The sequence below is a fragment of the Chrysemys picta genome, chromosome 8 (genome assembly GCF_011386835.1).
Source record: "Chrysemys picta bellii isolate R12L10 chromosome 8, ASM1138683v2, whole genome shotgun sequence".
Taxonomy (NCBI): Eukaryota; Metazoa; Chordata; order Testudines; family Emydidae; genus Chrysemys; species Chrysemys picta.
The window spans coordinates 73,494,895-73,613,702 of record NC_088798.1 but is presented as its reverse complement, the minus strand read 5'-3'; the positions used below and the strand labels follow the sequence as shown (position 1 = coordinate 73,613,702).

General features: G+C 50.6%; 5 protein-coding genes, 1 long non-coding RNA gene and 1 other non-coding gene across 17 annotated transcripts; 3 read left to right on the top strand and 4 right to left on the bottom strand.

Moving 5' to 3' along the window:
* Nucleotides 1-12,065: 12,065 nt before the first annotated feature.
* LOC101937770 (toll-like receptor 2) lies at nucleotides 12,066-19,448 on the bottom strand. Its single transcript, XM_005280841.4, has 2 exons — nucleotides 19,309-19,448; nucleotides 12,066-13,556 (listed from the first exon to the last, which is right to left on the bottom strand). Exon 2 carries the CDS (start codon nucleotides 13,544-13,546, stop codon nucleotides 12,197-12,199), a length of 1,350 nt encoding a protein of 449 aa, XP_005280898.1. The 5' UTR covers nucleotides 13,547-13,556; nucleotides 19,309-19,448; the 3' UTR covers nucleotides 12,066-12,196.
* A 6,678-nt stretch (nucleotides 19,449-26,126) lies between these two features.
* TMCO6 (transmembrane and coiled-coil domains 6) lies at nucleotides 26,127-40,138 on the top strand. 6 transcript variants are annotated; one of them, XR_010589843.1, is made up of 12 exons: nucleotides 26,127-26,391; nucleotides 27,977-28,101; nucleotides 28,404-28,513; nucleotides 29,852-30,035; nucleotides 31,982-32,086; nucleotides 32,938-33,023; nucleotides 33,924-34,040; nucleotides 35,257-35,368; nucleotides 35,489-35,669; nucleotides 37,758-37,852; nucleotides 39,038-39,376; nucleotides 39,861-40,138. XR_010589843.1 is itself a non-coding variant. In XM_042840758.2 (12 exons), the coding sequence occupies exons 1-12, from the start codon at nucleotides 26,253-26,255 to the stop codon at nucleotides 40,029-40,031; spliced, it is 1,593 nt and encodes a 530-aa protein (XP_042696692.2). In that variant the 5' UTR covers nucleotides 26,128-26,252; the 3' UTR covers nucleotides 40,032-40,138. The 6 variants fall into 6 exon arrangements, 5 of the variants coding, with proteins under 5 accessions (XP_042696692.2, XP_005280902.2, XP_042696693.2 ...); XM_042840758.2 differs by having other exon boundaries at nucleotides 26,128-26,391; nucleotides 39,209-39,376; XM_005280843.5 differs by having other exon boundaries at nucleotides 26,153-26,303; nucleotides 39,209-39,376.
* Nucleotides 40,139-40,516: 378 nt separating this feature from the next.
* NDUFA2 (NADH:ubiquinone oxidoreductase subunit A2) lies at nucleotides 40,517-47,173 on the bottom strand. The gene is made up of 3 exons (XM_005280847.4): nucleotides 47,015-47,173; nucleotides 43,083-43,189; nucleotides 40,517-40,716 (listed from the first exon to the last, which is right to left on the bottom strand). Exons 1-3 carry the CDS (start codon nucleotides 47,119-47,121, stop codon nucleotides 40,625-40,627), a joined length of 306 nt encoding a protein of 101 aa, XP_005280904.2. The 5' UTR covers nucleotides 47,122-47,173; the 3' UTR covers nucleotides 40,517-40,624.
* Nucleotides 47,174-47,266: 93 nt separating this feature from the next.
* On the top strand, nucleotides 47,267-63,788 carry IK (IK cytokine). The gene is made up of 20 exons (XM_005280848.3): nucleotides 47,267-47,407; nucleotides 48,831-48,897; nucleotides 49,424-49,516; nucleotides 49,984-50,043; nucleotides 51,121-51,288; nucleotides 51,373-51,487; nucleotides 52,184-52,254; nucleotides 52,364-52,410; nucleotides 52,733-52,896; nucleotides 53,062-53,170; nucleotides 53,921-53,960; nucleotides 54,511-54,736; nucleotides 55,604-55,622; nucleotides 56,348-56,426; nucleotides 56,833-56,913; nucleotides 57,237-57,294; nucleotides 58,062-58,150; nucleotides 58,419-58,527; nucleotides 58,939-58,973; nucleotides 63,429-63,788. Exons 1-20 carry the CDS (start codon nucleotides 47,392-47,394, stop codon nucleotides 63,454-63,456), a joined length of 1,674 nt encoding a protein of 557 aa, XP_005280905.1. The 5' UTR covers nucleotides 47,267-47,391; the 3' UTR covers nucleotides 63,457-63,788.
* A 4,893-nt stretch (nucleotides 63,789-68,681) lies between these two features.
* LOC101939584 (uncharacterized) lies at nucleotides 68,682-75,514 on the bottom strand. Its single transcript, XR_509036.4, has 3 exons — nucleotides 75,274-75,514; nucleotides 74,515-74,670; nucleotides 68,682-71,038 (listed from the first exon to the last, which is right to left on the bottom strand). It is a non-coding gene; the product is annotated as an uncharacterized LOC101939584 (long non-coding RNA).
* A 21,693-nt stretch (nucleotides 75,515-97,207) lies between these two features.
* On the top strand, nucleotides 97,208-115,187 carry WDR55 (WD repeat domain 55). 6 transcript variants are annotated; one of them, XR_006172303.2, is made up of 12 exons: nucleotides 97,901-98,069; nucleotides 101,155-101,214; nucleotides 101,413-101,555; nucleotides 102,683-102,783; nucleotides 103,572-103,659; nucleotides 104,498-104,689; nucleotides 105,088-105,187; nucleotides 105,519-105,688; nucleotides 106,795-108,212; nucleotides 113,418-113,866; nucleotides 114,451-114,561; nucleotides 114,819-115,187. XR_006172303.2 is itself a non-coding variant. In XM_042840757.2 (9 exons), the coding sequence occupies exons 1-9, from the start codon at nucleotides 97,726-97,728 to the stop codon at nucleotides 107,114-107,116; spliced, it is 1,194 nt and encodes a 397-aa protein (XP_042696691.1). In that variant the 5' UTR covers nucleotides 97,208-97,725; the 3' UTR covers nucleotides 107,117-108,284. The 6 variants fall into 6 exon arrangements, 4 of the variants coding, with proteins under 4 accessions (XP_042696691.1, XP_065410904.1, XP_042696689.2 ...); XR_006172304.2 differs by having other exon boundaries at nucleotides 112,816-113,866; XM_042840757.2 differs by lacking the exons at nucleotides 97,901-98,069; nucleotides 113,418-113,866; nucleotides 114,451-114,561; nucleotides 114,819-115,187 and adding an exon at nucleotides 97,208-97,743 and having other exon boundaries at nucleotides 106,795-108,284.
* Nucleotides 115,188-118,027: 2,840 nt separating this feature from the next.
* Nucleotides 118,028-118,110, bottom strand: TRNAL-CAG (transfer RNA leucine (anticodon CAG)). Its single transcript has one exon. It is a non-coding gene; the product is annotated as a tRNA-Leu (tRNA).
* Nucleotides 118,111-118,808: the final 698 nt, after the last annotated feature.

Genomic DNA, 118,808 nt, shown 5'->3' with positions numbered 1-118,808 from the left:
TATACCTGCTGCGCGTCGGAGTCCCACTGCTGCTCGCACATATGCCTCCTGCTTGGCCTGGAAGAAAGCACACCATAGAGAGGTAAGGGCTTCTGCCCCAGGCCCAGCACTTCCAGGAGCAGACTGCTAGGGAACTGAAGGAGAAGCACAGGGTGAAGCCAGTTCCCTGGCTCCTAGTGCACCAGCCAGTTCCAGAGAGCACCTGGCTCCCGCTCACCACCAGCCCAAGAGGAGCTGGAAGCAACAGATCAGGTGTCAAAGCTGGACAAAAGGGACAGAAACAGGACAATGTGCAATGAGGGAGCCGCCTCTCCCAGACCTCCCCACTCTGGGTCCCTCAGCTAACCCCAGCAGCACTCACCTGCCCAGCGTCCATAGCCAACACTCTACTGCACTCTCCAGATGGTGAGCATCTTTTTCACGGAAGGGCGGGGGGACAGGGAGATGAAGTTACCATGCATTTTTAATCTGTCTGGCTAGCCTGTCCTGATGCTCCTCAGGGGAGCAGAGGTAGGTGTAGGCTGCAGGTGGGGGGAGGGGTCTGCGCCAGTTGAACACAAGCAGCAGGTGTGGACAGAGCTGGGGAGAGCAGCGCCCCAGCTTCAAGGGCAGAGCTGGGGTTGCGGGCACAAGGGCGGTTCCTTCAATGCCTCCCCCGCAGCACTCGGACAGCTGAAGTCATCTGCTTGTATGGCTGCAGCACCGTCAATAGGGCAACAGCAGAGCAATCTTCTCCCACACTGGCCCCCGGAGGTGCCTCAAACCAGCCCTGCGGGGCAACTTCTAGGGCTGAGAGGGGACTTCAGACTTCACAGCTCATTTCAGTGCTTGGCCCCTGCTGTGACAGCCAACAGACGGCCAGTAACAACAGGCATCTCTCCATTGGCACCCCCAACCCCTTTCACATTCCCCTGGCCCCATGCAATGACTTCTGGTCACTACCGAACTGGGCTGGATTCAAACTGATGGCTTAAATGTGAAAGTCTCTGGAGAAACCTCATCGTCTCCAAACCTCATTAATTAATGACCCACCCTCCTTTTTATTTTTACTGTTATTCATTTGCCTCACTAGAGTGTCCTGGGTCCCCAGCCCTGGATCAGCACTCCACCATGCTAGACACTGTACAAACTGTACCAAAGAGATAGTCTTGCCTGGAAGAGTTTACAATCTAAACAAGAGACAGACTATGCTCTAGCAAATCCCCTCTGCACACCCTGAGCAGCTCCTCCAAGGATCATAGCATCAGTTGCATTCCATTAGTTTGTTGCTCCTAGGAAAGCCCCCTGAAACACATACCTCCCTTGTCTGAGTGTCCTGGGGTCTCACAGCAACCACGTGACCTTACTTGAGTGCCCTTCAGTATAACACCAAAAATAAACCACAAATACTTGGCTCTGTAACAGCAGAGCACAGCCCAGAGCAGGGCCCATGGCTACAGATGCTAATGAGCATTAATAAATCAATGATCAGGAAATACTTCATTTTAAAAGAATTGATGATCACCAGACATAGAATCATAGGACTGGAAGGGACCTCGAGAGGTCATCTAGTCCAGTCCCCTGCACTCATGACAAGACTAATTATCTAGACCAGGGGTGGGCAAATTATGGCCTGCAGGCTGGATCTGGCCCCTCAGGGCTTTGGATCCGGCCTGCGGGATTGCCCCCCGTGGCACTGTGGGCCCCACGCCGCTCTCAGAAGCGGCCGGCACCAGGTCCCTGCAGCCCCCGGGCGGAGTGGCAGAGGGCTCCATGTGTTGCCCTGAGCCCCCTCATACACCCCGCACCCCTCCTGCATCCCAACCCCTTGCCCTGAGCCCCCTGCCGCACCCCGCACCCCTCCTGCATCCCAACCCCCTTCCCTGAGCCCCCTCATACACCACGCACCCGTCCTCTGCCCCAATCCCTTGCCCTGAGCCCCTTCCTGCACACCGCACCCCTCCCACACTCCACACTCCCTCCCGCACCCCAACCCCCTGCCCTGGCCCTGCATACAATTTCCGCACCCAGATGTGGCCCTCGGCCCAAAAAGTTTGCCCAGCCCTGATCTAGACCATTCCTGACAGGTGTTTGTGTAACCTTAGGGTTAGGGTTAGGGGTCTTAAAAATCTCCAATGATGGAGATTCCACAATCTGCCTAGGCAATTTATTCCAGTGCTTAACCATGCTGACAGTTAGGAAGTTTTTCCTAATGTTCAACCTAAACCTCCCTTGCTACAATTTAAGCCCATTGCATCTTGTCCTATCCTCAGAGGTTAAGAAAAACAATTTTTCTTCCTCCTCCTTGTACCTTTTACATACTTGAAAACTGTTATCATGTCAATCTCAGTCCAAGTGTATACATTTTAATATATAAGGCAACACCTCCTCCCTTTTTTCCCTGCCAATCCTTCCTGAGCAAACTGTACCCTTCTATACCAATATTCCAGTCGTGTATTATCCCACCAGGTCTCTATGATGCCAACTATGTCATAGTTGTGTTTATTTACTAGCATTTTGAGTGCTTCCTGCTTATTTCCCTTATTCCACATGCTAGATGGTGTCCTCCTTCTAGATGATGTTACAGTATCCTCTCACACTGAGGATACCACTCAATTGGGAGGGAACCCCTGTTATTAGGAAGAGACAGGTAATAATAGTGGGGGATTCAATTATTAGAAATATAGATAGTTGGGTTTGTGATGACTAGGAGAACTGCATAGTGCCCAGGAGATGACCAGGAGAAGCCTGTCAGGTGCGAAGGTTGTGGACCTCTTGAGACATCAAAATAAACTTGTTTGCAGTGCTGGGGAGAAGCTGGTGGTTGGGGTACATGTAGGTACCAGTGACATAGGGAAAGGTAGGAGAGAGGTCCTGGAGGCTAAATTCAGACTGATAGGTAAGAGATTAAAGTCCAGGACCTCCACGGCAGCATTCTCTGAAATGCTTCCAGTTCCACATCTAGAGGCAGTTAGACAAGCAGAACTGCAGAGAGGAACTCAATAGGTGGATGAGATGATGGTGTTGGGAGGAGGAATTTAGGTTTATTAGGAACTGGGGAATCTTTTGTGAAAGGAGGAGCTCAGACAGGAAGGATGGGCTCCACCTAAACCAAAATGGAACCAGATTGCTGGCATGTTTTTAAATTAAGGGCTGGGGGGAAGCTGACAAGTGAGAAGGAGCACACATTTCGGACAGAGACATCTCTTACAGGAGGGTTTATTAAAGGGGATACTCTATATCCTAGTCATGAGGAGAGGATAGAAGTAGATAAAGTACAGGAAGAAACTGAAGAGTAACAGTCAAATGAAAAGGAGTCCCATTCAATTACATCACAGGAAGGCAGACAACTAAATACTGATAAATTTTATAAGTGCTTGTTTACAAATGCAAGGCGTCTAAATACTAAACTGGGTGAACTTTAGTGCCTGGTATTAAATGAGGATATTGATATAGTAGGCATGACAGAAACTTGGTGGAATGATGATAACCAATGGGACACCATAAAACTTACTGGAAAAATAGAGTAGTCATGCTGCTGGGGGAATGGCACTGTATGTGGAAGAAAGCATAAAGTCAAATAAAGTAAAAATCTTAAATGAATCAAACTGTACCACAGCATCTCTATGGATAGAAATTCCAAGCTTCAATAATAAGAATATAGCAGTAGGGATATACTACCGATCACCTGACCAGGATGGTGATAGTGACTGTGAAATGCTCAGGGAGATTAGAGAGGCTACAAAAACAGAATACCCAATAATAATGGGGGATTTCAACTATCCCCATATTGACCTGGTAGATGTCACCTCAGGATGGGATGCAGAGATAACATTTCTAGACACCATTAATGACTGCTTCTTGGAGCAGCTAGTCCTGGAACCCACAAAGGGAGAGACAATTCTTAATTTAATCCTACATGGAGCACAGGATCTGGTCCAAGAACTGCTTGGTATTAGAGACTATAATGTAATTAAATTTAACATCCTTGTAGGGAGGGAAATACCAAAGAAACCCATGACAGTAGCTTTTAACTTCAAAAAGGAGAACTACACAAAAATGAGGAAACTAATTAAATGGAAATTAAAAGGAACAGTCACAAGAGTGAAATGCCTTAAAAGCTGCATGGAAATTATTTAAAAACACCATAATAGAGGCTCAGACTAAATATATCCCCTGCCACCTAAATAAACAGTAAGAGGGCCAAAAAGATCCATCATGGCTAAAGAGCAGAGTAAAAGAGACAGTTAGACAAAAAGGCATCCTTTAAAAACTGGATGTCAAACCCTACCGAGAAAAATAGAAAGGAACATAAACGCTGGCGAGTCACATGTGAAACTATAATTAGGCAGGCCAAAAAACAAAACAAAAACAAAAAGGATGTGACAAGCAACTAGCAAAAGACACAAAAACTAACAGCAAATTTTTAAAGTACATTAGAAACAGAAAGTCTGCCCAACAATCAGTGGGGCTGATTAAGGTGCTAAAGGATCACTCAAAGAAGACATAGCTATGCAGAGAAGCTAAATGAATTCTCTGCATTGGTCTTCACTGCAGAGGATGTGAGGGAGAGTCCCATACCTAAGCCATTCTTTTTAGATGACAAATCTGAGGAACTGTCCCAGATTGAGGTATCTATAGAGGAGGTTTTGGAATAAATTGATAAATTAAACAATAAGGCGTACTAGGAGTAGATGGTCCCAAGAAGGAATTGAAATATATAATTGGAGAACTATTACAAGTAGTATGTAGCCTATTGCTTAAATCAGCCTCTGTACCAGATGATTGAAGGATAGCTAACACTCATAACACCCATTTTTAAAAAAGGCTACAGAGGCAATCCTGGCAATTACAGGCCGGTAAGCCTAACTTCAGTACCAGGCAAACTGATTGAATGAATAATTCAATTATTGATATGGATTTATATCAATTAATTACTGATTAATAATGAACAGAATCATACAACACATAGATGAACACAATATGTTGGGGAAGAGTCAATACAGCTTTTGTAAGGGGAAATCATGCCTCACCAATCTATTAGAATTATTTAAGGGGGTCAACAAACATAGACATAGGTGATCCAGCTGATATTGTGTATTTGGATTTTCAGAAAGCCTTGTCAAGGTCCCACACCAAAGTAAGGAGTCATAGGATAAGAGGGAAGGTCGTCTCATGAATCAGTAACTGGTTAAAAGACAGGGAACAAAGGGTAGGAATAAATTGTCAGTTTTCACAATGGAGAGTGATAAATAGTGGGGTTCCCCCAAGGATTTGTACGGGGACCAATTCTGTTCAACATATTCATAAATGATCTGGAAACAGGGGTAAACTGTGAGGTGGCAAAGTTTGAAAATGATACAAAATTACTCAACACAGCTGAGTCCAAAACTGACTGTGAAGAGTTACAAAGGGATCTCACAAAACAAAGTGACTGGGTAAAAAAATGGCAGATGAAATTCACTGTTACTAAGTGCAAAGTAATGCACACTAGAAAAAATAATCCCAACTATACATACAAAACAATGGGGTCTAAACTAGCTGTCATCACTCAAGAAACGGGGAGGGATAGCTCAGTGGTTTGAGCATTGGCCTACTAAAACCAGGGTTGTGAGCTCAAACCTTGAGGGGGCCATTTAGGGATCTGGGGCAAAAATCTGTCTGGGGATTGATCCTGCTTTGAGAAGGGGATTAGACTAGATGACCTCCTTCGGTCCCTTCCAACCTTGGCATTCTATGAATCTTGGAGTCATTGTAGCTAGTTCTTGAAAACATCTGCTTAATGTGCAGTGGTAGTCAAAAAAGCTAACAGGAACCATTAGGAAAGTGATAGATAATAAGACAGAAAATATCATAATGTCACTATATAAATCCATGGTATGCCCACACTTTGAATACTATCAGAGGGGTAGCCGTGTTAGTCTGAATCTGTAAAAAGCAACAGAGGGTCCTGTGGCACCTTTGAGACTAACAGAAGTACTGGGAGCATAAGCTTTCGTGGGTAAGAACCTCACTTCTTCAGATGCAAGTAATGGAAATCTCCAGAGGCAGGTATATATCAGTGTGGAGATAACGAGGTTAGTTCAATCAGGGAGGGTGAGGTGCTCTGCTAGCAGTTGAGGTGTGAACACCAAGGGAGGAGAAACTGTTTCTGTAGTTGGATAGCCATTCACAGTCTTTGTTTAATCCTGATCTGATGGTGTCAAATTTGCAAATGAACTGGAGCTCAGCAGTTTCTCTTTGGAGTCTGGTCCTGAAGCAAAAAAACTATATTACAACAGAAAAACTTCAAAAACAGACTCCAACGAGAGACTGCTGAGCTAGAATTGATATGCAAACTAGACACAATCAACTCCGGTTTGAATAAGGACTGGGAATGGCTGAGCCATTACAAACATTGATTCTATCTCCCCTTGTAAGTATGCTCACACTTCTTATCAAACTGTCTGTACTGGGCTATCTTGATTATCACTTCAAAAGTTTTTTTTCTCTTAATTAATTGGCCTCTCAGAGTTGGTAAGACAACTCCCACCTGTTTATGCTCTCTGTATGTGTGTATATATATCTCCTCAATATATGTTCCATTCTATATGCATCCGAAGAAGTGGGCTGTAGTCCACGAAAGCTTATGCTCTAATAAATTTGTTAGTCTCTAAGGTGCCACAAGTACTCCTGTTCTTCTTTTTGCGGATACAGACTAACACGGCTGCTACTCTGAAACCAGTCTTATAATATGCATCCAGATAGCCTTCAGTCACACAAGCTGAAAATTGTTCCACTTTATTGCAGTTCTGTAACCATATGGGAACCAATCCTGTCTGTGTTCTGTGCACATCCAAAATTCCTACTGAATGACCCGCCCTGGGAGCGAGTTACCAGTGATCCAGGGCTGGGGCGGCAGGAGGGTGCGGGGGGGAGAAGGGGGCAGCCAACATTTTTTTTTTGTTTGGGGCAGCAAAAAACCTAGAGCCGGCCCTGGTCGGAAGACAGGCTATTGGGCTGTCTGACCCAGTACTGCCATTCTTATGTTGCTGAAATGTATCCCAATGATTGTGAGGCTTTTAGCAGAGAATGCTGCAGCAACTCAGACACTGGAGCCTGTCAATCCAGTTAAAGCAGTCACTAGTGATGTTATTACAACCCGTTTTCTATGGCAGCAGTAAGAGGCAAATAACCTTAATCCAGCACTCATTTATTATTAATGCTAGGTTTGGCATGTGACCTTCATGTACAATGGGGCTATGGGAAAAAGGGACTATGTAAAACTGGCACCTTCCCACTCCACGGATCTGCTCCCTAGGCATCTCAGGCCCAGCCACTCAAGTCTCACTGCTATTTACCCTCTAAGAGCCACAGCAGCTTTGGGAGAGAGAGCAGAAGTCTATCCTTCTCGTGCATTATCAGTGACACTGCTAGCTCCATTTCAGCTGCAAACTCTTCCCTCCCAGGGGCACTGTAAGCAGCAGAGGAACAGGGGGCTTTTGGAGTCAGTGCAGCTGGATTCCATTCTTCCACATGCAGAGAGCAGCCATCCACTTTCAGTCTGGACTGCTTTTATTTTAGGTTAATCAATAACAAGGAAGTACAAAGTAAAGTCCCACGAGAGAGCCCTCCACCCCCCGGGTGTGTCCCTGTCCCCCTCTAGGACACACTGCCCTGAGCTGTATGTGCCAGCCCAGATCCTCTACGGTACCAGATGCCTAGCTTCATCAATTTCTATGGGAGTTAGGCACCTAAACACTAATGGCTGCCTGTCTCTGTAGACAGCAGAGGCCTTGGAGGCAGTACACGAAAAGAAAGGCATAATAGTCAATGAAATAACCCGTGCACTGAGAGTTGGAAAAATAATTGCTTGACTTTTAAAGCGAGTCCATTGGGCCAAATTCTGCTTTCATTACTTGGGTGTAAAATGAGAAGTAAGTCAGTGTACCTGAGAGCAGAATCTACATTCTTTATTATAGCTAACACTAAGGCCTTGTCCCCACACAAGTTGTACCACTTTAACTATACTAACATAGTGAATGTGTATAACCCCTGCGACGGGTTGGATTACAGAAATCCCCTTGGGAACTGCCAACTGATGTGCCAAGACTACTTCTGCCCCTGCTTTCCCTGCCAGCTCGGGACCCCAGCACCCTGTCTGCTCCAACACAGACCCAGGGTCTGAATTACTTGCCCCAAAGCTGCAGACTTAACTGAAAGCAGCTTACAGAAGTGTTCTTGTCTTTAACACTCAAATGCCCAACTCCCAATGGGGTCTAAACCCAAATAAATCCGTTTTATCCTGTATAAAGCTTACACAGGGTAAACTCATAAATTGTTCACCCTCTATAACACTGATAGAGAGATATGCACAGCTGTTTAGCCCTCCCAGGTATTAATACATACTCTGGGTTAATTAATAAGTAAAAAGTGATTTTATTAAATACAGAAAGTAGTATTTAAGTGGTTCCAAGTAGTAACAGATGGAACAAAGTGAATTACCAAGCAAAATAATATAAAACACGCATGTCTATGTCTAATACAGTAAAAAACTGAATACAGATAAGATCTCACCCTCAAGATGTTTCAATATGTTTCTTTCACAGACTGGATGCCTTCCTAATCTGGGCACAATCCTTTCCCCTGCTACAGCCCTTGTTCCAGCTCAGGTTGTAGCTAGGGGATTCCTCATGATGGCTGCTCCATTTTCTCTGTTCCACTCACTTATATACCTTTTGCATAAGGTGGGAATCCTTTGTCCCTCTGCCCCCCCCCAATGGAAAAGCACCAGTCTAAAGATGGATTCCAGTTCAGGTGACATGATCACGTCACTGTAAGATTTCATTACCCACTTGCCAGCACACATGTGTACAGGAAGACTTACAGGTAAAACAGAGCCATCTGCAGTCAATTGTCCTGGTTAATGGGAGTCATCAAGATTCCAAACCACCATTAATGGGCCACACTTTGCATAATTACAATAGGCTCTCAGAGTTATATTTCATATTTTTGTTTCAGATACAAGAGTGGTATATTTATACAAATAGGATGATCACACTCAGTAGATTATAAGCTTTGTAATCAGGGCTGGCTCTAGGTTTTTTGCCACCCCAAGCAAAAAAAAATTTGGCTGCCACCCCACCCCACCCCTGGGCTCTCACCCCCACCCCACCCGCACCCCCCTGCCACCCTAGCCCTGGGCTCCCCCCCACCAGTGCTGACTCCGCCCACTCCCCCCTCGCCTCCAGCCGGTTCAGCACTGGCAGGGTCGGGATAAGCAGTGGGGCTCCCAGGCCGCGCCTCAGCCCAGGGTCCCTCCAGCCAGGGCTCCCGCCTCCAGGACCGGCCGGGACCCGGGAGGGCAGAGCTGGGGGACCACCCTGGCAGGGGGCTGAGGAGCCAGGGCAGGGTAGCCCCAGAGAGAGCAGAGCCCCGGAGAGTGGGACGCGAGCCCGCACAGCAGCGCACCGCCCTCTTTGGCCCCGCTGCTGCTTCTGGCCGCCCTGCCGCAGTCCCTGGGCGGCTCGGGCCACTTCGCCCAGCCCCAGCTGCGGTGCTGGGGGAGTGGCCGCCCTGTGGCATCTGCAGGCAGCTCCGTGTGCCCCGAGGGGTGGCATGTGACGAAGTGGGAATGTTCTTGATGTGTTATTTGAATGCTAAGTGGGGAGTGTTGACCTGGGAAGGTTGCAGGGGAGTTTTGCTTGGGCTGCCTGCATTGGGGAAGGGAGCATACCTGAGCATGTAACCTGAGAACCCAGGAGGGGGGTTGGAGGCCAGGTGACACCTCTGCCCGGGAAACTGGACAAAGGACACAAAGGCTGGGGGAGGAGCCAGGAAAAGGCCAGAAAGGAGGGGGCCGAAGGGTGTGTTGAGATGGACCTAACTAAAGGGGGAGGGGGCTGTTGTCGGTACCGGCAAGACCTGTTTTGGACTGTGTTTCTGTTGTCTAAATAAACCCTCTGTTCAACTGGTTAGCTGAGAGTCATGGTGAATCTCAGGAAGCCGGGGGTGCAGGGCCTGTTCTCCCCCACACTCAGTGACACAGCCCCCAGCCTAAGTGTCCCCCGCTAGGAGCCTGCCCGGCCCAGCCACAAGGTGCGGGCACTGCTCCCCTGCAGCGCAAACCGCAGCGGCCCCAGGGCGACGCGCTTAGGGTGACCAGATTACAAGCGTAAAATATCGGGACGGGGGCGGAGCCAAAAAAGGGGGCGGGGCCAAAAAATTTAAGGGGCCTGGGGCATTAGCAGGCCCCGCGCGCTGCCCTCCCCGCGGAGCCTCCCACCCCCTGGCCCGCCACGGACATATGCGGGGCAGCGCGGAGCGGGCAGGAGCCGGGTGGGTGGCAGGGGCCGAATCCCCGCTGCTGCCAGGGAGCCCCGCGCCTCTCCCTCCCGCTCGCGGCTGTGGCTCCCTCCCGACGCGACGCGCCCCCCCGCTGCCCCGGGCACATGCGGCGCGCGTCCCCCGCGCCTAGTCTCCCTCCCGCCGGGAAGGAGCAGCTGGATGTGCGCCGCATGTGCGCGGGGCAAGCCGGGGGGGGGGGGGGGCGCGTCCGGCCAGGAAGGAGCCGCGGCCGTGAGCGGGACGGAGAGGCGCGGGGCTCCCCAGCAGCAGCAGTTGGGATTCAGCCTGCGCCACCCACCCACCCCCCGCCCGCTCCGCGCTGCCCCCGCCCGGACCCACCGCGCTGCCCCGCGGGCTGCAGGGCTGGAGCAGCCTCCAGGCTGCACTCCCGGCCCCGGGTGAGGCAGCCCGCGGGAAGAAGCCCTCTGGCGCGGCGGGGGGGCTCACAGCTGAGCCCGCCGTCTCCCTCCCTTGCCAGGCCCCCTTTGCCTGCTCGCCTGCTCGCCTGCCCGGGTGCTGGAGCTGACTTACCAGCTCCAGGATCCAGGCACCACCGCCGCCAGTCCCTCCCTCCAGGCTTGCACCGCCATGCTGCAAGCCTGGGAGGGAGGAGGAATGCTGGGGAAGAGGCGGGGCCAGGGCGGGGATTTGAGGAGGGAGCCAATGGGGGGAGAAGGGGGCGGAGCCGGAGCGGAAGGGAAAATTTCTTCTTTGTCCAGTGTCCCGACCAAACATTGGTCGGGACGCGGGACAAAGAAGCAAATATCGGGACAGTCCCGATAAAATCGGGACGTCTGGTCACCCTAGACGCGCTGCTGCTGCCAGGGCCAGCTTTAGGCTTTTGCCGCCTGAAGCAAAAAAAGGAAAAAAAAAAAAAGACGGCCAGAATGCCGCCCTTGAAAATGTGCTGCCCCAAGCACGTGCTTGGTTTGCTGGTGCCTAGAGCCGGCCCTGTTTGTAATGATACCTTACAAGAGACCTTTTGCATGAAGCACATTCCAGTTACATTAGCATATTTTCATAAAATCATATAGAGTGCAACATCACAACCCCCACAGTGGATGCAGTGATACTGGTATAAAGGTGCTTATGCTGGTCCAGTTTGGGTTGGGGAATAAGCTACATCAGTATAAGCACATTTATACCCACTACAACTGTGTCCACACTAGAAGCAGTACCAGTATGACTATATTGGTAAAAAACAAACAAACAAACCCACCCACCCCCCCGCCGCCGCCGCCTCCGCCTCCAAGTAATCTAGTAACTTCTATCTGGACACAGTCTATGTGTAGAGCTGGCCTAAGTGAATAGGGCAGAAGGGAGTACATTCTCCTCCTGAGAACACTGGAGGCAGCTGGGAGACAGAGGAATTCAACTAACTTGTGGACGTTACAAGCTAGAGAGTCTGCTTGAATAAAGAATTCGGTCTCCTCTTTCTGGCTTGTTCACTCTGCTCCAGGATATGCGAGACAGCATGAATGGGGAGCCCCATAACATCAATGGGGAACAGTTACTTTTCTGATCACACCTGTGCTTTAAAGCGATGTCAAAAACCTGTCTGGTACCTCAGATGTCTGCAACCATCCAGCATACGATCCCCACAGAGCAGGGGGAGGGCAGGGGCAGGGGCAGTGCTCAGGGGTTCCCTCCTGAAGGAACGGCCTGCACTTGATGTCTCTGTCAATTTATTCCTGGGGAGCTGGCTAGATGTCTGCTCTTCCTAGCCCATTAGGCTGGGTGGCAGCCCCAGGATAGGCTGCCCCCTCAGGCAGCGGTGCTTTAGTGCAACTTGGTCATCAAGATCATATGCATTTGCAGGCAGTGATGTTCTACAGCCCCTGTCCTGCCTTGTGAAGGACAGAGCCTTTGTGGTCAAAGCCTAGCTGCTGGCTTAGCCAGACCGTGTTTTACGTCTGGCAAAGCAAATGATCCCAGCCAAACAGCTCAGTACAAGAAGTACAGTGACAGGAATTATCACAATGGCCTTGTTGCACTGCAGCACTGAAGCAGGCACATTCTTCACCAGGGTGCCCTGGTAATGAGATGGGGATTCACATGTGTAGTCCTGAGGCCAGTCGGGCATCAAAGACTCCATGCTCGCCAAGGCCTGGATCTCACTGGCACCCGCACATGAACAGTTGTAGAGATTCCGACCTGCCCTTAGGCTCTGCAGGTGTCTCAGAGACTGCAGCTCATCCCTTGGGAGGTATGAGATCAGGTTTCCATCTAGACTGAGGACTTCTAAAGCAGGATAGTTTTTGGCTGAGGGGACAGCATGCAGCCTGTTATTGGACAGGTGGAGTTTCTTCAGGAAGGGGAGTGCAAGGTCTAGAGCATGAAGGTTATTGGAACTCACATCTAATACTTCAACATTGGGGGGCAGAGGCAGGGCGATGTGATCTAAGCCTGTGGTGGACAAGTTGAGGATGCGGAGGGATGGCTGCCACTGACATGAGGAGGAGGGGATAGCCAGGAGGTCATTCTGACTCAGGTCTAAGTGGACGAGCTTCTCCAGCTGGTGCAGCATTTCACACATGGTGTAGAAGGAGCTCAGATTGTTGCGATGGAGTTTTAATACTTGGAGTTGTGGGAAAGCCCCCTGGCAAAACGAAGGCCTCATGCTCTGGTCCTGGAGGTGGTTTTCCGACACATCCAGATAGCGTAAGGTTCTGAAAACCTTGCCAATGCTGCATGGAATGTAGGTGACCTGAGACTGTGTCACAGTCAGATTCTGCAGGGTCTCCAACCACCTACTCAGGTGGGCAAAGTCTTTGTTTCTCTCAGCCAGGGAGGCAGAGGTCACATTATGAAAGCGTAATGAGGAGACAGGTAGATTCAACCTGTCCATCTGGAACCAGCTGGCATTTCCAAGGAAAGTGCAGCTTTCAAACTCGATATCTGTAATATGCATGTTGTAAGTGAACTTCATGACGGCTGCCAAGAGAACTTCCGGCACTAGGAGATCTCCAAAGACAATCTTGGTCACCTGCAGCGTCTGCAGAATGTCGAGCACCTGTTGATTTACTGTTCTTGATGCAAAACCTACATATTTCTCCAAGTTTCCTCCTCGAAGCTCAAAGACAAAGGCAGGTAAGCACTGAAAGAGGTTTCCCCCATTTTCCAGATCCAAAAGAGAGCAGGTGCAGTGACTTTGGGACTTATTGAAGGAGCAGTCACCTACTACCTCAGAGAGTTTCAATCCTATGAGCAGGATTACCACAAACAGCTGAGTGATGTGCATGATGAATAGCCTAGAAAACAGAAGAGCAAGAGTAAAGCCCAGGCCTTTGCTGTTACAGAGCTGGGGCTGCAAGCAGCAACATTCAGTGAAGCCAATGGGAGGCAAGGGGTGGTCCCCAGAGCCTTTGCTCCATGCAATACAAGCACCAGAACAAGGCTAGGATTATTCACAGCACATCGTTCCTGAGTCCAGTACGGGGCACCAATAGAAGGTGTAGATAAATCTGTAATAATTTTCATATGACTTTACATTGTGCCTCTTCATATAACCTTGTGGTGGGTCTACCCACGTGTGACCTCTGTTTTCATGGGACTTTGTATCAAAGCCTCATTTAGAAACTTTGCATTGCCCTTGGTACAATATTATAGCCCCTAAGGATAGAATAAGATAGAAGAAAAATTTCTTTTTGCTAGCAGTAGAACAAGAGCTCTCCCCCCCCCACACTCTTAATCAATTGCCCTGTTGAATGAATGAGGTGTGGATGAGCAAGGCATGGAAGGCAGCACCTCCAGACAGCCTCAACTGTTGGAGAGGGGCTGGGAGCCAGACCCAAGGTCAATAAAACGTGTCAAGTGGGCTCATTAAAGACAAGCAGACATACCGAGGGCCTCGGGGGTTAGAAGCAAGCACCTTCTTTTGAAAACACCCTCTTTGCAGCATTGGGACAACACTCAAAAGAAAGCAGCACAAAGGACCAATGGACACAGACACAGAGTTTGAATCTGGTATAGATTTGCATAAGAGGAAAGCTGCTATAAAAGTGAGGTGTCTTGCAGAGGACCCCGGGTCTCGTCTTGTCAACATGGGAGCATCAATCCGGATCGGCAGAAGCCCGGCTCCACCCCCTCCCCCATCTAACTCACCTGGCCAGTGAAGTTAAGGGGAGCAACTAATTGGTAACAACAAGATGGAGTGTGTTTGTGTGTGTGAGTGTAAGTGTAATATATTATATGCATATAATACAGTGTTAATGAATACATGTATTACTAATAAATGTGGCGTTTTGTCTTATTCCCCCTGAAAAGATCCTGTGCAGTACTTTAAGTACAACATTTTGGTGGAGAATGCGAAAGGGGGAGCAAGCATAAAATCCACAGTTATTATAAAACTGGTGTGCACACCGCCAGCTTTAGCAAGCCTGGCACTATAGGAAAAAGAGCGTAAACTCTCAGTTAATTAACCAAACTCTGAAGGATATAGGAGTTTAGATTTAAATTGTGTTCATGACTGAGCTAAAGAGGAGAACTTAGTGTTTCTCACTCTGATCCGGGGAAGGATTAACCAAACTCTGAAGGATATAGGAGTTTAGGTTTAAATTGTGTTATAAAGGTACATACACCCTCAGCCGTAGCAAGACTGAGCTAAAGAGGAGAACTTAGTGTTTCTCACTCTGATCCGGGGAAGGATTTGTATAATTGGAGTATGAACCCTCGGTGGTAGCAGACCGAGTAATACAAAGGGAGGCTTAGCGTCTCTCCCTCTGGCCCAGGGTGGGTTAAAAATATAAGCTACAAATCTTGTTCTGTTAAACCAAACTCTGAAGGATATAGGAGTTTGGGCAGTGTAGTGTAATGTATGTTTGTTTGTTTTGTTTTGTTTTGTTTGTAAGTAATATTGTGGTAATTTCACAATTTTGAAAAAAATGTTTAAGAAACGGAACCAGGAAGGGTGGGGGCTAGTTGGAAAGCCCACCCTCCTTGCTAAATTGGTAGAGGAACAAGGCTTGTGCCCATGGAAAGGAACAGTTTATTGGAAAAAGCAGAATTGGGCCCAGGCAAGCAATAAATACAGAAACTGAAAAACAGGTTGGGTACAGAGAGTTGAAACAGCACTCTCAAATCTTACAGCAGTAGTAACATCAGGAGAAGAAACATTTGAGACCCCAGAAGGGGGCAGACCTTTGGGACCCCTCTGGAGATTGGGAAGGGGGATATTTGGGATATTTGGGTAAATTCCTCCTCCCAGGGCCAAAATTCCATTGAAACAGTTAACAACAGTGCCTGCTTCTGCCTCAGATCTCCAGGCCATGGCAAAATGGCTGGAGATTTTAAAACAGAAATTTTTTTCTAGATGGAGTGTTAACGCCCTTTTACTGAGAGAAAGGGAGGATTTACACTCACAAAAAATGCACCATTTAATTACCATTTGTGCAGCCCCAAGTACCAAACACACTGTGGCAGAGACCAAGCAGGTTCTGCCATGGTGAAAGCACTGTGCTAATTTGTTTCCAAGCTTCTATCTTTCAGGCTCTGAACCAGAACATCAGGAGAGCTGGTACCAGCTGAAGAGTTATAAAATACCATGGTTATAGTGTCATGACAAAGTCTGTGTTCAGTGTTCTGTGTTGCATGTTCTGTGTCTGTCTCTAGTGGTGTCCTGTGCTAGCATTGGGTCTAGAAAAAGAGGGGATACTACACTAAACAGGGCAAATGTCTTTTCCTCTCTCTACTTCGCCCATGTCCATCCAATTTATCAATCACCACTTGTGTCCAAAGGACTTTGGTCCCCAGTGCATCAGGTTTATTTTTTGTTAGGTTCTCTAATAGTCATTTTGTTTTTAATTTTTGTTATTCATACATTTGTATTGTTAGTTACATTTGCTTGTATTATTATTAATTCCACACTTTCCTCTATGCACTCTGGTTCTACTTCCCCAAGCCCTGAAGGGTAGTTCTTGGGCCCCCATAACCTGTAAAACCTTGGCCCATAATTGTAGGGCCCCATCTTTCAGGTCCCCAGAAACCTCTTGAAAACAACTGTTAAAAATAGGGAATTCTACAACATTTTAGCAACTAAATGTTAGTTTAAGTCCAAATCAGCTTAACCTTGCATAACAACTGTGGTACTCCTACAAAATCTTATTTGTTGTGTGTGCTTAAGAAGGTCCTGACCTCAGTGACTTTTATTGTTTGATGGCTATTGCAGCATCAAACTTGGGCCTCATTTTGTTTGTCAATGTACCCAATTATTGTAATGGTAATGGTTTTGTTGTATTTCCAATGATTATAATTATAATTGTTTGCATTTGTGTTTATGTTATATCTGGTGTTTAGTCAATTGTAATAGTTTTAGTTATGTTCACCTGGTTATAATTGTTTGGTTTGTTTGCAACAAATACAAAAGATTTATATGGTGACCACTCAAGAATTGTTCTTGAGAGGTCAAAAGGGGGACAATGTAGATAAATCTGTAATAATTTTCATATGACTTTACATTGTGCCTCTTCATATAACCTTGTGGTGGGTCTACCCACGTGTGACCTCTGTTTTCATGGGACTTTGTATCAAAGCCTCATTTAGAAACTTTGCATTGCCCTTGGTATAATATTATAGCCCCTAAGGATAGAATAAGATAGAAGAAAAATTTCTTTTTGCTAGCAGTAGAACAAGAGCTCTCCCCCCCGCCCCCCCACTCTTAATCAATTGCCCTGTTGAATGAATGAGGTGTGGATGAGCAAGGCATGGAAGGCAGCACCTCCAGACAGCCTCAACTGTTGGAGAGGGGCTGGGAGCCAGACCCAAGGTCAATAAAACGTGTCAAGTGGGCTCATTAAAGACAAGCAGACATACCGACGGCCTCGGGGGGGGGGGGGGGGGGGGGGGTTAGAAGCAAGCACCTTCTTTTGAAAACACCCTCTTTGCAGCATTGGGACAACACTCAAAAGAAAGCAGCACAAAGGACCAATGGACACAGACACAGAGTTTGAATCTGGTATAGATTTGCATAAGAGGAAAGCTGCTATAAAAGTGAGGTGTCTTGCAGAGGACCCCGGGTCTCGTCTTGTCAACATGGGAGCATCGATCCGGATCGGCAGAAGCCCGGCTCCACCCCCTTCCCCATCTAACTCACCTGGCCAGTGAAGTTAAGGGGAGCAACTAATTGGTAACAACAAGATGGAGTGTGTTTGTGTGTGTGAGTGTGAGTGTAAGTGTAATATATTATATGCATATAATACAGTGTTAATGAATACATGTATTACTAATAAATGTGGCGTTTTGTCTTATTCCCCCTGAAAAGATCCTGTGCAGTACTTTAAGTACAACAAAGGGCACGTGGGCATTCCCCCTGCACAGCAACCTCTGGGGAGAATGAGGGTGGAAGAGAGCTAGATGAGAGCGAGTCCAGACTTCGGTGAGAGCTACTGCCTTGGACTCAGGGATTGAGCTGCTGCTTGCTGGCACTGCTGGAAAGCCTCAGTGCTGGGTATGTTTTAGCCAGTTCCTTCTACCAGTAATGGAGTGCTTGTTCAGTGAGTGCTGTTAGCTCAGGCTCATCTCCAAGGCACTGGGAGGAAGGTGGGTGGCCTCTATTACTAGTCACACAACCTGTCAGTGACGTGACACCACGTGAAACCCTGGTCCCATTCAAATCCAGGGCAAAACATCCATTGGCTACAATGGAGCTTCCAGCATCAGTCTCATCTGGAAGCCAACAGAGCTAAATTGAGGATCTGGCCCCCAAAGTTTTAGGAGATGTCACAGCCAAGTCCAGAGATGGGTCTGAACCACAAAGTTCAGGCCTGAACTCAGCTTCAGATTTGCCCAAAGGCCAGAGGAGATACTCAGCTCCATGGTGTCTCTAGTAACATTTTTTTTTTTTTTATTTATGGCGATATCCCATCTCCTAGAACTGGAAGGGACCCTGAAAGGTCATCGAGTCCAGCCCCCTGCCTTCACTAGCAGGACCAAGTACTGATTTTCCCTCAGATCCCTAAGTGGCCCCCTCAAGGATTGAACTCACAACCTGCCCAGGGTTGTGAGTTCAATCCTTGAGGGGGCCACTTAGGGATCTGAGGGAAAATCAGTACTTGGTCCTGCTAGTGAAGGCAGGGGGCTGGACTCGATGACCTTTCAGGGTCCCTTCCAGTTCTAGGAGATGGGATATCTCCATAAATTAAAAAAAAAAAAAAAAAGGGGGGGGGGAGGGATAGCTCTCTAGTTACATTGTATCTTCACAAGGATTCTTACCTAGATCTGGTTTAAGAGCCAGCAGTGATTCCTCATTCTCCTCGCCCCAGTGAACGTGTAGCAGCCACTGGAGGAGAGTCGGTATTTCACCCCAGACAAAGCCTGTTTCTCTTCACAGGCAGAGCTGTTCCTCACCCTGCCAGCAGCCCCATTTGGATGGGAATCTGCCCATCTCCCACCCCTCAACAGTCCCCTCCAGCAAAGAGAGCTGCTTCGTCCCACCCAGTCATGAAGGACTTCTCAACACTCGAGTGCCAATTTGAATCCTGTGCACCGGAGGAGGCTGCGACATCCTAGGCTGGGGAAACTCCTCCTATAAGTGCCCTGGCAAACCCATGGGCACAGCAGGAGGAGATGTTAGAAATGGCAAATCACACAAGAGAAAGTATGGTCTAGTGGTCAGAGCCCAGGACTGGGGATCAGTGACTCCCTTCTTTTATTCAAAGCTCTGACAGTGGCTCACTGTGCACCCTTGGGAAGGTTAGTTCACCTCTCAATACCTCAGTTTCCCTATCTCAAACTGGAGTTCTAACAATTACCAACCTCACGGGGAATGGTAAGGGATCATTTGGTAATATCCATACAACACTGGGAATGTGTAAACTGTAGGGTCTGGTTATTCTATGTGACTGAGTGACCCTGATCAGGACTGTCTATGGGCAGTCCGAAAAGTGCCAGCAGTTAAAGAGTTAAAAGCTGGTAAAAAATGCTTTGTTTGTTTTGCAGAGGTGTATTTCTCAGGTGTCCCTGCATGACTGGGGGAGTGATCACATTTCATCAGCATTACAGACTCACCTGCAATATTTTCCTGCCAAGGAAGCAGCTCGATTCCTTTAGCTTTTGGGGCGTCCTTGATTAAGATGTCAGTGGTTTTCTCTTGTCAGCAGCTTTACTCTCCTGCATGGGATCCTCCTTCACTCAAAACTCTTCACTCGCTGTACTCACTGTCAGACAGAGTTTCCCAGTTGCTACTTCCTTTTGCACAAATCTATTCTGTTTGTTTCCCGAAACAGAAATGCTGTTGGGAAATACTAATGGGTGTAAGGCATTTCATAATCCTACCCAAATCCTCCACACCCAGAATGCTGTCTTGACCAGCAGTGGGCTGCCCAACCCACAGAAAGGGGGAGAACTGGGTTTCCTGTGCTCCGCTGCCCAGAAAGCTAAGGAAATCTTGCTTTGATTTCCTTATAGCATGCTTCTGCTCTGAAAAGTACCTCTGTCCAAACGGCATTGCAGGGTTCTAGGTTTGTCTGACTCCAGATCCAGTCTGCTCCAGTTGCATGTAAATAGGTAGTTTTTCTAAGTGCTAGCCTTGCAAACTCTACCAAGGGGAACAGGGAGACAAGTGGGGCTCATATATGCATCGACAACTAACCATGAGCCATCCGCGGTGAATTATAGGGGCCACCAAAACTGCAGCTTGACCTAAATTACCTCGACTGGGTAAGGGTTTCCTGGTGATGATGTACTCAAGAGCATAGGCGCCGACTCCATGGGTGCACCAGGGCTGGAGCACCCACGGGGAAAAATTAGTGGATGCTCCGCACCCACCGGCAACCAAGCTCCCCCCTCCTCGCCTCCTTCTCCCTCCCCCCCCCGAGTGCGCTGAGTCCCTGCTCCTCCCCTTCCCTCCCAGCGCTTCCAGCCTCCCCGCCACCTAAGCAATTAATCGCCATTAATCGCACTGTTAGCAGAGTTTAAACTAGGGCTATCAAGCGATTAAAAATTTTTATCGCGATTAATCGCACAATTAAAAAAATTAATCATCATTAATCGCACTGTTAAACAATAATAGAATACCATTCATTTAAATATTTGTGGATGTTTTCTACATTTTCAAATATATTTATTTCAATTACAATACAGAATACGAAGTGTACAGTGCTCACTTTATATTTATTTTTGATTACAAGTATTTGCACTGTAAAAAAAACAAAGGAAATAGTATTTTCCAATTCACTAATACAAGTACTGTAATGCAATCTCTTTATCATGAAAGTTGAACTTACAAATGTAGAATTATGTAAAAAAAAACCTGCATTCAAAAATAAAACCATGTAAAATTTTAGAGCCTGCAAGTCCACTCAGTCCTACTTCTTGTTCAGCCAATTGCTCAGACAAACAAGTTTGTTTACATTTGCAGGAGATAATGTTGCCCGCTTCTTGTTTACAATGTCACCTGAAACTGAGAACAGGTGTTCTCATGGCACTGTTGTAGCCAGCATCAAAAGATATTTACATGCCAGATGCGCTAAAGATTCAGATGTCCCTTGATGCTTCAACCACCATTCCAGAGGACATTCGTCCATGCTGATGATAGGTTCTGCTCGATAACAATCCAAACTAGTGTGCAATGATGCATTTTTATTTTCATTATCTGAGTCAGATGCCACCAGCAGAAGGTTGATTTTCTTTTTTGGTGGTTTGGGTTCTATAGTTTCCACATCGGAGTGTTGCTCTTTTAAGACTTTTGAAAGCATGCTCCACACGTCATCCCTCTCAGATTTTGGAAGGCACTTCAGATTCTTAAACCTTGGGTCCAGTGCTGTATCTATCCTTAGAAATCTCACATTGATACCTTCTTGGACTCAGCAGCAGTACAGCATATTCAGCAGGGGTAGCTTCTCTCTGCCATAAGTGGAGGTACAAATCCCAGACTGATGTAATTGAATGACTCTCATAAGTGTATACTACAATCATGATGGGAACATTTACTGGCAAATGCTAGAAATAACATGAAATAGCCATAGCACCATAAACGTAGAGCAAACAGCTAGAGCCCTTCCCTCATGATCACCAGCGGTGTTGGTGAATTTACTTGAGAAAAGAGTTTCAAGGCATGAATCAAATCCCTCAGTAATACAGCCCCATAGTCACTATCTGGACTAGAAACTCTTGGAAGGAGTGGCACAAATAACACCTGGCTAACAGGCAGTGCCACATACTGTGCAGTTCACCAAAGGAGCCCAGGGAAAAAAGCAGAAAGCGGAGTGCAGCACAATTCCCTAATGTGTTCTCTGGTGAAGCCTCCTGATCTACATTCCCAGGGCTCCCCTGACCAACACAGTCAGGACCCACCATGTCCAGGGGTCCTGTCCCCTGACAACCCCTTCTGTGTTTCAAGGGAAACAAGGACAATTATATCGAAATACAGAGCAAAGGATAGTTTAAAGGGCCTCTCCTGCTCATCCAGGTAGTTTATCCACAGTAAAAATCCTCCGTCTAGCTCACAGGTCAGATCTTTAGCATGATTATTGCTAGAGAGAATGTATCTGACCAAAGCAACAGAGGGTCCTGTGGCACCTTTGAGACTAACAGAAGTATTGGGAGCATAAGCTTTCGTGGGTAAGAACCTCACTTCTTCAGATGCAAGTAATGGAAATCTCTAGAGGCAGGTATATATCAGTGTGGAGATAACGAGGTTAGTTCAATCAGGGGGGGTGAGGTGCTCTGCTAGCAGTTGAGGTGTGAACACCAAGGGAGGAGAAACTGTTTCTGTAGTTGGATAGCCATTCACAGTCTTTGTTTAATCCTGATCTGATGGTGTCAAATTTGCAAATGAACTGGAGCTCAGCAGTTTCTCTTTGGAGTCTGGTCCTGAAGTTTTTTTGCTGTAAGATGGCAACCTTTACATCTGCTATTGTGTGGCCAGGGAGGTTGAAGTGTTCTCCTACAGGTTTTTGTATATTGCCAATTCCTGATATCTGACTTGTGTCCGTTTATCCTCTTGCGTAGTGACTGTCCAGTTTGGCCAATGTACATAGCAGAGGGGCATTGCTGGCATATGATGGCATATATAACATTAGTGGACGTGCAGGTGAATGAGCCGGTGATGTTGTAGCTGATCTGGTTAGGTCCAGTGATGGTGTTGCTGGTGTAGATATGTGGGCAGAGTTGGCATCGAGGTTTGTTGCATGGGTTGGTTCCTGAGTTAGAGTTGTTATGGTGCGGTGCGTGGTTGCTGGTGAGAATATGCTTAAGGTTGGCAGGTTGTCTGTGGGCGAGGACTGGCCTGCCTCCCAAGGTCTGTGAAAGTGAGGGATCATTGTCCAGGATGGGTTGTAGATCACTGATGATGCGTTGGAGAGGTTTAAGCTGAGGACTGTAGGTGATGGCCAGTGGAGTTCTGTTGGTTTCTCTTCTGGGCCTGTCTTGTAGCAGGAGGCTTCTGGGTACACGTCTGGCTCTGTTGATTTGTTTCTTTATTTCCTTGTGTGGGTATCATAGTTTTGAGAATGCTTGGTGAAGATCTTGTAGGTGTTGGTCTCTGTCTGAGGGGTTGGAGCAGATGCGATTGTACCTCAGTGCTTGGCTGTAGACGATGGATCGTGTGGTGTGACCGGGGTGGAAGCTGGAGGCATGGAGGTAGGCGTAGCGGTCGGTGGGTTTTCGGTATAGGGTGGTGTTAATGTGGCCATCGCTTATTTGTATGGTGGTGTCCAGGAAGTGGACCTCCCGTGCAGATTGGTCCAGGCTGAGGTTGATGGTGGGGTGGAAGCTGTTGAAAGCATGGTGGAATTCTTCCAGGGCCTCCTTCCCATGGGTCCAGATGATGAAGATGTCATCAATATAGCGTAGGTAGAGAAGGGGCATGAGTGGACGGGAGCTGAGGAAGCGTTGTTCCAGGTCAGCCATAAAAATGTTGGCATATTGTGGGGCCATGCGGGTGCCCATAGCGGTGCCACTGGTCTGGAGGTATATATTGTCACCAAATTTGAAATAATTGTGCGTGAGGATAAAGTCACAGAGCTCAGCAATAAGTTGTGCTGTGTCATCATCAGGGATACTGTTCCTGACAGCTTGTATTCCATCTGTATGTGGGATGTTAGTGTAGAGAGCCTCTACATCCATGGTGGCTAGGATGGTGTTTTCTGGGAGGTCACCAATGCATTGTAGTTTCCTCAGGAAATCTGTGGTGTCACGGAGATAGCTGGGAGTGCTGGTGGCGTAGGGTCTGAGTAGGGAGTCCACATATCCAGACAGTCCTTCAGTGAGAGTGCCAATGCCCGAGATGATGGGGCGTCCAGGATTTCCAGGTTTGTGGATCTTAGGTAGTAGATAGAATAACCCCGGTCGGGGCTCTATCCGGGGTTATTCTATCTACTACCTAAGATCCACAAACCTGGAAATCCTGGACGCCCCATCATCTCGGGCATTGGCACTCTCACTGAAGGACTGTCTGGATATGTGGACTCCCTACTCAGACCCTACGCCACCAGCACTCCCAGCTATCTCCGTGACACCACAGATTTCCTGAGGAAACTACAATGCATTGGTGACCTCCCAGAAAACACCATCCTAGCCACCATGGATGTAGAGGCTCTCTACACTAACATCCCACATACAGATGGAATACAAGCTGTCAGGAACAGTATCCCTGATGATGACACAGCACAACTTATTGCTGAGCTCTGTGACTTTATCCTCACGCACAATTATTTCAAATTTGGTGACAATATATACCTCCAGACCAGTGGCACCGCTATGGGCACCCGCATGGCCCCACAATATGCCAACATTTTTATGGCTGACCTGGAACAACGCTTCCTCAGCTCCCGTCCACTCATGCCCCTTCTCTACCTACGCTATATTGATGACATCTTCATCATCTGGACCCATGGGAAGGAGGCCCTGGAAGAATTCCACCATGCTTTCAACAGCTTCCACCCCACCATCAACCTCAGCCTGGACCAATCTGCACGGGAGGTCCACTTCCTGGACACCACCATACAAATAAGCGATGGCCACATTAACACCACCCTATACCGAAAACCCACCGACCGCTACGCCTACCTCCATGCCTCCAGCTTCCACCCCGGTCACACCACACGATCCATCGTCTACAGCCAAGCACTGAGGTACAATCGCATCTGCTCCAACCCCTCAGACAGAGACCAACACCTACAAGATCTTCACCAAGCATTCTCAAAACTACGATACCCACACAAGGAAATAAAGAAACAAATCAACAGAGCCAGACGTGTACCCAGAAGCCTCCTGCTACAAGACAGGCCCAGAAGAGAAACCAACAGAACTCCACTGGCCATCACCTACAGTCCTCAGCTTAAACCTCTCCAACGCATCATCAGTGATCTACAACCCATCCTGGACAATGATCCCTCACTTTCACAGACCTTGGGAGGCAGGCCAGTCCTCGCCCACAGACAACCTGCCAACCTTAAGCATATTCTCACCAGCAACCACGCACCGCACCATAACAACTCTAACTCAGGAACCAACCCATGCAACAAACCTCGATGCCAACTCTGCCCACATATCTACACCAGCAACACCATCACTGGACCTAACCAGATCAGCTACAACATCACCGGCTCATTCACCTGCACGTCCACTAATGTTATATATGCCATCATATGCCAGCAATGCCCCTCTGCTATGTACATTGGCCAAACTGGACAGTCACTACGCAAGAGGATAAACGGACACAAGTCAGATATCAGGAATTGGCAATATACAAAAACCTGTAGGAGAACACTTCAACCTCCCTGGCCACACAATAGCAGATGTAAAGGTTGCCATCTTACAGCAAAAAAACTTCAGGACCAGACTCCAAAGAGAAACTGCTGAGCTCCAGTTCATTTGCAAATTTGACACCATCAGATCAGGATTAAACAAAGACTGTGAATGGCTATCCAACTACAGGTTTCAGAGTAACAGCCGTGTTAGTCTGTATCCGCAAAAAGAAGAACAGGAGTACTTGTGGCACCTTAGAGACTAACAAATTTGTTAGTCTCTAAGGTGCCACAAGTACTCCTGTTCTTCTTTATCCAACTACAGAAACAGTTTCTCCTCCCTTGGTGTTCACACCTCAACTGCTAGCAGAGCACCTCACCCCCCCCTGATTGAACTAACCTCGTTATCTCCACACTGATATATACCTGCCTCTAGAGATTTCCATTACTTGCATCTGAAGAAGTGAGGTTCTTACCCACGAAAGCTTATGCTCCCAATACTTCTGTTAGTCTCAAAGGTGCCACAGGACCCTCTGTTGCTTTTTACAGATTCAGACTAACACGGCTACCCCTCTGATACTTGTATCTGACCAGTTGCTTCTTAGTGGCTCTTTGTTGCACAGGAGACGTGGGGATGTTTGGATCCAGGTACAGGACGTCTCTTGAAATACCGTTGTTCCCAACTGATACACCCCAGGGACAAACCCAAGGCTCCCAACCCCTCAGGATCCCCCCTTACTGTTACCCAACCCCAACACTAACACACCTGGGACCCCCAACTCCCTGGAGACTCGTCACTGACACACAGGACCCCAAAACATCACGGGGACCCCCCATACTGACATTTGGGGTCCCCCAATTTCTGGGGACTACCCTCACTGATACCTGGGACCTCCAGGGAACCCCCTCACTGAAACATGCAAGCCTCCCCCAGGCCCCTGGGACCCCCTCACAGTCTCCTCGGAACCCCCCTCACTGACACGCCAGGAACCCCCAGTTACCCCCTCACTGACTCCTTCCCGACTCTTCCGGGCCCCCCCAGCACCCGCGCCCCAATCTCCACAGAACCCGGGACCCTAGGCCTGCTGCGGACGCTCAGACCGGGGCCTCCCGTAGACGCAGCGCCGTGGCGGCTCGGGCCCGGCTCCCGGAAGTGCGCGGTTCCCTGCCGCCATCTTCCCCGCTGGAGCCGGCGGCGGCTCCTACCCTCCGCCTCGGCCGCGATCGGGATGTGGAGCCGGAGGAGCTGCCGGTACCGGCCCGATGCCAGCGGCCTGGAGGAGCTGCGGGCCCGCCGGCGGGAGCAGGAGTCAGGTCCGGGCCCGACAGAGCCGCCGGGCCGAGGCCTTGGGAACCGGGCTGGGCCCTGCAGGAGCCAGTCTTGGGGGGAGCGGTTCTGGAGGTCCGGGCAGCTGGCTCGGTTTGGGGCAGTTGGCTCTGGATCCTTGTGTCTGGGGGGTCCTGGGAGGGGGATCTGGGCTGAGAGGAGTTGCTCCAGTTCTGGGAAGGGGGTTCAGATCCCTGGACTGAGCTCACTGCCAAGGACTGAGACACAGAGACACTTTTGGATCTAAGAACGAGGAGTACTTGTGGCACCTTAGAGACTAACAAATTTATTTGAGCAAGTCTCTAAGGTGCCACAAATACTCCTCGTTCTTTTTGCTGATACAGACTAACACGGCTACCACTCTGAAACCTGTCACTCTTGGGTCTACTGCTCTGATCCGCAAGCTTGGGTCTGGAACAAAGCTCTTGAGCCCTGCAAAGGGGCCAAATCTGGTGTGATCTGAGCCATGCTCCTGGGAAGTGGGGATGGGATGGGCCTTTGGGGAAGAGGTGTCCGTTCAGGGTAAGATCTAGTTTATTTGTTTCAATAATTGAGTCTGGGGTGGGGTCTTGTCCTCTTACTCCTCTCCCTTATTTCCCCCCCCTGCCCCCTTAGGAATCATAGGTGGTTTGTTACTGGATTCTAGACCGTCTTGATATTGCAGCTGGTGGAGTCATTGATTCTCATTGGCTTGTTCGGGGAATAAGGTGACCAGACAGCAAGTGTGAAAAATCAGGACGGGGCTGGGGGGTAATAGGCGCTTATATAAGACAAAGCCCCAAATATCAGGACTGTCCCTATAAAATCGGGACATCTGGTCACCCTATCGGGGAATAGTGCAACAAAGCCCGCTTTTATGCTAGGTTTTGATTTGTCCATAGAATGGAAGCTGTCATGGCTCCACTTCCTACATTATCACACTACTCCCTCTCTCTGGTGGGGGCAGCAACTCCTTCTCTTCGCAGTCCCAAAAGATTCAGTTCTTGTGCCTCTCCTGCTTCCTTGTCTACCTTCTCTAGCTCAACTTTGACACTGATGATACTCAGCTATATTTCCTCATAGAGCTTTATTGAATTCTCTCATGAGTTGATCAGGTAAACTGGTGGCTTCATCTCAGCATCTTTCACCTGGATGTCTCAAAGTCAGAAGATGCCTCTGCTGCATCTTCAAACACACCTCCATCTCCTCTGTTTTCCTTTTTGGTTCAGATCTTCCCCAAACTTTTTTTCCCCACTTATGCCTAGTGGCCTTTTACTACCCCATAACACTCTCCATGTATTTCACTGCCTCAGCTCCACCTCTGCTTCAACTCGTCATCCAGGCCATCGTCACCTCTTGCTTTGACTTGCAGCTCCCAAATCTATGGCCAACGTAAGACCTACCTCTCCAAACTCCATGGTGCACAGATTATTTATTTATTTATTTGTAATAAATCTGTGTAAAATCACCTATGCCATTGTCTAAATGTTTTTCCCATAAATTCCCATCATTTATGGGAAAAACATCTAGACACAGCATAGGTGATTTTACAGTCACAGAAAGAGACAAACAGCAGTTTCTCCTCACCCCAAAAAAGAGCAGTGTTTTGGGTGGGATGAAAACTTGTCTTGAGCTGGAAAGCTGTGTTGTTGTCAGTAATCAGAGGTTGGTTTGTTTGCAGCTCTGAGGAAGGCCCGGAGGCAGCAGCAGTTGGTCAGTAAGAGACTTCTGCGGGAAGACAGCCTGGTGAATGGAGATGGGCAGGCTGGAGTGGAGATAGCAGTAGAACCTCTGTCTGACCAGGAGGTGAAGGGTTTATACCATTTGTCCCTGGTTCTAGGTATTCACTGCAATGTCTTTCACTGGCCCTAGCCTTTGTTAATAATACTAATAATGATATTACGTTTATACAGCTGGTTGGATTCCAAAGTGTTTTACAAACTGCTAGATAAGCTTTAGTTGTAGCACCTAGGTGCCAGGGTTAATATCAATCCCTTTGGAAAAGTGCCATGGCATCTTGAATGACCATAAGTGATCATGCCTTTAGGCTTGTGATTTTTACCCTGGAGCTGTGCTTGACATCCACTCAGCTGTTTGTTTTTCACCAGATTTTGCAGCTGCTGAGGGATGTCCAGAGGGGAACAGAGGAGAGGAAGAAATTGTTGAGTCGCCTTCGACAGGGACTGCAGCACAAAGAGACGCAGCAGAAATTTGTCAGGTTAGCCAGTCTGTGCTTCCATGCTATGCCCAGCCCCAGGCATGGCTAGTCTGTGTTCATAAAGGCTCCAGCTAGCAGTGGGCCTCTCCGGTAGTGGCCATTGCAAGGACATGGCTGTGGATCCACTTAGGGCTTGTCTTCACTTACATTTTATAGCACTCTAACTTGCTGGCTCAGGGGGGTGAAAAATCACCCCCCTGAGCGCAGCAAGTCTGAGCGCTTTAAAGTGCTAGTGTAGACAGGCTCCGAGTGCTGGGAGCTAATCCCCTCGTGGAGGTGGATTACCAGGAGTGGTGGGAGAGCTCTCTCCCAGCGCTCGCACGCGACCACACTCGCACTTCAAAGCGCTGCCCAGGGAGCGTTCCCACGGCAGCGCTTTGAAGTTTCCAGTGTAGACATACCCTTAGATGGGGATGGGCCCACATATCCTCTGTAGCAGGGATCGGTGTGGCTATTTCTGTGATGTGGGTAATTTTGCTATGGTTGGGAGTGTGGCTCAGGTATCTGCATTAGAAAATGTCTCCATCCCTTTCTTTTCTGTGACCACTTCCTTTTCCCACTGAGAGAAGAGCTCATGTTATGTGGGCCAGTGCCCTTGACAGCCTGGCCTGAATGCCTTTGTGCTCTGCTGGGTTGCGGATGAGGCTGAGCTGGGAAAGTCCCATTGGAACAGAGAGGGTTTTGTGGGGAAAGCTGGATGTAGCTGCTCTAGACTGACAAAAGGAGGCTTGAGAGCTTGCAGGACTTGACTCTATCCGATTTTGATCAGGGAAATATATTGCAAAGGATTCCTACAAGGCTCTTCACTGTGCTCGAGAGAGCTGTGTGCTGTACTCTCCTGTCTGCGTGGTTTGCTTGAGACTTCATTCTGCTCACGTTCTTATAGGGAGAGCTGTCTGGCTTTGCAGTTCCCTTGTGGCTGGTCAGGAACAGCTTTGTTAGGCTCTCTGCCATGCCACATAGTGGTGGCAAAGTGACTTCAGAAGGCAGCAAATTTGGCTGCTCAAAGACAGGAAAGGTGGGGGGGGGGGGGAGGAAAAAGAGGAAATATTGTAAAAGAAGTGGGACAAAGTCAATATCCAAACACTGGGCCAAATCCAGCCCTGTGTAACTGCAGCGAAGTCAGAGCTGTGAGAGCAGGAATTAACCTGGCCCCTTCAAGTCAAGTGGTCTGAGGAATGGCTGGGCCAGCCCATGAACTGGGCAGGTTTTTAGTGCCTGGTCCCTGAGAGACAACTTGCCCTCCCAACCCTGGGACGTCAGGGTGGGAGGAGTGTGTGTGTGTTTTGGGGAAGGGGGGGCAGCAGAAAGAAACAATGTCCCATTTTGCTTTTACAGGTTGGAGGGCAGCATGCGGGTCCTAATCGGGCTCTTCACCAGCAGCTTGGCCAACGTACAGATGGAGGCAGCTCGCTGTCTGCACGAACTCTCACACTCCTGTGATCCTGCTGTGGCTGAGGCGTGTTTGCCAGCAACCTCCTATCTCCTGACCTATCTCTCAGGACACAGTGTAGAATTCACAGTAAGATGCAGGCCTGTGTTTCTTCATTGTTCTTGCATCTGCTGGGCTTTCATTAGTGGTTGGACTTCTGAGATTGAGTGGCCAAAATATAGCCCATTGGCCAGATGCCGCCCACAAAGGTCTCCAATAGAGCCCTGCAGTTGCCCTCCTCTTCAGACAGAGCTACATCTTGTGGAGACTACAGGTGCCCCTCAATGCTCCCGTCAATGGCCTGGCTTCCTGGCTGAAGGTAGAACAGTGACCCTGTAGGCTTTGTGGGATGCATCTCTACAAAGGATAAAAGAGAACTGCTTGACACAATGTATTCAGACTTTCAAAAGGCTTTTGACAAAGCCCTTCATAAGAGGCTACTAAAGAAGCTAAATAATCAGGGGTAAAAGGCAAAGCATTGTCGTGGATCAAAAATGGGCTAAATGACAGGAAATGAAGAGTAGGAATAAATGGTCAGTTTTCATGATGGCAAAGATTGACAGCCGAGTGCCTCATGGTTCCATGTTAGGTCTGATGTGGTTTAATATATTTATTAATGCACTGGAAAGGGGGGTGAACAGTGATGTTGCAAAATTTGCAGGTGACACAAAGCTATTGAGGTTAGTCAAGTCCCGATAAAACTGTGTGGGACTTAACCAAGCTAGGTGATTGGCAACACAAGGCAGGTGAAGAGCAGTGCGGATAAAGGCAAAGTAATGCACTTTGGAGGGGAAAATGTATACTACTCACACATCTCACAGGGGTCTAAATTAACCAGCAGCTCAGGAAAGGGACAGACAGTGCAATGAAGACAGCTAGTGAATGTGTAACTGCAGTGCAAAAAGCAAGCAGGATGTTACAATGTAGAAGGAGTGGGATAGAGAATAATCCAGAAAATAATCTGTCGTTATAGAAATGAATGGTACAGCCTTAGCTGGAGACTGTATGCAGAACTGGCCCCTCATTTCAAAAAGTATGTAGCAGAATAAGAGGAGCTCAGAGAAGGGCGATGAGAATGCTTATGTGCTGGAAAAACTCTCCTGTGAAGAGAGATTGGAATGACTGTGATTGTTACTTTAGAGAGGAGACAAATAAGAGGGAACAAGATAAAAATCTATAAAAGAATGAATGGTTTAAAGAAGGGAGATTGGGGACTTTGTTCTCCCTGTCTCATAACACAAGAACAAGGGGACACTTAGTGAAACTGAATTAAAGGTGGCAAATTCCAAACTGAGAAAGGAAATACTTCTTCACTCAGTGTGTAATCAGACTGTGCAACTCACTGCCACAGGATGTCATTGTGACCAGGAAACCAATAAGATTCAAAGAGGGTTTGGACAGTCATATGGCTAACAAGAATGTCCAAAGTTAATGCAAACAAAGTCTTGGAAGGGATAAAAAACCCACTAACTCTTCAGTCTCTAACTATTGTGGGTTGAAGTGAGACCTTCATATGGGACAGATTGTCCCACATCTACCTCCCTATTTGCCCCTCCTCTGAATCATCAAGTCTGAAGCATCTGGCACTGGGTACTGTCAGTGATAGGAGGTTGGATTAAATGGACCTTGAGTCTGACCCATCTGGCAATCCCTGTGTTCCTATATTGCAGAGGAGGTTAGCTACACCTTGCTCCAGCAAGTATGTCCTTTGGGTTCTTGTTGTTGCTAGTATGACCCTCAGATGGACTAAATATGTGTGCCTATGTCTAGCTAGCCAAGAGCCTCCTGCACAAGCAGGGAAAGCTGTGCTAGGTAAAGCGACTCAGTTAGCATTAGATTCTCTGGCTCTGCTAGTCCTGGAAATCACATCTCTCTTGCCATTAGTGCAGCATCCATGCATCTCAAGGTGCTGTTTGTTGCTCTCTAGTGGCAATAGCTCCCTAATGCCAGTAGGGGGCACTCTCATCTGGTTGGACTGGCAGGGCACTTATGGCACATAGGGAGCGTAACTGTGGTCCCCTACATCTGTGTTTTAGGAGCTGTGTTTGTACACGCTGGGGAACTTGGCAGTGGAGAGTGACGCAGTGAGGAAGCAGCTTTTACCTCAAGGCATTATTCCAGCCCTAGCATCCTGTATCCAGGTGAGTGACCCAGCTAGCCTATCTCCGGCTCTTCCTACGAGCCTTGCCAAACAGGAGGGGGTATTTCACTGCGTCCTTGAACTAGTGGCTTAGTGTAGTCACTAAGAGCTTGTATGAATGGCACAGCATCGCTTCCTGTCACAGGGCAGGCCGTGTGCAGAGGGCACTCTGCAGAGAGCTGAGCCCAGTTGCGGGTGCAGCTGGGCATACACCGTGTGCACTGCCATATACAATTTTAATTTCCTGAGGTAACATTCTGATGGTGGCTGACATGGTTTTTGTGCTCTTCCTGGCTAGATCGTTCTGTCTCTTAATCACAAGCAATCACAGGCATGTCTGCCTTGTGAGCTTTCTGGGGGTCCTGGAGACTCAGAGGAATGGCTTGGCCATCACATGTACATATTTCAAACTAGCTCCCTCTGCATGGAGCTGCCGCGAGACCAAGTTCAGCCTCTCTGCTTTACATTGAGTTATTTTGTAGGCACCATCCTTCCCCCTTTCACTGCTGACTCCTGCTGGGTTTGTTCTAAAAAACCAACGAGGACTCCTCGTTGTTTTTGTGGATACAGACTAACACGGCTACCCCTCTGATACTTGGAAAAAGAAGAACAGGAGTACTTGTGGCACCTTAGAGACTAACAAATTTATTAGAGCATAAGCTTTCGTGGACTACAGCCCACTTCTTCGGATGCATATGCATAGAGCTTATGCTCTAATAAATTTGTTAGTCTCTAAGGTGCCACAAGTACTCCTGTTCTTCTTTTTGCGGATACAGACTAACACGGCTGCTACTCTGAAATCTGATACTTGGGTTTGTTCTAGTGGCTCAGCCTTGTGCTCTTTGATTTCAGTCCCCTCATGTGGCAGTGCTGGAAGGCCTGGGCTACGTCCTGTCGCAGCTCCTGCAGGCCAGGGAAGCTCCCACCAAGATCATACCGTAAGCATCACTTCCTCGCCTTCCATCTGGACAGGCCACGTGGCTGAGCACAGCATTTGCATGCCAGGGTCAGTTAGCATCCTCCTGGCACATGTTATCTCTGTGACGTTAATATGTCGGAGCAGAACCCTGGCAAGGACACTGAGGTTTTGTACAGATTAGGACACTTTTCCCTGACCCCTCAGCTAATCAGCTTTCAGTAACCGTAAGGGGCTGCATGAAACCGAGGGGGCCAACAGAGAAATACGCTGGACGCTTCTTCCTATTGATCTTAGTGCTGCTGAAAGGAGTTGGCTTGACAGCCCTGGAGAGTAAGGCCATCTACCCATGTACTCTAGCATGGGCAGCATCAATGCAAGCCACCCCCACAACAACCTGCTGAGGTTCCTCTGCATTGGCCGGGAAGGACTGTGTCTAGGGATGAGGCGAGTTGAGACTCCAAGGCCTCTCTGCAGAGCCTGCTAATGAGGGGGTTGATTAGTGCCAGCTGTGAGGTTGTGGATTCTAGATGCTTGACCCCCACCCCCCACAGGAACTGGACTGACACCCCCGACTCCTTTCATGTTATTAGAGTTCTGGCCTCGTTGACAAACAGGAATATCCTGGTACATATTTACCAACAGATCTCACATCTCCCCTCACCTGATGGAACCTGCCCAGTTCTCTGAGCATTGCCTTGGTGGGCATGTTTTCTGGGTCTGTCCTCCGTTGGTGGAGTCTCTCCCCTTTGGGGGTTTGGAAGCACACTGAGGGTGTTAAACCCGAACAGCTCTGGGGAGAGTGGTACAGTTACCCTCAGACAGCCCGGGCTTTTGCCCCACATATGGCAGTGTTGCTTGTACTCCTGCTTAATCCCTCTTTAAAATCCATGTTTCTCTTAACTCTCCTTTCTGGCCCCAGCTTGGTTCTGGACTCGGTTCTCCCCCAGCACATGCTTCAATTGGTTAGCTCCAACCTGGAGCTGGGAATGGGAGTCGCCGTGGAGTTTGCTTGGTGTCTTCATTACATTGTGTGTAGGTAAATGCATTTAGTACTTACTGTATAGCTCCCCAAAGCTGCCTGGGGCTTTCCAGACCCATGGAAGAAGGCAGGATCCCGACCCCCGGCGTTTGGGAACAGAAAGAGCTGCTCCTAGTATCCTTAGCCAGTTGCTTTAGGTCAGAGGCTACCTCACTCTGTTAACCCTCTCTCAGTCCTTTGGGGAGACCTCGGAGGGAGAGCTGAGTGTCATGGGGGGTTGTCCCTTGTGTGTGCATGGCTCTATCCACTGTGGTTGGGACCCATCAGTTCTCAATCCCATTATTGGCCTCAGTTTGTGGGATTGCTGAGGACAGGTTGGCAGTGACCCTGGGAGGGTTTCACCCAGTGTGGGGTGTGGGTCACCTGCCAGCATTCTCTGGGTATATCTCACTTAATCATTTCCCTGCCATTGTGGAGGCCTTGGGCACTGGTGCACCTTAGTCCCTCCTGTTCTCTGCCTGTGGCACATAATAGTCGAGTCTCCTGGGGACTAATTTCGGCTGCTGGGTTCAGTGTGGGGATGGCCTGTGGTATTCAGGGTTAGACTAGATGGTCTGGTGGTCCCTGCTGGCCTTGTACTCTATGGCACACCCAGTCTCATGTTATTGTCATTGAACTAGAGACTGTTCCTATCCCAGTGATTCTGCAGCTCTATGAAGCGGTCCTCTCCTTTGAGCTTCCTATCCTCCACCTGTCTGCCCTCATGGCCCAGGCCCACCAGGTGCATGTAATCTTGGAGCTGTTGCTTTTGTAATCTGTTGCCTAGGGTTGGTCTGAGATGAGGCTCTTGCCCCGTCCTCCTCCTGGCTTTCCTTGCTGCAATCCGTGATCTTGGGTTGCACTGTCACATGACAGCTTGCCACACTTGGCGAATTCTATCTTGCAAAGGGAAGCGCAGTGTGAAGCGTGGATACCCTCAGACAGCTATAACCCTCTGTTTCCACATGCTTTTCCCTTTCTGAAACATTCCCCTTTTAGGCTGAAATGTTCCAGAGTTAGCTGCTGCCCTCAGGGGACCTGCTCTATAGAATCAGAGCAAAACCCCTTCTGTCAATTTCAACTTGAGAGAGGGTGAAACAACGCGACCCCCAGTCTTTTAGCTGAGGCTCCAGCCAAACCAGCTGGTGCATGGACATGAGCAGGCTGAGTGGTGGCTGGTTTTGGGTTCGCACCTTAAATTCACTGTTCCTGTAATGTTCCTTTCCCTTCATAGCCATGTGAACAACACGCTGTTAATCTCCCAGGGGATCGTGTCAACCCTGGTGCTGCTCTTGCTAGAACTGGCTTCCGTGATGTCAAAAGCAGCTACTGAGGGCCTGGAGTTGGTAAGTAGAGGCTGTAGAGGGCCTTGGCTAGTCAGCAGTGCCATGCTCCAGACCCCTGCTGTCTGAAGCATTACTGTGCATGAGGGGGAATGCCCCATGCTGCTGTTCTTACCGTTTCAGCTTATCTGTCCCGTGCTGCGGTGTCTCAGCAACCTGCTTGCGGAGGATGAGACAGAGGGCTGCAAAGTGCAGATCCAGGATGAGCGCCTCTTGGTGGCTTTGTTTCTCTTCATGCAGTACTTCCTCCAGCAGCACCCGTTCCTAGTGCAGGAGTGTCTCTGGCTTCTCAACAACCTCACAGGTGATTTTCCCATGCACCCTGGCTGGGCATAGCACCTAATGGGAATTCTCCTAGAACTTGCTACAGGAATAGAGTGACTAACATAGCTAATGGCTGGGGTTTCTGGGACTTGCCTCAAATCAAAGTCAGGGAGACTCACATTTTTAGTAGATCACCTCTGAGAAGGGACAGAGCTCCAAAGAGACCTTGAAACAGAACCTGTGGTGCTGCTACAGCTCATCATTGGGCTAGGACTAGACTCATGCAGGAAGGGCATGCCAGAGTTTTAATTTGGGAGACAAGATAACACACCCATAGGCAGAACAGAAAACACAGGTGTTAACCTTAGTACCCACTTCATCATCCCAGTGCTCCCATGTTCTCGAGTTCCTCTTCTTGGCCACTCAGAAGTTCATCCATCTCCGACATGTTCTGGGTGGTATGCTTGATATGAGACAGCATGGCGCTCCCTTTCAATGTAGAGTGAGGATTCCATTGCAGCTGCTAAAATTTCTTACTGTCTCTAATCTTCCATGCCTAGCTGTGCTGATATTGATACTTTCACAACATCCCCCATCCTAGTGCAATGAGCGCACACACACACACACACACACACACACACACACACCAGACACATAGATGAACATGATAATAACATGGTTTTTGTAAAGGAAAATCATGCCTCACCACTCTGAGAATTCTTTGAGGAAGTCAACAAGCATGTGAAAAAGGGTGATCCAGGTGGACTTTGAGAAAGCCTTTGACAAGGTCCCACACCATGGACTCTTAGGCGAAGTAAGCAGTCATGGGATAAAAGGGAAGATCCTCTCACGGATCAGTAACTGGTTAAAAGATAGGAAACAAAGGGTAGGAATAAATGGTCAGTTTTCACAGTGGAAAGAGATAAACTGCAGGCTCCACCAAGGATTTGTACTGGGACCAGTTCTATTCAACATATTCATAAATGATCTAGAAATGGGGGTAAACAGTGAGGTGGCAAAGTTTGAAAATGATACAAAATTACTCAAGATAGCTAAGTCCAAAGCTGACTGTGAGGAGTTACAAAGGGATCTTACAAAATGAGGTGACTGGGGGGAAAAATGGCAGATGAAATTCAATATTGATATGTGCAAAGTAATGCACACTGGAAAAAATAATCCCAACTACACATACAAAATGAGGGGTCTAAATTAGCTGGTTAACCACTCAAGAAAGATCTTGGAGTCATCATGGATAGTTCTCTGAAAACATCAGCTCAGTGTGCAGCAGCAGTCAAAAATTCTAACAATAGGGAATCATTAGGAAGGGGATAGATAAGAAGACAGAAAATACCATGCCATTATATAAATTCATGTACACACACCCCTTGAATATTGTGTGCAGTTCTGGTTGCCCCAGAATTGGAAACTGTACAGAGAATGGCAACAGAAATGATTAGGGGTATAGAACAGTTTCCACATGAGGAGCTTAGAAAAGAGATGAGTAAGGAGACTACGATAGAAGTCTATAAAATCATGACTGATGTGGAGAAAGTTAATAGGGCAATTTATTTATGCCTTTATAACACACAAGAATTGGGGATCACCCAATTAAATGAATAGGCAGCAGGTTTAAAACAAACATAAGGAAGCACTTCTTCACACAACACAGTCAGTCTGTGGAACTCATTGCTAGGGGATGTTGTGAAGGCCAAAAGTATAACGGGGCTCAAAAAGGAATTAGATAGATTCATGGAGGATAGGTCCATCAATGGCTATTAGCCAGGATTGTCAGGGATGCAACCCCATGCTCTGGGTGTCCCTAAACCTCTGACTGCCAGAAGCTGGGACCAGATGACAGGGGATGGAGCACTCAATAATTTCCTGTTCTGTTCATTCGTTCTGAAACACCTGGCATTGGCCACTGTTGGAAGACAGGATACTGGGCTAACTGGATCATTGGTCTGACCCCAGATGGCCATTCTTATGTAGTGTCTCTCCTTATATATAGCAGCAAACCCTCCACTTCTCTACCTCAGTCAGTACATGCTCCTGCGTGCCTTGTCTGGAAGGCCCTTTCTCAGTAATCTGTTTGGGTTTCCTTAATACCTTTGTCTCCTGATCTTCCCAGCTGATGAGCCCATCTTCTGCTCTGCTGTGCTCACGATGGACCTGCTCCCAGCCCTCCTGCAGCTCTTGTCCTGTTCCCGGATGGTGACCCTGCTGGTAGGGAATCTCTCACTATATGGGTTATTGTGTTATTTAGAGCAGTCAGTTTTCTGGGCCTCTGGTGACAGGTAAAAGCCACTGCAAGGGATTGTGCTCCTGTGGTTGGCCCCTGTATGTGGGAGGTACATATGTATATCAGAGGTTTTATCAGCCCACGATGAAGGTGAGATAAGTACTCAACGCCTCACCTGGTTAATTTACCTTGGTCCTATTTGTTTCTTTTTAAAGACAGTCCCCTCCCCCATTCCTTATTAGACTCTGTATTCATGCCTGCTTATGGAGGCTCTGACTGCATCCTGCCCTGAGAGGGTTTGGAGCCCATTGAAATGCTCATCCCCATCCCAACTTGTGTGTCATCATGGGAGGAGTTGGCAGAATATGAGGGGAGCTGCCTGCCCAGGTTCTAGTCTCCTAATATGCCAGTGGACAACAAGCCATTCCAGTAGACAGTCTAGTGCCTTCTTGCTCTGAAGGGGACTGGTTCAGCTGAGAGCAGCCACTGAACTTCCTCCAGTAGGAAAGCTAGTGTAGACCAACTGAAAGATGCTTCAAAATCCAAGCAGTGAAAGAGGAATGCACCCTAATGCAGTGCAGATAAAAGGAGCAGCCAGGATCTAGCGCTGCCAGTACTCGGGCTTGGAGGCAGCCAGTTCAAAAGTAGTACATGTGAAGGGATTTTTAAGAAAGCACTTTCAAAGCGTCTTGAACGCCAACAGGAGCTGCTGCATACTCTGCCTTTCCAGCAGCCTCAGTGAGGGAAAGGCCTGGATCAACCTGTGCTTAAACAGAGAAAACCTGAACTAGTAGCTAGCTATTGCCCTGCGCTAGTGTGTTCTGCTGGCAGGAGACTGCCATGGCTCCCCACCAAGCCTGCAGGGAGCTAACCCTCAGGCCTTTGTGCAACCCAGCCTGGCAGGCAGCTCCAGCACAGAGTGATTGTGGGCACAGGAATGCCTGCAGGTGTACCAAGCCCCATGCTAAGCACAAGTAGACTCCACATGGCCTCAACAGGGTTGTCACCCGCTCAGAAAGCTCATCTCGCCCTGCCCTACAGCCATGCAGACAACAGCAGGGGAGTGGGGTTCTAGCATGCCAATCTCCACCTTTGAAGGTTTGCTGTACTGCAGGGCCGTCTCCTTCGAGGGGTGACAGCATTTCCTGCTTCTTTCCATGTCCTCCCAGGAGGTGGTTACCCAGACTGCACCATCCTGTGGCAGGGAGACATACAGGACTGTGACAGCTGGTTGGTTCTAGTCAATCTAAAACTTGTGACCAACCTCAGTAACGTCATTTCCGTGGGTGTCAGTTACTGAGCCATGCAGCTTGGGATACTCATGCCAGCTCCCTCTCTAGGCTCTGACTGTGCTGTGTAACATCGCCGAGAAAGGCCCTGCCTACTGCTACCAGCTGCACCAGAAGGCTGTGCTGCCCTCGCTGCTCAGCACCCTTGCTCTTTCCGATGCCCAGGTGGTGGGCCAGAGTCTAGAGCTGCTACATCTCCTCTTCCTGCACCTGCCAGAGGTAGGGCTCAGCTAAGGCCTCCAGTTTCCCTGCATTGTGCAATGGCTGGGGAACTACGGTGGTAATCTAACAGCTACCACCTAACCTGAGCAGGGGAATTAAGAGGCTATGCTGTGGAAAGGTGCCAGGGGGAACCCTGCTCCCTCAAGGCCTCTCTGTATCTAAAGAGCAGCAAGAGCACAGTCCATGGGAACTTTGCTGTGCCTCAACCCACAGCTGCAGGGACTGATCACCTCAGGCTTCAGGGTTCTAAAATGGGGATAAGCTGAAACCGTTAAGTCAACTATTAGTCTGAGCATTTCACGTAGGTCCTGGGGCGGGAGGTGCATTAGAAATTAATCCTTCAGCCCCTTTCCCAAGAATCAGGCATGATGGGTTCTATGATAGAGACCATGGAGAACTAGATCCACTCATCCCATGTGGGCTGCTCAGCTGCCTTCATTAGGCTGGGCCTAGCTCTAATCTGCTGTCTGTCCTGGAACAGGCTGCTGACGACTTTCTCAGCCAAGCAGGACTGCAGGCCCTAGAACAGCACCAGGACAACCCCCAACTCCAGGAGCGAGTGAGGGCACTCAGTGAGACATACCTCCAGCCAGCTGCAGCCTCTCTGATCTCCTGTGCCGGTGCCTCAGCTGCTGTACTGCCCTCCTCCTAGACCACGCTGCATCCACTCCTGCTTCCCTTCCCATTTGCACTAATTCTATCCCATGGACTTTGTACATTGAGAAGTTATTTTGGAATTTAATAAACTTTTACATTGTGCCCTCTGCTGTCATAGTGTGAAGCCAAGCCCTAATAGGACAGTGCCAGCTGATTTTACTGCCCCTCAGCTGTCTGGAACGTCTATGGGATGGTTTCCTGGAGAATGGCAGCCATAACAAGCCCACAGACTGCCAGAGGTTAGCTCACCCTTCTCCATAAAGGTACCCTCCCTCCAGCACAGCAAGCTGCTCACATGACTGCTCAGGTAGGGAACAGAGATAGGTCTCAACTGAGTAGAAGGGAAGTGGCTAAATCCTGGACAAGAGGTGAATGTACCTCAGTGGATTTGCTCCCTCTTCAGTGCCCCCCACCCTATGTGGGAGGATGAGGAGCTACCTCCCAGCTTAGCATCTCTATTAGAACAGACTCTCAAAGCACTTTGTCAGACATGCTTTTATATGCGATTAATAAGTTACAATTACAGCTTCTCCATTAAACCCATTAAGGCAAGGCCTCCAGCACATGCAGGTTCAGTTCTCTTTGTCTTCATGTTTTGCTGTGAACAACGTTCTCCAGGGCCTTGGCCACTTGATCCACATTGAGATTATTCAGTGGCACGCAACTCTCTCTGCCGAACTCTGGGTGGGGGAGGGAGAGAGAGAGAGAGAGAGAAAGTTAGATGAAGAGGACACCTTGTTCCCTTCCCCCAGGAGAGGCAGTGCTGGATTTATTCCCTAGTGCCTTGGCCAGTCTCATAAGTGTAGGTTTTGACAAGCTGATCAACTGACCCCTTATTATTTGACCATGGTCAAATATTCTAACAGGAATACCTGATGTAGGTGACGGCTGACTTTTGTGACTGCATGATGGAGCCATTCCTTCATTTTTTAAACTTAATTTCATTGTGTTTTGCATTTATCTGAGTTAAAATAACTCAGTTAAGTACATTGTTTTTTGTAGTTAGGCATAAGTGGCTAAGGCAAAGCCTATTGCAGACCATAGTCTTATTCTTTTGTTACTGTTCTAACAAATTAGGGCTCTAAAATATTTGACCAGTTATTTTTAGACCGGTCAGATACCCAACTCGAGTGTTCTATAGCACGGGGCTTCCTCTCTTTCCTTTAGATTATCCCATAACCTCTCTGTAAAGAGCCTTCCCCAGACTCGGCTTAAGTGTTCCCCTTTCTGTTTCTTAGTTATAACCCTCCTCTTCCTCCTTGGTGTTCATACTCAAACATTTGCAGATTTTTTTCCCCTCCCTTCTAGTTTTTGCTCATCTGAACTCTGCATGTTTAGCCCACTTTCCTTGTAAGTCAGCCCCACCCCCACGAATGGCTATGCAGATTGTCTCACTGGCTAGCCCCCAGAAGCAAGGAAGAGACAGCCTACTACCCCAAGGTGTGAGGGACACTTGTATTGAAGGCAGAGCAGACTTGTGTTTTCATTTTTAGCTGCAGCCTGTTCATCTCAGAGTCCTGACTAAGGCTTGGGGAAAAGCTGTTTGAAAAGATTGGTTACTGCACTGACTGCCATTTGGCACTGCAGCTCTTCTTCTCGGTTCTCAAGGAGCCTCCATCATAACAGAGTTCTGCACACTAACTAAATGTTGCAAATCAGAAAAGCAACATTTCCTGTGGTAGTCTTCAGAATCCCCCCATTCTCATGGTTTAGTAAGAGAATAAGTCTGCTTCTGATTCCACCACTAAATTATTTTTTTTTAAATTCCAACCAGAGTTCATGGCTAATCCTCAGTGGGTCAGTTTTAGCTTGAAAGTAGTTGTGAGCCTCACTAGCTTTTTACAAATATAGCTACAAAGGGGACAGCTACACAGCAAAATCCAAAACCCTGTGGCAGCTAGTCTCAAAGCCTGGCTCATCTGATTCAAGTTTGCACCACAGGGCTAAAAATAGCAGCAAGGAAGTTCTTACTCAGGCTGGAGACTGGGCTTGGAGACTCTCCCCGCTTTGCTGGGTTTCGGAGTTCAGGTTCCTGCCCATAGCGTGAGCCCAAGGCAAGAATTTTCTGTTGCAAGCATTCAGCCTGCAGTCAAGCATGTTTGTGTCTGCGTAACAACTCTGTGCATTTAAAGCGACAGACCACTCTTCCAGTTTAGCTACACGGGGAGAAGTCTGTCTATTGTGAGTGTGCAGCACATTTTACTCATTTAAACACTTTTTTTTAAAAGGAAAAATCTGTTCATTTCACAGGCTACCATTTCATTTAAGGCTTCACAGAGACACTTCTGCATCAGACAAAGCATTCTAGTGTTAAGAGGGTCACACAATTTTATTTACTCATTTTTTTTAAACTTATTTTCTGATAGAGCCCTGTTTAGACAGTATGTCCTGAATGCTTTTTAGAACATTCCTTTAAGAAGTGGAAAGTTTTTCCTGTTCGCTTGGTGTTTATAAGGGTCTGTCTAGCTAGGGATAATTACTATAGACTAGGGAAACAATGAAACCGATTATACAAACAAGTAAAACTGGGGAAAAAAATAGAAACCTAGCAAAAAATATCCAGCTTTGTTACAGGAATTTTAGATGGGGTAACAACAGTAGGTACAAAGTTTTAAGCGGACTTCTAATTTTCAAATTGACTATCCCTTTAAAGATTCACACCACAAAGTTCACTTAGCCCCACTGTGCAGATGCATAGACACATACACACACCATTCAGAATCACTGTTTAAGCAGCTGAACTGGTAGGGCAGAGCACCGCTGCAAGTACCCCGATTTCTGAATTTCCTAACAAGTTCAGACTCAGACATTAGGCAGTTTTTAGCCTTTATTTTGTACAGTGCCTCTTTTTTTTTGCCCTTTCCCAAACCAAGCAGGTCCTAGCCTCATCTCTCCACATATGGAAACTCCTCCTTGATGTGTAATTTGCACTTCTCTTTCCTGGATTGTGAGCAGTTTATTGCTGAATTTCTAGTTTGATACAGACCCCAGTGTTCTTGTCAAACTCGGAGCTAATGACATTGACCAGGGCTCCTTCCCAACTCACCGTATCGAGCCCAGAGCTTAGGCTGCATATCAGAGCACTCCCGAATCAGGATGGGGAAATCCAGGTTTGCCTTCTTCAGAGTCACGTAGTGCTGTTCAATGAAGTCTCTGTCAAAAACAGAGTTAATTAAAGCTCTGTGTCATTTCCAAGTACAATTACGTCAAACTAAAGAGAAATAAGTAGTTTTCTCTACTGGGGTCTCAGAAGTGTTATATGCACCTGGCCCTTCCAAAGCATCCACAGCCTCTGGAAGCAGGCAGTAGAGAGGACCACAGTCTACAGAAGGGTACAGTAATGAACATCTTGTCTGTACACCAATTTCACCCCAGCTCTGCTCCCTCTTGCACAGCTCAGCAGTCCTGTGGATCTCACCAGGGCTATGTGAAGCGTAGGACAAGCGTTACAGAGAAACAGGACATGTCAAAAAAACAACAGTAATACTAGTAGTGTTCTTACACAGGATCCCCATTCTACTTTATGCTTGAATCAAGCCACAAACAGTATTGCCCTTTGAGCTCAGCCTGAGTGAACAGTCCCCTATCATAACAGTGCCTGGAGAATTCTCTCTGGCATATACAGTGGGACTCAAGCAGGAAGGTGTGGAAATTGCTCAGAGAAGCAATTTGTACCTACCTCCCTCTTGCAGGGTGGAAGCTGTGAAAGGGGAGACTCAAAACAACACAGCCTTTCGCTGAGATTAAAACATTTACCAACACATCAGTCCATGCGGTCCAGGAGCATCTTTTAACCACTGACCCATATTGCTATCAGAGCACCTACAGGACACTGTGTCCACCCAGGGTACCTAGACAGGCCTCTCACCTACATTAACACCAAGACCCAACTCCATGACATCACCCTCCCTGTCCTAAGTGAGCATGCCATTATTATTGCAGTTATTAGGAGTCTTGGAGGTTTATAGGCTTTAGGCACATTAATAACAGGAAAAAAAAATCTAGTTACTCTCACTTAGCTGAGCTAGTGAGAGTCAATAAACAGCTCCCAAGATATAATCCCTACCCCAAGGACAAGCCTAGAAAAATAGGCCTTACAATACACGCAGGAGTCAATAAGTCTAGGGAGTGAGAGCTCAACCCCCGGCCCCTGATCTATGCATGCATCACCCCCACAATTCATAGGGGTGCTGTCCAAATTGCACACAGCCCAGAACCATCTCTCCAGTAAAATCCAATCAAGTGATGCTTTGCAGTAGCAAGTAATCACTATTAGTTTATTTGAGATATGAAATCCACTCTGGCTCACTCAGCCAGCCTTTGGGAAAGCTGAACAACTGTACTATTACAAGTCAAATGTAAAAACTCAACTTGTGTCATCCCCACAGTGACTATACTGCAACTCACCAGCAATGCCCTCGGAGGAGGAAACTGCCCCATGGCCAGGTTGTTCCATAACTGCCTGCTTTGGGGTACCTGCGTCTCACTCTGCAATCTCCAGTACTAGCCACTCCAGAAGAGAGATTGTGGAGTGGCCAGAACACTCACTTGGTCTGATATAGTCATATTTAGGGTCCTGTCTGATTATTGGCAGGAAGAAGTGATTTACCACCATGGGGAGTTTCTGTGCAATGCCGAGACTGAGGCAGACTGAAGGTCGAGAGGAAACCTGTAGATTACAAATACTGCCCAATCAGTCTTTGCCACCCTCACCATCTCAATTACCTTCCCTGTCAGGGTATCGGTGTGGGGTGACCATACGTCCAGTTTTGGACAGGACAGTCCCTTTTTTAAGCCCTGTTCCAGCCGTCCCAACTTTTCTGGCAAAAGTGGACATTTGTCCCATTTGCTCTTGCCAGCTGATCAAGTTGGAAAGAGCAGAAGGGACAAATGCACATTTTATCAAAGCGGAGAGCCGAGGAGGGTGAGCAGGGATGCCAGGCCCGCAGAGTGGGGGAGGCAGGGCTCAGGTGAGAGGCAGACAGGGCTCGAGCAAGCATTTCAGGCCAGCCTCATGCGGGGAAGAGGGGCAGGGCTTGGGCCAACCCCATGCAGGAAGGCAGAAGCCCTCGGGCTAGCCCCATGCAGCGTCCCGTTTTCCCTTTGGGAAATATGGTCATGTAGGGAGAACCCAACTGCAGCTGATCAAGGACGATCAGGTCCCGGTTTTCAGGGTGGTTCCAGACATCTCACTGGACGTGTGGCTGCCCATTGTCTCCCTGCTGCCATGTGCTCCCCTGTCTGTCTCGATCCGCCTGGTGTCTCCTGGTTTATGACTATAAGATCCGTGGGGCAGGGACCCATCTCTTTGAGGGGGCAGTGCAGCACCAGGCACACTGGGGTCCTGCTCCCTGCCAGTGTAGTGTGAAAAACTGCTATCAGTCTTAATTTGCTACCAGTAGTAGTTACTGATATTAAACTGCTATCTGACAATCTGCTACTGGAACAGGGATAGCAAATTCTAACCAATAGCAGTTACTGATAAGTAAGGTTGTCCTTACTTTCTGACTTGTCCCAATTTGCTAAAACTTTACAGTGATGTGGGATGGAAGCATAAAGTCTTCGGCTTCCAAACGACCCTGCCTGGTGTACATATGTATTAATTACCTCTTAATTAAAGGAGGTCATTTAAACATCATTTGTTTTGCAGCTTCATTTACTGTGCTAGCAAAACATAGCAAGTGCAATACTAGAAACACAGGTTCAGAGGAGTAGCCGTGTTGTTGTTTTTGCTGATACAGACAGAGGAGTCCTTGTGGCTCCTTAGAGACTAACAAATTTATTTGAGCATAAGCTTTCATGGGCTATAACCGACTTCATCAGATGCATGGATTGAAAAATACAGTAGGCAGGTATAAATATGCAGCACATGAAAAGATGGGAGTTGCCTTACCAAGTAGGGGGTCTGTGCTAACGAGGCCAATTCAATCAGGGTGGATGTGGGCTATTCCCAACAGTTGACAAGAAGGTGTGAGTATCAGAGGGAAAATAACTTTTTGTAGTAACCCAGCCACCCCAGTCTTTATTGAGGCCTAATTTGATGGTGGCAAGTTTGCAAATTAATTCCAACTCTGCAGTTTCTCATTTAAGTCTATTTTTGAAGGGTTTTTTTTGTTGGGGGAATAGCCACTTTTAAGTCTGTCATTGAGTGTCCAGGGAGACTGAAACACAGATGTCGTTGCTAAAACTACTAGCAATTACTTATACATATTTTCAATGAGTATTATTAAAATATAAATTAAATAGCTCAATGACCTGCATCTACACAATAACAAAGGTAAATGATGAAGCACTAAGAGTAATTCAGGGAATCCCAGCAGCAGATAAGACAAATTTGTGAATTGCTATGAGATTTTATGCAATCAGATACACTGATAATGGATTCTTGTTTCTGGGGGGATATATGTAAAGTATTTCGCTAAACCAAATCTCCTGCAGCACCTCAATAGGTTAGGAGCTGCTATGGCTGGACATTGGGATGCCTGTGCCTTTAAGAACCCAGCCCTGGGAAGCCTATGCTGAGATGTACTGTCCTGTGGGAGGGGAAGTGAAAAAGGCCCTCTGCCCCCCTCCCCATTTTTGTAAACACTTGTTGTCTCAGTCCAGTAACTGTTACCCCCTCTGCCCTGCTCCCTCCCCCATTTTGCCCTTCAGCCCTTATCTTACCCCTGCGTCCAACTGCTTGAACCTCCCGACCAGTCAGTTTTCACCCTCTGCTCACCCGTCCTCCAATTTGCCCCTGTAAAAAGCACTCCGCAGAATCTGAGGCCAAGTAAGGGCAGGGTGAAGGGCAATGGCTTCAGCAGACGTTACTAAGCATGCTCAGCAAATTAAGACAAAGAGCCGTTTTTCACACTATACCGACGCGAGGACGATGGTGACGGTAACTAGGAGATCCCCAGTGTCCCATCGGGAGGGAGGCGCTGCTGCCTGTCCAAGGATCTCGGCCCCCGCCCAGCCCTCCCGAGGTGCCCGCACCTGGTGCCCTGGCTGCCTGGCGACCGCTGACACAGGTGGATCCGAAGCTCCTTGAGGCTCCGGCCCAGACCGCTCCCGATACTCCGCACAGCCGCTGCCGCCGCCATCTTCCCAGTGTACTACCCCCTTCCTAGCCAATCCCATAGCCGGCAGGAAGGGGAGGCCCGAAGCATAATACAGGACTCAGCCCAATCAAAACACGCTTCGAACCTCATCAGCCAATCCGTAGGCGGCTGTGCGGGCAGACTGGGGGCGGGGCTTCAGTTCCGTTCCGCTCTGCTCCCTGCGCGGGGCATTGTGGATAGATCGCGCGCAGGGCATTGTGGGAAGTAGAGGGTCTCGGTTGGTTCTGTGGTGGCGTCGGTTGTGCGGGGAAGATGCCGGAGCGAGACAGTGAGTGTTGGGCCCAAGAGCCGGGGGAGGGGTACTGTCAGGCTCCGCTCTCCCCTCTTGGGGCGGCCCCCGCCGGTCTATGGAGTGCAGGGTCCCCTCCCTGCCCCAGCGCGGCCCCGGAGCTCTCGCCCCGGCAGGGAAGTCACTCAGAGGCTGTTCAAAACTAGCTACTCGTGGTGCTGCCGGGCCGGTGGTGGAGCCGCCTGTGAGCGCCCACCTGGGGCGAGCGTGTGTGTGTTGAGGGGTCAATGTCCGGATGCTACAGGGTGTTTGCATTGGGTAGGCACTGAAACAGCTCTTCCCCACTTCCCGTAGTGCTTGCAGGGCCCAGCGATGAGGTATTCCCCAGGATTAAACATTATTCTTAAAAATGGGATCGACCTATCTACAGTGCTTAGGGCTGTGAAAAATTTTGCATCCTGAGCACAACCATTAGGTGGATCTAACCCCTAGTGTAGCCACAATGTCAATGGAGATACCCCTTCCATCCATGTAGGAAGCGTCTACCCTACAGCGGCACAGCTGCAGCGTCGTACAGTGCTGCTGTAGCGGCTTTATTATAGACATACTCTCACAGTTAAGGAGATGATAGACAATGGCAAATGCTTCTCCTGCGTTTATTTCCTGTTGGGGCTAGCTGGAGGATCACAGAATCTTCACTCCAAAATAGGGCTGGCTTTCCTTTGGTGTTTTTTTAGGTGCTGGGTAAAAGTCAATATCCTGGGTATTTTCCCCATAACCCAAGAATTTTACTCTTTCAGTGGGCCTTTGGGACTTTGTTGTTTAACATAACTTCTCTCCATTGCCTTGTGAGAGATGATGCTATTTATCAATGAGGGATGCTCCTTTTGTAGTTCTGAATTCTCTAATGTAACCATCTGTGAGACCGCTAACGACAAATAACATTCCTGTATAAAAGTGCCTTCCCACCTCAAAGTGACTGAGAGTGATTCCAGAGCATTAGTATTCCGACTCCTCTTAAACTGATGCCAGGTTATAAGGATCAAAGGGTCATAACGGAGCACTGTTCAGTAACTGACTAGGCTAAGGTTTCAGAGGGGTAGCTGTTAGTCTGTATCAGCAAAAACAACAAGGAGTCCTTATGGCACCCTAGAGATTAACATATTTATTTGGGCATAAGCTTTCCTGGGCTATAACACACTTCATCAGATGACTAGGCTAAAAATGTCAGTTGTGTATTGATGTGCTCTGTGAAGGGAGCAGCTGTCACACAGGTATGTGGCATAAGCTTATTTTATTGGGAGGGGTGTGTGTGTGAAATCTAATTTTCTGTTCGCTGCTCACTGAAATCTGATTTTGAGTCGTCTGTCGTCTAAGATGCAGGGGCTGGTATAGGTTTGGGCTTGGCAGCACAGTGTACAGATTGATAGGCTCTAACCAGCTCTCTTTTTCCTTCTCCAAGGTGAACCGTTCTCCAACCCTCTGGCCCCAGATGGCCATGAGGTGGATGATTCCCACTCCTTCAATCAGTGAGTATAAAAGCTTTTGCTCTCTGTTTCCTTCAAATGGAAAGGTAGTGGACACAATATGGTGTACTCTGGGGAGGAAGGATTTGGATACTGTTTCTGTGCTGCAGTCAATCTCTTGGCACCAGTTAATAGATCTCAAGGCCAGAAAGGGGCCATTATGCTCATCTAGTGTGATGTGCTGCATAGTGCAGATAATAGATTTCTCCAGTTTGCCCAAGCCCAATCACTTGTAGCTGAACTAGGGCATATCTTTTAGAAAGACATCTAATCTTGATTTAAAACTCTAAGTGATGGAGAACATACCATATCCCTGGGTAAGTTATTCTCACTGTTTAAAAATGTGCATCTTATTTCCAGTTTGAACATTGTGAAATTCAGGTGAATAGGGGCAATCCAGTGCAGGCTGCAATGTCACAATGTGGCCAAGCACATGCAGGGAAAAATAAAGACAAAACTGCTCTCAGCAGGAGTGTGTGATGGTCTCATTATTATTGTTACAACGAAACATGATTCTTCCGCCTCCTAGGTCCAAGCTGACCAATGAAGACTTCCGAAAGCTTCTTATGACCCCGCGGGCTGCGCCAACATCCGCGCCCCCCTCCAAATCTCGCCATCATGAGTAAGTAGATTTCATTAATCTTTTACTGCTCTTTGACCGAATGTGAACTCATCTGTCTCAATCAGTTATTATACATCTTACTCTCTCTTCCCTGCACTCCAGTACTGACTGACTAACTTGCTCTGTATGTTGTATATGCATTGGGGGGAACTAGTAAAATCAGGAACATCATGAATGAGAGCATGGATGCAATAGACTTGTTAAAACATGCATGGGAACCCCAACGTTTGTCTTTGGTTCTCATGTTGAGCCCTTTCACTTTCTCCCTGCCTGTTGGTACAACTGAGTTAGGTGTCCTGTCGGGCAGAAATCTAACTACCCTGCTGCACATATACCTAGCTTTGGACATCTAAGTGTTAGACCTCTCAAGCCCAGGTCTCTGTGTGACTGTCGCCTCTAGTCCCTCCAGTTCCTGTTTTGTGGGTGTCTGCTGTTTGTGATGACTGTGGTTTTTCCGTTCTCTCCAGGATGCCCCGGGAGTACAATGAAGATGAAGATCCAGCTGCTCGCAGGAGGAAGAAGAAGAGGTAAATGGGGAATGTGCTGTAGCAGAAGCCATCTTCACCTGTCAGCCAGCTGCTGCCCTTTGTTTAGAATGCAGAAAGGGATCCTAAGTGACCTGGAATATCAGTGGGCTCTGGACTAATGGCAAAGGAACCAAATGATGTTAGAAGCACTCTGATAGGGAGGTTGTCACTTTTCACAACCAACAAAGTGATTGCACCAGGGGAGCAGTAGGATGGTGCCACAGATTGCTTAGCTTGCCCCTAGGAGGATGTTAGGGGAGAGCACCTGACATGGCTGCCCTCTGTGGGTGTGAGTTAGGACAATATGGGGGTATTCGCCCCATTCAGCATTTTCTTTCAAGTATTGAACTCATTATGGTGCATTTACACCGTTTGACTGTGCAGAGTGGGTTCTTCACTGTTAAAGCTACTCTGTTCCTCAGCAATATCTTGATATTATAATGTTTATAATATTTGTTTACCATTTTCCATACAAACTGTGTCCCCAAATGCTGTAGAGGTAAAAATATGAAGAGTGGTAAGTAAGGAAGAAAAGTTGTTTTGTCTTCCACTGAGATGTGAGGACATAGGACTGTTGGAGGTGAGAATTACAGGAAGACTGTCCTGGACAAGTGTTGCTGCTGAGGAGAAAACTATTGCACCTACAGTGAAGAGATTCTGGAAAGGGACAGATGAGGCCAGTGCCAGATGAGCAGAAGGAGTGAGAAGGGCAGTAGAGAGAGACAAGGTCTAAGAGAGTCTGCAGCAAGTCCATTAAGGGTTTTTTAAATCATACATCTTCAAATGTATGGGGAGCCCCTGGAGGTGTCTGAGGATGGGGCTAATGGCTGAAGGAAGGCAGCAGTATTTTCTACATGCTGGAGTCTGGAGAGTTGGGACTTTAGGGGACCATGGAGAAGGGAGCTGTGCCAGCTGAGGCAGAGCAGCTAAAAGCATGGCTGAGAATTGAAGCGGAGGTGGAGTGGAGGCAGTGGCCTACGCAGGGCAGTGCTGTGGGAATGGGAACAGACTGGTGGTGTTGCCTGGTCAGTATTTTAATCCAGTAGCTCAAACGTTTCTCCCTTTCTCTGCCCCCAGCTATTATGCAAAGCTGCGGCAGCAGGAGATTGAACGAGAGAGGGAGCTGGCTGAGAAATACAGGGATCGAGCCAAGGAGAGAAGAGACGGAGTCAACAAAGATTACGAGGAAACGGAGCTTATTAGCACGACTGCCAACTACAGGGCAGTGGGACCCACTGCAGAAGCGTAAGTTAGCCTGTGTCCAGGCATTGTCAGGGAGCTCCAGCCCACAGCAGAGCTTGTGTAACATGCTCCCTTCTCATTGCACAGGGATAAGTCAGCGGCTGAGAAGAGGCGACAGCTGATCCAGGAATCCAAGTTCTTGGGTGGTGACATGGAGCACACTCACTTGGTGAAGGGTCTGGATTTTGCACTGCTGCAGAAGGTGAGTGCAGATAATACATCAATAGGGTTTTCCTTCTGAGTAGCAGTGTACTTTTCTGTGAGCTAAGCCATTGACTTCCACTCAGAGCCATCCCTTGGGTACGGCGAATTGGGGCAAACACCCCGTGCCCCTTGCTTTGGGGGGCCCCACGGGAGGGGAGGCAGGCAAGTGGGATGAGGAGGCGAATGGGGGTGAGGGGCAGGAGGGCGTGGGGGGTGGGGGTGGGGAGAGGAGGAGCCCCCCTATCAGAACCCCAGCATCTCTTGCCTGCTGGCGGGCTCTGCCAATCAGCACCTCCCTCGCCCTCCCAGGGCCTACCACCTGCCGCGGATCAACTGTTATCCCCAGTTTACATGGAGAAACCAAGTCACAAATTACTCAAGTCTACATAATGATGCAGTGGCTGAACCAGGACTAGAACCCAGGAATTCTCTCTTGCGATCCCTTGCTCCAGTCTAGCTAGTGGAGCATACAGGGAAATAGCATGGTCAAGTTCTGCTCTGCACCCGTTGAGCCAGTTTCTTGGTTGGAGTTGTCCTGCGCGAGGCTGGGACAGAGCACTGGCGGTTCCACTGAAGGTGTTGGAGCCCAGGGAAAAGGGCTGGATGCCTCTCTTCTGGTTAAAATGAGCAGCTGTAGCAGGGGTAGCATTTTGACAGCGTTTTCCCTTTCCGTCTGTCTTGTCGTTCTGATCAGGTGCGTGCTGAGATTGCCAGCAAAGAGAAGGAAGAGGAGGAGCTGATGGAGAAACCCCAGAAGGAAACCAAGTGAGTGCGAGAAGGCTGAGCCCTCCTTTGAGCACAGTGCAGCCAGCTCCGCAGGGGCTGGAGCAGGAATGGAAACGGCCATTCTTCTAATACTTTGTTTTCTTTTCAGAAAAGATGAAGATCCTGAAAATAAAATAGAATTCAAGACTCGTTTGGGTATGAATGTGTCCATGTGGCCACTTGGGTGTGTTACGCTGGTTGTGCATAGAATAGGAAGGGGCTTGGTGCATGGCTGAGGATCATGCCCTGGGTTTGGTGGAGAGGAAACCTAGCAAATTGGTTGGGGAGTTGTGGAGGACTCCGTGGATTGGTGAGGAGCTGGCAGATCGGTTGGGGCTCTCAGGAGAGAGGCTGAGAGTCAGATTCTGGAGCCTCTGAGCGCAGGGATAGTTTAGCTCTGGCAGTCAATAGATGTTTGGGTATTTTGGTTTCCTCTTCTCCTGAGCCACTTTGTTTTACACTTCCCTCTCTTCCCCAGGTCGAAACATCTACCGCATACTGTTCAAGACAAAGGCATATGAGCGGAATGAGCTGTACCTGCCGGGGCGGATGGCCTACGTAGTCGATCTGGATGACGAGTATGCAGACACAGATATCCCAACCACCCTGATCCGGAGCAAAGCTGACTGCCCCACCATGGAGGTAACTGCCTAGGCCGTCCTGGTCTTCTTACTGCACTGTCTGATAGCACTGGTTCTAGCTCAGCAGGAGCATAGCTGCTCAGAGTCCTGCCTCACGGAGGGGCTGCAATTCTCAGGGGTTCTTTTTCTGGAGAATCATTCCTTCTCTCGGCGCTTTCTCTTCTAGGCACAGACCACACTGACCACAAACGACATTGTCATCAGCAAGCTGACTCAGATCCTCTCCTACCTGAGGCAGGGGACCCGTAACAAGAAGCTCAAGAAGAAGGACAAAGGTAGCCCTGAGGGGAGGAAACATCAAGGAGACAGTGTCTGACAGAAGCAGGAAGGGGCCATAGGAACTGGCTGCACAGATAGAGCCAGTGTGGGGAATATGCAGGGCACAGACCGGGTGGGTAATGGAGGGGGCTGAGATGGTCAGCGGAGCCCCTTCTCTGGTGGGATGCAACGTCGTAGCTAGAAAAGTTATTGGCTGGGCTTTGGTCAGCCACAAACTGGGGCTTGATCTTAGTGAAATTACAAAGGAGTGAAGGGAGCTGTGTGTATCTGAGCAGGGCTGGATTTCCATCGCCTTATGGGATGGAATCAGGAGGTGGGGCTCCTGTGGCCCATGATGGAATGGATTTGGGGGGACAGGGTTTTTAGGAATGAAGTGATGGATCCTGGCAGATCCTGGCTAATCTAAAAGTGCAGGCTCTAAATGGGGGTTGCACTGTGCCTTTCTTGGTTTCATCTCCTTTCAGGCTGAAGAGAAACTGGTTATTTCCCATCCCCAGCCATGCAGGAGGGGGAGGGAAAGCTGTCTGGAGGCAGCTCTGCCTGCAAAGGACAGTATATATAGCCAGGGGCCTGCTGGAGGCTAGTATGGGAGGCTCTGGGAGCATCTTGGAGCCCTGCTCAGAAGCTCTGTGGTGATTGCACAAGCCCCTCTTGTGTGCATTTCAGTTGGTTGGGCAGGGCACGGGACGCAGAGAGCGCAGGACAAAAGTGTGCTGACTTAACTGACTGCTGCCTTCTGCCTGCAGGAAAGCTGGATGAGAAGAAACCCCCTGAGGCTGATATGAAGTAAGTAACCTCCTCTGGGATGAGGGACTGTCCTCTGGGCTTTCTCTTGATTGCTCACACTAGGGGATTTGGGAATCAGGAAGTTGCCTGGTGCTTCTGGAGGTAGCTGTTGGGTTCGTTTGGGGAATTAGGGGGAGCCTAGGGGCTCTGTTTGGCCCATTACTTCTTTACACCGGGCTTTAGAATGGAGATTCCCTCCCCTCCCCCCACTCCCCCATTTCCTTTAGGGAGAGAGATGAAGAGGCCCAGACAAGGAAGAGGGGATGTTTTTGGTTGAAACTTGAAATGGCCGGAGCGTCTGCACCTCCCTGGGGCACAAAGGGAGGCCAGTGCAGATAGCAGGAACTGCAGAGCAGAAAGCTCTTGTTTTCAGTGGAGAAAAATGTGTGCTAGATGAGCATAGGGATGCAGCTGCCTGGGACTTCTCCGATGCTGTAGTCTTCTCTGGATTCATGCTGCTTGTTACTGATTAGCCTCCAGCTCTGAAGGGCTGATCTGTTGGCCTTTTCCACAACACCAGTGGTAATTGTAATGTCCATTTCACCTGCAGTATCTTTGAAGATATTGGTGACTATGTGCCATCCGCGGCGAAGGTGCCACGGGAGAAGGAGCGAGAGAGGTACCGGGAGAGGGAGCGAGACCGGGAGAGAGAGCGAGACCGGGAGAGGGAGCGCGAGAGAGAGAGAGAGCGGGAACGGGAGCGAGAGAGAGAGCGGGAACGGGAAGAGGAGAAGAAGAGACACAGCTATTTTGAGAAACCCAAAGCTGATGACGAGGTGAGTTAAAGAAGGTCCCCTCAAATGGGCTGGGGTTACCACGAAGCACAGGGGATTTTATACTGCGCCTCTCTGTTCCAAAATGGGGATATGGCATAGGAGAGTCATAGCAACACCTGCATCTTCTGCTGGCTCCTCATGCTGCAATGAGAATACACCCTCCCAGGAGAAGAGGGAGCCCTGGGTATCCTGCTCTCCATCTCCCTATGCCGCGCGCGAACAGATCCAGCATCTTGTCCAGAATCTGTTCTGTGATGGAGACTTCCTGAGGGAGGGGTGGGGGATGCTAGCTCCAGGTCAGTAGTAAGGATCTTTCAGAGTTATAGTAGTGTGTGGCTTGTATTCTGACCTGTGATGCACTGTGGGAAATCCATACTGACTGCACTCTGGTCAGCCCCGGTGGATCTGAGTTCAGAATCAGACCCTGCAGTTTTGAATTGCCCCAGCACCTAGGAGGAGGTTGCCTGCTCTTTGGGGCAGGAATGTGGCTGGGTCATCTACTGCCCTACAAGCTCACAGTGGGATCGGAGTGCTAATTGGAGAGGGATGTTACTGCTGCTGCACCTGTAGCTTTTTGCCCTTCGGTGTGACCATCCTCCGATGTCTCCAGAGTGATCTCTGAGGTGGGCAGAGTCTTGCTGATCAGCTGATTGGTGGGAAGGCTGGGCACCTCTATCCTCCTGCAATTGCCTTGGAAAACAGGACCAGAAGGAGCTTTTTTCTCACACACTGAAGGCTCAAACCAGCATTCCTTGTGCTGCTTGGAGGCAGGATTGGGCGCTCAGACCCGGGGTTCAGGAGCACTGTCATTTTCAGTTGTTTTCTGGCCCACCATAGTAACATTCTCTTCTTTTCTTCCCTTTTCAGCCCCTGGATATTGACAAAGGTGAGTTGCTGTGTTTGTGTGGCATGAGGCAGATGGGACTGAATTCCAGCCTGCAGCAGAGACCTCCTAATCCTACTGGCTGCATGGCAAGCAGAGCTCCTGGCACTGCCAGTCCAGGCCAATAGGGTTCTGCTTTAGCTCCTGAAGCCTCTAATGTTGCTGTAAAATAGTGGGGCCCATCTGGCTCCGGGGGATTGGAAATGGGATAAAGAGCCATTCACCCTAGGGCACTGGTGTGCATTCATTTGGGGCTGCCAGTGCCTGAAATTCATTCCCACTGGGTCATGGCTGGCCAGGTGGGTCTCAGTTTAGCCCCTGGTTGAACAGGGGCCCCATCCCGCTGGCACTAGTTGGCAGGTCTCAACAGGAAGGCCAGGGACTCGATAGGCCCTTCCTGGACTGACCTTTACCCTACAGGCTGTTTACTCTGGGTCAGGTTTCTTTCCTCCTTTGTGGGTCTCCTCATCCCCATTAGTCCCCAGGCCCTGTCCCTGGTGGATGATCTTTGGGTCATGCACTTTATTCCATTAGCTACCAGAAGGGGGCAGTGCCTATCCCAGATGCTGTTGAGAAGCGGCTTTGATCATGGTGACTATGTGGGGGTTATGTCTTGCTCTCATATGAGAGGTCTCCAGCCAGCCCTGTGTATGTTGCAGACGGGGAGCTGTACCCCAGCTTGGTGTCCTGGTTAGAGTGGAGTCTAACAGCTTTTCTCTTGCCCCCAGGGCCAGGCTCAGCCAAGGAGCTGATTAAATCCATCAATGAGAAGTTCGCTGGAGCAGCTGGCTGGGAGGGAGCAGAATCATATCCTTTATGCTCAGACATCAACTTCTCTTGCTAGCAGCCTGCTGGTGTGTCTGGGCATCTGTGCTGCAGGAAGGCTCCTCTCCCCCCGACATGTCCCTCCTTCCGCAGGGGGTCTCTCTCACACACACACTTTGCTGTTGGGAGAGGAGAGCTGGGTGGGAAAAGCCACCTGAATACTGTGTCCCTTGTGGTACGTTGGGTCCAAATCCTGAGCCATCGCCTGGTGCATCCCACCAGAGAAGGGGCTCCGCTGACCATCTCAACCTCCTCCATTGCCCACCCGGTCTGTGCCTTGCCCTGCATAGTCCCCACACTAGCTCCACCTATGCAGCCAGTTCCTATGCCCTTTCCCTGCTTCTGTCAGACACTGTCTCCTTGCTGGATTTTCTTTAACACGTGACACATTAAAGAAGCCTGAAGATAAGAAGCAGTTGGGCGATTTCTTTGGGATGTCGAACAGCTACGCTGAGTGCTACCCTGCCACGTAAGGGCTCTCCGCTCACTGGGGGCAGGGGGTCACTGTGCAGCTGCTTCCCAGGCAGCTGGGGGGTTTGGTCAGAGCTGAGGAGCCCAGAGAGGCACTTGCCTGGCCCTGCTTGGAGAGCGCCCTGCAGGCTGGCTGTGAGCGCTCAGCTTGCTGGAGGGAGCAGATGCTGTCATCTGGCCCAGGGAGCTGCCCAGCTAAAGTCAGATGTACATAGAGTCCTGCATTGCCAGAACAGAGAGTACTTGAGTACCTTTGGTTGAACTGTGTGTGCTGCAGGGTCTCAGCCAGTGCCCCAGCTGACTCTCCCCTTCCCCTTTCAGCATGGACGACATGGCTGTAGACAGTGATGAAGAGGTGGACTACAGCAAAATGGATCAGGTATTCCCAGGACGCTTTTAAAGCCAGCTCATGAGGCTGGTGTAAAACAGAGGCTCAAAGGAGCCATGGGACAGAATCTGTGCAGGGTGGGTCTGGACATGGACTCCTGGCTCCACAAAATAACTGTGTTTCTCAGATAGATGAAAGTGCTTGTTCTCTTTGCCCTGCAGCTGGATCTTTCTGGCCTGTTTGCTATGGGGGAGAGGAGGGTGAAAATTACCTGCCATCTGGTGCTCAATGAATGACTGGGGGAGGGATTCTAGTTGGATTGTGGCTGCTTGGCTCCCTGGCTCTTCACTCCTCTTAGCTTTGCTCACTGGCCAAGACTGGAGCCAGGCCCTTGCATCCTGTCTGCCTTCAGGACTTCCTGTTTCAAAGGAGGTGGGTGAGCAGGGACTAGCCAGCAAGCAAAGATAAATTAGAGAATCCATCTAAAGACTTGCCTTTCTGCTGCCTCTGAGAGCTGGGGGGAGGAAAATCCCATGGATGCAGTGACTGGCATCTCGTACCAGCTCTCTCTAGTTCTGGGCACGCTCATGGAAGCATCTCCCATGTGGAGCTATGACCTTCTCAGAGATGGTATCCAGGAGCTCCCAGAACTATATGTCCCTGCCAAGGGGGGGAGATCAGACTGCTCTCTGCTTGAGCCTGGCTTGGTTTGGAATAAGATCCCCAAGCCTGTTCGTCTCCCCTGGGCCTGCGATCTGCATGGGGAGGATCAGCCAGCTTCCTTTGATGAGCACCTAAGCCCCTTTCTCCTGCTGCAGGGTAACAAGAAGGGGCCTCTGGGCCGTTGGGACTTTGACACGCAGGAGGAGTACAGCGAGTACATGAACAACAAAGAGGCTCTGCCCAAGTAAGTCTGGTGCTCCCCCAGAAGTTGGGTGAGGAGGAAGGGACCCCACCAGGGTGGAGAGAGCAGAGTGGGTGATGGGGCACAGCTGCTGCCTAGGTCCCTTGGGGAGGATGGTCCCTTGGCAGTACCCCTCAGGAGATTCCTACCTGGCCCAGTGGAGATGAAACCCTAATCTGGCCCAGTAATACAGGCAGCCTGGCTGGTCTGCAGCCACCTGCCGAGTTGTCCTCCATACCTGAGCCCCCCTCTGTTCACCTCTTCACCCCAGAGCGGCTTTCCAGTATGGAATCAAGATGTCAGAGGGCCGTAAAACACGCCGTTTCAAGGAGACCAATGACAAGGCCGAGCTGGACCGGCAGTGGAAGAAGATCAGTGCGGTGAGAGTGTGGGGGCAGGACAGAGCGGTTTCTCTGCTGGGGGTGCTGTTTGTCTAGGACTTGAACAGTTAGCACCCAGAGGAAGGATCCCTTGGGTTCTGGGGTTGGTTGAGCTGTCTCCGGTGTTGTCCAGGAGTGGGGACCTGACTTCATTCCTCTGGCCTCACCCACTCCCTCTTCCCACCAGTACAAATTGGTTTGGTTGAACAGAATTGTCCCTGAGCGGATCTTGCAGCTCGGAAGCCCTAGCTCTTGCTCCACCCTTACCAGGCCAAAGAAACTGCAAACCAGCTCCCTCCCCTATGGAGCCTTCACCTTTCACTGTGGGTAGGGAGAGCCCCCTGCCATAGGTCTCTGGGCAGCTTGTGTTGCTCTCATGTTGCAACATGGGTCTTTGTGCTTTCTCTGCAGATCATTGAGAAAAGGAAGAAGTTGGAGGCTGACGGGTGAGTGGAATCTCCTCTTCATTAATGTGACTTCGCTGCTGGAGAGTGCTGCAGCGCCCGCACTGGGGCCTTGCCAGCCTTTGTCCCCAGCACAGGGGACAGCAGGACTGGATGGAGGAGGGGCTGAGGCTCTGCGATCCCCACAGTCTTCATCTCTGAGAGACTAACAACCAGGGAGCCAGCTATTTTATTACGGTGTCCCACAGGCCTCTCCCCAGCGCTAGGCTCTGTGTACTGAAGAAACCCATTCCAATTGATAGCATTAAACTCTCCAACCCTTCCCAGCCCAATTCTCCCTTGCAGCTCACTCCCCCTCCACGAGGACTTTCCCAGACGGCTTACCCCCCACAGCCCACAGGAGAAAGCTGCCATCATGGACACGTCCTCTGGGACGTGGGTCAAGACCCCATCTTTCAATTGTTACTCTCCTGGGCTGGGCTGTCTCCTCCACCCCCAGAGGTATGTTCTTCTTAAATGCCCTGAGCACAAGCATGCTGAGCTGGCCTAGGAATCTGAGAGGCTCTGAGCTAGCAGGATCAGAAATGGAGGAGAGGTTATCTCCCCAGATCCTTCTATGGATCTCTAATGCCTGATCCAGCCTGGCTTGAAGGGCTCTCTTAGGGGCTGTACTGCTAAGTCCCTCCACTCTTCACATAGCCTTGGGGAGCTCCAAAGAGAAGATGTGTTTGGGCTCAAGTTTGCAGCAGGGTTAAACTGAAGGACAGCTTAGGCTCACGGTTCTGATGTGGACTTATGAAAGCCAGAGCACCCTTCAGTACACTGCTATTCCCTGCATTGCAAGCTCCGGTCCTCCGGCTTGTATTTGCCTTTGAGAACCAAGCAAGACACACACTGTCTCTTCAGTAGTGCTGCCTTGCTTTGGAAGGCAGGATGCCTGCCAAATTAAAAAACACAGTAAAAGAGCTAAAAAAAGAGCCACCGTGGTTTAACAACCATGTAAAAGCAGTGAGAGATAAAAAGGCATCTTTTAAACAGTGGAAGTCGGATCCTAGTGAGGTAAATAGAAAGGAGCATAAACATTGCCAAATTAAGTATAAAAAATTAATAAGAAATGCCAAAAAGGAGTTTGAAGAACAGCTAATCAAAAACTCAAAAGGTAATAACAAAATGTTTTTTAAGTACATCAGAAGCAGGAAGCCTGCTAAACAACCAGTGGGCCCCCTGGACGATCGAGATACAAAAGGAGCACTTAAAGACGATAAAGTCATTGCGGAAAAACTAAATGAATTCTTTGCTTCAGTCTTCACGGCTGAGGATGTTAGGGAGATTGCCAAACCCGAGCTGTCCTTTGTAGGTGACAAATCTGAGGAATTGTCACAGATTGAAGTGTCACTAGGGGAGGTTTTGGAATTAATTGATAAATTTAACAGTAACAAGTCACCGGGACCAGATGGCATTTACCCAGGGCCGGTGCAAGGATATTTTGGGCCCTAAGCAAAACTTCCAACTTGCACGCCCCCCCCCCCCCCCCCGATGTCCAGCCCCCACCTTCCTACGGCCAAGTTCCCCACAGGGGCCCAAATGTTCAGAAAGTGCAGGGGGCACGGGGGGGGGGGCTGCAAAGAGGGGGGTCATATGGGGGCTCTTCCAGGGGGTGAAGGTGGCAGAGAGGGGGGTGCATGGGATTGTTGCAGGGGGTGGAGGTGGCCAAGAGGTGGTGGGGGTGCAGTGGCAGGGAAGAGATTGCACAGAGGCAAAAGGGACTCATTGCAGGGGGTGCAGTGGCAGGGAAGGAGTGGCACAAGGGAGAAGTGGGCAGGAGGGGGTTGTTGCAAGGGGCTGGCAGGTGGGAGTGTGTCTGTGCCCAGGGTGGTTGCAGGGGGTGAAGGTGGCACGGAGGGGTTTGCACAAGGGAGGAGTGGCAGGTGGGGGGGCGGGGGGTCCCGAGGTTGATGCAAGGGTGAAGGTGACCATGGCTGGCTAGCGGGGGGACGGGGGTGGGTGTTGCTGAGTGGAGGTTGCCCAGAGGCAAAAGTGGCAGGACAGGGTGGGTTGTTGGGGCGGGGGGTGCACAGGGGAGAAGGTAGCTGGTCGGTGGGTGTTGGAGGGGGTGGCGCTGGCTGGGAGAGGGGTGCCCAGGTTGCTCCCACATACACCATTCCCCAGGCCAGGGACTGGACCTGCCCACCCCCCGGCACTCCGCGGGCCCATGCGGCTCCCTGCAGCCAGGCTAGGTACCTTGCAGGCGGAGTAGACACCCAGTTTCTCCACCCAAAGAACAGAGCGCAGCTGCGCCTTCTTCCCCACGCTGCGGGACCTCCCCCACCGACAGAGCTCTCATCGGCGGCACAGGCGGCCAGCCCCCCCGTGCCTGAGCCTGCTGCCGCTGCCACTGAGAGCCCCGGGGGTGGCGGGGAGCCCGGCTCGGCCCATGGCGTGGGGAAGAAGGCGCAGCTGCTAGCTCTAGACCCTCCCCTTCCCTGCTCGGCCGCCGGCTGCTCCCCCGGGGGGAGGGACTGGCCGTGCCGCGGGCAGCCCCTCTGGTGCCGGGAGGCTGAGAGCAGCGGCAGCCTTGTGCTCCACTGTTTAAAAAAAATGTTTGGGGCACAACTTTTTGGCGCCCCCAACCACTTGGCGCCTTAGGCAGCCGCCTAGTCCACCTAGTGGTTGCACCGGCCCTGCATTTACCCAAGAGTTCTGAAAGAACTCAAATGTGAAATTGCGGAACTATTAACTATGGTTTGTAACCTGTCCTTTAAATCAACTTCTGTACCCAGTGACTGAAAGATAGCTAATGTAACGTCAATATTTAAAAAGGGCTGTAAAGGTGATCCCGGCAATTACAGACCAGTAAGTCTAACGTCAGTACCACGCAAATTAGTTGAAACAAAAGAATAAAATTGTCAGACGCATAGAAGAACAATAACTTGTTGGGCAAAAGTCAACATGGTTTCTGTAAAGGAAAATCATGTCTTACTAATCTATTAAGAGTTCTTTGAAGGGGGTCAACAAACATGTGGACAAGGGAGATCCAGTGGACATAGTGTACTTAGATTTCCAGAAAGCCTTTGACAAGATCCCTTACCAAAGGCTCTTACGTAAATTAAGTTGTCATGGGATAAGAGGGAAGATCTTTTCATGGATTGAGAACTGGTTAAAACACAGGGAACAAAGGGTAGGAATAAATGGTAAATTTTCAGAATGGAGAGGGGTAACTAGTGGTGTTCCCCAAGGGTCAGTGCTAGGACCAATCCTATTCAACTAATTCATAAATGATCTGGAGAAAGGGGTAAACAGTGAGGTGGCAAAGATGATACTAAACTGCTCAAGATAGTTAAGACCAAAGCAGACTGTGAAGAACTTCAAAATGATCTCACAAAACTAAGTGATTGGGCAACAAAATGGCAAATGAAATTTAATGTGGATAAATGTAAAGTAATGCACATTGGAAAAAATAACCCCAACTATACATACAATATGATGGGAGCTAATTTAGCTACAACTAATCAGGAAAGAGATCTTGGAGTCATCGTGGATAGTTCTCTGAAGATGTCCCCACGCAGTGTGCAGTGGTAATCAAAAAAGCAAACAGGATGTTAAGAATCATTAAAAAAGGGATAGAGAATAAGACGGAGAATATCTTATTGCCGTTATATAAATCCATGGTATGCCCACCTCTTGAATACTGGGTACAGGTGTGGTCTCCTCATTTCAAAAAAGATATTCTGGCATTAGAAAAAGTTTTAGAAAAGGGCAACTAAAATGATTCGGGGTTTGGAACGGGTGCCATATGAGGAGAGATTAAAGAGGCTAGGACTTTTCACCTTGGAAAAGAGGAGACTAAGACGGGATATGATAGAGGTATATAAAATCATGAGTGGTGTGGAGAAAGTGAATAAGAAAAAGTTATTTACTTGTTCCCATAATATAAGAACTAGGGGCCACCAAATTAAATTAGTGGGCAGCAGATTTAAAACAAATAAAAGGAAGTAGTTCTTCACACAGTGCACGGTCAGTCTGTGGAACTCCTTTCCTGAGGAGGTTGTGAAGGCTAGGACTATAACAGGGTTTAAAAGAGAACTAGATAAATTCATGGAGGTTAAGTCCATTAATGGCTATTAGCTAGGGTGGGTAAGGAATGGTGTCCCTAGCCTCTGTTTGTCAGAAGGTGGAGATGGATGGCAGGAGAGAGATCACTTGATCATTACTTGTTAGGTTCACTCCCTCTGGGGCACCTGGCATTGACCACTGTCAGTAGACAGGATACTGGGATGGATGGACCTTTGGTCTGACCCAGTATGGCCATTCTTCTGGAAGTAGGTGCTTGGGCGTAGGGGGAGCTCTCCGAGACTGGTGCACCTTATGGGAATACATGGGTAGTGTTCATTCTCCGTAAGGAAACAGGTTGAGGGGAAGCCTCAGATTAGAGCCCCAGGGCCGCACTGACATGCTGATTGTTGTCTGACAGCTGGTTTCATGTTTCTCTGGTTTCAGGGTGGAGGTGAAGAGACCGAAGTACTGACATCCCAGCTAAGTTCCTGTCTCTCATCCTTGGAGACCTTGGGGCTTTGATATCTGGACACTTCGTTTCTATTCAAATTCTGCAGCTCTGATTCCTGGCGCAGGCTCTGGCACAAAGCTGCTTTGCTCTCTGCTCTCAGGAAAGAACAGGGCTTGAGGCATGGGGCGGTACATATGCACTTTGGGGGAGAGCTCTCCTCTGTCTAGAGGAGCCTGGGGCCCCTGGACTGCGGGTGGCTGTGCATCTAGACTGTGCCCCTTCTTCCAGAGTCTCTGCTGCTGTGTCATGTGATTTGTAATCCTTGTCGATGCAATAAAATTGCGCTAACTCTGTGTGTGTCACTTTGGCCTTGGCCTGTTGGGTTGCAGCTGGAATGGATAGAATGTGGGGGGCGGGGGGGGGGGCTGCCTGTGGGATGTTTGAAAGGCTTCTGCTTCCCTTTTCTCTCTCCTGTGGACAATCACTGTACATCACCCCTTTCAAAAAGAAGGAGGCAGAGTATGGCTGGAGGGGCTTATCCCCTGCTGGGGGCTGGCTCTCAAGGCAAATGCTGCTTTCACTACGGTGGCCAAAGAGTCAATGCAGCGGTGGTGGTATTTAATCTTAGCCTGGCTGGGCCACTGATGGTCTACAGCAGGGGTAGGCAACCTGTGGCACGTGTGCCAAAGGCAGCACTGGAGCTGATTTTCAGTGGCACTCACTGCCCAGGTCCTGGCCACTGGTCTGGGGAGCTCTGCATTTTAATTTAATTTTAAATGAAGCTTCTTAAACATTTTTAAAACCTTATTTATTTTACATACAACAATAGTTTAGTTATATATTATAGACTTATAGAAAGAGACCTTCTAAAATGTTAATGTATTACTGGCATGTGAAACCTTAAATTAGAGTGAATAAATGAATTCTTGGCACACCACTTCTGAAAGGTTGCTGACCCGTGGGCTACAGTTACATTCTGAGCAGTCAGTTGAACCTTTTTCATGGTGCCCATCACTAGGACAGAGAAAATCCCAGTGCCCTCTGTGTTCAATGGAAGGGAAATGCTGCCCTTACTGGGTCATGAAAAGCAGCTGAGCTTCTTGCCAGGGAAGAGAAGGGTCCTAAAAGTTCAGGGACTCCGTAGAAAAGAGTTAGAAAACATGAACTACCCCCACCAAAAATGGGATAGACCCCATTTTTGGTGGGGGTAGTTCATGTTTTCTAACTCTTTCCCTTTCCGTGGGGTGGTTCTCAGCCTTCTGCTACTATTTTCAGTGGGGTCACTGCATACTGGGCTGCTGTGCTGTTGGTTGTCACTAGCAAGGTGTAGATCCAAATGAAGACTAAATTTTGGTGCTCCTAGTGCCATGCCCTAGATCCCAGCCAGGGGGGTTGTTAGTGCTGTTAGGTTCACCGGCTCTCCATTTCCTCCAGCTGTGGACTTAGCAGACTTTTGCACCCTTGAAAATTGCTGAATCTTCCACTGAAGGAGAGAGGCTCTGTGGGCACAGGGCCTCCACCCCATAGTTTGTACCTGGAAGAGATCAGGCTGCACCTGAGTTCTCTGGTGCTCAGTTGATTTATCTGCTCCCATCCCTCTCCAGTGCTTTCCTTAATCTCAGACCAGTCCTGAGTCAGTGCAAACCACCCTAAATCTTCCCACCAGGAGGCAGAGGAGGGGCTGGGGGGAGTTTGGGTCCTGGGCTATAGCTGGATTGTGGGTGCTTGCTGTACCCCACTCCCTTTCCTAGGGCTGAAGAGGCTTTGGACTCCAGTCACTGAGAGTTTGGTCTTTGGCAAAGGCCCTTGGTGCACCTTATTAATCATCAGTCTTCACTCTCCTCTGGGGGGGGGGGGGGAGTTGCACCCCTTGCCAGGTCCCCACCCTCCCATACAAATGGCCAGATGTGTCCATGGACTTGAAGCCCCAGACAGGCCGGGATGTCCGAAACTGAGTGAGTGAAGAAGTGCTGGTCTAGGAGCACTAGGAGGGGAACTGAAGCACAGAGCACACATGGCAAAAACTAGCATCTGTCTCCAAAGCTTCAGCTTTTGGTGACTTGCCTAGCATCACCTGGGAATCAGGGCCAGAACACAGCCCTGTAGGGTAGCAGAACACTGCTTGAAAGGCAGAGCCAACCATTCTAGCTCCACTTACCTCATTTAATGAAACGAAATTTATTTGTGTGGCTCCCAGGGCCTTGTAAAAATGGGTATGTGCAATCAGGTCTGTTTTACAGACATACTGCTCAACCACACACATACATTGGGCACATGCCTTCAGAGGGCCTGTGTAGCAATATAGCTAAGACTTGCTTCTTTCTTATCACAAACCTGGGTTCTGCTTCTAAATCTACTACAAAAGAACATCCCAGCCTTTCAAAAGCTCATTAAACTAAGGAGGGGGAGAGTGAAGCTTGTCCATCTTCTGGGATAGCGCTAGAGTCTCATCTGCCATAACTAGAGTACTGATGTGTTAAGAAATGTTAATGCTAAGAAGCCTGGACAGCCAAGGCTTTTTACAGGGTTACAAGGCCAGAGTATGCCCAGGAACTCATCCCTGAGAGTTCTGGAATCTGAAGTGAAGGAGGGGGTAGATGAGAGCCAGTCTGGGAAGGATTGGAACCTAGAAGGAATAGAACTGAAGCACTGAGATATCAAGGCACAAAAATTTGTCTTCCAAATTTCAACATTCAGTGATTTGCCCAATGTCCTGGGGGAACCCACTGATGTGACTTCTTATGATTTCATTGAGTCTGGTTGTATTTGTTGTTTTTTTGAGCCCCAGCTCCTGGAGTCAAGTGATTATATGAGACTCTCAGCTTTCTTTTAGCCCTTAAGATGAGGAAAGAGCATGAAAATTAGACCCCCAAAGAGTCAATAAAGAAAAGGGAAATAAGAATCTAATATGATTTTTAGTAGCTCATGATTTTTAAGGTACTATTGTGATTTTTAGGGCTTGACTCCTGATGTGTGATCACTTGTGGAGGGCAACAGGGGGGCAGAGCTAGGGCTAAAGTACTGGCATGTAGGGCTCATGCCCCTGCCTTTGCCACAGGCCCAGCCTTCCTTGTGCTGCCTCCACCTTAGAGGGCAATCCCCTGTGTGCAGCTGGGGCCCAGCCCTGGGCTGGCAGGGGGAATTCGCTGTGTGTGCAAGGGTAAGAGTCTGGGTGGCAACCACAAGGCTCAACCCCCTGGAGAAGTGTGGATTCCAGAGCAGAGCTGTCAATGGAACTGCTGGGCTGGGGCCAGCCCAAGACCCCAGATACCAAAGAGCTATAGGAGACCGCTGGGGGAGTAGGGCCATGCAAATGACCAAGCCTCACTCCACCTCCTGGGCACCTGTAACACACTGTACCTCCAAGTACCATGCTGGAACCCCCATATTCACCACTGTAATTATGTTTTGTACAAAGTATGCCATGTGAGGTATCATATCAGGGGTCTCAAACTCAATTTACCTTAGGGCCAGTGCAAGTCCTCAAATCCTCCCACCAGGCCAATAATGTTACTGAAGATGGTGTTCAGAAAAGAAAATGTTTATATTGTATTTTTTATTTCAAATTTCTTAGAAATAATAAAATTGTCAAACAACTTTATACAATTCTTCGCCTGCCAGAGAGTTTTTAGTGTTTGCCAGACACCTGGCAACGCTTCAGTTCTGTCAGTTTGTTGATGTTTGGCCTCAGTGACTGAGCAGTTGAAACATTCAGGATTGCAGTAAGGTGTGCATCAGATTATTGTGTTCGGTATTTAGACTTGTTTATATTCATTATAGAAAAAAGTGATGCTGCCTCCATGGCTGACTCTGCCTGGCAACTAATGATGCTGCCTCCACAGCTGACTCTGCCCAGCAACTAGTGATGGTATCTCTGTCCCTCTCCCCCAGCCAATGGGAGCTGTGGGGACTGGCCGTGTCTCTGCATGCGTCTCTCCTCCGCAGGCTGCAGTGGGGAGGTTCTCGGGCCGGGACTTTGACAGCCCTGATTTTAACAGTCTTGATCTGTTGAACATTAATGTGCTGCTGGAGTGTATGTGCTCTCATTGTATGTGAAGTATTGCTAGATGTGTTACTGAAATATGTTGTGAGGTTGGGAACACCCACAACCAACCTTTCAGTTACAACAAAGGAGTGGCCACCAATAGCCACACAGCATTAATGGCTCACCAACGCCATTCCATTACCCAGACACTTCTCTGAGAAGGTAAATACACCGTGGGGACAGACTAACCCACATCACAACAAAGAACTTTTAAGAGAGACAATGACATCATCCTTTCCCTTCCCCCTTTCTTAAGGTAACTCTGTCTGACCTTTATGCCTACCAGTATAATCACTTATAAATCAATCTTTCTGTAGTTAAACTTATTTTAATGTTTTATCCTTACCAGTGAATTTGTCTAAAGTGCTTGGGAAATCTGCTCAGGTTACAAAGGCTGGTGCATGTCCACCTTCCTATGAAGAAGTGGCAAACTAAGAAATGAATTTTACACTGCTCAGGCTTCTGACCAGTGCAAGACGGAACAATTCTGGGGTGTAGGGCTGGAGCTGGAGGGAACTGGCTGGAGCCTTCTATTGATGGTTCATGAGCGGCTGGGAAATCATTCATGTAACTCAGTTGGGTGGGTCCTTGCCTGTGGATGTCTGGTTAAGTGCAGTGCCTATCAGGTTTGTAGCTTGACATCAGCATCACAATGTTAGGGATACCCCAAGCTGGTGGGTTTTGGAGGGCTCAGCAGTCCCACAGTCCAGGCTGCACCCCGAGTACCCCATCACAGCACCCAAACCCCCAGCTTCCCTGAGAGTGTCTCTGATGCGGCCACGTGTCAGTGATGGGTCGCTCTATAGCCCCAGGAACGCCGGGCAACGCACAGTGACCTCACGGTGTCAAGATCAGTGCCACAAGGTCCACTCTGCTGGCTGGGGACAGAGGGGCCCAGTGAGAGGTGTGTGTGTGTGGGGGCAACTTTAATCATGATTCCAGGGGCTACTTAGGCACCTGAAAACGCTAGGGTTGCTTTTTTTCCCTGCAGATAACTTAGAAATTAAATGACAGGAGCACTGTATCTAATTCCTATATAAAGAAAGGGGGAGGGGGAATTAACAAAAATCAGTTATAACCATATTTTAGATGTATATGTAAATTTAGAGCAATAGGAACATAATACAGCAAGATATTCCCAATCCCACACTCTGAGGTATCAGTTTTGGAGCTTTAACACAGATATCAGAAACAAGTTTGATACTTTGTACACTCTCTTTAGTAGAGATAAATGAATAAAAATAAAATCTGTTTACCCCTGCAATTGTTGTTTTTTAAATGTCTTATATTCCAATTTGTGAAGAGGTGAATGAGACAGTTAATTTCTTTACAGGTAAATAAATTATTGAAAACAAAACAAAACACTCCAGATAGGAGCTAACACAATAGATAACGCCGTCTTCTCATCTTGGCAAAATGGTCAATGGCCTTGTTGATATCCAGGTGTTCTGAAGCTTCACGTTCGCAGGCTAAAATTACCAAGTCATCTAAGTGCTTGTCTCCCACTGTGGATCCTAAGTAGTTCTTTACTCTCTGAGCACAGAGAAATACCTCTCCTTTTGATGCTGCAGACACTAGAAGGCTCAGCACAATATCTACAATAGACAGCAAAGACTGAAAAGCCCTTGGTAAGTCCTTGAGAACATCCAGAATTCAGAAATTGAAGTCCATTTTTTGGTGCAATGTGCTTCTCAGCAACTTCGACTTCTGCATCCAGACTGTCAAAAATCGGTGCCTGTTGATCCATAGTTTTCAGTTTATTTTGCAATTATTTTCAGTTTCTCATATGCAAGAAAATTTTCACTCTTTGGGTCACACTCAGTTAGTACAGAAAGCAAACTGGAGTTGAAGGTGCATCGTCTATCGAGCTCTGCAAGAATACTGTCCAAAACAGGATAGTAAAAATCAGATTTTATAGATTCATGAGTGCTCTTGGGAACATCATGTGGAGATGACTGACCCAGTGTAGTAAAAACAAAAAACAAGGCCAGCTTGGAAGTTATTTTTTTTAGGTCTTATTGCCGTTTTTGTACTGCTGTGCTCAGCAGTTGCGACTGCCTGACCCGGAATAGCAATTTCAAATTCCTTGGCAATGATTTCAGCTTCATCACATAGCTCCTTCCATTAGCTTTCAGATGTTCTCATTTCTTGAAGAGCAGCAACATTGATTGCTACTAATTCATGGGATTAGATAAATTCAGGTTTTCATTTTGTAATTCTGAAATATTATTCAAGATTTTGAATATTCTTCCCGAAACCAAGAGCCTCAACAGAAAGGAATAGCACTTTAGCCTTGCCATCAAACCCTCGCCAGTGCTAGCCGATGGGCCATCAGCTCTCTGAACTGAAATGGCTCCCATGTTTCCATCTTGCATGCAGTTTTTGGAGGGAGTCAAACCAGCATGAGCGAGTTTCACATAATCTACCTAGCTCAAGCACCTTCTGGCCTAGCTCCTGCTGTGCCTTAAACAGTTCATGGTGCCTGCAACTACTGCTAAAGATGTACAGGTCCTGAGCAAATGCAAAGACTTCCTGACATTGGGTGATGCTGGAACATGTGCCTGCAATGACAAGATTTAGCCTGTGAGCATGACAGTGCACATAAATGTAATCCTTTCCTGAGTGCGAGCTTGTACATCTGTTAAATGCCCACTCAGCAGAGAAGCTGCATCAGAGCACTGGGCAACGATGTAATTAATATCAAACTTCAAATGCTGTAGCTCTTCAATAATCCTTTTTGAAACAAATTCAGCATTTAGATTTTCCATGTGGAAGCAACCCACAGATCTTTCCTGAAGGATTCCTTTTCAATGGCAGCGTAAAAGGAGACACAGCTGTTCTTTTCTTGATGCATCTTTAGTTTCATCAACACGGACAGAAAAATACTTGGCTTGTCTGACCTCTTCAGCAGCGCTTTCTCTCAGGACTGCTGCAGCAGAATGTATCAAGTCGTTCTGGTACTGGTGAGAGGTATCGTGTCCATACCTGCTTCTTAGTTGATTCAAAAGGCTGGGGCTGAGCAGAAGCAACCAGCTCAAGCATTCCAATGAAATTTTCTTTATTGCTAGAGTTGTGTGTTTCATCATGCCCCCAAAAAGCAATACCCTGTTTTGCACAGAGCATGGAGACCTGTAAGAGTGTTTCAATATGCTGGCAATTTTCAGCTATGACAGCCTGATGACTGGAAACAAATTGATCTGCGATACTTTTCAAACTGCTGATCCTAATTGTCAAGTAGTTTTACCACGAAATGAAAGCTGCTTGATGCCTGGAACTGAGTGAATGTTGTTTTAACAAACTATGAAAATCTTTCCGTTTCTTAAAGCCACACTCAATGAATCTTCTGTTGTTGAATTGTTCTCCTGGTCCAACTGTGGTTTGAGAAGCAAAGTGACAGCATGGAAAGCAAAAAACAGACTCCTCTACAATGGAGGGGTACAAAGAAAACCAACCACAGTTGAAACGTCAACCATTTGTAGAAGGGTATCCATCTTAGGCTGTACTGGTTGTTCCTCTTTGTGCAGCAGGATATCTATGGCCATAGAAAGGTTGTTTTTCCTGTCATGAACAGGAAAAACAGAGTGACCAGACAGCAAATGTGAAAAATCGGGACAGGGGGTGGGGAGTAATAGGAGCCTATATAAGAAAAAGACCCAAAAATCGGGACTGTCTCTATAAAAATCGGGACATCTCGTCACCCTAAGGTAAACTCTGTTTAACAAAACATTCTGCCCCCACTGGTGATGTCAGAGCACATAGGACATCCTTAGATGTGTAATTGGTGGCCACTGATATACAGTAACTCCTCACTTAAAGTCGTCCCGGTTAACGTTGTTTCATTGTTACATTGCTGATAAATTGGGGAACATGCTCGTTCAAAGTTGTGCAATGCTCCCTTATAACGTCGTTTGGCAGCCGCCTGCTTTGTCCACTGCTTGCAAGAAGAGCAGCCCGTTGCAGCTAGCTGGTGGAGGCTTGTAACCAGGGTGGACCGGCAGCCCCCCTATCAGCTCCCCGCTCCCCTAAGCTCCTTGTGCTGCAGCCGCCCAGCAGGCTATAAATCGGCAGTTCAGCTGTCCCTTCCCCCGCTGCCATGTGCTGCTCCTGCCCTCTGCCTTGGAGCTGCTCCCAGAGACTCCTGCTTGCTGGAGGAAGGGAGGGGGCTAATGTCAGGGTGTCCCCCTCCCCCCTGCTCCTCCACCCCGCTTACCCCTTCTCCATATAGAGCAGGGAGGGGACACGGACGGAGAGAGACAGAGAGCACTTGGGGCAGCAGCTGCTGTCTCAACTTCCTGATCCACTTAAAAAGACAATGCACTTAAGAGTGGGTCAGCTTACTTAAAGGAGCAGTGTGCATCTCTCTCTCCCCCACACACAAGGTGTGTGTCTGTCTCTGTCTGCTATGCTGTCTCCCCTCCCTCCTGTTCATGCTGCCTTGATGAGAGGCTACAGTAACAACAATGTGTTAACCCTTGCGGGCTCAGCCGAGTGTTAGTTCATCATTTCGCAGCAAGGCATTCCCTAGAAATATCCCTCCCTCTTCTACCCTCTAACTTCACCACTTCAACCAAGCTTCACAATCATCATAGCTGTGAACAGTATTAAATTGTGTTTAAAACGTATACTGTCTGTATATCTATATAATATATAGCTTTTTTGTCTGGTGAAAAAAATTTCCCTGGAACCTAACCCACCCCCCACATTTACATTAATTCTTATGGGGAAATTGGATTCGCTTAACATCGTTTCGCTTAAAGTCGCATTTTTCAGGAACATAACTACAACGTCAAGCGAGGAGTTACTGTACTGGCACAAGGATCATTATCCAGTCTGTTTTTCTGTGTTGACTGCAAGACAATGTTACTTGAGGAAGCATTTACACAGTTCATTTTCAAGGATGGTTCTTTATTGTCACAATTTTCGTTGTCGGGGCCTTTCTTTTTAAAAATGATACAATATTCTGCTGCTGTGCTGGTACAAGTATCATTGTACTCTGGAAAAAAATCAACTTTTATGCATAAAACAAAATATAATAAGAATAGTGTCAATGTTATTTTATTACTTTATTTGTATTATATTAAATATTTTTCAAAGGCAATGCCTGCAATGCCTTTCAATATGGCAGTGAATACTTTTGCAATTAATGAAGCAAAAAATATGAAGCAAAAATAAAAACAGGTTGGTTTTTTGTTTTACTTTTTTCTCCATCTCCCTCCCTCCCCCCCCCCCCCCCCCCCCATTATATGGAAGGTTTGGAAATTATTGCTACTTCCACTCTGATTTGGTTTATAGTAGTGCAAATGAACCAGATGTTAGAGAGCATGTTATTGGTGAAGACAAATCATTCTGCAAAATGAAACTGAAGATACCAAAGAAAAAAATGGTCAGTGAAATGAAAAGCTGTATAAAGCATGACAATCGTCTGCTCAACACACTAGTTAATCCAGAAAGAGAAGAGAAGAGACATTTGTGTATATGAGCAGAATTCAACAAGGAACTCTGCATGGAGGTATGCTTCAGGGATCAGTCTATCACACACTGAAGCAATAACTCTGACTCTCTCTCTCTCTAACACTTTGTGTTACTGCCATTTCTCTATTTAGGCGATTGTTTTTCACTCCACTAAAAACTTATTTAATTTTAATATACATTATTACTTTTTTCTTGTATTAAGAATGGGAATTTATTTTTCTAATTATTTTGGAAATTATGCTTATCGATCACAATCATGTATGTAACTCACTAACATCTGACTCCATTACTATTAGTATCAGATTTGGAACTGCATTTATTTTCATACGAATATATAATTAAAATCATATAACTAAAAATACAATTTGAAAATAAGTGACCTTCATCTGCACAGTGTCGAAAGTTGTATGTTTAGCTAATTATCAGAGGGGTAGCTGTGTTAGTCTGAATCTGTAAAAAGCAACAGAGGGTCCTGTGGCACCTTTAAGACTAACAAAAGTATTGGGAGCATACGCTTTCGTGGGTAAGAATCTCACTTCTTCAGATGCAAGTCTGAAGAAGTGAGGTTCTTACCCACAAAAGCGTATGGGAGCATACGCTTTCGTGGGTAAGAATCTCACTTCTTCAGATGCAAGTCTGAAGAAGTGAGGTTCTTACCCACAAAAGCGTATGGGAGCATACGCTTTCGTGGGTAAGAATCTCACTTCTTCAGATGCAAGTCTGAAGAAGTGAGGTTCTTACCCACGAAAGTGTATGCTCCCAATACTTCTGTTAGTCTTAAAGGTGCCACAGGACCCTCTGTTGATGTTTAGCTAATGTTAATGACACATCCATATTCCATAGTTCCTTCACCCCCACCATCATCCCCCATGAAACTGGCACTGCTAAGGTGAGTACAAGCTAAATTTACATTCTAGAAGGATACTATTATTTATTTAAAGTGGTACAATCAATGAATGACAAAGCACAATATGGTAATAATTTATAATAATTACTCCAGCCAGGACAGGTCAGGCATTTTAGAACTTACTACTCAAAGAATTAAATGTAAACATGAGAGAAAAAATTATGAAATGCACAGACCAGTCAAAAACCTAAAATAATAGCACTGTAATCCTTAATGAACTTGGAAAGAATAAAGTTAGAGAATATATGTGCATTACACATTTCGACAGGCAGTACCAAGTAATAAAAACAACAATATAATCCCCTAAACTAGTTAAAAACTATAATAATACTTTTTAAAAATCCCTGGTCTATTATTATGTGTGTGTTTTCAGGCTGTAAGGGCAACAAGCATTAACTTTGTAAGAACTTCAGCTACATTAGAACATAAGATTATTACGAGTTCAGAGAAGTTGCTTTTACGCTTTGATGTAGTTCAAATAAACAAGGTACTATATTATAAAATGAAGCAGACTCTACCTGGAGCCTGTCCATGAGCTTTAGCGCATACTGAAGTGGCGGAATTTATGCTGTAAGCAACTTAAATGGACGATTTTTGTAATTGAAGTAAAATAAGAGGCCAAATAATGACAAACGCAGTTTTAAAAAATACTTACCAGAGAGAAGGGAAAACCACATCAGAAAAGGGGAATTTTTCCACCCTCCAGTGTAGACACAGGACTCTTTCGACGTAAGAACTGGCACCGTGAGCTAAGAAACTTTCTGCTGAAGTGAAGGAGGTGGTTGTGGATTGCAGGATTTGTAGGAACAGGCTGGGAAAAGAGGCAAAATAAACATGATGGCACAAACCTCACATTTTAGATAGGTGTACGGTTTGCCAAATTACAATGTGGAAGGAAAATGGGGAGGGCAAGTGCCCACCAAATGGTGCCAGGGAGCAGAGGGACCCAGTGAGGGGAGGCAAGGAATGGGGGAGGAAGAGGAGCAAAGCAAGGGATTGAGGGGGCACCGCAAGGCAGCTGGGGGAGCAGAGGGGCCAGGGAGGCAAAGGAGGTGTCGTCCCCCCCCACAGTGTTGCATAGGGCTGCAGCCGGGGCTTGGGTCCTGACGGGAGTGGAGCGGGAGAAGGGGAGCGTTGCCAAGTCTCACTCCCCCCCCCCCCAAAAAATGGCACTGCCTTTTAAATCAAGACCTACCCATTTCAGAGAGAGGGGAGTGGGGGTGTTTATAAACATTCCATATTTTTTTAGTAGTAATGTAATGTGTAACAATGCTGTATGCAGCAAGAGTAGGAGTAGAACTAGAAATAAAAAGGTAGGGGAGTGGGACCCGCATGCAGCATCTGGCCCCCGACCCACACAAGGCACTCAGGGTAGGGGAGTGGGACTTGCATGCAACATCTGGCCTCCACCCACCCTGCAAGGAAGGGCTTCCACGCACTATTTCCCTGCTGCAGCATCCCACTCTGGGGACGGGGCTTTGGCCCCTGGGCTGGGACTGCACCGCTAGCCCTCCCCTCACCGTCCCACAGCCGTTTGTAACTGCGGGAAGCTCAGAGCCGCAGACACCGGGACACGCCACGCGCCTCCCCCCACCGCGCGGGGCTTTTCTCTGCGCCATGCAGGTTCCGAGGAGGCTGGAGGACTGTCTGCTACTGAGCTTCCCAGGCAAAGGGGCATCGCCCTGGCGTCCAGACCCCGCCTCCTCAGCCGCCCGGGCCCTGCAAGGCGCATAATAAAGAAAACCTCCGACGTCACCCCCACCCAACCCCCAAAGCCCGAAGTAAAGCGAGACTCCAATAAACAAGCCCAAGAGCCCGCGGCTTATATAAAAATCCGATTCCGCACATTAGAAGCGGTCTGGGCAATCTGCATTAATTTGGCTCGTGCTCACCTCTCTAGGCGTTGCCATCTTGGTACGGATCGGTCATAGCCAGGCGCTTGCGGTAGGCGCTGGGTTGGCCTTTCCCCTTCCAGGACCCTATAACGTTCAATCTCTCGCTTTAGTCATTTGCATGGCCCCACCCCACTGAGAACTCTTAGAGCTCTCGGCGAGGAAATGCTTTCGGGCCGGCTTTAGCTCAGCGGTTCCTTCGCGACTTCAATTCATTGAAAACCCAGCCCCTCCGGGGGTTCGATACCCGCGGGCGCTGTCTGGCCTTTTGCCCCGCGGATCCGATTTTACTCCTGCGCGCGCGGACAGGACAGGGGCTCAGCGCTAATTGCTCTGGCCTTCACCCCTTCGTCCGCGCTCACTGCTCTCAGGCTCCAGCCCCGCAGGGCCTTCAGACTGAGCTTCGGGGGAGAGGGGGAGTTCGTGGGGCGCAGTGAAAAGCCCTGGCTGACACATCAGTCGGTAGTAAAGACCCAGGGCCCCGTAGCGCTATCCCAGCAGGGGGGGCTAATGTGATCTTTGAATGTATAAACAGGGGAACCTTGAGTAGGAGCAGAGAGGTTATTTCACCTCTGTGTTTGGCACTGGTGTGACTGCTGCTGGAATCCTGTGTCCAGTTCTGGTGCCCACAGTTCAAGAGCATGTAGAAACATTGGAGAGATTCAGAGAAGAGCTGCCAGAATGATGAAAGGATTGGAAAAACTGCCTTACAGTGTGACTTAAGGAGCTTTGTCTATTTAGCTTAGCAAAGAGAAGGTTAAGGGGTGACTTGATCATAGTTTCTAAGTACCTACTTCAAAGTAGCAATTTTATAATGGGCTCTTCAATCTAGCAGGCAAAGGTCCAACAAGATCCAATCTTTGGAATTTGGAGCCAGACAAATTCAGACTGGAAATAAGGCACACATTTTTAACAGCCAACGATTGTGGCAGATTCCCCATAACCGGCAATTTTTAAACCAAGCCACTCTCTGAACTGTTTTGTAATGTATTGTGGGAGAACTTGTCTGTCCTCAGCCTGTATGTGGAAGTGCTTTTAGCCCACCAAGTCAGTAAACAGTAGCCATGTGAGGAGCTTGCCCGAGCCTTGAGCCCCAGGATGCAGGGAGGCCATACGAATCCAGAAATGGGTTGATGTTGCCATATGGAAGCTGACTTCCCCAGACTGCTGCAGGTTGGTGGCTGGTCAGTTTGGTGGTGACAAGCCAAGCATTAGTGTTGTGGTGATGGAGGTTTGGCAGGTGATTGATTATTCCTCTGGTTTCCCCTCAGATGGTGGCCAGTGTTCCCTCTAATTTTTTACGTCCATGGAATTAATTTTGTTATGTGCACCAATATGGAGGTGATGTGTGACACAACAAAATTCATGTGGTGGGGGTGGGGCCGAGGGGTTTGGAGTTTGGGAGCGGGCTCAGGGTTGGGGCAGAGGGTTGGGGTGGAGGGAAATGAGGGCTCTGGCTGGGGATGCGGTCTCTGGGGTGGGGATGGGGATGAGGGGTTTGGGGTGCAGGAGGGGGCTCAGGGCTGGGGCACAGTGTTGGGTGCAGGGGGTGAGCTCTGCTAGGGGTGAATGCTCTGGGGTGGGGGTGGGGGATTCAAGGTGCGTGAGGGGGCAGAAGGTTGGGGTGGGGCTGGGGATGAGGGGTTTGGAGGTCCGGGCTCTGGGGTGGGGCCAGGGATGAGGGGTTTGGGGGTGCAGGCTGCCCCACAGCTGCAGTGTGGAGAGAGGACTCCCTCCAGCCCTCTCTCACTGCAGAAGCTTGGGGTGGGGGAAGAGGCACCTCTCCCCAGTTGCAGCAGCTCTGGTGGGCCTGGGCCGGGCTGAGGGAGGGGCTCCTCTCCCCCAGCCGCGGCAAGTCTGGGGCAGGTCCATGTTGGGGCCAGGGGAGGGGTGCCTCTCCCCCGGCCGCGGCAAGTCCAGGGCATGTCCATGCTGGGGCCGGCGGGGAGAGGCGTCTCTCCCCTGGCCGCAGCAAGTTTGGGGCTGATGGGAACGGGCGCCTCTCCTCTGGCTGCGGCAAGTCCACGCTGGGGCTGGCAGGGAGGGATCTCTCCCCGTCGCAGCCCTGAGCCCCTGTGCAGGGCTTAAAAAGGAGCTATGTGGCCACGCTGCTGCGCAACTTAGGGGGAACTTAGGTGGTGGTGGTTACTAAGGACCCTGAAATACTGGCTTTGAGCAGATGGCCTTCCCGAGCCATGTAGGGCATGGGTAGTCAATTATTTTTTGTCAAGGTCCAAATTTCTTGGTCAAGGTATAGTCAAGGTCCACACTCCAGAGAAAATTTAAAAAAATAATAACAATAATGATAATAAGTAGAAAGATTTCAGGGTCCATTCAAAAGCGTCTGGTAGTCCAGATTTGGCCTAGGGTCCACCTATTGACTACCCTTGGTGTAGAGGCCTTTGCTGGCACTCCTGTTCCCATGGTCTGCCTAGCACAAGGGGCACAGGAATATGGAATCTGGAAATGATACTGCACCCTTGTTACATAACCTTTGGTCAACCACAGAGGGGGCTTCATGGACACAGCATGGGATGCACTGGCCAGGCGCATGGTGCCAGAGTATTCCAGAGATCTGGCATTTACCTGTTTGGACAAGAAGGGGCTTTTGTCCCCTCACGTTATGGCTATCAATGGGGTATCTGTGACCACTGTTGTGTGGGTGGCCAGGCCCACCCCCTGCCCTGGTTTATGAAGCTGAACCCTGATGAGAGAGCACCTGGCAGCAGAAAGCTCAGTCACCCCCAGAGCAATTGCCGAATAGTGGGGGAGTGTGCCTGGGGCAGGCTGAAGGCAAGAGAGTGCTACTTACAAAACAATCGCTTGTTCCTGGGGGGTGCTGCACATTGCACAACATACACCAGGATGCAGGCGAGAACTGTCACCAGGGGTGAATTGATGCTTGTGCTAGGGTTACCATTCGTCCGGATTTACCCGGACATGTCCTCCTTTTTGTGTTAAAAATAGCGTCCGGGGGGGAATTTGTAAATCGCTAAAAATGTCCGGAATTTCCCCCCCATGCAGAGCGAGGCGCGGCTGGGAGGGCTGCAGGAAACTCAGCCGCTCGCATGGGGCTCTGGCAGCCAGAGCCCTTCCCCCGCAGCTTGCCCGGCTGGACTCCGGAGCAGCTGTAGAGCTCCTCCTCCCTCCCCCTCCCCCCCCCCCCGCATTCTGAGCCGGCTGGCCTGCCGGGCCGTTTGCTTCGGGCCTCGGCAGCTCCTCCTCCCCTGCAGCCCAGCGCCCCGCTCCGGCAGCACTGTGCAGGGGCAGGGACCGGGTTGTGTGTTGCGCTGGGGAGCGCAGCCACGTGTCCGGCTCCGCACAGAGCCCAACACCATGTTCTGAGCGGCGGGGTAAGGGGGCCAGGGGGCCAGGAGAAGGGGCAGGGAGATTTTGGAGGGGGCAGTCAAGAGACGGGAGGGGTCGGGAGTTCGGGGGGGGGCTTTTTGGGGGGGTGGAGAAGGTTTTGGGCAGTCAGGGTACAGGTAGGGGGTAGGGTCCTGGGGGGCAGTTTGGGGGGGGTCTTAGGAGGGGGCAGTTAGGGGACAAGGAACAGGGAGGCTTAGGTAGGGGGTGGGGTTCTGGAGGGCAGTTAGGAGCAGGGGTCCCAGGAGGAGGCAGTCAGGGGACAAGGAGCGGGGGGTGTTTGGGAGTTCTGGGGGGGGGGCTGTCAGGGGGCAGGGGTGGGGAGAGGGATTGGAGCAGTCAGGGGACAGGGAGCAGAGGGGTTTAGATGGGTTGGGAGTTCTGGGGGGGCTGTCAGGGGGTGGGGAGTGGTTGGATGGGGCATGGGAGTCCCAGGGGTCTGTCTGGGGGTGGGGGTGTGGATAAGGGTTGGTGCAGTCAGGGGACAGGTAGGGGGTAGGATCCTAGGGGACAAGGAACGGGGGGGAGGGTTGGAGGTTCTGAGGGGGGCGGGAAGTGGGAGGGGCAGGGGCGGGGCTAGGGCAGGACAGGGGCTCCTCCCGTCCTCTTTTTTGCTTGCTGAAATATGGTAACCCTAGCTTGTGCTGGGTTACAGATACAGTGCAGGAAGCCTGACAGTGGCCTCTGCTCAGTGGGGCTGGGTCTAGGAGACCAAGGGGCATGAGGGACACCCTGCGTGCTCCCAGTCTTGCTCTGCAGGGGGAGATGAGATCCCGTGGCTCACCTGTGCTGTCCATAGCAATGTCTGCATCATTTATCTGTGGCTCTATTAAACTTCCCACCATTCAGGGGATATTGAAAAGGTGCATGCCTGGAGTCAAGTGCCATTTCTTCAAAAGGCATCACCAGCCCATCACCCAGGCCTTCATCTCCCTGGGGTTAGTGGCTCCTGCCAGGAGCACAATGAAGTGGGGCAGGGCATCCCCCCTCCCCTTGGCCCTAGACTCTACTACACATTCACAGTGCCAATTTCTCTGGTGGGAGGACGGAGGAGACACCGCAGCTGGTTCCAGTCTCTCTGGTGGGAGGGAAAGGGGGAAACGTCCCGGCTGGTCCTGGTCTCTCTGATGGAAGGGAAGTAGGGAGATGTCCCGACCGGTTCTGGTCTCTCTGGTGGGGTGGGAGGAGAAGGGGGAGATGTCCTGGCCGGTCCCGGTCTCTCTGGTGGGAGTGAAGGGGGGAGACGTCTTGGCCAGGCCTGGTCTGTCTGGTGGGAGGGTGTGACTAAGTGGGAATGTTTTGTCTTTTGCCAATGGCCCTGCCCAGTCACCTTCTGCTGCCACCTGCCACTGTGACCTCTGCAAGTTGGTCTCTTGAGGTTCCACTCAGCTCTCAGTGATTTCAGCTGAGCTCTCAGTGGGGGAACCTCACTGGTAGTGCAGTCTGGGCCATCTCTTCCACAGAAATACTGGCCCCACAGCAGGACTAAGCACTTAGACCTGATTATCAGTGATTTCAGCTGCAGTGGTCACTTAACAGAACAAAAGACTATCTATGGAGCCTAATCAGCTCTGTCTTTAAACAGTGGAGAGGGACAGGTCCCCACCCTCTCTCTTGATGCCCTCAATCAGCACAGGCTAAGTACAGTTCTACTGCCCTTTACTCATACAATAAAAACATTTCATTCCTCCTCCCGACCCCCCATTCAAGTGATTTGTAACCCAACCCCAGCCAAAATTTATCACTTGGGCAACACAGCTCTATTTGCTGGATACCTAGGTAGATTAGGTGTGAATGTAAATACAATCTGGTCCTGAAGCTTTCCCCCCAACCCCAGCTCATCACTAGCTATCAGGGAGAGCTCATTTAGACTTTGTTTACAAATCATCATTTGAAATTATTAGATTGGCCAGCATCACCAAACTGAATGCACTGACATTGTCATAAAAAACAACAAAAAGAAGAACAGGAGTACTTGTGGCACCTTAGAGACTAACAAATTTATTAGAGCATAAGCTTTCATGGACTACAGCCCACTTCTTCGGATGCATATAGAATGGAACATATATTGAGGAGATATATATACACACATACAGAGAGCATAAACAGGTGGGAGTTGTCTTACCAACTCTGAGAGGCCAATTAATTAAGAAAAAAAAAAACTTTTGAAGTGATAATCAAGATAGCCCAGTACAGACAGTTTGATAAGAAGTGTGAGCATACTTACAAGGGGAGATAGAATCAATGTTTGTAATGGCTCAGCCATTCCCAGTCCTTATTCAAACCGGAGTTGATTGTGTCTAGTTTGCATATCAATTCTAGCTCAGCAGTCTCTCGTTGGAGTCTGTTTTTGAAGTTTTTCTGTTGTAATATAGCCACCCGCAGGTCTGTCACTGAATGACCAGACAGGTTAAAGTGTTCTCCCACTGGTTTTTGAGTATTTTGATTCCTGATGTCAGATTTGTGTCCATTAATTCTTTTGCGTAGAGACTGTCCGGTTTGGCCAATGTACATGGCAGAGGGGCATTGCTGGCACATGATGGCATATATCACATTGGTAGATGTGCAGGTCAATCTGTTTTTTCACTTCAGCAGGTGGGTATTGTAGTTTTAAGAATGCTTGATAGAGATCTTGTAGCTAATAAGCGATGGTCACATAAATACCACCCTATACCGGAAACCTACTGACCGCTACACTTACCTACATGCCTCCAGCTTCCATCCAAGACACACCACACGATCCATTGTCTACAGCCAAGCTCTAAGATATAACCGCATTTGCTCCAATCCCTCGGATAGAGACAAGCACCTACAAGATCTCTATCAAGCATTCTTAAAACTACAATACCCACCTGCTGAAGTGAAAAAACAGATTGACAGAGCCAGACGAGTACCCAGAAGTCACCTCCTACAAGACAGGCCCAACAAAGAAAATAACAGAACACCACTAGCTGTCACCTTCAGCCCCCAACTAAAACCTCTCCAGTGCATCATCAGAGATCTACAACCTATCCTGAAAGATGATCCTTTACTCTCACAGATCTTGGGAGACAGACCTGTCCTCGCTTACAGACAACCCCCCAACCTAAAGCAAATACTCACCAGCAACCACACATCACTGAACAAAACCACTAACCCAGGAACCTATCCTTGTAACAAACCCCGATGCCAACTCTGTCCACATATCTATTCAAGTGACATCATCATAGGACCTAATCACATCAGCCATACCATCAGGGGCTCGTTCACCTGCACATCTACCAATGTGATATATGCCATCATGTGCCAGCAATGCCCCTCTGCCATGTACATTGGCCAAACCGGACAGTCTCTACGCAAAAGAATTAATGGACACAAATCTGACATCAGGAATCAAAATACTCAAAAACCAGTGGGAGAACACTTTAACCTGTCTGGTCATTCAGTGACAGACCTGCGGGTGGCTATATTACAACAGAAAAACTTCAAAAACAGACTCCAGCGAGAGACTGCTGAGCTAGAATTGATATGCAAACTAGACACAATCAACTCCGGTTTGAATAAGGACTGGGAATGGCTGAGCCATTACAAACATTGATTCTATCTCCCCTTGTAAGTATGCTCACACTTCTTATCAAACTGTCTGTACTGGGCTATCTTGATTATCACTTCAAAAGTTTTTTTTTTTTCTTAATTAATTGGCCTCTCAGAGTTGGTAAGACAACTCCCATCTGTTTATGCTCTCTGTATGTGTGTATATATATCTCCTCAATATATGTTCCATTCTATATGCATCCGAAGAAGTGGGCTGTAGTCCATGAAAGCTTATGCTCTAATAAATTTGTTAGTCTCTAAGGTGCCACAAGTACTCCTGTTCTTCTTTTTGCGGATACAGACTAACACGGCTGCTACTCTAAAACCTGTCATAAAAAACAACAGCTGTATAAGGAAGCTAGTCTATGTTCATACTTTTCAAATCTATTATACTTTTTCAGATACACGTATTTTATCATACACTGTATATGCTTTTAAAGTGTGTATTAATGTTTCAATTTCAATTCAAATTTCCAAACAGTCACTAAATTGGCATGTAACTAGTTCACAAAACTGGGGGAGGGGGTGTGTTGGGGAAATTCAGGGTGTGTGTGTAGGGAAATGACTGCACCCATGAGAGGGGAAGCTCCGTCCTGCAGCCACCAGGGCAACACTTCAGCTTCTGGGCCTGGTCCAGCTCCTGTAAACCTGCAGAGAGAGGGAGACTGAGCCCAGGTTGCTGTTAGACCCTGGGTTGGGGCAACGGGGACACGGCACCACCTAGAGGAGTTTAATGAGCGGGGCATCATCTTGTGCAGAGGAGCAGATGGTGCCATCACAGCCCTTGGAGAAGCCAGGCGTTGTTCCCACTGGGTGGGGCCCAGCCCAGCTCCTGCCAGACAGGGGTTCCCATCTCCAACGCTCAAACCCCACTTCTGCTAACCACCCATCCTTGGCAGCCTCAGCAGAGGGCACAGTCTAGGGTGACCAGATGTCCCGATTTTATCAGGACAGTGCTGATTTTTGGGTCTTTATCTTATATAGACTCTTATTACCCCCCACCCCCGTCCCAATTTTTCACATTTGCTGTCTGGTCACCCTAGCACAGTTGGGTTTTCCCTTCTCTGCCCAGAGCGGGTCCCTGAGGGCAGGCTGGTGAGGGGCATTAGCAGAGGGTGAGGCATGAGAAGTTTGATCTGCAATCAGTTCCATCCCCTGGCAGTGTATCCGTCCATGGAGCTGGTCCAGTCAAGCACCCCCTTCCCGCCCGCCGCGGCCTCTCCCTAGACTGCTGTCCCAGGTTTTTTGAGCCTGCAGAGTCTGAACAGAGCTCAGACACTGCAGTCCCTGGGCACACGCTCAGGGTGCATAGCCTCTATTCAGCACCCCATCCTGAGAGCTCTGACCATACAGCCCCCTGCCCAGCCCCTAGAATGGTGGTTCCCAAATTTTTGAGGGTCACACCCACCCTGTCCCTGTGTTTGTGCCCCCCACAAGCCAGGGCCAGGAGTAGGGCTAAGGCTCCCAGTGGGGCAGGGAGAACAGATGATGACAGGTGTAAGGGGGCCAAGGCTGGGGCTGCAGCTGGGGGTGGGTCTGGGTCTGGAGCCACAGCCAGGGGCCAAAGCTGGGGATGGAGTAACGCGCGGGGCTGGGAGCTGGGTCTGCGACTGGGGCAGGGCCAGAGCAGAGCTAGGGGTGGGGCGGGCCAGGGCTGCATGGCACTCCTTCCTGACCCCCTGTGGGGGCTTGCCCAGCCCACTGCGCCCCCCGAACGTTCCTTTGTGACCCATAAGGGGTGTGCCCCACAGTTTGTCCTAGAACCTGTGCTGACCCTCAGGCTGCCCCAGATCTTAAACACACCCTCTTCCAGGATCCTACCAAAGGTTTGAGCCCACTGGATGCCTGATGACCTTGCTCAGGGGGCCTGAGAACAAGGGGGGCCCATAACACACACACACTCAGCACAGGACACAAACGCAGTACTGCTCCTTACTTACCAGCATGCAAAATACACTGTTCTCTACCAAACTCCCAACCATGGGCGGTGGGTGAAACTTCCCCTGGGAGAGGCGAGCTCCATGTCCTGCCTCTTCTGCCCACAGCCCTGCCCACACTCCACCCCTGCTCTGCCTCAGACCCCACCCACCGCTGACTCACCACTCACCTCTTCAACTCCCCAAGATCCTCCCTCTGCTCACCTCCTCCCCTGCCCGCCTTCCACTTGCCCATCTGCTGCTCACCTCCTCACTCCCCGCCCACCAGACCCTTTCCCCACCTGCCACGAGATCTCCCCCACCACCTGCTGTGCAGCTGGCTTGCCACTCGCCTCCTCACCCTGCTGCTGCCCCTCCCCCCCGTGACAGCGTCTCCCCTTTTCACCTTAAAGCACTAATAACATTCCCCAAAGTATAGCTCAGTTGCCAGAGAGATTCTCCTTTGCATGGCAGGGAGTTCAGTGTATGCCGTATAGAGAGAGATGAAAAGCCAGGCTACCTGCGCCAACCTGAAGCCTAATTTCTCCTTTTGAGAAAGTGCTTGTCATTGACAGCCGTCACTAAGGCAGTAGTTTCATTACCTTTTTGCACTGAATTCTCTGCCAGACTCATTTACTAAACTGGGTTTGAATAAAATGACTAGATCAAGAAATAAACTTACTGGCTATGTCAGCTCCTCCTTGAGCCGGGTCAGAAGTTACTTCTTCTGGGTACAGAGACTAAGGCCCCGTCTACACTGGCAAGTTTCTGTGCAGTAAAGCAGCTTTCTGCGCTGTAACTCCCAAGATTTACACATTGCCAAGCCACTTAGTGTGAAGAAACTGCGCAGTTGTAGCGCTCTAAAAAAACCACCCCGACGAGAGGTGCTGGGGCTACAGCGCTGCGGTGCCAGTGTAGACACCATGGTATTACAGCGCTGCGATTGGCCTCCGGGAGATGTCCCACAATGCCTGTTCTCACCTCTGTGGTCCTCGATTTGAACTCTACTGCCCTGCCCTCTGGTGACCAACCACCATCCCCACCCCGTACATTCCTTTGCAAATTTGAAAGTCTCCTTTCTGTCTGCTCAGTGATGCGTTCAGTGGTCTCTGCATCTTTCCAGGTGACCATGCCTGCTCCATGCACCAGGCGATCCCCCACTTGGAGCAATGCCGAGCTGCTGGACCTCATCAGCATTTGGGGAGAGGAGGCTGTCCAGTCCCAACTGCACTCCAGCCATAGGAATTATGATACCTACGGACAGATTTCACGGTGCATGATAGAAAGGGGCCATTACCGGGACACACTCCAGTGTAGGGTAAAAGTGAAGGAGATATGGAATGCCTACCACAAGGCGCAGGAGGCAAACTGCCACTCAGTGCTGCACTCATGAGCTGCCGGTTCTACAAAGAGCTGGATGTGATACTCAGTGGCGACCCCACCTCCACAGTGAAGGACCTTGTGGATACTTCATTGGCTCGCGTGTCAGTCGAGAGTGAACCAAGCCAGGAGGAGGTAATCTTGGACAAAGAGGGGAAGGGGGACCCAGAGGAAGAGGATGGCTCAGAGGACAGAGATGCATGCAGTCAGGAGCTCTTTTCTACCCCGGAGGAGCCTAGCCAGTCACAGCAGTCAGATCTTGGCGAAACGCAAACAGAAAAGGAGGCCCCAGGTAAGTGGATCTGATTTTGGGAATTGCTGAAGCGATTTGTTGGGGGCAGGAGGGTTGCAGAAAGCAGGTTAGTCTCCCACTGCATGCCTATTCTGAGCGGCGGAATAGGCTGTTGATAGACTCCCTCACTTCACGGAATCTCCCTCAGAGATCTCCAGGAAACTCTCCCGGAGATACTGGGCAATCTGCTGCTGCAGGTTCCTTGACAGAGCTGCTTTGTTTCTTGCCCCATTAATGGTCACTTTCCCATGCCACTGTGCCGTCACGGGGGGCGGCGGAGGGCGGGGACCATTGCTGCACACAGGCGAGCTGCATAGGGGTCAAGGTGGAAGCCGCACCTTTCCAGACCAGCCTGTGTTAATGTCCGTAAAACGCCCACAGTGATCCACAAGCGCCTGGAGAACCATTGAGAAATACCCCTTGCAATTAATGTACTCGGTGGCTAGGTGGTCTGGTGCCAGCATTGGAATATGTGTGCCATCTATCGCCCCTCCACAGTTAGGGAAGCCCATTTGTGAAAAGCCATCCACAAAGTCCTGCACGTTACCTAGAGTCACGGTCTTTCAGAGCAGGATGTGATTAATGGCCCTGCACGCTTCCATCAACACAAGTCCAACGGTTGACTTTCCCACTCCGAACTGGTTAGCAACCGATCGGTAGTAGTCTGGAGTAGCCACCTTTCACAGTGCAATCGCCACGCACTTCTCCAACGACAGGGCAGCTCTCATTCTCGTGTCCTTGTGCCACAGGGCTGGGGCGAGCTCATCACACAGTCCCATGAATGTGGCTTTCCTCATGCGAAAGTTCTGCAGCCACTGCTTGTCAGCCCAGATGTGCATCACGATGTGATTCCACCACTGTCACGGAGTATTGGGGAACTCAGGGCCCTGCACCCCCGGCTTCCTGCGATTCACCATGACTCTCAGCCAGCCAGTAAAGCAGAAGGTTTATTTGGATGACAGGAATACAGTCCAAGACAGGTCTTGCAGGCACAGACAACAGGGCCCCCCTCAGTTAGGTCCAGCTTGGGGTCCCAGGGCATCCCAGTCCCCCCCCCCCCCCGCTTTGGGGGGTCAGAGCCATCTCTGCCTCCCAGCCATCTCTCCAGCCCGCTTCCAACACTCTGCCTTCAGCGACCCCTCCCATAGCCTTTTTTCAGTTTCCCGGGCCAAGGTGTCACCTGGCCTCCAACCCCTTCCTGGGTTCTCATGTTACACGCTCAGGTATTCGCCTTCGGGCAGACTCCCATCCCCCAATGCAGACTATCCTAGCCACACTCCCCTGTCAGCATTCACACACCACAGTAAGAACAGTCCCAGTTCGTCACATCTCCCCCCTTCGAGACCGAACTGAGCAGGGTCACTTTAGCCAGTGACCCGGGGAAGTTCGAACCTACCCCCGTTCCCATGGATGCCCCCGCATCCCTCCCATTCCTTGGTGAGAATTACACCAGGCTCCTTCAGTTTCACGCCCCCCCTTAGGTCGGGGGTGCTTGATGGCACTCGCAGTTCGCATGTGGGAAGGTTTATGCGGCCTGTGCCCTTTTCCCACCCCCATACCTCTGGGGTTCCAACTGGGCTGTAGTCTTCTCCCAGCGCTCCAGTCTGGAGGTCTGTGCTTTGGGCTCTCTTGGTTTAGAGCCGCCCTTTTAACCTTGGCCACCCTCCGGAAAGGATCCTTTATGCTGGGCAAGGGTCCTAAAGCTGTTTTCCCCTTGTCCCAGGCCTTCCTCCCCCTCTGACAGGGGTCACAGGATCCGCAGTACTGTCGGACAGTAACAAAGACCCCAGGCCAGTAAAAGCTCCGTAGCAGCCTCTGCTGGGTACGCCAGGTTCCCTGGTGCCCTGAGAGAGGAATGTCATGGGCCCGGCACAGCAGCTGGCGGCGATACTTCTGGGGTACCACCAGCTGCCTCCTGATCCCCCCTGACTCCATTTTCCCTGGGGGAGCCCATTCTCGGTACAGGAACCCCTTCTCCCACAGGAACCTTTTCCGGCCACCTCGTCCCATGGTCTGTACCGCACTGAGGTCGGCCAGGTCCCTTATCTTCCGCAAGAAGGGGTCCCTCTGCAACTCGGCCTGGAACTCAGCAGCTGGGACAGGGATTGCCACCTGCTCTTTCTCGCCCGCTGGGTCTGAAGCTGCGGCCTCCCTGAGCCGTGTCCCTGGGCGTTCCCTCCCCACCAGGTTAGGGTCCTGCGCCTCAGGCAAGGCACACCCCCCAAGGCCAGGGCGCAGTGCCCCTCGCCGGCTCTGACTGCGGGTCACAACCAGTGCCCTTTGGGGGTTGCTTGGCCAGTTCTCCAGGTCCCCCCCCATCAATACCTCAGTGGGCAAATACGGGTGTACCCCCACATCCTTGGGGCCCTCCTTGGCCCCCCACTTCAGGTGTACCCTTGCCACGGGCACTTTGACTGGTGTTCCGCCCACCCCCGTCAGGGTCAGGTAGGTGTTGGGCACCACCTGATCTGGGGCCACCACCTCGGGCCGGGCCAGCGTCACCTCTGCGCCCGTATCCCAGTATCCATTGACCTTTCTCCCATCCACCTCCAGGGGAACAAGGTACTCTCTCCGGAGGGACAGCCCCGCGCCTACCGTATAAACCAAAAACCCTGAGTCTGGAGCATCCAGCCCCCTAGAGGAGCTGGCCTGGAGCTCTCCTCCCTCCTTAGCAGGTGGTACTCTGCCAGTCCCCCTTCCCTGGGAATGCTGCCTCTCGCCCGGCTGGGTCTCTACCCAGTCAACCCTCTGTGGGTTTGGTCTGCTCAGTCTGTCCCTGAGCCTGGGGCACTGGGCCCGTATGTGGCCTTTTTGGCCACAGTGGTAGCAGCCCATGTCCCATGGGTCCCCTTGAGTGGGTCGGATGGTCCTGACGCCGGATGTTCCCCTTTGGTGGGGTTTTTCTGTATTTTCCCACGGGGAGGTCCCATGGTGACTCTCTCTCTGCATTGTGGTGGGACTGTTCCTTTGGGACTCCTCCCTGTTATCTCCTGACCGGCTCTTTACAAACTCATCGGCCAGCCGGCCTGCATGTCGCGGGTTCTCTGGCTTTCTGTCCACCAACCACAGCCTCAGGTCGGATGGGCACCGCTCATACAGTTGCTCCAGTACCAGCAGTTTGACCAGGTCCTCCTTCGTCTGGGCCCCATCAGCCCACTTGCTGGCGTATCCTTCCATGCGGACGGCTAGTTGCAGATATGAGATCTCAGGGGTTTTATCCTGACTCCGGAACCTTTCCCGGTACATCTCAGGAGTCAGCCCAAACTCACGTAGCAGGGCCTTTTTGAATAGTTCGTAGTCCCCTTTCTCTGCCTCTTCCAGTTGGCGGTACAATGCCACGGCTTTGGGGTCCAGTAAGGGGGTAAGGACCCGGAGTCTGTCCGTGGGATCAACCCGGTGCAGCTCGCAGGCCGTCTCAAAGGCATCCAGGAAGTCATCCATGTCCTCCCCCTCCTTGCGTGGGGCCAAGATGCACTTATCAAAGCTCCGTGCAGTCCTGGGTTCTCCCTCACTCACCGCAGCCGGGGGTTCGCTGCCCTTCAATCTCGCCAGTTCCAGTTCATGCTGACGCTGTCTCTCATTCTCCTCCCGTTCATGCTGACGCTGTCTCTCTTCATGCTGTCTCCGTTTCTCTTTCTCCTCCCGTTCATGCTGACGCTGTCTCTCCTCATGCTGATGCTGTCTCTCTTCATGCTGTCTCTGTTGTTCACGATCCTCCAGCTCTCTCAGTTTTAGCTCTTTCTCCCATTCCAGCCAATTCCGCTCCACGGATGCCGAACGTCGCCGGGAGGATCCTCTGCTGGCCGGGGGGGTCACGGCGCCCTCGGTATTTGCTGGGCTCCTCCCCACCCTTCCCCTAGGCATAGGAAGGAGGGGTCTCGGGAAGCCCTCAGCAGCCGGCTGACCACTCCCAGCTGGGACAGACACTGGTGCCTGCGCTGCATTTGCCAGGCTGCTTCCCTGAGACACAGGGATCAGTTCATTCGCGCAATCTTCCGCCTCCAGCCGGGCAATGAGCTGTTCTTTGGTGAGCCTCCCAATGCGCAGCCCCCTCTGCTTGCACAGCTCCACCAGGTCGCTCTTAAGCCGCTTGGCATACATCTTCCTGCTGGCCACTCACCGGCCTGTGTGCTCACAGCTCCCCACAGTTCCCAGGGGGACCCCTAGTGTGCCAGCCCTTCTCGAGGTCACCACCTCTCTGCCAGGGTCGAGCTGCAGACTCCTCCGCCCCTGGGACCACTCGCTGCGATCCCCCCGGGGGACCCTGTTACTGCAAAAGTCCTTCTCGCTGGTCACACACTCCCAGGGGTAATAACCGTCTCTCTCTCACTCTTCAGCACGCCTGGTCCCCGTCAATCCCCCTTCGTTTTACTGCTCCCCAGTCACTTACTGCAGGAAGCGCCGTCCACGGGGTGCAGTAGATCCCGCCGCTGCCACCAGTTGTCACGGAGTATTGGGGAACTCAGGGCCCTGCACCCCCGGCTTCCTGCGATTCACCATGACTCTCAGCCAGCCAGTAAAGCAGAAGGTTTATTTGGATGACAGGAATACAGTCCAAGACAGGTCTTGCAGGCACAGACAACAGGGCCCCCTTCAGTTAGGTCCAGCTTGGGGTCCCAGGGCATCCCAGCCCCCCCCCCTTTGGGGGGTCAGAGCCATCTCTGCCTCCCAGCCATCTCTCCAGCCCGCTTCCAACATTCTGCCTTCAGCGACCCCTCCCACAGCCTTTTTTCAGTTTCCCGGGCCAAGGTGTCACCTGGCCTCCAACCCCTTCCTGGGTTCTCATGTTACACGCTCAGGTATTCGCCTTCGGGCAGACTCCGATCCCCCAATGCAGACTATCCTAGCCACACTCCCCTGTCAGCATTCACACACCGCAGTAAGAACAGTCCCAGTTCGTCACAACCACTCAGTGCTTGTTTCCTGAGCCCAAAAGCGGCATTCCACTGTGGTCAGCACCTCCATGAATGCCACAAGCAATCTTGTGTCGTAGCTACTATGCGTGGTGAGATCAACGTTACACTCCTCTGGCCTTTGTAGTTTAAGGAATAACTCCACTACCACTTGTGACGTGTTGGTCAGAATGAGCAGCATACTGGTCAGCAGTTTGGGATCCATTCCTGCAGCCTGAAAGAGGCAGAGCACACAGTACACAAACCATTGAAAGATGGTGCAAAATGCGGACGGAAGCACAGGGATTGCTGGGATGCGAAACAATGCATCACGGGGCATTGGGACTGGACCTAGGATGCCCGGCGACCCCCTCCGCCTTCCCACAAGTCTTAGCAGCAAAAGAGAAAGAGGTGCTCTGTGGGATAGGTTCCCAGAGTGCACCGCTCCGAATAGTGCTGCAAGTGTGAACACGCTATTGCGCAGGCAGCTGTCAGTGTGAACACACAACAGCAGTTTTCCTTCAGCTCTCTCTGAGCGGCACAGTAACTGCTTGTGCTGTAACTTTGCCAGTATAGACATGCCCTTAACTGAGGCGTCCTCATTTGGAAACTGTTTTTAACCCCAGTAACACATTTTCCTACAATATAAAAGGCAGCTGAACATGGCTAAAGGCTTCCTGGGTGTTGGCAAATGCCTGTTAAATAGCTTCATTACCACTTTAATGGCTCATTAAAGTGTCAGTGATCTCTGCTACTAGGTTTCTAGAAGGCTTTTTCACTGGGGCTTGTCTACACTGGCACTTTACAGCACGGCAACTTACTCGCTCAGGGGTGTGAAAAGCCACTGACTCCCCGCTCTCGCATTCTCTCTCTCTCTTTCACACACACACCCACACACCCACACACCCACCCCGTGCCCTGTGGAGGGGGGGTGGGTGAGGAGAGATGCAGCCGGCAGCTGCGGGGACCTCTGAGAGGGGAAGGGGCTGGGATTGAGGAGAGAAGAGGAAGAAGATTCACCCCAGGCAGCAGCAGCAAGCCATAGGAGCCTCAGGGAAGGGTCAGAGCAGGGAGGGGAAGAGGCAGGAGGGGGGGCACCACGGCTCAGGTGTCGGGCGGCAGGGACGACTATGCTAGGGGAGGCAATGCCTCCCCTTGCCTATTATACCTGCTGGCCATGCTCCCAAACCTGTATTGCATGCAGTGATTTCCTTACACCCCCCCGAATTTTTCTACGGGAGGACAAAACACAAGCTGTGGAACAAAGGACAGAGTGGTGGAGGTTTGCGGATAGCGAAGTTAGTCGAAGATATAAGGATGAGATTCTGCGGAGGTTGGACAATGACCACAATGATACCAAGGAAGTTTGGGGAGAAAATATCCAAACAGATTACAGGAAGTGCACAAGCTGCCTCTGTCCAAAGGAAAGGAGGGAAATTTCATGGCAAGGAGATGTAGCATCCAACAATGGGCAGGAGGCAGGGAAGAAGAAGAAGGAGGAGGACAGGAGGCTTAAGCCATGGCAAAAAGTAAGACTGATGGAAAGTGATGAGGTAACAACCTGGGAAAGAAGAAGGTGAAAGGGCAGGGGTGGAAGCTAGAGGTCAAGCATTTAAAGGTTTTTATGCAGGACTAGTAACAAGGGAAAGGGGGAAAGGAATACACAGATTAGCCAAGATTAGGGGAAAAAGCACAGAGCATTTAGGAGATGAAAAGGGAAGACTGCTTGTGGAGGACGGTGAAATCACTAGGAGGTGGCAGCAGTTTTATGAGAAAATGCTCAGTGAAGAGACTGTGAAGAAGCTGGTAAGGGAAGTAGGCTCAAGCGACAGCCTCACAAGACCTGTCACCATGATGGAGACTCAGATCGCACTAAAGATGGCGAAATGGGGCAGCACAACAGTAGGGAGAAGCAACGGTGACTCCACTGAGTCATTCGCTGTACGGGTAGGTCTGCACCAAGGGTCATCATTGAACCCATTCTTATCTGTGATCGGAATGGACCCCTTGATGCAGGAGATATGGGGAGCTCTATGGAGATGCTTTTCACCAGGGACTTGGTGTTGTGACGTGAAGACAAATACAAATTGGAATGGGACCGGTACCTCATCCAGCCCCAGACGAAGGTACCCCCACGCCTCCACAAACTGGACCCGGCCCACTCCCTCCCCAGATGACAGCTCCCCCACCCCCACCCCCAAACTGGACCCATCCTGTCCCACTCCCCAGATGACAGTGCCCCCCCACTCCAATCAGGACACGTTCAGTGACCCTCCCCAGATGACGATGGCGCCCACCTCGCCAAACTGGACCCGTCTCATCCCCCTCCCCAGACAATGACGACCCCCACCCCAAAGTGGACCCATCCTGCCCCCTTCCCAAATGACGGCACCACCTGCCCCCTCTCCCAAACTGGACCCTTCCTGCCCCCCTCCCCAGATGACAGCACCCCAGCCTCCAAAATGGACAAATCCTGCCCCCCTCCCCAGACGATGGCGCTCCCCCAACTGGACCTGTCCCGCTCCCCTCCCCATACATTGGCGTCCCCTGCCAATCCCCCAAACTGAACCCGCCCCTCCCACCTCCCTAGACAACGGCACCCCCCCCACCACACTGGACACATCTCGCCCCCTCATCAGATGACAGCGCCCCCTCCCCCAAAGTGGACTCGTCCCACCCCTCTCCCCAGACTATAGTGTGCCCCAAACTCAACCTGTCCTTCCCCCCCTCCCCAGACAACCCGCCCCGCGCCCCAAACTGGATATGTCCAGCTCCCCTCCCCAGACGATGGCGCCCTCCACCCCAACTAGACCCATCCCACCCCCCTCCCCAGAAGACAGTGCCTCCGGTGCCCTCCCCCAAACTGGATCTGTCCCACCCCTGCCCCCAAACTGGACAAATTCTGCCCCCTTCCCCAGACAATGGCGCCTCCCGCGCCCTCCCCAAAATGGAACCTTCTGTGACGAAGTGGGGGTTTATCCTTGTTATGTTGTGAGTCTTACTGCAGTGTTGAGCCTATGTGAGTTTTATTGTTTTGCATGAATAATGTGTTCCTCAGTTTCCCTGTGTGCTGCACTAATACCTTGGTGGTGGGAATAGGGATGTGTGATTTTGGCTGAGACCTGTGAGGCTGTTCCAGATGTCTGCATGTAGGCTATGACCGGTGCCCTTTGTAACCTGAGACCCAGGAGGGGGATGCAATCAGGTGACAACCAGCTGACTCTTTGCCGGGGAAGCAAGACAAAGACAAGGAGGAGGGCAATGGGGGTGTCTGAGGTCAGGTCGCTGGAAGCTGGAAGTCTGCTTGGGGGGATTGGAAGAGGGGGAGTCCAGGGCTTCTGGCCCAGGACTTCCCAAGATGGACTTGGCTGAAAGTCACTGATTTCTGTGCTAACAAGTTCTGTTCTACACTGTGTTCCTGTCAACTAATAAACCTTCCATTTTACGCTGGCTGAGAGTCATGTCTGACTGCAGAATTGGGGTGCAGGGCCCTCTGGCTTCCCCAGAAGCACCACCTAGGCGGACTCGCTGCGGGAAGCACATGGTGTGGAAGGGGTTGCTGAATGCTCCGAGGTCAGATTCAGGAAGGTCAAAGCTGTGTAAGCTTTTTACCCTACCGACATGCTACACCTGAGTCTTGACTGGCCTCATATGGAGTAGTTCCAGAGTATCGCCTGGTGACTCTGTGACACCTTCCTGCCCCCCTCCCCAGATGACAGCGCCCCTGCCCTCTCCACCAAACTGGATCCGTCTGGCTCCATTCCACAGATGATGCCGCCCCCGTGCCCTCCCACAAAATGGACCCATCCCACCCCCCTCCCCAGATGACAGTGCCCCTTGCCCCCAACCTCAATCTGGACATGTCCCGCCCCCCCTCACCAGATGATTGGGCCCCGCCTACCCCTCCTGCAAACTGGACCTGTCCTTCTCCCACCCCTCCCCCAAACTAGACCCATCCTTCCGCCTCCTCAGAAGACTGTGCACCCACTCCCTCCTCCAAACTGGACCTGTCCCATCCCCCTCCCCAGACAACAACGACGCCCCCCTGCCCCAAACTGGACCCTTCCCGTCCCCCTCCCCAGACAACGATGCCTCCCCACCCCAAAGTGGACCGGTCCCGCCCCCGCCTTCCCTGAAACTGGCCCCTTTCTGCCCTCCTTTCCAGACAACGACGGCACCCCTCCCCCAAAGTGGACTCATCATACCCCTCTCCCCAGACTATGGTGTCCCCCGCACTCTCCCCCAAACTGGACCCATACCGCCCCCCTCCCCAGACGATGATGGCGCCCCCCTGCCCCAAACTGGACCCGTCCTGTCCCCTTCCCCAAATGACGGCGCCCCTCCGGTCCCCTTCACCAAACTGGACCAAACCATCCTGCCCCCCTCCTGAGACGATGGTGCTCCCCGCCCAAAACTGAAGTTGTTCCTCTCCGCTGCCGAGATGACAGTGTGCCCCTGCCTCCCCCCAAACTGGAGCCACCCCCCCAGACTACTGCACCCCAATTCCCTCCTCAAAACTGCACCCGGCCCGCCTCCCTCCACAGACGATGGTGCCCCCCACCTGCTCCTCCCGCAAACAGGACCCCTCTCTCCCCAGACAACGGCGCCGAAGGCCCCCTCCCCCAAACTCGGCCCATTCTGCCCCCTCCCCATATGATGGTGTCCCCTCCCCAGATGATGGTGCCCCCCGCCCCCTGTCCCAAACTGGACCCATCCCGCCCCATTCCCCAGACAACAGAGCCCCCTCCCCCAAACTGGACCCATCCCTCTCTCTTGTGTTATGAGAAGGAGTAAATAACACTTCCTTATTTACTTTCTCCACACCAGTCATGATTTTATAGCCCACAATCATATCCCCCATTAGTCGTCTCTTTTACAAGATGAAAAATCACAGTTTTATGGAAGCTGTTCCATACCCCTAATAAATTTTGTTCCCTTTTCTGAACCTTTTCCAATTCCAATATATCTTTTTTGAGATGAGGCAACCACATCTTTATGCAGTATTCAAGATGTGGGCGTACCATGGATTTATATAGAGGCAATATGACATTTTCTGTTTTATCTATTACCACGAAATTTGTAATCCTTTTTGATGCAATAAAATTGCAACAGCTCTTTGTGTGTGTCACTCCTGTTGGGCTGCAGCTGGAATGGGTGGGATCTGGGGGGCTGCCTGTTGGAAGCTTGAGAAGTTTCTGCTTCCTTTTTCCCTCCTGTGGAGGATCACAGTGCATCACCCCCTTTCAAACAGAAGGAGACAGAGCATGTTTGGAGCCAGAGGTTTATCTTCTCCTGGGGACAGGCTCACAAGACAAACGCTGCTTTCGCTATGGTGTCCAAAGAGTCAACACAGCACTGGCCGGAGACATTGATGGTCTAAAGCCACATTCTGAGTGACTAGATGGACCTTTATAAAGGAATCATTCATGCACCAGCTCCCCAGTGGTGCTCATCACTAGGACACAGACACTATCTGCACCCACCGTGTTCAATGGGAGGAAGAGCAATAGCACTCTTGGATATTGGGCCACAAAGAGCAGCTGAGCTTCTTGGTTGGGGGAGGGGTCCCAAAAGTTCAGGGACCCATAAAGAAGAAGGGAGAAATGGGGCTTAGAACCTTTGCCTAGGGTTTGTCTGCCTTTGTCTAGGAACTATTTTTCCAAGTGGAAGGATCAGTTTTCTAAGCAAGCCATATCCTGTGTTTAAAAAATCTGAGTTTGCAATTAAAATGACTGTGACACCTGGGCCAGGACACAGGCCCGCTGGGTACTAGGGCAGTTTCAACCGCCTTCTGGTGCCACTGCTCTGCCTTATTTACTATGAGAAAATACCATCCTGCACAACTACGGAGGGAGCAAAGCCATGTGTGTCTCCCAGGGCATGGCAGAGCTGGGCAGTGTGAGAGATTTGGCACATGGAGACAGAGCCCGGCCTGGCTAAGACTTGCCTCTTTCTTACTGAAAACCTGGGGGCTGTTTCTTCTACCTCTACTTCAAAAGACCATTCCCAGGCTGTCCAGTGCGCGTGGAGTGAAGGAAGCCCCCTGCTGGGACAGCGCTACGGGGCCCTGGGTCTTTATTACCGACTGATGTGTCCGCCGGGGCTTTTCACTGCGCCCCACGAACTCCCCCTCCCCTCCCCTGGAAGTTCAGTCTGAAGACCCTGCGGGGCTGGAGCCTGAGAGCAGTGAGCGCGGACGAAGGGGTGAAGGCCAGAGCAATTAGCGCTGAGCCCCTGTCCGGTCCACGCGCGCAGGAGTAAAATCGGATCCGCGGGGCAAAAGGCCAGACAGCGCCCGCGGGTATCGAACCCCCGGAGGGGCTGGGTTTTCAATGAATTGAAGTCGCGAAGGAACCGCTGAGCTAAAGCCGGCCCGAAAGCATTTCCTCTCCGAGAGCTCTAAGAGTTCTCAGTGGGGCGGGGCCATGCAAATGACTAAAGCGAGAGATTGAACGTTATAGGGTCCTGGAAGGGGAAAGGCCAACCCAGCGCCTACCGCAAGCGCCTGGCTGAAACGCATCCACTACTCCCCAGCCAGGACCGATCCATGCCAAGATGGCGGCGCCCAGAGAGGTAAGTACGAGCCAATTCTATCAGAGCCGGTTAGGGTGACCAGAAGTCCCGATTTTATAGGGACAGTCCCGATATTTGGGGCTTTGTCTTATATAGAGTCCTATTACCCCCCACCCTTTGTCCCGATTTTTCACACTTGCTGTCTGGTCACCCTAGAGCCGGTCACTCTGTCCCTTCTTTTCATGACCCGAACCGGCAGCCGCATCAGAGAGAGAGAGAAGCTGCTGGTGGGGAACGGGGGACAGGAGGCTGCTCGAGGCTTTTGGCGCAGGGTAACGGGAGGAAACTTTTCTTCCCCCCCACCCCCTTTGGAGCAGGGAAGGGAGGTTTGTATCCCTCATTACCCGATTCAGCAAACCTGGACATCGGCTCCCTGCCTCCCAGCACGAGGACAGGCTTGTCACTGCACTCGTGGGCAAGCAGATTAGCTCGATGTTCCTGCCAACGCGCTCAGGAGAGGAGTTAAAATGATTAGGGGTATGGAACAGCTTCCATCTGAGGAGAGATTTAAAAAACTGGGACTTGTCAGTTTGGAAAAGAGATGACTAAGGGGGTATATGATAGAGGTCTATAAAATCACGACTGATGTGGAGAAAGTAAATAAGTAAGTGTTATTTACGCCGTCTCATAACACAAGAACTAGGGGTCACCAAATGAAATTAATAAGCAGCAGTTTAAAACAAACAATAGGAAGTATTTCTTCACACAATGCACATTCAACCTGTGGAACTCCTTGCCAGATGATGTTGCGAAGACCAAGATTATAACTGGGTTAAAAAAAGAATTAGATAAGTTCATGGAGGATAGGTCCTTCAATAGCTATTAGCCAGGATGTTTGCCAGAAGCTGGTGATGGGATGGATCACTTGACGATTACCTGTTCAGTTCATTCCCTCTGAAGCACCTGGCATTGGCTACTGTGGGAAGACAGGATACTGAGCTAGATGGACCCTTTGGTCTGACCCAATGTGGCCATTCTTATGTAGTAGCTACTAGAGTTGGTATTTTAAATATCATTAGCCTCCAGAGTTAATGTTTCATTGAGATGAATGGGCTACTGAGAACTCTTGTTACAGGCTGCCTATAGGCCTGGGTGGACCTGCCTATGTGTTAATGTTTGAGTTGCACTTGAAAAGTTTTTTTCACGGGCATCAGTGCTACTGACTTGATGGCTTGTTTGTGTTGTTTCTAAAAGGAGTGCTGAGATTCCTGAGCATGATTCTACAGCAATTAGTTTGTCCCCCTTATTCCTGGGGCCCTGACCTGCTTGTATCATATCTGGCTTTCGCTGGCGTTGTCTATCTGCACTTTTGATTCAGTACATTCACCTCTTCAACTGTGTCTACACATGAACTCACACTGACTCGCACTGGTCTAACCAAAGGGGTGTTTTTAAAGTGATTCAGTTACACCACAGCAAACCCCTTTATGGACACACTTATATTGATTTACAGGGACTTGCACTCATTTAACTAAACTGGTTTTTACACAGATTTAGTTAAACTAGTCCAATTTCTTTGTGTAGACCAGGCCTAAGACTCTGTCCACACTGCAGTAGAAGGGCTGTGTTAACTGATTCCATTTTTATAAACAGTAGGTGTTCCTTTCCCATCCCCTGCGGGTCCTTAGCAGCAACTCTTCTTCCTCAATGGAGCCCAGTAGCCCTGCCCTTCTCTTTGTGCCCTATGGAGGACCCAGGGACATATTATCTTCTCTTTGACCTGCTGTGAGGGGAGCAGCTGTCATAGTTCAGGACAACTGCACCTGTTTTCCCTCTCTGCTGGGTGGAGGCACGTGTCTCTCTCCCTCCTGACTGGGGTTTTTCTTGGCTTCACAGTTCCCTACCTACACTGTGTTATTCCCAGTGAGCCAGGCAGCCTAGACAGGCCAGTGGCTGTACTTTGCTCTTCCTCTTCAGAGGCTTTAAACTGTGTAATTGTGCACAGTTACAAGTTACCCCACAACTCTTTTCTAAGCAAACACATTTATTCTGAAGATGAAAGCATTATAGAGAAAACACATTAAAACAAAGAATGCTAATAAGCTTTCCAGAGATCACCCCCTCACTCCAACAAGGGCTCTGGTGAAGTCAGACCTTCAAAGCCCACAAAGGGGTTTTTCTGTGGCTACAAGTTCATAACTAGGGCCCTACCAAATTAATGGTCCATTTTGGTCAATTTCACGGTCAAAGGATTTTAAAAATAGTAAATTTCATTATTTCAGCTATTTAAATCTGAAATGTCACGGTGTTGTAATTGTAGGGGTCCTGACCCAAAAAGGAGTTGTGGGGAGTCGCAAAGTTATTGTGTGTGGGGGTTGCAGTACTGCTACCTTTACTTCTGCGCTGCTGCTGGCGGCGGCGCTGCCTTCAGAGCTGGGCAGCTGGAGAGGCAGCTGCTGGCATGGTATGATATTGCCACCCTTACTTCTGCGCTGCTGTCTGCAAAGCTGGGCCCTCAGTCAGCAGCAGCCACTCTCCATCTGCCCAGCTCTGCAGGCAGCAGCGCAGAAGTAAGGGTGGCATGGTCTGGCATTGCCACCCTTGCTTCTGCGCTGCTGCTGGTGGAGTGCTGCCTTCAGAACTGGGTGCCTAACAAACAGTTGCTAGCCTCCGGCTGCCCAGTTCTGAAGGCAGCGCAGAAGTAAGGGTGGCAATACCACAATCCCCCCCTAAAATAACCTTACAACTCCCCTGCAACTCCCTTTTGGGACAGGACCCCCAATTTGATAAACACTGGTCTCCCCCGTGAAATAAGTATAGTATAAGGTAAAAGCACACAAAAGACCAGATTTCCGGTCCGTGACGTGTTTTTTCTTGGCTGTGAATTTGGTAGGGCCTTATTCATAACAGCTTCAGCCCAGAACAAGTAAATCCGTGAATAGGTTAGTCTGTCCTTTGTACAGCCTGGGCCTTTGATCTTCAGATTTTGGAAACAGATAAGCAGTAGACAATTATCCTTTCCTCAGGATATAGCTGTAGGGGGCTTTTGCATAACTAGAGTTGAGAATTTGCATTTTCCTCCCTTAGAGATTCCCCCACTTGACACTGTCTGTCCAAAAGCTCATTCTGGGCTCATTATTCAGTATGGTCCTTGGAAGTTCCATCTCCCCTCTAGCAAGGTCACATACAATCCTCGATAACACATAACCTTTATGTTTGATACAGTGGACTCAAAAGATACTTAGTTCAATGGGATTTTTCCAGGCTGTAGCAGGAAATAGTCATATTTGTCATAGTAGCATCTCCTGGGTCCTGGCCCCAGCGGACATTTCTTGCTGGGGCTGGAGTGGGCCCATTTGTCTTGAGTGTGTTCCCTTGGTTGTAGCTGATTGGAGGCAGCGCTTGCGACCTGCTCCCCAGGATGCACCTTCCCTCACTTAAATCTGATGATCTCTTTCTCCTTCCACCCAGGGAACGTCTCAGGAGCTGGAGGCAGCTGTGGAGGAGGAGGAAGATGCAGGGCACATGCAGGTCGGCTCCCCCCTTTGGGTGCATGTTGGATGGGCAGTGGGGGCTCTACTGGTGTCCCCATGTATGTGGGGAGGGTTCAGTAGTGGGGAATCCTAAGCCCTGCTAGCAGCCCCTGTGTGCGCATGGGGGAGAGTGGAACTGAGTGTCCTGGTGGTGCCTTGGCTGACCATCTAGCTCATGTCTCTTTACCCCACAAAGGCAGATCCGGAGCAGGAGGAGCCGGAGCCCAGGCTCCGAGAAACCCCAGAGGACATCTCCTTTGAAGCTGCTGCCAACACCATTGCTTTCCACCCCAGCCAGGACATCCTTGCAGCTGGCGATGTGGACGGCGATGTCTATGTGTGAGTTGGATCTATCTGAGAGAAGAGCACCGTGTAGATAATCAGCAACAGGCAGTGCAACCAGGGAGCTGCAAGGAAATCCCCGGGGTCAGCACTGCCCAAGAGGCAGAGAGAGAGAGGCCCCTATGGGGTGTATACTATGGGTAGGGGTCTGTGACCCCATGGCCCATTCAGCCCCACCCCACCACTGTCGATAGAAGCCAGGCTCAGCTGCTGGAGGTGACAGTGCTGGGAGAAGCCTGGGGTTTGGGGAGAGGCTTCCTGTGGAGAGTGATGTGTGTTTAGAGGTGATTTTTTCCATGCTCCAAGGCTAAGTTGGCTTGAAAAAACCACTTATCTCTGCAGAGGAAGATTGGGGCTGGGCAAAGCTGCTTCCAATATCTGAGCATTGGCATTTGGGATGCTGTAGCTGGGGACACATCATCCTTCCTCTGCCAAGGGCTTAGCCTGGGAACAGGTTCCTGGCTGGCACTGCTCCATTTCATCACTTGACGGTGCCATAAATCTGTCTTGCACTCACACAGGTGTAGCGCAAGGTCTCTGCCTCTCACTGCACCTGCCATCTGTCCCATCTGCAATGGTGGCTCTCCAGTGACCTGACTTGGAAGGCATTAGATTAGATTTCTAGGGAACCTGCCCGGTATGTTCCAGACGTTCACGGTCCCTCACAATCCCACTGGTTTGGAGATTGGTCTCCTACTAGCCATGGGGAGTCTCCAGTTCCTGATAGTGAGTACTGGGAAGCAAGGGGACTTATGGGAGCTGACCCTCAATGCTGAGGTGCAACCTGTTCCTTTCCCATCACACAGCTGGGGCTCCTGCTCCACCGGGATCTTTTTTCTTCCATGTGAATCCAGCTCCTCAGACCTCTGACTCCTGTTTCCCTTCCACCTCTGGGGGCTGGCGGTCCCCCAGCAATTTGGACATGGCACATCCTCCCCCTTCTCCAGTCCTGCACCATGAAAGCCCCCTCTGGACACAGACCTCCCCATTCAAGGCACCAGGAGTCCCTGAACTTGGATCTGAATGGTCCTTCCACGCGGAAAAGCTGTGCTCCTCAGCTGGAAGGGCAAGACAGGGAGCAGCTTCCCACTGACATCACCTTAACACACATGCTTTTGTTTCAGGTATTCGTACTCTTGCCTGGAGGGTGGGAACCGGGAGCTCTGGTCCTCGGGACATCACCTGAAATCCTGCCGGGAAGTGTCCTTTTCCCACGATGGACACAGTGAGTGCACTTCCCTTCGACTTTCTCACACCATTGTAGCGACCTGTGCAGACTCACTGGGTGGAGGTCAAGCTAGCAAGGAGGATGCCTTTCTCTGTCTTCCGGGGAGAAGCTCCTCTCCTTGCACCCTGGAAGGGGGGCTGCTGAGCCTGTCTGGGTCTCAGCCATGCGGCAGTGTGAGGAATTTGCTGGAGTTTGCTTAGAAGTCTCTCAGCCAATTGCTGAGCAGGCCCAGCTGTGCTTGGCTCAGAAAATGTGCTGAGCTCCCAGCCTGTGGATGAGATCTCCCTGCAATCAGCTGTGCCTGGGAGTGAGGGGTCCAGAGAGACTGGGATGCATGGGGGGGAGTGTGGAGAGGCAGGGCCGGGGCTGCTTGACTGTTGGACAGTGACTGCTCAGAGCCATGCAGTCAGTCTGTACTGTGGAGACTAGAGATCCGAGAGGTGTGGCGGGGGCAGGGCTCCCAGGCTGAGACTCTCCCATGCTGCCCTTTCTACTCCCTCACCAGACTTCCAAGGGTTTCCTCCCTGTAGCTCAGAAGTCCCATTCTGCCACGATGTTTCTGTGCCCTAACACACTGCGCTACGCTGTTCCAGGGCAGGGCTAGGATCCTGGCTGGCTTCATGGCCACAGAGCCCAGGAGTAACAGCGATCCTGCCGGAATCCTGCTGGTGAGGGATAAGCACAGGACATGGGCACTGGAGTTGGGTAACTCGGTGTCACTCCTGCTGCTCTGGTTGCTGGATGGGCTGGGGGTGTTGAATGTATACTGTGTGTCTTGTCCCCAGAGCTCTTCACCGTGTCTAAGGATAAATCCATCCACATTCTGAACGTGGAGGAGGGCCGACTGGTGACACGCTTCTCCAAGGCTCACAGGTATGTGTCTATAGGGGATTCCCGGCTCCACGCAGCCCTGCCCTGCCCAGCCCAGCGAGGGCCTCCTGGGAACTGGCTGCCTAAGCTCCCTAGAGCAGGCGAGTGGTTCCTCCCTGAGTGTCCTTTGGCTCAGCGCTTCCACTAGAGCTGGCTGCTCCCCTTGGCAGAGAGCTGGTCTCCCGTGCACGCACGCTTGCCCATCATATCATCCCTGACGCTCAGTGCTGCTTGGTGCTGGCTGGGCCATATGTGGGATGGGGAGAAGGGAAATCTGCCCTAAGGCTGCCCTGCCTGGTGGGGCTGTCAAAGACTCAGATGGAACGCTGGGGCAAAGAGCAGGCCAAATGACCAAACCCCCTGGAGCCGGCCATGGGGCCAGGACTGTAGTGACAGCCCGCTGCGTCCGGGTGGCCACCGGTCACTCTCTACTGACCCCTCTGGCCGAGTTGGGCTGCAGGAACTAGCTCTGGAGGAAGCTGGTTTCCTCCTCCCCCACACACGCTGATAGGAGGTACTGCCCTCTCCAGATGGCCCCCTTGAGAGGGTCAAGAGCTCCTGGGGAGCTCTCTGCTGCCTGAAAATGGGCTCCTTCCATGTTCCCTCACCCTAGGAGCACCCAGCATGCTGGGGGTGCCAAACTCCCCCCTCCCCCAGATCCCACCTGTGCTCAGTACCGTGGCTAGAGCTGCCATGTAGTCAGACCTCCCTGGCAGGGCCTTTGAATGGCAGATGGCTCTCTGAGGTGCCTCCGGTCCCTGCCACAGCATGGAGCATCTCATAGGGTTGCCTCATGTAGAAGGGTTCTCTCAGTCCCCGACGTTCTTGGTGACTGGGGCAGGGGTCTTCACAGCTCAGCCCTCAACAGCCTGCTGGTGATAGACGAGCACCTCTTTGCCACGGGGGACGATGGTGGGATGCTGAAGGTGTGGGACCTCCGCAAAGGCACAGCCATCATGGAGATGCAGCAGCACGAGGAGTACATCAGCGGCATGGCCATAGACGAGAACAAGAAGCTCCTGCTCACCACCAGGTGATGTTGGGCTCCTCAGCCATGTGCGCCGGGGTGCCTGCGGGCACATCAGGCAGCAAAGCCTGCTCTGGGGGGCCTGAGAGCAGCTCCCCTAGGGGGAGAGCAGGTTTGTTCGTACCTCGTTGGTTCTGCTTGTCTAATGCAGATGGCACAGTTGTCTTCACTGTTGAAGGAAGGGGTAAGTGCTATTATCACCATGGCCCCAGACCCTTTGTAATCATTGGAGTTTGTTGTACTTCTCATCCTGGACAATCCCAAAGGGGGGGGATCACTTATACCCTCTCTCTGAAGTGTGCAGCCACCTCTGGGGGGTATAAAGGTAACACTTGCCAGTTTAGGACAGGAAGTGAGGAATCCCGTGTCTAAGTGAGTGCAATGTACCACTTTGATTCCCACAGCGGCGATGGAACCATGGGTGTCTTCAACATCAAGAGACGGCGCTTTGAGCTGCTCTCAGAGCCTCAGAGTGGAGACCTGACGTCCGTCGTGCTGATGAAGGTAGGTGCTCACGGGCCACCTGTGTGACTGTCCTTCATGTGGGGGCAGCCATACAGAGCCAGGCTTCCCTGCCTCAGCACTGAGCTGTCCCAGACGTGGGCAGTGGTGGGCGCTCCAGTGCCGTTTAATATTCAGCCATGAGCTCAAAGGTCCCTGCTGAGTTAAACATGTGGACTCCTTTGACTAAGAGGAAAGGAGCCCATTCTGTCACACTCCCTGTGCTGTCGGCCTCTGACGTAAGCACTCCCTGCTAGAGAGTCCGTGTGGGGAGGGGAGGGTCCTGTCCTGAGCTACTGCTTTTTCAGCTCCGCCTCATTCACTTCTTGTCCAGAGGGGGAAGAAAGTGGCGTGCGGCTCTAGCGAGGGGACCATTTATCTCTTCAACTGGGACGGTTTTGGTGCCACTAGCGACCGCTTTGCAGTGAAGGCTGAGTCTATCGACTGCATGGTCCCAGTCACGGAGAACGTCCTGTGCACAGGTTCCATCGATGGAGTCATCAGGTTAGAGAACCCAGTGCTGGCTCCCAGCAGGGAGGCTGGGAAAAGGGGGCTGCCTGCCTTGCTTTTGCGAGCAGGGCTGAGAGGACGTTATGAACTTCTGCTTGGAGGATCTACAGGGTGTGAATAGCAGGGAGAGTGGGGGGAGAAGGGTCAAGGGGTTAGGAGTATTGGGGTGGAATTAAGCAAAGGGAAAATGTAGGCAGACTATCAGGAGATACACCTCTACCCCGATATAACGCTGTCCTCAGGAGCCAAAAAATCTTACCATGTTATAGGTGAAACCGTGTTATATCGAACTTGCTTTGATCTGCCGGAGTGTGCAGCCCCGCCCCCCGGAGCACTGCTTTACCAAGTTATATCCGAATTTGTGTTATATCGGGGTAGAGGTGTATTTGCCAAAGGCAAATGCAGTCGTGGAATAATATGCCAAGGGAAGAGGTGGGAGCCCTATGAGTAGGGCACCATTACAAGCAGACAGAGCAAAGCCCTGGCAGAAGTACTGCAAGGGAATCTCCTGCCCTGATGCTGGGGGATGGACTTCAGACAGCCTACTGGGTTGGATCCCCCTGGGTGCCTCCATGAAAGGGCTGTTGGTGGGAACTCTTGGGAGCTGTGCTGCTAACGCCATGAAGGCAGTTAAACTGGAAGGAATCAAAACCCCAGGCTGGCCTCGCTGTGCGTTCAGGGCTGTTCCTACTGTTCCCAGTGCATTTCCCTTCCTGGGTTCTGGCGTTCAGCACCGTGCGGCTGTTGCTGCTGGATTTGGATTCCCAGGGGATGTTTACATTAAATTCTCACTTCACTGTCAGGAATTATCTCCTTGGAGATGGATCTATTGAACTTACTTACTAAGCCCTGAATTTGGGGCTTAAACCACTTGGCACTTTCCCTCTTCTAAGCTCTCAGCATCCCAGAGGACCCGCATCTGGTAGGTGGGTAGTGATTGGGTAGCATACAAGGTTACTGGACAGTTGGCCCTGTATTATAGTCTTCTAATCTCTTAGTGTCCCAGAACACCTCCTCTTGGTGGGTGGGTTGGCTAGAGTACCACGCATAGTTACAGCGGAGCTGGCCCTCCATTAATCAAGCTTCTGTTCTTGTCTCAGGGCGGTGAATATCTTACCTAATCGGGTGATAGGCAGTGTTGGACAGCACCTGGGGGAGCCCATTGAACAGCTGGCCAAGTCCCACACCGGTCAGCTGCTGGCCAGCTGTGGCCACGACCAGAAGGTGAAGTTCTGGGACATCTCATCACTCTGCTCCGTGGTGGTGGATGATTACCGGAAGAGGAAGAAGAGTGGGCAGCTGAAGGCCCTGAGCAGCAAAGCCTTGGGTGGCAGAGAGGACTTCTTTGCTGACCTGAGAGAGGAGGCAAAGGCACCGAAGGAGGAGCAGGAGAAGGAGAGCGACAGTGATGACAGTGACTGACGGAAGCCCAGTGGCCTCTGGGAGATTCCATGGCCAGAAAGCTCCGTGGGGATATGGACTATGAAGCCAGCAGATTCTACAGCTGTGGGAAGGATGCGTCCTCACTGTGTTGTGGAAGAAGCTGGAGGCCGAGCTCATTTTCCCATAGAGGACTGGCTCATCTGGGAGTGTTCCTGCAGGCCAGAGTGCTAGCAGGGCCCTTGGTGCAGCTGAGCTGACGAGGCGCAACGTCCTTCTCTGTGTTCCTCATTAAAGGCCGATGGAAGTCGTATGGGGAGAGGGGCTGGAGCCTCCTGCCAGCTGGGATCTCCAGGCTTTGTTTGGAAAGAAGCAACAGTCCTGATGGGGAAAGGAGTTTCTCCAGTTCTCTCTCTCCAGGAGGAAACAACATACCTTGGCCCCCTCTCCACGCTCTGCCCCAGCCCCTCCCTTGTGAGCTCTTATGAGCACTGGGTGCCTTATGGGACCAGGGCTGAGCCCTGAATTCCTTCCCCACTCCTGCTGGTTGGCAGGAGCCTGGAAGTGAATGTGGTGGTCTGTGGTCCAGGAGCTCTCTCCAAACTCCTTTGTGCACCAAAGAATCCCTGCAGTGAACAGTGTGAATTCCAGCCCCTCTGCATGGAGCACTGGGCCAGGGCCCTAGAGCATCTGGCTGTGCTGGTCTAAAGCAGGTGCCTGAGCTCTGGGTGCTGCCTGTGGGATGACACAGCAGAGGGTTCCCCGTTGCTCATGTGTCACCAGAGATGCTGAAAGCCACTTTCTCAGAACTGCTGCTTAGGCACCTGTTGTAACGAGATGTGGGACAAGGAGAGGAGTGGGAAGAAGAATCCCCCCCGGCTGCCAGCTGTGTTTCACACCGACCTCCTCCCTGGCCTCTTGAAGTTTGCTACAAAGTACTGAGCTCAGAGCCCCTTTGCTGGCCCAGGCGATATGGGCACTGCTGCCAGCTGTATTTCTGTCAGGCCAGGCTCTCCCCAGCTACCCTCACAACTTCTCCTCCCTCTAAAGGTGTCTTCAAGAAAAACAACAGCTTCTCTCCAAGCTGAGAAGATTCATGTAGACAAGAAACTTGGACAAGCCACAGTGCAGGGCCCAGGTACTGCCTATCTGAGGAGAGTGACTGATTCCCATTGTGAATTTGTATGTGAATAAACCATCAGGAAGCCTCTGTCCCGAGCTGATCAGGGTGTAAGTGATAATCCAGCAGAGTTTGCTGTTAGAACATTCTGGCAGTACTAGTAGGGTTACCATTCGTCCGGATTTTCCCGGACATGTCCGGCTTTTTGGGTTAAAAATAGCATCCAGGGGGAATTTGTAAATAGCTACAAATGTCCGGGATTTTCCCCCCCATGCAGAGCGCTGCAGGGCGGCAGCCAGAGCCCTTCCCCCGCAGCTTCAGATCAGCTGCCGGAGTCCAGCCCGGCCAATGTAGAGCTACTCCCCTCCCCACCCTCCCTGCATTCTCAGATTGCTGGCCCGGCCGTTCGCATCGGGCTTCAGCAGCTCCTCCTCCTCCCCCCCTTCTCCTCCCCTGCTCCCCCTTCACTGCTGCCCAGTGCCTCGCTCCGGCAGCACTGTGCGGGGGCAGGGACCGGGTTGTGTGTTGCGCTGGGGAGCGCAGCCACGTGTCCGGCTCCGCACGGAGCCCGACGTGCTGTTCTGAGCGACAGGGTAAGGGGGCCAGGGGGCTGGAGAAGGGGCAGGGGGTTTCTGGATGGGGCAGTCAAGGGACAGAGAGTAGGGGGGATTTGATTGGTCAGGGGTTCTGGGAGGGGGCTGTTGGGGCGGGGGTGTGGACAGAGGTTGAGGCAGGCAGGGAGCAGAGGGGGTTGGATGGGTCGGGAGTTCTGGGGGTCCTGTGAGGGGAGCGGGGAGCGGTTGGATAGGGCATGGGAGTCCCGGGGGTCTGTTTGGGGGCGGGGGTGTGAATATGGGGTGGGGGTGTGGATAAGGGTTGGAGCAATCGGGACAGGTAGGGTCCTAAGGGGGCAGTTAGGGTGGGGGGTTCTCAGGAGGGGGCAGTCGGGACAAGAAGCAGGGAGGCTTAGATAGGGAATGGGGTCCTAGGGGGCAGTTAGTGGCAGGGTTCCCAGTCAGGGGACAAGGAGCGGGGGAGGGTTGGGAGTTCTGAGGGGGGGCAGTCAGGGTGGGAAGTGGGAGGGAGTGGATGGGGGCAGGGCTAGAGTGGGGCTCCCCCCCCCCCCCCCGACAGTGTCCTCGTTTTTGATTGTGGAAATATGGTAACCCTAAATACTAGTCTAACAGTGAGAGTGTGTGTGACTGACAACCACACTGCTGCTGCTATGGTATCTGCTGACCAGGAGAGTGCGCGCTGTTTTCCGCATGTGTCTCCTTAGTGGGTCTCCTGGGAAACGGGGGAGCGGATTGGCAGAGATTGGGGGCAGGAGTTTTGTACTGCAGTCAGAAGGCGTGGGGACAGGGATGTGACCCAGTAAGTTACCACAAGGCCTTTCACCTCTGGCCTCTACAGGCTGGGGGAATGCCCAAAAGAAACAACAGACATCTTGGCTCTCCTGACTATGGGGGCTGGCCTGACATTCCTTACTCAGGTTGACAGCCTGTGGGGCTGGTTGTCACCGGGGATGGGGTGGGGGGAGGGGGAGACATGTGGTGGGGAGAGAAGCCCCATGGGAGGGGGAGTGCAGTGGGCCCAGGTGTCTGGCTGTTGCACCCCCCCCTTCAGTGTCAGCTTCCATTCCCGCATGCAGAGCCACTGCAGGCCTCCATTCAGGATAGTGATTTTCCCAGCACTCTTTTGGCTAGTGCCAGGCTGTCCGTGTTACCAAAGAGCAACTTAGTGTGGGGGGGAGGGACACCCTAGAGCCCAGACCAGGAACCTAGTGTGGCCCTGCAGACAGGAGCTGAGATTTTCCAATGTGCATCTGACCTGTGTGAATGGGTCAGGTTGCCTATGCCCCTGTGTGCATCTGGAAACCCAAGAAGTGGGGCCTCATGCTCTGGGGCTGCCCCATCTGTACAAAAGATGAGGGCAACTATGGGGCCCATTTAGCCCTAAGAAGAGCAGTTTCTGCCTTTGGCTGGGGAGGTGTGAAGGGGAGAGCTGGAAGCCTGTGAAGTTAGGTTTCTTGCCCTAAGAAGAGTGGAGCTGTAGGTGAGCTAGTGCTGTTGCTGTGGTGAAGACAGCTCTCTGCTAGTCTTGAGATGTCCAAGGCAGCCTTGTGGCACCAGGTTCCTTCTCAAGACAGGAAATGCGGCCTCCTGGCTTCTCACCACCAGGAATAATGAGAGCCTCTTGTGGAGGGGCTGGGGCTGGCTGACCTGTGCCCCTCTGGGGATAGCCCTGCCCTTCTAAGCGGCCTGGAAGGGAACAGTTTAAGCAGCAGCGAGCCAGACCCTGAGTTCAGGGAGGTTCTTTTTACCTGTGTCACTTTTTAAATGGGCAGAAAGTGGCACAGGGACTGATTTGGGCTGGCGCTGGAGTAGATCCCTTTGCGTGGCATTTGTGCTGCAGGAGCTGGGAGCTGAGCACCGGGGATCTGGGGAACGGACGAAGCCTTGCCAAGCTCTTCGCTATGTGTAGTTGCTGGGGAGGCGAGGAAGAGAAGGTGCCATTGTCTAGGATACAAGAGGGAGTTCATGCAGTTGAGGTTATAGGAAGGATGTACTAGCCTTGAAGACAGACCCTCTGAGCTGGGCAGGCTGCAATGCTCACAGACCTTCATCCAAACCTGGTTAGGAGGAGCCCCACCCCCGCCTGCCTTCCCTCCTCTGCTTCCTCTTCTCCCTCCCCCTCCCCCTCTGACACCAAGCTGCCGTTAGACCTCCGACTTCCCAGCCTGCCTGCCTGCCCTCGCTAACCCCAGCAGAATTGTTGGTAATTTGAAAAAGTCTGGTTCAGGGTGAACAAAATGGGTTGGGTTTTTTTGAGTATTTGTAAATGCCTAGAGTCACAAAATGGCCAGTGGAGGCGCTGCTGTCCCTTCCACCCTTAAACATGTTAGCCCAGTGGATAGACACTCAGCTGGGATGTGGGAGACCGAGGTCTGAATCCTCACTTTGGGCTAGGGCTCTAAACACAGGTGCCTGCCCTTCCAAGTGCCTGCCCTAACCCCAAGTTATTGGCATGAGGTGCTCTCAGTCTCTCCTACAGAAGCTGTTCCACTTTGTGTTATTAACTATTCTTTGGAGTAGAGGGCTGGGACTGGAACCTCAGTCTCCCAAGTGAGTGCTCTGGCCATTGGGCTGTAGAGTCGTTCTCACATTCGTATGCTGGTCTAATGACTATTCAGGCATTTTACCCAAAGTGGAACAGCTTCAAAGGAGAGATTGGGAGAGATCCACATACAAATAGCCTCGGTCCAGAGCAGGGAGTTGAACCTTGGTCTCCCACATTACAGGGAAGCATGCTAGCGACTGGGCTAGAGATTATATGGTGTGGGGAAGGGTACAAGCTCCACCATCTCCTATGGTGTGAATGGCACCTAAATCCCCTGGTGAATCAGGACAACAAAAAATGTACAGGCTAAAACTATCTGGCAAATTCATGTCAAATCTGTGAATATAAGAGGGTTAAAAAAAATAACTAGATAAGTTCATGGAGGAGGATAGGTCCATCAATGGCTATTAGCTAGGATGGGCAGAAATGGTGTCCCTAGCCTCCGTTTGCCAGAAGCTGGGAATGAGCGACAGGGGATGGATCACTCGATGATTACCTGTTCTGTTCATTCCCTCTGGGGTCCCTGGCAATGGTCCCTGTCGGAAGACAGGATACTGGGCTAGATGGTCCTTTGGTCTGACCCAGTATGGCCGTTCTTATGTTCTTAATAGTTTTGGGTCAACAGAAACTGCATTTTTTTTTTTTTGGCTATTAAACTATTTGTCCCCAAAAAAATTGCCCAGCTCTAATCTAACACAGTTTGGTTAATGCAGTTCTCAGAAAACAATTTGTTTCTACAACAGGGAGGGAGATGAGGCTGGAGCCCTGCTAGCGGGACTCGGAACATGAGCAGGCTCTGGCTGTGCCTGGGAAGCAGAGAGAACCACGTTCTGGGTAACCAGGCTCTGATTCGCTTGGCCTGGTTACAGCTAACCCTGTTGGGGCACTCGCACAGCAGCGAGTTCCCGGCAGGAATGGCAGCTCTGCTGGCTTGTCCATGCTGCATGGCAGTGTTTGTATCAGTGCATGCTGGGAAAAGGTGGCTATAACTCCACAGAGCAGCTGGTGCCAGGGCAGCCATTTCCCAGAGTGCAGTGCACAACCTGGGAGAAAGGAGGACTGGCTAACCTGCTTACATGGACACACAGGCAGATGCCACAGGCATTCTTGTGCACAGGGTATAAACACAATAACACCCATGCAGTTAGGAGCTGTGAGTTAGCCATGTCGATGTGGACATGAGCCATATATGAAGTCAAACATGTGCCAACCTGTTAAAACTCAGTAAGTCCTCGTGCGTTCAAATATGATGGAGCTGGGAACCTAGTTCTGACATGGTTCCAGCGTGTAGGGTATGTAGGACCTCAGCTTTGTTTCCCTACATGGGCGAATGCCTTGGACGTACTCATTGATTCATAGAGTTTAAGGCTAGAAGGGACAATTAGCTCAGCTAGTCTGATCAGTACATTACAGGCCATGATATTCACCCAAATGTCCCTGTTGCTTTAGTCAAACTAAAGTATTTTAGCCCTCAATAGACTCAACTTTTTGTGTGCCACAGGCAGAGAACAGGACAGACTGAGATGCCACCTGCCTGAGACCCCTGTAACGGCAGGGAATTGATCAGGTGACAATATGGCCAGATGATCCGGGGATCCATGCTACAAAGGAAGATGAAACACACACCCGCGAGGCCCCAGACAATCTGACATGGGGAAATTCCTTCCTGACTCCAGACCTAGCAGTCAGTTAGACCTGAGCATGTGAGCAAGACTCACCAGCCAGGCATCTAAGAGTGATTCTCTGTACCACCTCACAGCACTAGCCCACCACAGCTGGTAGCCCACCTCTAGCTGTGGTCCATCTCTGATGCTTCACCCCCACCCTTAGATTGTACTGGAGAGTGTTGTAACCAGGCGCTCTGACTCAGCTGTAATCTGGGCCTCCCCCGCTACAGAAATAGGTTCAAACCATTTTAGAACATATTCTGGTTTTTTTTCTTGTCTGTGTGACTGTGATGACCTGTTTCAACCCTAGTAGAAATGCTCCCTGCCTCCCAGTTGTCTGGTCAATTTCCACACAGGATGGTTTCTACCTTGCAGGGTGGGGAGGATGGACTGGCTGGCAGGAAGCTGGTGGCTGCAGATGAGGTTTATCTTGTAGGTGCCGCTGTGTGCTCTGCATGAGGCAAAGAGGCTTCCTGCGGTCTGGACTGTCCCTGGGTGTGTTGGCCCTGCTGCGATGATGGTGCAGGTGAAGCAGATTTGCTACATTTGCGTGGGCTACGTCCAGGGCCCCATGTGCAGTGTCATCGCCCAGATGTGCCCAGAAATCACTGTCACCGTAGTGGATGTGAACAAGGAGAGGATCCGGGCCTGGAACTTGGATCAGCTGCCTGTCTTTGAAGTATGGCTCAGCAAGGGGCCTGCATTCCAGTGACTGGGGCAGGGTATGGGGAAGGGCAGCCTTCTCGCTTTGATTGCTGCAGATCACTTGGTGGGGAGAAGGGACTCCCTGCCCCACCCTGGGCTGAGCTGACTCTCCACTGCAACGAGTGTGACTCCAGTCGTGGTAGAGGCTGCAGCACAGAGACCCCAGTGCCTTTTCAAAAGGTTTGTTTTATTAGCTCAGCACAAAAGGTGAATGAGAGCTGGTGGGTGGTTGAGTTTGTCTTGCTGCAATAACAATGCCCAGTAACCTGGGATTGCCCAGCGGGATTGGATTGGACTGGCCAGAGATGTGGCTGAGCCCGGCATCCCCTCTCCAGCAGCACGTAGCATCTGATGACTCAAAGGAAGCTGTTACCCCACAGTTATACCTGTAAGTGCATGTCTTGTCCCTGACACGCACCTCCCAGTTGGTGCCCTGCAGCACAAGGCCTGCAGTTCATCCTGGCCAGTGTCACTCTGCTGCTGGCCTCTCTAATTGGTGGGAATGAGTCCGGTCCCCTTGCCACCAAGAGCTCTGGCTGGGTGCTGATTGGTGCTTAGCTGGAGATGGGCCAGGGTGCTGGTGGGCTTCCATGTCATGTTCCTCGAGGTCCCATGCAGGTGACATTGTGAGGGGTGCTCTCCTCTTGCAGTCCCAGCCAGGTAGGGCCTTGCATAACTCAGTTTGAGAATCCCAGCCCCGGATGAGGTGGCTGCGGCTGAGGGTGTTATTGCTAAGCCCTTTCCCCCTCTATGTGTTGTACCAGGAGCTGGAGTACGAGAGAATCCACAAGGCGATGCTCAAACCAGCCTCTATCTTTGATGGCAGGAGAATCCTGGACAGTTTGCATGATTGGTTGCAGCAGTTAGGCTTTCAGGTACTTCATCTGCAGTGTGTGGGTGTGGATTCAGGCCACACTGTGTGGATGTGGATTCAGGACAGGGTGGCCATGGCAGGAGAAGGGAAAGGGTGGATGGGGAGGGTGCAGTGGGTTGTCTGGTGATGTGCACACTGCCCTCTGCTGAGTGCAGTTTGTACTGATCCCTATGGGTCCATTGGCTCCCGCTAGCAGAGCCCTGGGTTTTGGGTGCTGGAGGTGGTGGGTTTGGTTTCTCTGTGGCTTCCTCTTTCCAGGTGGAGACAATCGGGAAGATCAGCCAGAGAATCCTGTTCATGGCAAATGACACCAAGCTGGACCTACTGGCTCCCCCTAAAGAAAATTCCCTGCCTGGGATCACATGGTGTGACATGGACCAATCCTGGGGCTGAGATTGTAGCTGCACACAGGGACCCATCTGACCGCTGTGCCATCCTGTAGCTCCAGGGCTGACCCTGCTGGCAGGCCCTCCCACTGCAACCGGCTCAACCCAGCCAAAGCCCTGGTGGGCCTGTCCTGCCTAACATCCAAGCCTTGGCGGATGGCAAAACTGGTTCTAGGGCAGCTTTTTAACTGTTGCATTCACATAATTTGTGAACCTCAAAGTCCTTCACTTAACTTTTAAACTCCTGCCTTCCATGTGCTTGTCTCTCTGCAGTGAGTACATGGCACCATCCTCCACCCTCTCTGCTGGGCAGGGGTGAGGATGGAGCCTGCGGGCAGACTGGTCCCCCGTATTTGTTCCTGCTCAGGACATTCATACAGTGTTTCATTCCAGACTTTCATAATAAAACACATTTGGCTGCCTTTAGGGCACTGTGGGGGTTGTGTGCTGTGAACTCCTGCCTCTGCTCTGTTCTAGGTGGAAGGGACAGGTGGGTTCTAGGGCCTCTATGGCTTCGTCTCTCATGCTGCAGTTTCCAAACTGCTCTGCAAGGGCCTGGTCCCTCAGCCTGGGGTAGATGCTGTTTGGGAACCCCTGCTTTGGTAGGGTTAGTGCTGGTGCAGCGTGCTGGCTTGGCAGCTGTGCAAGGTGAAGGCCAGTGGTCCTCATGTGGACAGCACCAGGCAGGGAAGTGGCATGGTCCGCAATGTCCTATGGCAGGAGGGGGCAAACTACGGCCCGCGGGCCGGATCCGGCCTGTTAGATTGCCACCTGCATGGCGCTGCAGGCCCCACGCCGCTCCTGGAAGCGGCTAGCACCATGTCCCTAAGGCCCCTGGGGGAGGGGGAGCAGAGGGCTCTGTGCGCTGCCCTCGCCTGTGGGTTCCTCCCCCTGCAGCTCCGGCCAATGGGAGCTGCGGGGGGAGGTACCTATGGGCGAGGGCAGCGCACGGAGCCCTCTGCCACCCCCTTCCCCAGGAGGTGCAGGGATGTGGTGCTGGCTGCTTCTGGGAGTGGCGTGGGGCCAGGGCAGGCAGGGAGCCTGCCTTGGCCCCAGTGCGTGCTGCTGCGACCCCGGAGCCACTCCAGGTAAGCGGTGCCAGGCTGGAGCCCGCACCCTGAATCCCTCCTTCACCTCGCACCCCAACCCCCTGCCCTGAGCCCCCTCCTGCACTCCACACCTCTTCCTGCACCCCAACCCCCTTCCTTAAGCCCCATCATACACCCTGTACCCCTTCTCTGCCCCAACCTCTTGCCCTGAGCCACTTCCCTACACACTGCACCCCCCCACACACCCCGCAATTCCTCCTGCACCCCTGCCCCACCCCTACATTCATGGCCATGCATGCAATTTCTCCACCCAGATGTGGCCCTCGGGCCAAAAAGTTTGTCCACCCCTGTCATATGGCCTACCATGGTTGGAAAACACTCACAGGAACAAGGGGCAGGGCCATCTCTGGTTGGTAACACCTTGTAAAAAGTGTGAGCCTCAGGCTGTAGTGAGGGAAACTGAGGCAGAGCTTAAGGCCAATGCTTTCAAATGGCAGTGTCCAAACCATGTCCCTCCAGCCATACAGTTTTACGAAGGCTGAGCCCCCCTTCAGCTCCCCAGGACCTTAGCCCTACTGCCAACAACACTTTGCTAGGGAATGAGGGGTGGGTTCCCAGCCATGGCCAGGAGCTGGAGGAGCACAAGGGGCAGCGAGCAGAAGCCATTGCACCTGAGCTGAAGCTCCCATCTCTGAGCACTAGGCCCTTGCCCACCATTGTGCCTGAGATATATAAAAAACAACCCCCCACCCATTGTAATTCCTTTGGCTTACCCCCACCTTGCCAGCCTTGTGAGCATCAGCTCCCCTGTTCCAGTTGTCTGCACTGCATGAGAGGGGAGGCCTGCTGGGGCAGAGATTCAGGGAGGAGCCTGAATGAAGAAGGCCCCCCCCCCAGTGCCCCAGAATGGTGTTGGCTCCAGGTTCCTGCTGCCTGGAGCTTCTGATGGAACTAACGGGGGTGGGTGGGTGAGGGGAGTTGTTGCTCCTCCTTTCCTGCTCGGCCCCTCCCTGCCACCACCCTTGAACAAGGCCAGGGCTGTGGAATACTCCGCTCCCCTCCCCTCTGTCCCATGGATGGAGGGGTGTGTCCAGCCCACTGGGTTCTTAACACCGTGCTTTGGGTTTAAGCTGCTATCAAGCAGGGGTCCTGCGTCCCCATCTCTCTCTCAACCTGGCACCAGTAGGGATTTTGCCCTTAAGGTTCTAAGGAACAGAAAAAACAGAGATCCCTTTTTGCCTCTTCTCCCTGCCTCCCCTCATGCACATTGAACATGACACCCCATAGGGCCCCCAGCTCCCCACCTGCCTTAGCTTTCTATGGCCATCCTCATTAGTGTATAATTACTTCTTATTTCTGTCCATGGAAGTGTTTTGCCTGGTGCCAAGTACCCTGTGCCCCTTTCCTGCTGCTTCTGTGGGGCAGAGGCAGCAGAGCAAGGTGGGGGCAGACCATGAAGCTCAGAATTGGGGGCAGGATCCCAGGAGATGGAGGCACAGCTTGCTGGTTAGAATGGCCTTCACTCAGAAGGTTAGAATCAGACCCAGCCTCTCTCCCCAGCCCAGTGCCTCCTAGTGGCCACACAGAGCAGAATAGCTCATCTGAGCCAGCACTCCCAGGGTTTCCTTGGATTTGTTCCAGGTACCCTGGCAGCATTGTACTGGCCAGAGGGGCTCTGCTTCCTAGCTTCAAGCCATGATGATAGTCACACAGCTTCAGGCCTCAGCATTTGCCTTTCCTGAGGCTTGGGGAGCGTGAATTGCTCTTTAACATCACTAATTGATGTAGGCAATGTGAGCAGTGGCTGTGCTGGGGGGAGGGGTCAAAGGCTGGCTCGTCCTCACTCTCCTCTGTGCAGTTGAGCTTTCCTAGCCTGCCATTAGGCGAGGGATGCTGCCCGTCTCTGGAATACCTGGCTGTGGAATACAGAAAAAGACTGCACCCTATATAATATCACAGGCACAGCAGCTTATGCGAGATATTTACCACTTTCTCAGCTGCTTTTAGGAGTGGGTTTAATAAAAAGTGCATTTGTCAGAAGTGGGATTCGAACCCACGCCTCCAGAGGAGACTGCGACCTGAACGCAGCGCCTTAGACCGCTCGGCCATCCTGACAGTTATGGGGAAAAAAACCCTCCTGAGAGGAGCTTTGCTTACTTGCCAGGCCTACTCTTTCCAGGTACTTGTATTGCTTTGCTTTTACCCAGCTGCATGCCCTGCTATTTCCTCTCCTTCGTCCTGCCGCATGCAATGGGTCCAAGGTTTGTTTCAATGTTTTGTAGTAAGCTGCCACCCTGTGGCTATTTTGAGCCATCGCAGTTAAACTGACTGCCAGCTCCCCCGAGCTTACAGTGTCCTTGCAGCCCTGTGACTCCAGGCAAAGCTGTACCAGTTTGTTTAACCTACTGCCGTTGCCCTCACTTGTAGCACAAAAGACAGCCAGGCCTCACCCCAACACCCAGCAGGAGACAGGCACACTGGCATTTGGGAAGAGCCCCGTGGCTGGCTAATCGGCCCAAGAGTTTGAAACCACGAGAGAGGATTTGGGGTCAGTCTGTCAAAGGTATTTAGGCACCACAGCAGCTTAGGCACTTTTGAAAAATCCCATGAGGCACCTAAATACCTGTAAAGATCCAGCTTTCAGCACCTTGTGACTTCAGACTCAACCACAGTGGCCTTGCTTCACTGACTGATCTTCTGTTAGCCTGCCCTTTAGCACCCATTGCAACAAGACCTTGATGATACCTGTTCTGTTCATTCCCTCTGGAGCAACTGGTACTGGCCACTGCTGGAAGACAGGACACTGGGCTAGA

What these genes read in the sequence shown, in the direction of transcription:
- LOC101937770 (XM_005280841.4), bottom strand. Translation starts at nt 13,546, where the DNA reads ATGCACATCACTCAGCTGTTTGTGGTAATCCTGCTCATAGGATTGAAA.
- TMCO6 (XM_042840758.2), top strand. Translation starts at nt 26,253, where the DNA reads ATGCCAGCGGCCTGGAGGAGCTGCGGGCCCGCCGGCGGGAGCAGGAGT. An exon ending in GACACAGTGTAGAATTCACA is followed by an intron (nt 30,036 to 31,981) that starts GTAAGATGCAGG and finishes TCTGTGTTTTAG; the next exon opens with GAGCTGTGTTTGTACACGCT. An exon ending in CTACTGAGGGCCTGGAGTTG is followed by an intron (nt 35,369 to 35,488) that starts GTAAGTAGAGGC and finishes TTACCGTTTCAG; the next exon opens with CTTATCTGTCCCGTGCTGCG.
- NDUFA2 (XM_005280847.4), bottom strand. Translation starts at nt 47,121, where the DNA reads ATGGCGGCGGCAGCGGCTGTGCGGAGTATCGGGAGCGGTCTGGGCCGG. An exon ending in CCAGGCAGCCAGGGCACCAG is followed by an intron (nt 43,190 to 47,014) that starts GTGCGGGCACCT and finishes TGTTTTTGACAG; the next exon opens with AGACTTCATTGAACAGCACT. An exon ending in TAAGCTCTGGGCTCGATACG is followed by an intron (nt 40,717 to 43,082) that starts GTGAGTTGGGAA and finishes TCCCCCACCCAG; the next exon opens with AGTTCGGCAGAGAGAGTTGC.
- IK (XM_005280848.3), top strand. An exon ending in ATTTTGCACTGCTGCAGAAG is followed by an intron (nt 51,488 to 52,183) that starts GTGAGTGCAGAT and finishes CGTTCTGATCAG; the next exon opens with GTGCGTGCTGAGATTGCCAG. An exon ending in AGAATTCAAGACTCGTTTGG is followed by an intron (nt 52,411 to 52,732) that starts GTATGAATGTGT and finishes TCTCTTCCCCAG; the next exon opens with GTCGAAACATCTACCGCATA.
- WDR55 (XM_042840755.2), top strand. Translation starts at nt 97,926, where the DNA reads ATGACCCGAACCGGCAGCCGCATCAGAGAGAGAGAGAAGCTGCTGGTG. An exon ending in CGCTTCTCCAAGGCTCACAG is followed by an intron (nt 103,660 to 104,497) that starts GTATGTGTCTAT and finishes TGACTGGGGCAG; the next exon opens with GGGTCTTCACAGCTCAGCCC. An exon ending in TCCATCGATGGAGTCATCAG is followed by an intron (nt 105,689 to 106,794) that starts GTTAGAGAACCC and finishes TTCTTGTCTCAG; the next exon opens with GGCGGTGAATATCTTACCTA.